Here is a 144,179-nt window from a genome sequence, read left to right as displayed (position 1 = left end):
CTGGTCTCCAATTCCTGGCCTCAAGTGATCCACCTGCCTCGGCCTTCCAAAGTGTTGAGATTACAAGTGTGAGCCACTGTTCCTGCCCTCTTCATAACTTTTTATGGCTTGAGAGCTCTTTCTTTTTTCTTTTCCTTCCCTTCCCTCCCTGCCTCCCCCTCCCTCCCTGTCTGCCTCCTTTCCCAGCTCCTCCCTGCCTCCATCCTCCCTCCCTACTCCCCTCCCCTCACCTCCCCTCGCCTCCCCTCCCCTTCCTTTCCCTCCTTCTTTTCTTGTTTTTTGAGGCAGGGTCTTGCTCTGTCACCCAGGCTGGAGTGCAGTAGTGTGGTCATGGCTCACTGCAGCCTCAACTTCCTGGAGTCAAGTTATCCTCCCATCTCAGCCTCCCAAGTAGCTGAGACTACAGGTGTGCGCCACCATGCCTAGCTAATTTTTAAATTTTTTGTAGAGATGAGGTCTCACTATGTTGCCCAGACTAGTCTTAAACTCTTGAGCTCAAGTGATTGTCCCACCTCAGCCTCTGAAAGTGCCAGGATTACAGGTGTGAGCCACCATTCTCCACCCTGGACATAAGTTTTTAACTCCTTTGGGTAGACACCAAGGAGCATGATTGCTGGATCATATCGTAAAAGTATGTTTAGTTTTGTAAGAAACTCCCAAACGGTCTTCCAAACTAGTTGCACCATTTTTGCATTCCCACCAGCAACAGTTCCTGTTGCTGTATGTCCTCACCAGCATTTGTTGTTGTCAGTGTCCTGAATTCCGGTCACTCTAATAGGTGTGAGGTGGTGTCTCACTGTTTTAATTTGCTTTCCCTTGATGACATATGATGTGGAGTATTTCTTCATATGCTTATTTGCCATCTACATCCTGTTTGGTGAGGTGTCTGTTAAGGTTGTTGGCCCATTTTTAAATCGAGTTTTTTTTTTCTTATTGTCGAGTTTTAAGAATTCTTTGGTCTGGATGCGGTGACTCATGCTTGTAATCCCAGCACTTTGGGAGGCCGAGGTGGGTGGATCACCTGACATCAAGAGTTCAAGACCAGCCTGGCCAACATGGTGAAACTGCATCTTTACTAAAAATACAAAAATTAGCCAGGCATGGTGACGTGTGCCTGTAATCTCAGTTACTCAGGAGGCTGAGGCAGGAGAATCACCTGAACCCAGGAGGCGGAGGTTGTAGTGAGCCAAGATCGTGCCACTACATACCAGTTTGGCAACAGAGCAGGGCTCTGTCTCAAAAAAAAAAAAAATTCTTTGTATCTTAGGTAATAATCTTAATATATCTTTTGAAGATATTTTGTCCTAGTCTGCGGCTTACCTTCTCATTCTCTTGACATATTATTTCACAGAGCAGAAGTTTTTAATTTGAATGAAGTCCAGCTTATCTATTATTTCTTTCATGGATCATGCCTTTGATGTTGTATTTAAAAAGTCATCACCATACCTAAGGGTATCTAGGTTTTTCTCCTATGTTTTCTTCTAGGAGTTTGTTTGTTTGTTTGTTTGCTTTTGGAGACGGAGTCTTGCTTTGTCACCCAGGCTGGAGTGCAGTGGTGCGATCTTGCCTCACTACAACCTCCACCTCTTGGGTTCAAGCAATTCTTCTGCCTCAGCCTCCTGAGTAGCTGGGATTACAGGCGTGCACCACCAGGCCCCGCCAATTTTTTTTGCATTTTTAGTAGAGATGAGGTTTCGCCATGATGGCCAGGCTGCTCTCGAACTCCTGACCTCAGGTGATCCATCTGCCTCCGCCTCCAAAAGTGCTGGGATTACAGGTGTGAGCCACCTCGCCCAGCCTAGGAGTTTTATAGTTTGCATTTTACATTTAAGTATATAATCCATTTCAAGTTAATTTTTGTGAATGGAGTAAGGTCTACATCTAGATTCATTGTTTTGTATATGGATGTCCTGTTATTCCAGCCACCACTTGTTGAAAAGTCTGTCTTTGCTCCATTGCATTGTCTTTGCTCCTTTGTCAAAGATCAGTTGAATATATGTATATGGGTCTATTTATGGGTTCTTTGTTCCATTTATCTATTTGTCCTTTTTCCAATACCACATTGACTTGATTACTGTAGCTTTATAATAAGTCTTGAAGTCACAGAGTCAGTCCTCCAATTTTCTTTTTTCTTTTTTTGAGACAGAGTCTCGCTCTGTCACCCATGCTGGAATACGGTGGTTTGATCTCAGCTCACTGCAACCTCTGCCTCCTGGGTTCAAGCAATTCACTTGCCTCAGCCTCCCGAGTAGCTGAGATTACAGGCATGTGCCACCATGCCCAGCTAATTTTTGTATTTTTAGTAGAGATAGGATTTCACCATGTTGGCCAGGCTGGTCTTGAACTCCTGACTTCAAGTGATCCGCCCACCTTGGCCTCTCAAATTGCTGGGATTGTAGGTGTGAGCCACTGCACCTGGCCTTTTATTTTATTTTATTTTTATTTTTTTAGACAGGCCCTTGCTCTGTTGCCAAGGCTGGAGTGCAGTGGTGCAATCTTGGTTCACTGCAACCTCTGCCTCCTGGGCTCAAGCAATTCACCTGCCTCAACCTCCTAAGTAGCTGAGACTACAGGTACAAGCCACCACACACAACTAATTTTTGTATTTTCTTTAGAGATGGGGTTTCATCATGTTGCCCAGGCTGGTCTCGGACTCCTGAGCTCAAGCAATCTGCCCACTTTGGCCTTCCAAAATGCTGGGATTACGGGCAAGCCACTGCGCCTGGCCAGTCTTCCAACTTTGTTCTTCTTCAGTACTGTGTTGGCTATTCTGGTTCTTTTGTCTCTTCACATCCTGTAGAATAATTTTGTTGATATCCACAAAATAACTTCCTGGGACTTTGGGAATGCATTAAATCTGTAGATCAAGTTTGGAAGAACTGACATCTTGATAATATTGGGTCTTCCAACCCAGGAATATGAAATGTCTCTCCATTTATTTACTTCTTTTTCTGGATGAAAGTTCTCTGAAGGTAGAAGCTACATCTTACACAATATAAATGAAGGGGTCTCTAGCTTGTTTCCAGCCTTCCCTACTGTGAAGTTGTTGCAGGGATGTGACTACCCAGCCAGGGACTACATTGGCCAATACCTTGCATCCAGGTGTGGCCACATGACTGTTCTCACCTGTAGAATGAAAGTGGAAGTGGCCAGGCATGGTGCCTCACGCCTGTAATCCCAGCAGCTTGGGAGGCTGAGGGGGGCAGATCACCTGAGGTTGGGAGTTCAAGACCAGCCTGACCAACATGGGGAAACTCCATCTCTACTAAAAATACAAAATTAGCTGGTGTGGTGGCGCACACCTGTAATCCCAGCTACTCAGGAGGCTGAAGCAGGACAATCGCTTGAACCTGGGAGGCTGAGATTGTGGTGAGCCGAGATCGCACCATTTCACTCCAGCATGGGCAACAAGAGCAAAACTCAGTCTCAAAAAAAAAAAAGAAAAAAAAAAAGAAAGTGGAAGTGATGGATGTTGCTTCTGGGCTGGGTGTTTTTAGGGGTGCAAGCCTTCTTTACTCTTTCATCTCTTCACCAGCTTGAAGCAGAAGATTTTGATGTCCTAGAATATGGCAGGAACTCAAGATACAAGGAACTGGAGTCCTTGAATCACTACATGGAAGAAATTTGTCCTGTGATCTAGAATAGCATCATTGAGCTATTGAGTGTTAAATAAACTTTCAATGGGTTAAGCTGCTGAAATCTGATTTTTTTATTTTTATTTTTTTGGAGACAGGGTTTCGTTCTTGTTGCCCAGGCTGTAGTGCAGTGGTGCAATTTCGGTGCACTGCAACCTCTGCCTCCCGGGTTCAAGTGATTCTCCTGCCTCAGCCTGCCAAGTAGCTGGGATTACAGGCATGCACCACCATGCCTGGCTAATTTTGTAGTTGTTTTTTTTTTTTTTTTTGTGAGTCAGAGTCTCGCTCTGTAGCCCAGGCTGGAGTGCAGTGGCGCTATCTCGGCTCACTGCAAGCTCTGCCTCCTGGGTTCACGCCATTCTCCTGCCTCAGCCTCTCCAGTAGCTGGGACTACAGGCGCCCGTCACCATGCCTGGCTAATTTTTTTTTTGTATTTTTAGTAGAGACGGGGTTTCACCGTGTGGGCCAGGATGGTCTCAATCTCCTGAACTCGTGATCTGCCCACCTTGGCCTCCCAAAGTGCTGGGATTATAGGCGTGAGCCACCGCGCCCGGCCTAATTTTGTATTTTTAATAGTGACAGGGTTTCTCTATGTTGGTCAGGCTGGTCTCAAACTCCCGACCTCAGGTGATCCGCCCTCCTCGGCCTCCCAAAGTGCTGGGATTACAGGCATGAGCCACCGTGCCTGGCCTGAAATCTGATGTCTTATTCCTACAGAGCTAGAGCCATTTCCCTGACTATTACAACTTGGTATCCTTTTAGTGCTTGGCTCATTTCATTTCATATGGCAGGTGCTCAAGAAGTATTTATTAAAATGAACCGAAAAATCAGAGACAAACACAAAGAAAATATAAATTAGGTTATACTATTAGAACATAGTTTGAGATGTCTGATGACACAAAAATACTCTCTCAACCCTATTTTTCATTGAGAAAATGCCTCTTCCCCCAAGTCATTTGTTTTATAGGTTAAGTGCTTACACTTTGAGATCAGTTGTCACTTGGTTCTTGGCAAAGAGAAAATAAGATGTTTTGAGAATTGATGGTCATTCTGGTTGAATACGGATGCCAAGTTTTCTTCTGGGTATAAGAGCCAGATGGCATAACTGTGAACAGGTAACAGCAGGATGAAACCTATCCCTCTTTGATTGTCAGATACTTAGGTCAGATTTTCAGATGATACATAATTAGTGGACAGGGCCCTTGGCCAATAGCACATCCATTCACATTTCAATTAGAGGTGCATGGTAAGGGGATGATATTATTATTGCTGGTATTATTTCTGCAGTTGAGCTAAGTACTAAAAAAGGGAGATAGTCCCAAGCCCAAAATGTCATCAGGCCAAAATGAGGCTGGGTCACCAGCCCTCCAAATCAAACTTCAGGCTAATTCAATATGATCGAATGAGGTATTAGAGAGTCAGAATTTAAAGCCTGAGGAGTAAGAGACGGGAGATGATCAGAAGTGTGGAATACAGCTTTTGTTTTGTGTATTAAAGTTACACTTCAATCTCCTCTCAGAGTGCTTCTTTTTTTTAACCTCTTTCACCCACTTTACTTGTCCTACATCTCAGTAAGCAAGCTTCCTGTGGAGCCATGTTTCTCTCTCCATTCAGAGACATGTTCCCATGATTTCTCTCTGCTTGGATTGTATGATTTACCTGGCTGGCCTCCTGTTCCATCAGATTGTTTCCCATAAAAATGCTGATGAACATTCATTTTTGAGAATTTTTTCCTTTTTTTTTTTTTTGCTTTTTCCTTACAAAAAGCCAAACACATACTTTCTCATAGCAAGTAGACTAATTATGATTTAGACCTGTTTTGGGGGACCCATTTGTAGTCATAAAAATCAACTTACTGAGGCCAGGTGTGGTGGCTCACACCTGTAATTCCAGCACTTTGCGAGGCCGAGGCGGGTGGATCACTTGAGGTCAGGAGTACAAGACCAGCCTTCCCAACATGGTGAAATTCCATCTCTACTAAAAATACCAAGTTAGCCGGGTGTGGTGGCACATGCCTGTAATCCCAGCTACTCAGGAGGCTGAGGCAGAAGAATCACTTGAACCCGGGAGGAAGAAAATTGTGGTGAGCTGAGATCACGCCATTGCACTCCAGCCTGGGCAACAAGAGCAAAACTCCATCTCCAAAAAAACAAAAACAAAACAAAACACCAAAGAAAAGATCAAAGTGTGTTATAGTAATAGGTAAATATCAGTTCATAAAACACCTATTTATGTTACTTATATGTTTTATGTGCTATGAGGCAAAAGAAAATTTTTTTCTTTTCTTTTTTTTTTTTTTTTTTTTGAGACAGAGTCTCGCTCTTGTTGCCCAGGCTGGAGTGCTGTGGCATGATCTTGGCTCACCGCAACCTCTGCCTCCCCCGTTCAAGCGATTCTCCTGCCTCAGCCTCCTGAGCAGCTGGGATTACAGGCGCACACCACCACAACCGGCTAATTTTTGTACTTGTAGTAGAGACAGGGTTTTGCCATGTTGGACACCTGACCTCAGGTGATCCACCCACCTCAGCCTCCCAAAGTACTGGGATTACAGGCATGAGCCACCATGCCCGGCAAAATAAAATATTTCTTAGTGTGGGTTGCAGTAAAAAAAAAATCCATTGATTTAGCAGATATTTTTCTGGTTATTATTAAATTAATAATTAACTATCTATTGTTGGGGTTTCTTGGGGAGGAATAAGAAGGGAAATGTCAAGTTGTTAATATTTAGTATTGTTCCTTGAGGTAAAGTGAAGACACAGAATATAAACTTTATTCATTGTAAAACACTTTTACAATGAAAAACTTTGAAGCTTGTTTTCTAAAATAAGAATAAAATTTATAAGGAAATTATCGCATTATCCTGAAGTTGTATTAACATATTAATTTGACTAATTATTAGCTTTAAAGGCTTACTTTTTAAAAACAGCTTTATAGGCCAGGCATGGTGTGGCTCATGCCTGTAATCCCAGCACTTTGGGAAGCCGAGGTGGGTGGATCACCTGAGATCTGGAGGTCAAGACCAGCCTGACCAATATGGTGAAACCCTGTCTCTACTAAAAATATAAAAATTAACTGGGCATAGTGGCAGGTGCCTGTAATCCCAGCTACTTGGGAGGCTGAGGCTTGAGAATCACTTGAGCCCGGGAGGCAGAGATTGCAGTGAGCCGATATGGTGCCACTGCACTCCACCCTGGGCGACAGAGCCAAACTCCTTCTCAAAAACAAACAAACAAACAAAAAGCTTTATAGAGATATAATTCACACACTGTAGCATTCACCCAGTTAAAGTGTACAAAAGAGTAGTTTTAGTATGCTTAGAGTTGTACAACATCGTCAACCAAAAAAGAATTCTGTACCCCTTAGCAATGAATCTCCATTCTTCACCCCCACAACCCTAATTAACCACTATTATTTTTTCTGTCTCTATAGATATGCTTCTTCTCGATATTTCACATAAATAGCATCATACAATACATGTAGCCACACATACATACATAAATATGGTCCTTTGTGACTGACTTCTTTCACTGAGCATAATGTTTTCAAGGTTTATCCATGTTGTAACATATACAGTACTTCATTCTTTTTATGGCTGAATAATATTTCATTATATGGATATACCATATTTTGTTTATCCATTCACCATTTGATGAACATTTGGGTTATTTCTACCTTTTGTTACTATGGATAATGGTACTATAAAACTTGTGTATGTGGTTTTGTGTGGACATATATTTTCATTTCTCTTGGTAATATATCTAGGCATAGAATAGTAGGTCATATCATAACTCTATCTATGACATTTTGAGGAACTGCCAAACTATTTTCCAATGTGGCTGCACCATTTACATTCCCACTAGCAACTTATTAGGATTCCAGTTTCTCTACATCCTCTCCAACACTTATTATTATCTGTCTTTTTGATTATAGCCATCCCAGCAGGTATGAAGTGGCATCATACTATGTTTTTGATTTGCAATCTCTGTGAATTAATAATATTGAGCATTGGCTGGGCACAGTGGCTCATGCCTGTAATCCCAGCACTTTGGGAGGCCAAGGCGGGTGGATCAGGAGGTCAGGAGTTCAAGACTGCCCAACATGGTGAAACCCCATCTCTACTAAAAATACAAAAATTAGCCAGGCATGGTGGCAGGAGCCTGTAATCCCAGCTACTCGGGAGGCTGAGGCGGGAGGATTGCTTGAACCAGGGTGGCAGAGGTTGCAGTGAGCCGAGATCGAGCCACTGCACTCCAGCCTGGGTGACAGAGTGAGACTCTGTCTCAAAAATAAATAAATAAAATAAAAATAAACAAACAAAAAAACTACAGTTGAGCATTGTTTCATGTGCTTATTGGCTTTTTGTATATCTTTGGAGAAATGTCTATTTAAATCCTTGTCCCATTTTTAAGTGTTTTTTTAAATTGTTGAGCTGTAAGTGTTCTTTATGTATTCTGGGTGCAATTCCCTTATCATACAAATGACTTGTAAATATTTCCTCCTGCTGATTGTCTTTTAACTTGCTTGATGCTATCCTTTGAAGCACAAATATTTTAATTTTGATGAAGTCCGATTTTCCATTTTTTCTTTTGTCACTTGTGCTTTGGGTGTTACATCTTAAAAGGCATTGCCTAGTCTAAGGCCATGAAGATTTACTCCTGTGTTTCCTTCTAAGAATTTTATAATTTTAGCTCTTATGTTTTAGTCTTTGATCCATTTTGAGTCAATCTTTGTGTACAGTGTGAGGTAAGGGTCTGACTTCATTCTTTTGCATGTGGATACCAGTTGTCCCATCCCCATTTTCTAAAAAGACTGTTATTTCCCCATTGAATTCTCTTGACACCTGTGTTAGGCCCTTTTTGAGTTGCTATAAAGAAATGCTTGAGACTAGGTAATTTACAAAGAGAAGAGGTTTCATTGGCACACAATTCTGCAGGCTGTACAAGCAGGGCACCAGCATCTGCTCAACTTCTGGTGAGGGCTTCAGGAGCCTTACAATCATGGTGGAAAGTGAAGGGGGAGCAGGCACATCACATGGTGAGAGCAGGAGCAAGAGAGAGAATGGGAAATGCCACACTTTTAAACAATCTGATCTCACGTGAACTTGTTCATCACCAAGGGAATGGCACTAAACCATTCATGAAAAATCTCCTCCCATGATCCAATCATCTGCCACCAGGCCCCACCCATAACACTGAGGATTCCATTTCAACATGAGATTTGGTGGGGACACAGATACAAACCATATCAGCACCCTTGCTGATGCTCAGTTTACCATAAATGTAAAGGTTTATTTCTGGACTTCCAATTCTATTCTGTTGGTCTACATGTCTCTCTTTATGTCAGTTCCACACAGCCTCGGTTACTAGAGCTTTGTAGTAAGTTTTGATATTGAGGAGTGTGAATCCTCCAACTTTCTTTTTCAAGACTGGTTTGGCTATTCTAGGTCTCTTCCATTTTCTTCTGAATTTTAGAATTAACTTGCCAATTTCTCCAAAAAGTCTAGCTGGAATTTTTGATAGGTATTGCACTGAATCTGTAGATCAATTTGAGGGTATTATCATCTTAATAATAGTGTATTGCGATCCACAAACACGGAACAGCTTTCCATTTATTAGGTCTTTAATCTCTTTCAACAATACTTGTTAGCTTTCAGTGTACAAATTTTGCACTTCTTTTATTAAATTTATCCAGAAGTGTTTTATTCTTTTTGATGCGATTGTAACTAGAATTGTTTTCTTAATTTCATTTTGGATTGTACGTCACTAGTATATAAAAATATAATTGACTTTTGTATATTGACCTACTATCCTGCAGCCTTACTAAACTTGTCTATTAGTTCTAATAGATTTTGTCTTATTTTGTTTGGTGTGGATTTCTAAGGATATTCTATTTACAAGATCATGTCATTGGAAAATAGAGATAGCTTTACTTTTTCTTCCTGAATTTGAATGCCTTTTATTTCTTTTTCTTGCCCTGACTGGAACCTTTACTACAATATGAAACAGAAGTAGTGAGATCAGACATCCTTTCACTCTAAGGAGGAATGCATTCAGTCTTTGACTATTAAGTATAGTGCTAGCTGTGGGAGTTTCATAGCTGCCCCGTATCAGGTGAAGAAATTCATTTCTGCTTCTAGTTTGTTGTGTATTTTTTTAAATCACAGAAGGGTGTTGCATTTTGTCAAATGCTTTTTCTACGTGTGCTGAGAGAATTATGTGGTTTCAGTCCTTTATTCTATTAATATGGCATATTATTTCGATTGATTTTTGGATGTTAAATCAACCGTGTGTTCCTGTGATAAATCCCACTTCATCATGGTGTATAATCCTTAAAATGTCTTTGTCTGGTTTTGGTATTAGGGCAATACTGGCCTCACACAATGAATTGGGAAGCATTTCCTCCTGTTCTAGTTTTTGGAAGTTTGTGAATCGTTGGTATTAATTCTTCTTTAAAGAAGAATTTTGGCAGAATTCACCAGTGAAGTCATCTGGGCCTAGGCTTTTCTTTGTGAAAAGTTTTAAAATTGCTGATTCAATCTGTTTACTTTTTTTGTGTGTGTGAGACGGAGTCTCGCTCTGTTGCCCAGATTGGAGTGCAGTGACACAATATCGGCTCACTGCAACCTCCGCCTCCCGGGTTCAAGCGATTTCCAGCTAATTTTTGTATGTTTAGTACAGACAGGGTTTCACCATGTTGGCCAGGCTGGTCTCAAACTCCTGACCTCAAGTGATCCGCCCGCCTTGGCCTCCCAAAGTGCTAGGATTACAGGCGTGAGCCACCGTGCCCGGCAATCTGTTTACTTACTATAGGCCTATTCAGATTTCCTATTGCTTAAGCCAGTAGTTTGTGTCTTTCTAGGAATTTCTTCATTTTATCTAAGTTACCAAGTTAGTCGGCATACAGTTGCTCATAGTATTCCCCTGTAATTATTATCATTTTCTTTCAAGATCTGTTTGTGGACCCTTGTAATTATTTTTATTCCTATAAGGTTGGTGGTGATATTCCCTTTTTCATTTGGGTCTTCTTTCTTTTTTTCTTGGTCAGTCTAGCCAACTGTTTGTTAATTTTGTTGATCTTTTCAAAGAGCAATTTCTTGCTTCACTGATTTTCTCTGTTGGTTTTCTATTCTGTTTCATTTATTTTTTCTATGTTTGTTATCATTTTTTTTCCTAAGTTTGCTATTTGTTTTTCTTTTTTCTTTTCTTTTCTTTTTTTTTTTTTTTGAGACAGAGTTTTGCTCTTGTTGCCCAGCCTGGAGTGCAATGATGCAATCACCGGTCACCACAACTTCCGTCTCCCAGGTTCAAGTGATTCTCCTGCCTCAGCCTCCCTAGTAGCTGGGATTACAGGCATGTGCCACCACGCCTGGCTAATTTTTGTATTTTTAGTAGAGACAGGGTTTCTCCATGTTGGTCAGGCTGGTCTCAAACTCCCAACTTCAGGTGATCCACCCACCTTGGACTCCCAAAGTGCTGGGATTACAGGTGTGAGCCACTGCGCCTGGCCTGCTATTTGTTTTTCATACGTCTTACGTCTTTTTTGTTTGTTTCTCCATTCTTTAATTACTGCCATCGTGTTGAATAGATATTTTCTGGTGTATTATTTTTTTCCCCGTATATATATATTTGTTCCCATATATATATAGTTCCCATATATATGTTCCCATATATATATCCTCATATATATTCCCATATATATACACATATATATTCCCATATATATACACATATATATTCCCATATATATACACATATATTCTCATATATATTCCCATATATATACACACATATATATATTCCCATATATATGTGTATATATATATATTTTTTTTTTTTAACTGAGACAGACTTTCACTCTTTTTGCCAGGCTAGAGTAGAATGGCATGATCTCAACTCACGGCAACCTCTGCCTCCCAGGTTCAAGTAATTCTCCTGCCTCAGCCTCCCAAGTAGCTGGGATTACAGGCTCCTGCCACCATGCCTGGCTAATTTTTGTATTTTTAGTAGAGATGGGGTTTCATCACGTTGGCCAGGTTGGTCTCAAACTCCTGACCTCAGGTGATCCACCCACCTCAGCCTCCCAAAGTGCTGGGATTACAGGCATGAGCCACTGCGCTTGGCCTTTTACTATGTATGTTTTAGTTATCTCTTTTTTTAGTGATTGCTCTGGGGATTACGATTAGAATCTTAAAACAATCGAGTCTGGATTAATATTAGCTTCATTTCAATGGTATACATCCCCCATCGTCATTTGTTCTTTGTATTATAGTGCCATACAAATGACATCTTTATGATTTATATATGCATGAACACAGTTTTACAGGTGCTACTTTATGCCTTTGTCTTTTTTTTTTTTTTTTTTTTGAGATGGAGTTTTGCTCTTGTTGCCCAGGCTGGAGTGCAATGGTGTGATCTCCGCTCACTGCAACCTCCACCTCCCAGGTTCAAGCAATTTTTCTGCCTCAGCCTCCTGAGTACCTGGGATTACAGGTGCCCACCACCGTGCCCAGCTAATTTTTATATTTTTAGTAGAGATGGAGTTTCTCCATGTTGGCTAGGCTTGTCTCAAACTCCTGACCTCAGGTGATCTGCCTGCCTCAGCCTCCCAATGTACTGGGATTACAGGTGTGAGCCACCATGCCTGCCTGCCCTTGTCTTTTAAATTAGGTGGGAAAAGAGTTACAGACACAAACAGAAACCCATTTATAATGTTATTTATATTTACCTTTGCAGTTTTATTTTTACCTTTACTGGTGCTCTTTATTTCTTGGATTCTTTATTTCTTGGATTCAATTACTGTCTAGTGTTCTTTCATGTAGCTAAAGGATTCCCTTTAGTATTTCTTACAGGGCAGGTCTACTAGAGATGAATTTTTTCAGTTTTTGTGTATCTTTATTTGAATGTCTTAATGTCTCAATTTTTGAAGGCTATTTTGCTGGATGTAGAATTGTTGTGTGATTGTCTTTGTTTCGGCACTTTGAATATGTCATTCTACTGACTTCTGGCCCCTACGGTTTCAGATGAAAAGTAAGCTGTTAATCTCTTTGAGGATCCCTTGTACATTATGTGTCATTTTTCTCTTGCTGTTCTCAAGATTCTCTCATTGTCTTGAGATAACTTGATAACTTGACTATAATGTGTTTCAGTGTGGATATCTTTGAGTTTATCCCACTTGGAGTTTATTGGGTTTCTAGGATGTGCAAATTAATATTTTCCATTAAATTTGGAAAGGTTTTGGCAATTGTTTCTTCAAATATTATTTTTGCCTCTTTTTTTTTCTCCTCCCTCTGTGGGATTCCCATTATGCATATGTTGGTTAATTTGATTGCCTTATTCAAAATTTTTATTACAGGTATAAGTACTCCTATAGGTGTACTCTTTAAGTGGAACTGCTAGGTTATGGCAGTGACATTAAGAATTTTGATATGGTTGGGTGCGGTGGCTCATGTTGGTCATCCCAGCATGTTGGGAGGCCGAGTCAGATGGATCACTTGAGGTCAGGAATTTGAGAACAGCCTGGCCAACATGGCAAAACCCAATCTCTACCAGAAATACAAATATTAGCCAGGCATGCCTGTAATCCCAGGTACTATGGAAGCTGAGGCACAAGAATTGCTTGAACCTGAGAGGCAGAGGTTGCAGTGAGCTGAGATTGCACCACTGCACTCCAGCCTGTGTTACAGAGTGAGACTCTGGCTCAAAAAAAAAAAAAGAAAAGAAAAGAATTTTGATACATATTGTCAATTGCCTTCTCAAACATTTATAAAAATATATCCTCATACCAACAATGTATGAGCAAGCCCATTTTTCTTAGGAAATTTTTAATTGATTACACTGAAGATGCTTTTAAAATACTAGATAAATAACTTATTTTCAGTTGGCTAGAGTTCCTTAGATGTGACTTTCTGCCTCTCAGAATCTTCCATCAGTGCTGCTGTTACCTACTCCTCTAGTTCCTTCTACAATCATCCTTCAAAGACATTCATGAAGGAGGAAGAAATGATGGGTATATTTCCCAATACTTTTTTGTCTGATCTGTTCTGTTTTGTTCTTTTTTGTGTTTCAGCATCTAACACAGAATCTGCTGGACAGCCAGAGAAGCAAGCAGTGCTGGCCATCTTTCTCATTAATTCTCCTCAATCTCCACTGCCTCAGAATTGGTAGTTAATCTTTTTATTCAAAAATTGCCATTGGAAAGAAATAGTGCTCTTGCTTGTAACTCCAGACCTTTGGGAGGCCCCAGCAGGAGGATTGCTTGAGGCCAGGAGTTTGAGCTTAGCCTGGGCAACATAGTGAGACTCTGTCTCTATTTTTTTTTAAATTGCCATTGACATTTGAGTAAAGGAAAGCAACAGCAGGAGACTTGGCAGGACCTACCCTATGCTGTTACAGTTTGTTTCCAATTATCCAATTGAGTAAAGTAGTATATTACATCATACTGTGTGATATGGTTTGGCTGTGTCCCCACCCAAATCTCATCTTGACTTGTAGTTCCCAGAATCCCCACAGTGGGGGGTAATTAAATCATGAGGGTGATTACCTCCATACTGTTTTCATGATAGTGAGTGAGTTCTTATGAGACCTGATGGTTTTATAAGGGGCTTTTCCTGCTTTTGCTTGGCACTTCTCCTTCCTGCTGCCTGTGAAGAAGGACATGTTTGCTTCCCCTTCTGCTATGATTGTAAGTTTCCTAATGTCTCTCCAGCCCTGTGGAACTGACTCAATTAAACCTCTTTCTTTTATAAATTACCCAGTCTTGGGCAATTTATAGCAGTGTGAGACTGGACTAATATACTGTGTAAACATGTAAGGTCTCTATATGTATTAGACCATTCTTGCATTGCTAACAAGAAATACCTGAGACTGGGTAATTTACAAAGAAAACAGGTTTAACTGGCTCATGGTTCTGCAGGCTGTACAAGCATGGCACAGACATTGCTTGGCTTCTGAAGAGCTTTTATTCACAGCAGAAGGTGAAGTGGGAACAGGCATTTCACATTGCAAAAGCAGGAACAAGAGAGGGGGGCAGGCAGTTGCCACACTTTAAAACAACCAGTTCTTGCAATAACTCACTATTGAGAGGACAGCACTAAAGGGATAGTGCTTAGCTATTCATTAGAAATCCACCCTTATGGGCCGGGCTTGGTGGCTCACACCTGTAATTCCAGCACTTTGGGAGGCTGAGGCAGGAGGATCACCTGAGGTCGGGAGTTCAAGACCAGCCTGGCTAAATGGTGAAACCTCATTTCTACTAAAAATACAAAAATTACCCACTGCATGTGTGCCAGGCTCCTCTCATAAATATGTATAGCTTTTCACTCAAACTTGCTCAATATGTATGATACTGGCCCTGTGAGTCATAAAACCTAACCTGTCCTTTTAAGAGGGAGCACCTTTATTTGACACTGGGGACTTTCTCTTCACGGCTTGGAAATTGATGTGGCCAATGAAGCTCTAAAATAATAATAGTAATATGGCCAGGTGCGGTGGCTCACGCCTATAATCTCCGCACTTTGGGAGGCTGAGGCGGGTGGATTACTTGAGGTCAGGAGTTCGAGACCAGCCTGGCCAACATGGTGAAACCCTGTCTGTATTAAAAATACAAAAATTAGCCAGGCATGGTGGCAGGCACCTGTAATCCCAGCTATTCGGGAGGCTGAGGCAGGAGAATCACTTGAACCTGGGAGGTGGAAGTTGCTGTGAGCCAAGATGGTGCCACTGCACTCCAGCCTGGGCAAGAGAGTGAGACCCAGTCTCAAAATCAATCAATCAATCAATCAATCAATCATAATAAAAGTAACAACATACAAATAAAAGTTATGAGGGAATTTTTCACCCTCCCAAAGTTTTGGGATTACAGGCATGGGCCACTGCACTTGGCCCAGGATTTCTTCACAGAAAAATTTACTATCAAATGTTTTCATGGAAGTAGTTTTCCCTGAAGAAAGAAGGAAAATCAGGTGGGTGCAGTGCCTCATCCCTGTAATCCCAGCACTCTGGGAGACCATGGTGGGAAACTGCTCGAGGCAAGGAGTTCGAGACCAGCTTGAGCCACATAGCAAGACCCCATGTCTTAGAAAAAAAAGAAAGAGGCCGGGTGCAGTGGCTCACGCCTGTAATCCCAGCACTTTGGGAGGCCGGGGCAGCTGGATCATGAGGTCAGGAGATCGAGACCATCCTGGCAAACACGGTGAAACCCCGTCTCTACTAAAAATACAAAAAAATTAGCCGGGCGTGGTGGCGGGCGCCAGCTACTCGGGAGGCTGAGGCAGGAGAATGGCATGAACCTGGGGGGCAGAGCTTGCGGTGAGTGGAGATCGCGCCACTGCACTCCAGCCTGGGCGACAGAGCGAGACTCTGTCTGAAAAAAGAAAAAGGAAAGAAAGAAAATCCTCCAACAGATTTTAGTTGAAAACTTGGGAGCGGGGGGAGCAGGGGAAATAAGAACATCAGGACCAATGCCCACTGGTGCCATCCTGAATAACCAGGATGTATTTACCAGGGCAAAGGGCTTTGGCCTCAGACAGTTAGCTTTGAACTAGCTTTGGACCCCAAGCCTGCCATGTACTAGCAGTGTGACCTTTGGCATTGAGATTTTTGGTCTATAAGGAAGGGATAATCATCCTGTTACCTTAGAGTTATGATATGGTTTGGATCTGTGTCCCCACCTAAATATCATGTCAAATTGTAATCCCCGATGTTGGAGATGGGGCCTGGTGGGAAGTGATTGCATCATGCTGGAGGATTTCCCTTTCGGGGCTGTTCTTGTGATAGTGAGTGAGTTCTTGTGAGATCTGGTTGTTTAAAAGTGTGTGGCACCTCCCCCCGCCACCCACCTTCCTTCTGCTCTGGGCATGTAAGGTGCCTGCTCCCACTTTGCATTCTGCCATGATTGTAAGTTTCCTGAGGCCTCTCCAGAAGCAGAAGCCACTATGCTTCCTGTACAGCCTGCAGAACTGTGAGCCAATTAAACCCCTTTTCTTTGTCAATTATCCAGTCTCATCACGAGGTCAGGAGACCCAGACCAGCCTGATCAACATGGTGAAACCCCATCTCTATTAAAAATACAAAAATTAGCTGGGCGTGGTGGCATGTGCCTGTAATCCCAGCTACTCAGGAGGCTGAGGCAGAAGAATTGCTTGAACCTGGGAGGAGGAGGAGGTTGCAGTGAGCCAAGATCGTGCCCCTGCACTCCAGCCTGGGCGACAGAGTGAGTCTCAGTCTCAAAAAAAAAAAAAAAAAAAAATTACCCAGTCTTAGGTATTTCTTTGTAGCAATGCAGGAATAGACTAATACAAGTTATATTATGAAACTCAAAGGAGAGAATGCCCGCCAACAATCTTGCATGTGGTAGTTGCTCAATAAATGTTCATTCCTTTCTCACTTTTTTTTTTCTTTTTTAAGCCATGGGAATTTCCTTCATTCCTGCTAACTTTGCCACTCTTTTTTTTTTTTTTTTTTTTTTGAGATGGAGTCTCGCTCTGTTGCCCAGGCTGGAGTGCAGTGGCGTGATCTCTGCTCACTGCAACCTCTGCCTCCCAGGTTCAAGTGATTTTCGTGCCTAAGCCTCCAGAGTAGCTGGGACTACTGGAGCCTATCACCACGTCCAGCTAATTTTTTTTGTATTTTTGGTAGAGATGGAGTTTCACCACGTTGGCCAGGCTGGTCTTGAACTCCTGACTTAAAGTGGTCCACCCACCTCAGCCTCCCAAAGTGCTGGGATTACAGGCGTGAGCCACCAAGCCCGGCCCAAAGTTTGCCTCTTTTTTCTTTCAGCATCGATAATGTAAAACATTTCTCCTAGGGTTACTTTAATTAGTTAAAAAAAAATCTTAAGCTTGAAACTTCTATTAGAAAAATCTATGCTCGGCTGGGCACGGTGGCTCACGCCTGTAATCCCAGCACTTTGGGAGGCTGAGGCAGGCGGATCACAAGGTCAGGAGATCGAGACCATCCTGGCTAATACAGTGAAACCCTGTCTCTACTAAAAATACAAAAAATTAGCTGGGCGTGGTGGCGGGCGCCTGCAGTCCCAGCTACTTGGGAGGCTGAGGCAGGAGAATGGCGTGAACCCAGGAGGCGGAGGTTGCAGTGAGCCGAGACCGCACCACTGCACTCCAGCCTGGGCGACAGAGCGAGACTCCGTCTCAAAAAAAAAAAAAAAAGAAAAAGAAAAATCTATGCTCTATTTGATCATCTCCACGTGTATAATGCAACCAAATGGGTTTACTGCTGATGAAAGTTAATGGCTAGAGGCCGGGCGTGGTGGCTCACACCTGTAATCTCAGCACTTTGGGAGGCCGAGGCAGGCGGATTGCCTGAGCTCAGGAGTTCGAGACCAGCCTGGGCAATGGGGTGAAATCCCGTCTTTACTAAAATACAAAAAATTAGCTGGGCATGGTGGCAGGCGCTTGTAAGTCGCAGCTACTCGGAAGGCTGAGGCAGGAGAATGGCTTGAACCCAGGAGGCGGAAGTTGCAGTGAGCCGAGATAGTGCCACTGCACTCCAGCCTGGGTGACAGGGCGAGACTCTGTTGCAAAAAAAAAAACAAAAAAAAAAACAAAGAAAGTTAGTGGATAGAGGGATAGAGCCTTGGGTACTTCTGTAATGTGACTGGCATCAAAATTATTTTTGGCATCAGATTTTTTTCTTTTCTTTTTTTAACTGTAGGTAACACTGGTGTTCTAGAAATTCACATACACTGAACATACACACAGAAAAACCTGTCTTGAGAGAAAGCTTATCCATCCAGCTCTTTCTATTCAAATTGTCTTTGCTCCTGATTCAGTTCTGTAAATATAGATTTATATTTAGCCACTTTTTGACTCTCCATATGTTCCTTCTAAAAACATTTCCTATTAAGGAAATTTACACAGTTGTTCTCTTAGAGAACTGCTGAGTGAACGTGACTCTATACAGGTATGTGTTAGGTTTGTCTGCTGGTGGCATCGTGACTACTGAATCAGGAGTCAAGGAAGTCCCTGGAAGAAGGTTCTCCTGCCACACAGCTCCCCAGCTTTTCTGGAAACCTTGTTGCTGATGACTGGAGAGGGTCAAAAACGGTGTCTGTGAAGGCTGATTTCATATCCCTGGGTGTTTAGCCTTTTCCCACCTTCCTTCTTTGGCTAGGTGTTGCTCTGTGGTGTGGAGTGGGGACTGGACAGCCAGAGGAGGGGTCGGTCAGGTCACAGCACCACAGGGAAGAGGATGAACAGGAAGATGAAAATGAGCGCTTGTTAGCAGGGAGATGCGCCAATGCTTGGACCCTCTGGGCAGGGCGAGCCTTGAGTTTCCAGCCCCAGCTGAGGGCCTTGGCTCCAGACCTGCCCTTCTTTTTATTTTATTTTGTTTATTTTTTTGAAACGAGGTCTTGCTCTGTTGCCCAGGCTGGAGTGCAGTGGCATGATCATAGCTCACTGCAGCCTCGACCTCCTAGGCTCAAGGGATCCTCCCACCTCAGCCTCCTGAGTAGCCGGGACTACAGGTGTGTGCCACAATGCTTGGCTAATTTTGTTTGTATTTTGTAGAGAAAATGTCTCTCTGTGTTGCCCAGGCTGGTCTCAAACTCCTGAGCTCAAACAATCCTCCCCACTCTGCCTACCAAAGTGCTGGGATTACAGGTGTGAGCCACAGCACCTGCCCTGTCCTTCTTTAAAGGAGCCCATTCCAGCCACCCCAGAGGCTTCAGGCTGCTCCTGCTCTCTATGAAGCCCCATTCATTTGGCTGAAACAGCAGGCAAGGAGAGGGGAAAGGTTCCTTTCGGAGTCAGTGGGGCTGCCTGTGGAATCTCTCCACTGGCCTTTTGGAATCACTCTCTGCTTCAATTTCCTCATCTCTAAAGTGGGGTTCACATGACCTACTTTGCGTCGCCACAAATGTGCATGGCACCAGCTAGTGCTCAATGAATATGGTGGTTATACCTCAGTCACTGGCCCCTGGACCCCACTTGGCTACCTGTCTGTGCCTGGGCCCTTTCCTGTTTTCCTCAATTTAGCATCTATCTTAACAGCACATCTTGGATTCCCTTTTGATTCATTTCTTTTTTTTTTATTCTCTTGTCTTTGCTTTTTGTTCTAGTTGATTTGCCCCAGTAGATGGTGAGTTCTGCTTTTTTCTTCCTAGAAACTTTTGTGTTTCCATGGTAGCTGAATGTTACCATATTTACTTGAGCTAAAAACCCCTTGAAAAAAAAATCAGCATGACTATGGGGAGGACATCAGGTACTCTTTGCTTGGGATGTTAAAGAAATCTTCCTGTAGCCTTCATCAACTCCAGACCTGTGAGGCCCCGCTGAGTTGAGGAGTGCTGCTTCTCCTCAATGGGAGCTCTGTGAACGCCACTCCAGGCCTCTCTGCCCTGGAGCATGCATTGGCAATAAATTCCCTATGTGCGGCTCAGTCCAGATCTTTCTGCCTCTAGGAGCAGGCCTGTGAGCAGAACCTGCACTCTCCTCTGCTCCTTCATGCTATAGGAATTACGTGGGAGGCCTGCCCCATTCAGTGCTGGATGAGTCACCTTAGCATTCTTTGTAGGTCCATCTGCCTGCAGATATAAGCCTCGCCCTCCAACTTCTTCTCTCTCGGTAAATAGAGGGGATGTTTTTGCCTTCAGCTTTAGTCATTGTTTTATTTCTCAGCTTGTTTAGAACCCAGAGAAGATAAAGTGAGAGGCTGTTTACTGGTGCTCCCTCACAGACCCTGACAGTACCGTAAGTAAATGAATGAAGCTTGTGGCGACAAGACAACAAGCAGGGGAGGGAACTGCGGCACACTGAGGGGAGACCATAATGTCCAAAGGGGAAGAGCCAGCTTGGCTCTAGCTCATTGCCATCTTGTGGACATTTGGACCCATGTTTGCCAGATATTTCAAAATTTTCAAAGAAAGCCATTTCAAATAATTATCTCAATTTTACTATCTTGATTTTTATCTGACATCTTGCTATAGTTTGAATGTGTTCCCCCAAAAGGCATGCATTGGAAACTTAATCCGTAATGAAACAGTGTTGGGAGGTGGGGCCTAATGGAGGTATTTAGGTCATGAGGCTCCACCCTCATGAATTGATTAATAATGATTATAAAAGGGCTTGAGGGTGCAAGTTTGAACTCTTGCTCTCTCTCACTCCTTTTTTGTCTTTCCTTCATGGGATGACGCAGCAAGAAGGTTCTCCCCAGATGCCAGCCCCTTGATCTTGGACGTTCTAGTCTCCAGAAGCAGAAGTCAATAAATTTCTGCTCATTATAAATTACTCAATCTTCGATAATTCTTTTTTTTTTTTTTTTTGAGACGGAGTCTCACCCTGTCGCCCAGGCTGGAATGCAGTGGTGCGATCTCGGCTCACTGCAACCTCTGCCTCCCGGGTTCAAGTGATTCTCCTGCCCCAGCCTCCCAAGTAGCTGGGATTACAGGCGCGTGCCACTACACCCAGCTAATTTTTGTATTTTTAGTAGTGACGAGGTTTCACTATGTTGGTCAGGCTGGTCTCGAACTCTTGACCTCGTGATCTGCCCGCCTTGGCCTCCCAAAGTGTTGGGATTACAGGCGTGAGCCACCGCGCCCAGCCGATAATTCTTTTATAGCAGCACAAAATGGACTAAGATACATCTCCCTGCTTTCAAATATTGACACTAAACTAAAAAACAAAACCCCATGAGAGCCAAGTCTGCATGGGACACACAAAACACATCTGTAGGTCAAGGCTTTCTGGAGGCTGCCAGTCGGGCACACTGCCTCCATCCTGCCCTGGATCCTCAGCACTGCATCCTCTCTGGTCACATTAGCATGTAACTCCACTCCCACTCCTGTACATACCACCAGGAAAACCTGAACTCCAAAAGCCCTGTGTCACCTGGGAAGAGGCACTGCTATAAATATATGAGCTCTTGGAATTACAAGCTAGCATTTTCACTTGACTATTTACTATTCTCCCCTTGATGTTGTCTTTTGGTTTGACTCAGTTAAAATGTACCTGCTTTTCTAATTACACACAAATTAACCTATAAAGTACGAAAAAGCAAATGGCTCCATACCTTTTCTTGGAATCATCAAAAGATAAGACAGTCAATAGCTTCTTGCCCAAACATGTACTATACCTGTGAATATTATTGAACCCTAGGTTAATGAAACACAAATAATGAAAGTAACTACAAATTCTTCAGCATCATTAACTCAGAGGTATCTAATAAGTCGAATTCGCATTTAAACACTTTTGGAGTGAGGTGGGCAATAATTTGATGGGATGTATTGTAACATTCATTCATTTATTCATTCATCCAACAAATAGTTGTCCAGCCATTTCCAGCTAAAAGCCACAGATGTGACTCTAAAACCCAACAGAACACAGGTCTGGAAACTTCTCCCCTAGCTGCTGCTTCTATTTTGTTGTAGAACAAGAGCATCAAGCATGGCTGCAGTTGTCCAGGAGCTGTGATCAAAAATGTGATTTCATCAGCAAAACGAAAAATCCAAATGTAGCTATTTATGCTGCATATTCCCTCAAGGTAGTGCTGAGCAGTTGTCTTGTTTTTTCTCTCTGCAGTCAGGTCTTACGGAAATACCGAGAAGCTAGAGAAGAACTTAAAAAAGATGGTGGTGAACACAGTTATACCAAGACTCTGTCTATGGGTTGTCTTTCTTTGGCACCAGCTGGAGCTTTATTCTTTAAGGCTTTTTGAATATCCTTAAGCCAACTCCTTAGCTGTATGGTAGTGTCTTCAGGGCAGCCAGCCTCACCCTTGAGGGCACCCAGGGTGTGTGACTCACACAGAGAGTTGGGTAGTGATGATGCAAAAATGCCTCTCCTGCAGGGTGTAAGTTGTTAGTGGAGTTTGGGTAGTTCAAAGCTTTCATTCTTCTGTTTGACTTAATCTTCAGGGTTATCTTGTGCCACTTCCCCCATGCTCCTGGCTGGTCAGTTGACAGTTTCTCTCTTCTGCCTGGGGGCTTTTGCAGTTTCTGTTCCCTTGCTTGAAATGCCATTCCCTTGGCTCTTCAAGTGGCTGTTTTCCTCTACTCTTTTAAATTTCCATTTAAATGTCACCTCTTCAGAGCCCTCTCCTTTCCCCGGCTCAAATGGCCTGCCCTTGTGTATTAATGGAGATAGGCTATATGCTGCAATAGTGAATAAACTCCAAATGTCAGTGGCTTAACATGAAAAAGATTGATTTCTTGCTCATGTAACAATCCACTGTGAGTTGAGCAACTCTCCTCTAAGCAGTGACTCAGGGATCCAGCTTCTCCAGTTTGCCCACCTCTGAGGGCGTGCAGATGGGGAAGAAAGGGCTTTTAGGCAGGGGCATTACATCCCACATCATACTGGCCAGGACCCAGGCATATGGGCAAACGGCCTCAAGTTATTTCGAAGGAGGGGCGAAAAACTAGTTTTCTTCTACATTGATTTTTTTTTTTTTTTTTTTTTTTTTTTTTGCGATAGGGCCTGGCTCTGTCACCCAGGCTAGAGTGCAGTGGTGTGATCATAGCTCACTGCAGCCTCGAATTCCTAGGCTCAAGTGATCCGGCTACCTTGACCTTCCAAATTGCTGGGATTAAAGGCGTGAGCCACTGCACCCAGCCAGTTTTTGTTTTTTTTTTCCTAATAAAAATTTTACTTTCTTTCTCCACTTTTGAAGAATAGATTAATTCACTTAATTTTCACAGCAAAGATAAATAGTAATATAATGATCATTTTACAGATAGGATATTGAGGCTCAGAAAGGCTAGGTGACTCACCCATGGTCACGCAGCTAAGCACTGAAATTAGAATCCAGGACACTAGCCTCCAAAGCCCACTTTGAACACACTCTCTATACTGCTTTCACATTAAAGATAACAAGAAAATTGATAACATATCAGTTGTATATTTACAGTCAGTGATAGGAAGTCAGTGTTATAAGTATTCCTATTATTTAGTCCTTGAACAACAGTTAACTTAGACAAAAGATAGTTTTGCTAAGAAGGCTAAGAAGCAGTGTAGACTAGTGGTTCTCAAAATATGGTCTGCAGCTTCTGGGAAAGTCTATCACCTTTCTAGAACATCTATGAGATTGCAACTATTTTCGTAATAATGCTAAGATGTTATTTGCCCTTTTCGTTCTCATTCTCCCATGAGTATACTGTGAAGTTTTCCAGGGGTTCCCTGATATGTGAGGATGTCACTGCTGTGATGTTAATCCATAATGGAGGTATGGCTGCTACCTTTACATAAAGTAACGAATAGTTTATTATTTTAAGTTTTAACTTCTTAAAACTTAACATTTCTAACACAATAAATATGAATGGTTCTTAGGAGTCCTCAATAATTTTAAGGAGTGTAATAGATCCTGAGACCAAAAAATGTGAGAACTGCTGCTGGGTTAGACAGTGCAAGGAAATGTGTTTTCTGATATCAGCTTAATCTCTAGTGTACAGCAATTAAGGATCTCAGTTTAAAAAAAAAACTTTTAGGCTAGGCACAGTGGCTCATGCTTGTGCTTTGGGAGGCCGAGGCGGGTGGATTGCTTGAGCGTAGGAGTTCAAGACCAGCCTGGGCAACACAGCGAGACGCCATCTCTAAAAAGAAAAAAAAATCATTAAAAATTCTGTCTCAATTTCTATTTTTTTTTTTTTTTTTGAGATGGGGTCTTGCTCTGTTGCCCAAGATGGCGTGCAAGGGTGCAATCTCGGCTCACTGCATTCTCTGCCTCCCGGGTTCAAGCAATTCTTCTACCTCAGCATCCCAAGTAGCTGGGATTACAGGGGTGCACCACCATGCCCGGCTATTCTTTGCATTTTCAGTAGAGATGGGGTTTCACCATGTTGGCCAGCCTGGTCTCGAACTACTGACCTCAGGTGATCCACTGCCTCAGTCTCCCAAAGTGCTGGGATTACAGATGTGAGTCACAGTGCCTGGCCTTCAATTTCTTTTTCCTTTTTTTTTTTTTTTTGAGACGGAGTCTCACTCTGTCTCCCAGGCTGGCTTGCAGTGGCGCGATCTCGGCTCACTGCAAGCTCTGCCTCCCGGGTTCATGCCATTCTCCTGCCTCAGCCTCCTGAGTAGCTGGGACCACAGGCGCCTGCCACCACGCCTGGCTAATTTTTTGTATTTTTAGTAGAGATGAGGTTTCACCGTGTTAGCCAGGATGGTCTCGATCTCCTGACCTTGTGATCCGCCAGCCTCGGCCTCCCAAAGTGCTGGGATTACAGGTGGAGCCACCGTGCCCGGCCTCAATTTCTTTAAATTTTTTAAACAACACTTTTAATACTACCTATATTATAACATTGAATAAAAGATTAATTTAAAACATCTCACAGTAACCTGGATTAGAATCAAGAACTCTAAAGAACTAACAGAGGAGCATTAATAATAAATTCAAAAATGTCCTCAATTTTCTCTTTTCCCTAATTACATTCTTTCTCAGGAGTATTAGGAAATGGGTCCAATTTGTTATCAGCACAACATTCAATCACTGAGGTCTTCTGTTTATTGGAGATTAGTAGTCTAATCAATTTACCTTCATTGATTTACTCAATTAATGAAAATTGGATACAGGTGAAATTCCATGGCAACACTCATTCTAACTGCCTGCTGTGTGAACAAACAGCTCTCAAACTTGGCTGATGGTTGGATGTGTTGTCCTATGTTGTTGTCATTATGGTAAACTTCAGTTTAAATAAAATCAAGTGGCCACTTTCGTCCAGTTCACTGCAATAGCTATATGTCATAATAACTGGATATTAATAATTCATGTTACCTTATATAAAAAAATTGCTGTGTGGTACAAAGTAGCCCATTATCATGCACAATGAAAGGCTTGATAACATTGGATTCATTTAAATTATTCCAGCTTTTTGAAAACTTAAGATTCTAAACAGTAAACTAAAAAAACAGAGCCAGGTGCAGTGGTTCACGCCTGTAATCCCAGCACTGTGGGAGGCTGAGGCAGGTGGATCACCTGAGGTCGGGAGATCGAAACCAGCCTGACCAACTTGGAGAAACCCCGTCTCTACTAACAATACAAAATTAGCCAGGCGTGGTGGCGCATGCCTGTAATCCCAGCTATTCAAGAGGCTGAGGCAGAAGAATCACTTGAACCCGGGAAACAGAGGTTGCTGTGAGCTGAGATCGCGCCATTGCACTCCAGCCTGGGCAACAGGAGCAAAACTCCATCTCAAAAAATAATAGTAATAATAATAATAATAAAAACAAAAAAAGTAAACCAGGTGAAATTATCCCATACTCTCATGGGTTAATAATGGCTAAGTGCTATTGAGGAAGTAATAACTCTGTGGAGGTGTACACATGGTGATTGGTATGTTGCAGTGCATTCACCACCACTTCCCAACACTCCAAAGATGTAGGCATTACTATTATTCAATTTTTTTTTTTTTTTTTTTTTGAGATGGACTCTGCCTCTGTCACCAGGCTGGAATGCAGTGGCAGGATCTCGGCTCACTGCAACCTCCGACTCCCTGGTTCAAGTGATTCTCCTGCCTCAGCCTCTTGAGTAGCTGGGATTACAGGCATGTGCCACCATATCCAGCTAATTTTTGTATTTTTAGTAGAGACAGGGTTTCACCATGTTGGCCAGGATGGTCTTGATCTCCTGACCTAGTGATCCACCCACCTTGGCCTCTGAAAGTGCTGGGATTACAGGTGTGAGCCACTGCACCCGGCCCTATTATTCAATTTTTTACAAAAGTGAAGAAATTGATCTTTGCAGGATTTAAACTCAGACAGTATGAGTCAATAACCCAGGCTCTCAAGCACTATCCTATGCTTTTTTTTTTTTTTTTTTAAAGACTGTATCTCACTTTGTCACCCAGGCTGGAGATCTCAGCTCACTGAAGTCTCCTCAACCTCCCAGGTTCAAGCGATCCTCCTGCTTCAGCCCCGCAAGTAGCTGGGACTACAGGTGTACACCATCACACCTGGCTAATTTTTGTATATTTTTGTAGAGACAGAGTTTTGCCATGTTGCCCAGGTTGGTCTCGAACTCCTGGACTCAAGCAATCCACCCCTCTTGGCCTTCCAAAGTGCTAGGATTACAGGCGAGAGCCCCTATGCCCAACCTATCCTATGCTTTTGAAACAAATCCCTAACAGGTTTTTTTTTCTTTTTTTTTAGAGATGGGGTCTTGCTATGTTGCCAGATTGGACTCACACTCCTCGGGCTCAAGTGATCCTCCCACCTCAACCTCCTGAGTAGCTGGGACTACAAGTATGTGCCATCATACCCAGATCAAATTCAGAGTTTTGAAATAGAAATATTTTCATTCCAATTTTATCCTCATTTGCTTGTCTTTGCTGTTTTGGTTTCCGACTATTGTGGGTTGAATTGTTCCGCCCTCTGCCCCGCTCCCCAAAAAGATACATTGAAGTCCTAAACTCCATCTCTGTGACTGTGACCTTATTTGCAAATATGCACATTTGCAGATGCAATCAGGTAAAGATGAGGTCATACAGGATTAGGGTGGACCCTAAATCCAGTGATTGGTGTCCTTCTAAGGAGAGGGAGAATGAGACACAGACACATAGGGACAGGACCGCCAATGTGAAGATGGAGGCAAACTGGGGTTATGCTGATGCCAGCTAAGGAATACCTAGGGCCACCAGAACCTACAAAAGGCAAGGAAGGATTCTGTACTGGAACCTCTGGAGGGAGCATGGCCCTGCTGACACCTTGATTTCAGACTCCCAGCCTCCAGAACTGTGAGAGAATCATTCTTTTTTTCCCAAGCCACCCAATTGGCGGTCCTTTTTATGGCAGCCATGGGAACTAATACAATGACTTCCTGGGCTGTGGTCCCAGATGAACCTAAAGCCCAAGAGAGACCTTGACTTTTGTATCCCTAGGGAGATGGCAATCAAATGAACAGATGACCTGAGCACACTGAGCTCATAATTTAATCTGGATTCTTGGGTTATTTTGGTGGTCAGTTTTCTAGTGAGATCATTGTGAATTGTAAAAACCATAATAATGAGACTGCCTGAAAGTTTCTGGAACAAGGTAGAATATTAAGAAAAATACAGCAGGCTTTTGAATTGAATATAATGATGATGACAGTAGGTTTTTAGGGGAGGGTGTAGAGTGATCATCTGCAAAGCCTGGGCACTGACCAATGGGATGGCAGTGGGGGCCTGGAGACGCTCCCGCCCCACCTGGGAGGCAGCCCTCAGGCTGACAGCAGAGTGGTGTAGTGTTTTAAGCTCCGGTGTGGCTGCCCAATGTGTGCTGATGCTGGCACATGGATGGGAGACTAGGTGGCCTGTCTGGAAATACTGGGGTTTGTCTCAGAGGAGGAAAGAAGGTTTCAGGGAGAAACAAGAAGACTGCTATACATTAAGTATCCTAAAGTTCAGACAGACCTGGGGTGGGGGCTTATGCCTATAATCCCAGCATTTTGGGATGCCAAGACGGGAGATCACTTGAGACTGCAATGAGCTCTGATCACACCACTGCACTCTAGCCTGGGTGACAGAGCGAGACCCTGTCTCTAAAAAAAACAAAAAAAGTTCAGACATAACCTGAAAGATGGCAAATGATGCAAGTCCTTCTCTGGGTCCAAAGGTCAGAGGCAGACCCCACAGCTTGGTGGAGGAAGAGCAGATGGAAACCCTGGGCTTCTTCCCAGGGCACATCCCCCAGGGCTAGTCCTTTGAAAATTCCCATGAAGGCAGAGCCACTTTGGCCACCTGGGATTATACAAGCATCAACCACCCAGATGAAAATTATGGGCACTGGGCCGGGTGTGGTGGCTCACACCTGTAATCCCAGCACTTTAGGAGGCCAAGGTGGTGGATCACCTGAGGTCAGGAGTTCGAGACCAGCCTGGCCAACATGGTGAAACCCCGTCTCTGCTAAAAATACAAAAAACTAGCTGGGCATGGTGGTGGGTGCCTGTAATTCCAGTTACTCGGGAGGCTGAGGCAGGAGAATCGCTTCAGCCTGGGAGGCGGAGGTTGCAGTGAGCTGAGATCGCACCACTGCACTCCAGCCCGGGCAACAAGAGGAAAACTCTGTCTCAAAAAAAAAAAAAAAAAAAAAAAAAAAAAATATATATATATATATATATATATATATAGGCACTGAATGGGAGGAAGGAGCTACATACGTGTGGCTCTCAGGTTACAAATCCTGTTTACCAGGAAAAAGCTGGTGCAACACCCAAGAATGAAGAAGTAAGTAACAGCAAGTATTCAGTAAATGCTTAGAGTCCACTAGGCACTGCTCTAAGCACTGAGCATGTTTTAAGTACCTTCTCCTCTCACAACAAGCCTGGGGGGCATGGTAATATCTCCATTTTGCAGATGAGAAAGATGAGGCACAGAAATGCTAATTCATTGGTCAAGATGGTCCAGCTAGGAAAAGACACAGCCAGGAGTTACATCTAGTCCTTTGACTCCAGGCTGGTTTTCTTCATTCTTGTGCTATATACTGTGTTACTCTATGGTATGTGCTGCAGTGTTCAAGGAGTGTCTGCATACATCATGAGTTTGGTATTATTGTCAATTCCATTTTACAGTTGAGGAAATGGAGGCTCAAGGAGTTTTAGTGCCTTGCCTGTGGTTGAATAGTTGGAGAATAGCAGATGTGGGACTCAAGTTCAAGTCCTGCAATCTCAACCTCCCCGCTCCTTCCACTACACCGCTGTGGCTGCTGAGCAGAGGACTTGGCTTGTGTGGAGGTGGTACTCTTGAACATGTTGAATCTGAAATCACAGTAAAATGGTTAAGTAGGCAAAAGTGCAGGGAAAAAGAAAAGCAAGCCCTCTGAGAAGCTGCACTAGCCTAGGTGAAACCTAGAGGTTGAGCGGAAGTGGTGGGAGAGGGGGAAGAGGGTGAGACCGGAAACTAGTGGCCCAACGTCATGGGAAGGAACCCCGCAGACAGAAGGGCCTCTTGGGTCCAGTGCCATAAAGAAGTCTGGGGGGTTCAAGATAGTGGCAAGACCTGATGTTGGCCAGGAGTAGCTCATCTCACTAGGGCACAGAGAGCAGAGACAGACTCCAGGCAGCTGACTGAGCAGTGCAAAGCCAGAGACAGTAAGCTTGGATCACTCTTCAAATCCTGATTGTGACGGAAGGAGCAAGATAGCATGCTGGAGAGAATGAAAAGAGTTCGAGTCTTCAGATAACAGGGGACTCTCATACACGTGTAAAGGCAAAAAGGAGATGGTGGTGGGAGCAAATTGAGGGGCAAGCCTCCTCAGGACTGGAGAGGGGACAGAACACCTAGGGCCATTTGTGGTGGTGGGGGTGGTGGCAGGGGCAGGCAGGGTCTGCCTCTTCATCCTGGAATGGACAGAAAGATGGAGCCAGAGATCATGCTTCCATTCCACAAACATGTATTGATGTTTGTGCTAGCTCAAGTCACTTGCAGACAGCAAGTGTGGTGAGGGGACTGACGTCTTTCAAATACAAGCCATCTGTTAGGATCAGATTGTTTGGCAAATAGGATGGAAGTCAGCCATTATTAAAACAGGTCTGAGGAACTTATAGAATATTTATATTCTGTTTACATCACTTCCTAAAAACAAAAAACATCCTTTTCACTGGGACTCTGGCTGTATGTATGTCACAGTCACTCCAGCGAGCTTAATCAAGAAAGGAAAATGTCTCGTCGGGTTACCCTGGGTTCCCACGGGACCTGAGAACCCAGGTGCAGCCAGGAAAGGCTCAGGACAAGAGAGGCATTGGGAAACTGGCAGCTGGCAGCTCAGCCCCAAGTTTCTGCTGGTGACTGCTCTCTGTAGAATGGTTTCTCCATCTATACCGCACAGTGAAGATGGCCCCATACAGGCATAGCTTTATATCTCTCCTTTGCTCAAGGGACCAGCCCAGACTGAATGTATTAGGATTGTTTTTCTTCTTCAGGAGACCAAAAACAAAAAAACAAAACAAACAAACAAAAAGCTGCTCAAATGACAGCTTAAGCTAATTAGGGAATTTAATGTCTCAAATAACTGAAAATTCCAGGACAGCTGGATCCAGGTGGTCAAACATCAACAGGAGGCAGCCTCTCTCTCCACCAGTGCCTTCACTGGCCACATTTACTGCTAGTTTTGTTCTCTTGGGACCAGATGACCAATAGGACCTCTAAATTTCTATCCTTCCCCAACAGGCTGGTTCTCTGAGAGTCTCAAGTCTCAGAATGGGCTCTGGTTAGGCCCAGCCTTGGTTACATGTTCACATCTCACCTACCTGTGGCCAGGTGGAAGGAACGTGTTCATATTGGCCAGGCCTGGGACATATGCCCGATCATGTAGTGAGGGCTGAGGATAGACCAGTCCAAACACATAACAGTATAAGCAAATGCTCTGTAAAATGTGTTTGTTGGACGAAGTTCTAAGTAGATAAGTTAACTCATTTTAATCTCAGGTTATCTTTGTGGTTTACTCATACAATAATCACATTATCCCTATTTTATAGATGAGGACGTTGAGACACAGGCTAATGCGTTTCACCCAAGCCCTCGCAGCTAATAAATTGCAGAGCTGAGTTGATGCAGAACTTACACTCCAGAAGCTGGGCTTCTGACCATCAGCAGAAGAGAACTGCTGCTACCAGGAAAATGAGAAATAGATGTTGGGCAGGCAGTAACAACAGATGTCTGATAGTCACTCTGCATTCTTTCTGCAGAGAGAATTATGTACCCAGCACGGGGTTGGGTATCCACCCTGGCCTAAAAAGGGAACATGCCTGGGGGGACATAGGGATCAAGCTGTGCCAAGGTAGTAGCAAGGTGACTGCTTCTACTATGACCTTGGACATGGACTAGTTCCAGAAGACAGGAGGGACAAAGGCCTAAGTGTCCTTCTACCATTATTTTGCAGTCAGGAGTCATAGGATTGGGAAAAGGCCATTTCAGTCATTCAGATAAAAGTAAAAAGCACTATTTTTTTTTTTTTTTTTTTTTTTTTTTTTGAGACAGAGTTTCACTCTTGTTGCCCAGGCTGGAGTGCAATGGCGTGATCTTGGCTCACCACAACCTCCGCCTACTGGGTTCAAGCGATTCTCCTGCCTCATTCTCCCGAGTAGCTGGGATTACAGGCATGTGCCATCATGCCCGACTAATTTTGTATTTTTAGTAGAGACGGGGTTTCTCCATGTTGGTCAGGCTGGTCTCGAACTCCTGACCTCAGGTGATCCGTCTGCCTCGGCCTCCTAAAGTGCTAGGATTACAGACGTGAGCCACCTTGCCCAGCCAAAGCACTATTTTATACACTGTTAACATTACGATTAAACTGCACTGCGGAATTACAAATAATGCAGAAAGTAAATCTATCTTTTTGCATATTCCTAACAAGACTGTCAGGAGAGGCCAGGCTCAGTGGCTCCCGCCTGTAATCCCAGCGCTTTGGGAGGCTGAAGCAGGAGGTGGGGGGATCACTTGAGGCTAGCAGTTCAAGTCCAACCTGGGCATCATGTCAAGACTCTCTCTATACAAAAAATAAAATTAGCCAAGTGTTGTGGCACACACCTGTAGTCCCAGCTACTTAGGAGGCTGAGGTGGGAGGATCGCCTGAACCCAGGAGGTCCAGGCTGCAGTGAGCCGTGATTGCACCACTGCACTCCAGCCTGGGTGACAGAGTGAGAAGACTCTGCATCAAAAAAAAAAAAAAAAAAAAAAGACTGTCAGAAATTCTTTTTTTTTTTGAGACAGGGTCTTGCTGTGTCACCCAGGATACAGCGCAGTGGTGTGACTTCAGGACTCACTGAAGCCTCCACCTCTGGGCTTACATGATCCTCCCACCTCAACCCCCCACGTAGCTGGGACTATAGGTGTGTACCACCACACTCGGCTATTTTTTTTTTTAATTTTTTTTTTTTTGAGATGGAGTCTCGCTCTGTAACCCAGGCTGGAGTGCAGTGGTGCAATCTCAGCTCACTGCAAGCTCCGCCTCCCGGGTTCACGCCATTCTTCTGCCTCAGCCTCCTGAGTAGCTGGGACTACAGGCGCCCACCACCATGCCTGGCTAATTTTTAGTATTTTTAGTAGACATGGGGTTTCACCGTGTTAGCCAGGATGGTCTCAATCTTCTGATCTTGTGATCCACCTGCCTCAGCCTCCCAAAGTGCTGCGATTACAGGCGTGAGCCACTGCACCTGGCCTTTAAAAAAATTTTTTTAGACATGGGGTCTTACTATGTTGGCCAGGCTGATCTTGAACTCCTGGGCTCAAGTGATCCTCCCACCCTGGCCTCCCAAAGTGTTAGGATTACAGGCGTGAGTCACCACACTTGGCCGACTATTCTAAACAATACGTAGTCTGCCACACACCAACTTGTTTTTAGGATTAAAAATGTATTTTCAAATATTCAGTGGACCACTGGCTTACTTTGATAAAAACAGAGCTCTGCTTAATGGCTACACTGCTATACGAGTTGCGTATGTTCCTCAATATTCCTTTTGGTGCTTCCTGAGCCATCTGATACGGCTTAGAACATTGGGAGGACAAGATGGTTGAGAAAAAGTAAATGACACCTTCCTAGAAAACTCATAAGTAAATATAATGAGGCACATGTTCCATGTTAGAGTGCTGGAGAGGTGGGGAAGGTTTTGCTTTGTTTTTTGAGGTCATATGCTTGATTTCAGCAGCAAGGATGGAGAATAGGGAGAAAAAACAGAAGGGGTCCAAGGCTCCAGGCCAGGCTTCAGGGATGAGCAGTCTGGGATCTAGGGAGGTTTAGTAATTTCTCAAAGTCATCCCACTTAAAGAGTCAGAGGAAGAATTTAAATTTTCCATATTTGTCTGGCCCCAAAGCCCATACATATTCTTTCTTGTGCCCAATGCTGGTTCTTCCTGCAAAAAGGGACAGAGAGAAAATAAGGGCAAGAAAGGGAGGTCTTCGATAAAGGGAAAGCTGAGAGGCAGAAACAACACCAAGTGCAGGAGGTAAGAGAGAAAGGAAATACTAAGAGAGAAAGCGAGAGGACCAAAAAAGAAAACGAAAAAGGAGGTAAAAGACCCTCACTGGTGGTCTTCCAAGTTCCCTGAAGTTACCCTCTAAGCCGCAGGCCCCAGCCTTCCGATGGAAGATTAATCTGGAGGCCGGGGACGCCGCCTACAGGACGGAAGAGGCCAGGAGAGGGAGGTTCAGGCTCCCGCCGCGGGAAGCCGGCTCGGGGCCCCCGGGAGCTCTTAAAAATATCAGCGATGGCCGGGCGCGGTGGCTCACGCTTGTAATCCCAGCACTTTGGGAGGCCGAGGCGGGCGGATCACGAGGTCAGGAGATCGAGACCACGGTGAAACCCCGACTCTACTAAAAAATACAAAAAATTAGCCGGGCGAGGTGGCGGGCGCCTGTAGTCCCAGCTACTCGGAGAGGCTGAGGCAGGAGAATGGCGTGAACCCGGGAGGCGGAGCTTGCAGTGAGCCGAGATTGCGCCACTGCACTCCAGCCTGGGCGACAGAGCGAGACTCCGTCTCAAAAAAAAAAAAAAAAAAAAAAAAAAAAAAATCAGCGCTTGCCGGGCGCGGTGGCTCATGCCTGTGATCCCAGCACTTTGGGAGGCCGGCCGCGGCGGGTGGATCACCTTTAGTTATGAGTTGGAGACCAGCCTGGCCAACGTGGTGAAACCCCTGTCTCTACTAAAAATACAAAAATTAGCCAGTCGTGGTGGCAGGTGCCTGTAATCCAAGCTACTCGGGAGGCTGAGGCAGGAGAATAGCTTGAACCTGGGAGGCGGAGGTTGCAGTGAGCCGAGATCATGCCATTGCACTCCAGCCTGGGTGACAAGAGCGAAACTCTGAATAAAAAAAAAAAATCAGCGCTCGGACGGTAGCGGTGGGGATGGTGGCAGTGGTTCACACCTGTAATCCCAGCATTTTGGGAGGCCGAGATGAGTGGATCACCGGAGATCAGGAGTTTGAGGCCAGCCTGGCCAACATGGTGAAACCCCGTCTCTACTAAAAGCACAAAAAAAGCCGGGTGTGGTGGCGGGCGCCTGTAATTCCAGCTACTTCGGAGGCTGAGGCAGGAGAACTGCTTGAACCCGGGAGGTGGAGGCTGCAGTGAGCCGAGATCACGCCACTGCACTCCAGCCTGGCGACAGAGCAAGACTCCGTCTCAAAAAAACAAACAAAAAATATCCCACAACAATTAGCTGGCGTGCTGGCGCAGGCCTGTAATCCTAGCTACTCGGGAGAATGAGGCAGGAGAATCGCTTGAACCTGGAAGGCGGAGACTGCAGTGAGCCGAGTTCGCGCCCTTGCACTCCAGCCTGGGCGAGAGAGAGAGACTCCGTCTCAAAAAAAACAAAAGCAAAAAGCCAAACAAAAAGTCAGCGCTCGGGCCCCCTCCCATGGCCGGCTCTCGGGGCCGGGGACTGGTAAGGGAGGTTTACTCCAGCTGGTTCTAACGTGCCGCCGCGCTGAGAGCGCAGCGGGCGGCGTCAGGCTAGGGGGCCCAGGAGGAAAAGGAAGCCTGCCCCGGGAGGATGCCGGTCCCCGCACGGTCCCACTCAAGGGGACCTACTCCAGCCGCGCGCTCTGCTAGGGCCTGCGGCCAGGGTGCCAGGCCCTCGGCACCTTCCACGTCCAGCGTGGGTTCTCACGGGCAGGTGCGCCTCGGCATCGGGAGGAGGGAGACTGGGGCACTGGAGTCTGCAGCGCCGCCTGGGGCCCGGGCTGGAGCCAAGCGCGCGCCCAGAGCTCCGCGCTTCCGACTGTAGCCGGAGCCCGCCGCGCCCCCCGACCCACTTTAAAAACTTGGACTCGGGCGCCACGTGTTCACTTCCCCCACTGCGCTTTAGTTGAAAAGGGTTTTGTGACTTTTCCACTCGATTGCCGCCAAGCGGGCTATTACGCCGCTTCTGACCCCACCGTGGAGACGCGGGGACGAGAGTGACCATGCATTCTTCGGAGCGCGCTGTCTCCATCATCCGCTAACGCGCCACCTTTACAAAACAGGCACAACGCGCAAGCGAGAAAGTCAGAGGCAGAGAGCGGCGGAGCACATGATAGAAAAGGTCGAGGGGCACATTCAGCGCCAGGTGGGTGGCTTTTCTCTCCCGCTAGGAGAGCCCGGGGCACCCCATGCTCTCCCGGCGCACCCGCGGCAGCTGGGCACCCGGATCTCACTCTTGCTCCTGCCCCCACAGCGCCTCCCTTGGCGGCCGGGGAAACGGATTAGGTCTTCCGGGTACCTTGGGAACGCACGAGGGAAAGCCCCGGTCCCCCCTCCCGCAACGTCACTCCTCCACCGCCTCACGGCCTGGCCCCGCCCTCGCCCTGAGCTCCGGGGGCACCTGCCGGAGGCGGGGTGCCGGGAGACCGGAAATGCGTGGCTCCGGGCTGTGGCCGCCCGCCCCCCACCCCCCCTCGGGCTCTTTAAGGCCGGCGGTTTTCGCAGCCAGCCCGGGGCGGGGAAAGAGGAGCGCGCGCCCCACGCGGGACCGCCTCCCGAGCCGTAAGTACCGGCGTGGCGGCGCCTCAGCCCGGCCTGGGCGAACCCTGGGTGCTCCGCCGGGCAGCTCACGGCGCCCCGCATGGCCTGGGGATCCTGGGAGGCCCTGTGACCCCCCTCGCCTGGTCTCCCTCTCACCCCTGGAGGGTTGCCGCAGCTCCGGGGCCCGCGGGCAGGAAGGGCGCACTGGTTGTCCCGGGAGAGGGGTGAGTGGGGGGCAGCTATAGGGGGACTTCGGGGAGGCCTCCGAGTCCCCGCTGTCCCCGCGAGCCGCTTGGAGGCCCGCAGTGTCGCTCACTTCCAGGGTCGGGGAGACGGAACTGCGGCGACCGTGTATTTCTGGTTTATCAAACCGCTAACACCCAGTCTAAGGGCAGGTTCGGTTCCATTGTTATCACTATTGAAGCAGCCGATGGAGGAGGGGAGGTGGGTAGCGAAACCGTAACGAAAGAACCCGGCCCGCCCGGCTGGCTGCAGCTGCAGTCCGGGCGCCCGGGTCTGGGTTGGAAGCGCTGCTTTCCGCGCTGCCCTGGGGCCCTGGGCGATCACCGCCGCTTCCGCCGCTTGTGTAGTTCTGAATTCACCAAGTGGTAGCAGTGCAGTGTATAGGGTATTCTGCGGAAGTTGGAATGTTCTGGACTTCTTTTTTTCCTTCCCCAAACACATCCGTTGACCCAAATTCCGAGCCAAATCTCCCTCAGATTCGGAAGAGCCATGCAAAAGAAATTGGACAAAGGCTTCCTCCACCTGTTTTTTTCTTTTGAACTCGTAAACAACCGTAAAAGCATTTGGAGTTAGTTAAGAACAGATAATGTATCTTTTGGCCAGAGCGTCACCCAGGATTCTTTTGCACGGCAGGTCTGAGCAGAGGGCGGGGTGCAGGCGGGATGGCCCTCGTGCCCTATGAGGAGACAACGGAATTTGGATTGCAGAAATTCCACAAGCCTCTTGCAACTTTTTCCTTTGCAAACCACACGATCCAGATCCGGCAGAACTGGAGACACCTGGGAGTCGCAGCGGTGGTTTGGGATGCGGTAAGTAAGCCCTGGGGGACCTCTGAAAACGTCTGCAATTGCAAGACTGGCTTTTATTTTTTATTTTTTTAGAACAGCTTTATTGAGATATAATTCACATACCATACACTTCACCTATTTAAAGTGCACAATTCAGTGCGGTTTTAAAAATACAGTGTATTCACAGAGTAGTGCAACTATTACCGCTTCAATTTTAAAACAGTTTTACTATCACTGCCACTCTCAAAGCCGTATCCCTTAGTCACTCTTCTTGTCCCTCCACATAGATTACATTTTAAAGGTGTAAATGAAAGCTGAAGAAAGTTAATGACTTGCCGCAGAGGATAGGAAGGAAAGCCCCCAACTGCTTTGGACACGAGTTAGTCTTTTTTTTTTTTTTTTTGAGACATAGTCTCTTTCTGTTGCCCAGGCTGGAGTGCAGTGGCGCGATCCTGGCTCACTGCAGCCTCCGCTTCCTGGGTTCAAGCGATTCTCCCACCTCAGCCTCTGGAGTAGCTGGGGCTACAGGTGCATGCCACCACACCTGGTTAATTTTTGTATTTTTTGGTAGAGATGGGGTTTCGACATGTTGGCCAGGCTGGTCAGGAACTCCTGACCTCAAGTGATCCACCTGCCTCAGCCTCCCAAAGTGCTGGGATTACAGGCGTGAGCCACTGCGCCCGGCCGAGTTAGTCTCTTTATTCCACAGAGTATTGTAAAGTGGCAGAGCCCAAAATGAAGATTATGTGTTTTCTTTAAATTTTCCATAGTTGTAATTGTTAAAAAATTGTAATTGCTTTTTAACTTCTTCCTCTCCCAGCCCTGTTCTGACTTGAGCCCTCAGCATCTAGCCCCACACCTAGGACTCAGTGGGAACTCAATGTTGAATGCATGATTGGCATAAATACAGTTTGACAGTTTTAACATTGTTAGGGATGTTAAACACGTAGGAATAAAAATCTCAATATATTCTAATGTAGTAATACCACTTCTAGGAATCCAGTCCAGGTAACTACATGAAAATTACTCTGGTAATAATAAAGATATAGGCCTGGTGTGGTGGTTCACACCTGTAATCCCAGCAGTTTGGGAGGCTGAGGTGGGCGGATCACTTGAAGTCAGGAGTTCGAAACCAGCCTAGCCAACATGGCGAAACTCCATCTCTACTGAAAATACAAAAATTAGCCGTGGTGGCGCACACCTGTAGTCCCAGCTACTCGGAAGGCTGAGGCAGGAGAATCGCTTGAACCTGGGAAGCAGAGGTTGCAGGGAGCTGGGATTGCGCCACTGCACTACATCCTGGGTGACAGAGTGAGACTACATCTCAAAAAAAAAAAAATAATAATAATAATAATGAGAAATGGGAAGACTCGTAAATGCTCACCAAGAAGAGGAATTGCCAATTATACTCACAGTATGTGGCTGTGAGAAATAAATTATAGTAACAAGTTATGTTAGCTTTATACACTTCTTTCTGTAGGGTCATAAGCAAATGCTAAAACCACACATCAAGTATCCAAAACTTTGGCCAAAACTTACCTTCTGATGCCCAAAATGTATGGTGAGGGCCCCTGTGGGGCGATGACCGTGAGTAACGCAGTTCAGAGACCCTTGGGCAATGTGTTGCTTTTTTTTTTTTTTGTGATGGAGTCTCGCTCTGTCGCCCAGGCTGGAGTGCTGTGGCACGATCTCGGCTCACTGCAAGCTCTGCCTTCTGGGTTCACGCCATTCTCCTGCCTCAGCCTCCCGAGTAGCTGGGACTGCAGGCGCCCACCACCACGCCTGGCTAATTTTTTGTATTTTTAGTAGAGATGGGGTTTCACTGCGTTAGCCAGGAAGGTCTTGATCTCCTGACCTCATGATCCACCCGCCTCGGCCTCCCAGAGTGCTGGGATTACAGGCGTAAGCCACCACGCCCGGCCATGTTGCTTTTTCCCCATGGGTGAAGTTGTGGTTTTGCTGACTTGAGTTTGGTTTAGGAACTGGGCATTCTCTTAAACAAAATGATAGAAATTGTTCATGTCAGTTCTTGCAGAATAGTTGTGTAAACTTCAAGCATAAAAGTGCCGTGACACAGTAAAAAGTTAAGCTTTCCAGGCTGGGTGTGGTAGCTCACGCCTATAATCCTAGCACTTTGGGAAGCTGATGCAGGAGCTCAGGAGTTCAAGACCAGCTTGGCCAACATGGCGAAACCTCATCTCTACCAAAAAAACTACAAAAATTAGCTGGGTGTGGTGGTGCATGCCTGTGTCCCAGTTACTGGGGGTGCTGAGGTGGGAGAATCGCTTGAGCTTGGGAGGTGGAGGTTGCAGTGAGCCGAGATTGTGCCACTGCACTCCAGCCTGGGTGACGGGTGGACTGTCTCAAAAAAAAAAAAAAAAATTAAGCTTTCCAGATCCAGCAGGACCCCATTTAGTGTGGGCATCATCTCTGGGCACTGCTGTGGGACCCTGTGCTTGCTCTAAGGGGGAGGTTACCTTGCTGCACCAGCTAAGTTCCTGTGTGTGTTGTTAAGTTGGGAATTGAACCTCGAAGTGGGAGAGGGGTGTGTGTAGCTGACCTGAAACCCTGCAGCTACTCAAGCACATGTTGACCTTTATCGTCATCACACTGTTTTCACTCAGGCCATCGTTCTTTCCACGTATCTGGAGATGGGAGCTGTGGAGCTCAGGGGCCGCTCTGCCGTGGAGCTGGGTGCTGGCACGGGGCTGGTGGGCATAGTGGCTGCCCTGCTGGGTGAGTGTCATGCGTTGACTCCTTAGTGAGCAGAACTCATTGAGAGGTGCATTTGCTGTTTTCTTAGCACAAAACCCATTGTGGGTTTTCCCCTTACTGGGTTATTATCTTTTGCTTATACTTATGAGTTGTGGGCCAGCTGCTGGGGCTCTTAACTCCAGTGAGGCTAACGGGCTAATTTCTCTCTCTCTCTAATTTCTGTCTCTCTCTCTCTCTCACACACACACACACACACACTCTGTTATTTATACTTCCCATGGGAGATTGCTCTGCCCCCTTCAATTCTGTGATGCCAGTAATACGATCTTAAAGTGAGTTGATTCAAGGAGAATAATCTTACCCATGTATAGAGTTTTTTTCACATTCAGGGGCTTTCTTTCCCATACACTATCTGATTTAACCCTGTGAGGGAGATAGAGCAGATAGTCTTTTCTTCATTGCTGAGGAAACTTTGCTGGTTTTTCTCTTGTAGGGAGGGCTAGCCCCCACTATAGTTTGTGCTGACTTCTTATTTTTAAAATTGTATGAACAGTATACAGTTCTGACTTGATATCAAGGTTTGTCATTTTAAAATTTGGTATACACACATTAATTGAGGCTTGGAGCTAGAGCATTTTTAGGCTTCATTGTTATTTTTATTATTGACTGTTGACTCATTTCTGTAACTTCTGACATATATAGTTCAAGCTATCTAATCATAAGGGTAGACCAGCTTTCAAGATACCATGTATAATATTTATCACTTCCGTATTGTCACCTGGTGCTCTTGTTAAAATGCAGATTCTGATTTGGCAGGGCTGGACTGGGGCCTGGGAACCTGCATTTCTAACAAGCAGTAGAAATGTCAGTAGTGATGCCGACACTACTGGTTCTCAGACCACACTCGGGTAGGAAGGATCCAGGATTCCAGAGTATTCTAAACCCATCACATTGTCTACAGATATTTGAGGACCAGCTAAAGTCCCTCTTTTGTTCTGCCTGTTTTCCAGAAACCCAATTCTTTTTCACTATTCCTTTTTCTGCTTAGCTGTTGCTTTCCAAAATTCGATAGGGAGCATGGGCAGGGGTGGTGGTTAAAAGTCTGTGTAAATTGACAGAGGTTTCCATCCATCTTCAACCACAGCACTTAAGTCATCGATAAAGCCCTTGCTGGTACACTGCCTTTTATTCTTTTCAGGTGAGCCTTATAACATTCCCGTGTATGTTAGGTATTATTTTTAATTTTCATTTTTCAAACAAAGCTGGGATTCTGGGAGATTAAGCTACTTTCTGAACTCCTGACCACTGGAGATCTGGGACTCAAAACCAGGCTTGTTAGACACAGTTATTTTATTTTATTTTATTTATTTTATTATTTTATTTATTTTATTATTTTTTGAGATGGAGTCTCACTCTGTTGCCCAGGCTGGAGTGCAGTAGCATGATCTCGGCTCATTGCAACCTCCACCTCCCGGGTTTCAGCAATTCTCCTGCCTTAGCTTCCCAAGTAGCTGGGACTACAGGCATGTGTCACCACGCCCAGCTAATTTTTTATTTTTGGTAGAGATGGGGTTTTACCATGTTGGCCAGGCTGGTCTCGAACTCCTGACCTCAAGTGATCTGCCAACCTTGGCCTCCCAAAGTGCTGGGATTACAGGAGTGAGCCACCATGCCCGGCCTGTTTTATTTTTTTTCTGTAACACCAGCTTCTCTCTCTGCTGATATAAGAGTTACTATAAGGGGAAATGAGGTTTCTCTGTTTCCTCCTGAGAACCAGGGCTTCATGCAAAACTTTCTTGGCTGGTGTATAGACATGTTAGTGTAGCAAAGTGCATAGGCTTAGTTATACTTGGTTTTGACATTTCTTTTCATTCTTACTAGTCGTGTGACCTTGGGCAAGTTGATTAACCTTTAAACATTGATTACCCCATCTGCACATTGTGCATAATAGTAATATTTACTCCACAGTGAGGAACCAATGAGATTGTGTGTATAACATCTGCTGGTTCATTGAGTGACACAAAGGAAGTGCTCCACGAGTGTTGATTACTCTCTTGAGTACTGCTTTTTCTGATCTAGCAATCTGGATCTCTGGGGTTGGGAAAGTCAGAATAAGATATTTCAGATACCACCACATAGCAAAGCATGCTTCATGCCCAAGTTACACTGTGGCCTTGTAGAGTCCTTTCCTGCCTCACTGCAAAGGGTTAATTTCTGCCTTCTTTTCCCCATAGCACTTGGAATACTCCCACCTCTATCCCAGGTCTGTCACATTTCATTGTAGGCAGGTGTTTCATGTGTCTGTCTCTCCTGGCAGGCCAAGGCTCCTGAGGAAAGGGACCATGTTTCATTGTGTGTCCTTGGCCCTTGGATAGCACCTGCCACTCAGTATGCACTCAAATAATTCTGGAATAAGAGATGAACAAACTAGATTGAAGACTTTTTGAAAATCATGGAAATTTATTCTGATTCAAGCAGCAGAGACAGATAATTTTTAAAGTTATGAAAATTAATACTTTTGTTATAAAACTGATGTAACTATTACAAAAATAAGCTTAAAGAAGAGGGAAAAAAACTCAGCAATGATTCTAATTATTCATGACTCTGCAACATAGTTACCATTAGCATTTTTGTATGTTTTGTTTCCATCTGCATTTTTAATTATAGTTGTAATTATGATTATATATATGTAAATATATATGTCTGCGTATGTGTGTGTTTTGTGTATCTGTATACACACACCTATACAAATGATGTTTTCACATTATGTCATAAGCATTTCTCTGTGCTGTATAATTTTCATACTCACTATTTGTAGTCGCTTCAAAGTATTAGGTTGGAGAAGTTTTGCTGTTGGAGCCTGAGGGTAAGAAAATGTTTGTCTCCTCAAAATAGAATCAGTGAGTACTAAAACAGGTAGTGATTTTGAAATGTCAGGAAGAGATTAATTATTATTCTTTTTAAAGTATATTCCCTTTTTGTAACCTTAGTCATTTATTCCTGAATCTGGGGAGAACCCACCACAAGCCTGGAGGTCCACTGTGGATGGAGCAGTAAACAGGTTGGCAGGTTTCTCTGGAAGCTTACGTTCTGAGTTTAGTGGGTAGAGGTAAAGAAAGAAGATTAAAAAAAAACCAAAAACGGTGCTATGTAGATATTAATATAGGGTGATGAGACTTTGCTGTTAAAAACCAGCTGCTAATTCCTGAGTAGTTCCTGTGTTCTGAGGACTGTGCATTGTACACCCTTTCATTCCCACAGTGACCCTGCATGGTAAGTAGGCCTTACCTACTTACAGCGCCCTTCCAGTGGTGAAAGGGAGGCTTCTTGGAGGGTAAGTAACTTGCCTGAGGTCACAAAGCTAATGGATTGTGCTTAGAATTTGAATCCAATCTGACACTCAAACCCTGGTTCTTAGTTTGAAAATCTCCCTGGTCTTTATGCTACTCGGAACTATAGTAGTCCCTCCTCACCTGTGATCACTTTCCCCGGCTTCAGTTACCCACTGTCAGCCTTGGTCTGAAAACAGGTGACTAGAGTATGATAAGATATTTTTTAGAGAGAGAGAGACCACATTCAAATACCTTTTGTTGTTGTTGTTGTTTCTGAGACAGAGTCTCACTCTGTCACCCAGGCTAGAGTGCAGTGGTGCGATCTTGGCTCACTTCAATCTCTGCCCCGCCTTCGGGTTCAAGCAATTCTCCTGCCTCAGCCTCTCGAGTAGCTGGGATTACAGGCACCTGCCACTGCACCAGGCTAATTTTTTTCTGTATTTTTAATAGAGATGGGGTTTTACCATCTTGGCCAGGCTGATCTTGAACTCCTGACCTTGTGATCCACCCATAACTTTTATTATGGTATATTGTTATAATTATGCTGTTTTATTATTTATTGTTTATCTCTTACTGTGCCTAATGTAGAAATTAAACTTTACCATAGGTATATACATATCGGAAAAAGCATCTTATATACAGGATTTGTTACTATCTGTGGTTTCAGGCATCCACTGGGGGTCTTGGAACGTATCTCTTGCAGATAAGAGGGAACTGCTGTATCCATAGAATAAAAACACCCAATCTTTTTTTTTTTTTTTTTTTTTGAGATGGAGTCTCGCTCTGTCGCCCAGGCTGGAGTGCAGTGGCGCGATCTCGGCTCACTGCAAGCTCCGCCTCCCGGGTTCACGCCATTCTCCTGCCTCAGCCTCCAGCGTAGCTGGGACTACAGGCGCCCGCCACCATGCCCGGCTAATTTTTTGTATTTTTAGTAGAGACGGGGTTTCACTGTGTTAGCCAGGATGGTCTTGATCTTCTGACCTCGTGATCCGCCCGCTTTGGCCTCCCAAAGTGCTGAGATTACAGGCGTGAGCCATTGTGCCTGGCCGAAAAAAACACCCCATCTTGAAGACAGGAGGATTCTGTAAATTGGGATGGGGTCAGGGAATCTGAATTTTAGAAGCTTCCCATGTGATTTGATGCCTAGCCAAGCCTGGGGACCACTGTCTTGAAATATAATACTCAGGAAGATGCTGTCTTCGATTTTTCTGTAATTCGAGTGCAAATCTAAGCTGAACTTATGGCTTGTGTGTTTAACTGAAAGCTGGATATCTATACCTGGCTATTTCCCAGCACCTCAAATGGTATCTGTTTAAACCCAAACTCTTTTCTTTCTAAACTTGTTCTTCCTCCTCTATTCTGAGTTGGCATCGCCTTCCAAGTAGTCACTGCCCCCACCCAACTCCTTGACTTCCCGTCTACCTCCCCTACCCCTTGGAGTCCCACTGATTCTATCTTTTAACTATTCCCTGGATCTGTCTCTCTCTGTCCACTCCCACTGCCCGGCTTGAGCGCTCATCATCTGTCACCTGCCTGCACGATCACATCACTCTTCCACCTGGCCTGTCTGCCTCTGTTTCGACTTTTTAAACCTATTTTCTCAATAGCTGTCAGAGTGGTCCATCTAAAATGCAAAATCGATGGCATGACCTGTGCTTGAACACTTCTTTGCCTTCCCACTGCCTGCCTGCAGGCTAAATCCCAGGCGTCTTAGTAAGGCTTTGTTATCTCATCCTGCCTGACTCTTCAGCCTCACTTTTTCTCAGCAAGATTGGAGTGCATGAACCTGGGACACACATCCTGCTCTGGCTTGTCCCATCTGCCTTGGATGCCCTTTCTTCACACCTTTCCCTTGGTTCATGCCTCATCTTTTAAGCGTAAGCTCAGATTTCCCTTCCTTTGAATTTTTCTTTGACCTCTGCTCCTCTTGAAGAATTTCTCCTTTGTGACCTCGTGATTTCCTGCGCACACTCATGTTTCTATTATTTTTCTTCCCACGCTGCATCACAACTGTGTTTATGTGTCTCTCCTGCATGAGACTTTGAGCTGTGGGTAAGGACTTTCTTCCTTATCTTTGTATCTCTAGTACATAGTATGTGCTCGAATGTTTGCATAAATAAGGTGTTATAAAACTAAAACAAAAAGTGATGACACATGTTTATACATTCTTTTCCCATTACTAATTGACAGCATACTGTGTTGTCTTATTGGGTCAGTTTCCACTAGTCTTTTCTGAACTAAACACTGTCTCACCCTCCTTACCCAGCATAAATCTCACGGGCAGTCATTTTATCACCATCTTCATGTACGGTTGACACCGACCCCCTACCTTTCTTTGCTTCAAAACAAGCCAGGTTAACCGCAGCCTTCCGCTGTCCCCAGTCTGTGCCTCTGTGAGTGGGGCTGAAGGAAATGCTGCTGCTGGGTTTCACTGTATTTTTTTTTTTTTTTTTTTTTGAGATGGGAGTTTCGCTCATGTCGCCCAGGCTGGAGTGCAGTGGGGTGATCTTCGCTGCAACCTCTGCCTCCCGGGTTCAGGCGATTCTCCTGCCTCAGCCTCCTGAGTAGCTGGGATTACAGGCACCTGCCACCATGCCTGGCTAATTTTTTGTATTTTTAGTAGAAACAGGGTTTCATCATGTTGGCCAGGCTGGTCTCGAACTCCTGACCTCAGGTGATCCACCCGCCTTGGCCTCCCAAAGTGCTGAGATTACAGGTGTAAGTCACCGCACCCAGCCGGATATTCTGTTTTTTTTTTTTTTAAAAAACGTCTTACTGCCTATCTCTCACTTGAATGTAAGTTGTATGAGGGGAGAGGTAGGTTTCTGTTCCATGGCTGATGGTAGTCATTCAGATATGTGTGGAATTACAGGGAGTGGTCAACTGACATTAAGATCCTATTCAGACTTCTGGAATACCTACCAGGTTAGAAGTAGCCTTTGAAATGCCTGGGACAGGCATTAGAGAAGGCCTTTATGTATGAGCTGGTAAAAGGAATACTGAGGTGATGTGCAGATGACTCAGTCACTCCAGTATTGCCTGCAGAGTGTTCTGTGTACTGTTAAGAAATTCAGAGATACAGTTCTAACTCAAACCTTGGAAAAGGCTGTCTGCATTTTTTTTTTTTTTTAAGAGATAGGGTCTCGCTCTGTTGCCCAGGCTGGAGTGCAGTGGCATGACCATGGCTCATTGCTCAGATGACAAAATACCAAAAATAGGGAAAGCCTGTTTCGTGAGGTTAAAATTTTAAAAAAGAATGATAGGGCTGAGTACAGTGGCTCACGCCTGTAATCCCAGCACTTTGGGAGGCCAAGACGGGTGGATTGCTTGAGCCCAGGGGTTGGAGGCCAGCCTGGACAACATGGCAAAACCCTCTCTGTATATTCGGAAAAAAAAAAAACAATCATAGAAGAGAGAAATTGGCTATTAAGAAATCCCAGTCCACCTCTCCTTAGGCTGTTATGAAGCAGCCAATCTATATGTGTTTAATACATATATAATCATTGAAAAATTACTGAATTGTATGACAGTAATGTAAGTGAAAATACTTGTTCTTTAAGTGCTAAGTTAAAGTTGTTCTTTCTTTTCTTTTTTTTTTTTTTTTTTTAAGACGGAGTCTCACTCTGTCGCCAGGCTGGAGTGCAGTGGTGCGATCTCGGCTCACTGCAACTTCCACTTCCTAGGTTCAAGCAATTTTCCTGCCTCAGCCTCCTGAGTAGCTGGGACTACAGGCACGCGCCACCATGCCCAGCTAATTTTTGTAGTTTTAGTAGAGACGAGGTTTCACCATGTTGGCCAGGATGGTCTCGCTCTCTTGACCTCATGATCCACCTGCCTCGGCCTCCCAAAGTGCTGGGATTACAGGCTGGAGCCACCGCGCCTGGCCTAAAGTTGTTCTTTAAGTGCAGCCTTGACCTTCTGGGCTCCAGTGATCTTCCCACCTCAGCCTCTTGAATAGTGCCACCACGCCTGGCTAATTTTTTTATTTTTTGTGGAGATGGGATCTCTCTATGTTGTCAGGGCTGGTCTTGAACTCCTGGGCTCAAGTGATGCTCCTGCCTCGGCCTCCCAAAGTGCTTGGATTACAGGTTGAGCTACTCGGCCTGGCTGTCTGCAATTTTTATTTTCAGAAAAGATGAAAACTGTCATTGAAATCTGTCCATTGAGCAACACACTGTCTAGCAACGAATGGTCAAAGTGGTAGGTTCAGGCTTGTAAAATCTAACAAATTGAGCATTTTCATCAGTATCTCATACTAGGACTGTAAATGTCAAATTGAATTACTGCCCTAACTTAGGTGTCAAGATAAGAAACACTGAGTATCAGCTGCCACTGAAATAGTGCTTACTGCAACTAGTCTGGAGTCCTGTGGGAAGATTACCTGTGAAGATTACAAACTGAAGAAGGATGCAAAAGGAAAGAATTTTAAGAAAGATTGAAACATAATTTTAAATTTCAGAATTTCTGGGGCCAGAAGTAAAGAGTATTACACATATTATATCTTTCCTACAACGTAGATGAGGTGTATCCGACCTGACCTTATGTGCTTGCTCCACCTTAAGTTCTTCTTTTACCCACATTGGTTCAAAAAAAAGGATCTTTTTATCAACAACCCATAAGAAACAGTTTAATTTTCCTACACTGTGTGTAGAAACTTAGCATTAAGAACAAGCGTTTTAACCTACATTAATAAAATTAATCTTTAAGCTTACAATTTTTCAATAATTATATATGTAAAACATGTTAAGTTGGCTGCTTCATAACAGCCTCAGGAGAAGTGGACTGGGATTTCTTAGTAGCCAATTTATTTCTTCCATGATTCTTTTTTAAACGGTAACCTTACAAAACAGCCTTTCCCTGTTTTTGGCATCTTGTCATCTTTGCAATAATAGTCTGCTCCCAAATATATATATATTTTTTTGATACTGGGTGTTGCTCTGTTGCCCAGGCACAATAACAGTTCACTGCAGCCTTGATCTCCCACGCTCACATGATATCCCACCTCCGCCTCCTGAGTACCTAGGACCACAGGTGTGCCCTGTGCTTAATTTAAAAAAAAATTATTTGTAGAGATGGAGTCTCCCTGTGTTACCCAGGCTGGTCTTGAACTCCTGGGCTCAAGGGCTTCTCCCGCCTCAGCCTCCCTAAGTGCTGGGATTACAGGCATGAGCCACCATACCTGGCCTGCTCCCAGATTTTTCATTCTTGGATTCCATTTTACCCTGCGGCCAACTGACTTAAAGATAATGACCCAATGAATAAAGTATGGGCCAGCTCTGTTGGCAGAATTCAGAAGCATCAGCCGTGTCACTGGTTAATTCTACTTTTTTTTTTTTTTTTATTATACTTCAGGGTTTTAGGGTACATGTGCACAATGTGCAGGTTTGTTACATATGTATCCATGCTTTTTTTTTTTTTTTTGAGATGGAGTTTGGCTCTTGTCACCCAGGCTGGAGTGCAGTGGCTAGATCTCAGCTCACTGCAACCTCCGCCTCCCAGGTTTAAGTGATTCCCCTGCCTCAGCCTCCCGAGTAGCTGGGATTACAGGTGCCCGCCACCACGCCTGGCTAATTTTGTATTTTTAGTTGGCCATGTTGGCCAGGCTGGTCTCCAGCTACTGACCTCAGGTGATCCTCCTGCTTTGGCCTCCCAAAGTGCTGGGATTAAAGGCATGAGCCACCGCACCCAGCCAATTCTGCAATTTATAGGCACAATTTTAGCAAGTAGCAGGTATGTCATAGAGGCAAATCAAGAGTCACTTTTACCAGTAGTTAATGCAAAAGGAGCTGTGAGTCATTTTTCTATTGCAGCTGTCCATGAAAGGCATGACTGATATTCTGCATATCAGATGCAATATTTAAGAGACACTACATTTAACTTGACCCCCTCTCTACCTAACAGAATTGTACTGATGTGCACATCACTTTTTCTTTGTTCCACATTGTAGGTGCTCATGTGACTATCACGGATCGAAAAGTAGCATTAGAATTTCTTAAATCAAACGTTCAAGCCAACTTACCTCCTCATATCCAACCCAAAACTGTTGTTAAGGAGCTGACTTGGGGACAAAATTTGGGGAGTTTTTCTCCTGGAGAATTTGACCTGATACTTGGAGCTGATATCATATATTTAGAAGAAACATTCACAGATCTTCTTCAAACACTGGAACATCTCTGTAGCAATCACTCTGTGATTCTTTTAGCATGCCGAATTCGCTATGAACGGGATAACAACTTCTTAGCAATGCTGGAGAGGCAATTTACTGTGAGAAAGGTTCACTATGATCCTGAAAAAGATGTACATATTTACGAAGCACAGAAGAGAAACCAGAAGGAGGACTTATAATTGCCTATAATTTATAAGAATGTTGTCATTGAGTGTGTCACTTAAGGTCTTAGACTGCAAATCTAACCATATTTAATGAAATGTCTTACTGTACAAAAAGTCTAAACCAAAGGTTCTCAGGGGAGAAAGCACATGTGCAGTTTTAAAACAAAGCAGTGCTTTGTCCCATTGCTGTGATTTTTAGTCAGACTTCACTCAGGCTGAAATCCAATTAACATTAAAGGATTAAGTGTGAGATTTTGATTTATGCTATTTCTGTATCCCATACTCCTCCCTTTTAATAAACAGTTTCCAGTGATGATATGAAGGGCTGCTATAAAGATGTCTTTAAATGAGTAAGCGTTCTTTGGTAAGATTAAATCTTACAAATTATTTTTAAAACCTTCTGGTATATATAATGTTTAGCCGAGTTTTCTGATTTTCTGGATGTAAAACAAAAGGTTTAACCTATACATTCCTTGAGCTGTTAGTGCTATTGAAATCTTTTGCCCTGTTTAGGTCCTAAACACTTTTAGTTGGTTGAGTAGGGTATGAGATTTTTTGGGTCTCATATCATGCTTTTTGCCTTAATTTCAGGTATATATATATATATATATATATAAAGGAATTAAGTAAAAATAAAATTTCAGTTACTTTTTAAAAGCACCTGAAATCTGGCTGGGTGCGGTGGCTCATGCCTGTAATCCCACTACTTTGGGAGGCCGAGGCAGGCGGATCACCTGAGGTCAGGAGTTCAAGACCAGCCTGGCCAACATGGAGAAACCCCATCTCTACTAAAAATACAAAAATTAGCTGGGCATGGTGTCAGGTGCCTGTAATCCCAGCTACTTGAGAGGCTGAGGCAGGAGAATCGCTTGAACCTGGGAGTCAGAGGTTGCAGTGAGCTGAGATAGCACCATTGTACTCCAGCCTAGGGGACAAGAACGAGACTCCGTCTCAAAAAAAAAAAAAAAAAAAAAAAAGCACCTGAAATCTTGAATAGGTTGTCTATTTCAAGTCAAGAGCTGAGGTTTTCTCCTTCTGTTTTACCCTTGCTCAAATGTCTTAATGCAGTTATTTCCTAAGTTTTCCCTGCTTCCTTAACAATGCATAGGATGACATTAAAAGTTTTAAATCTCATCCCTGCCTCAGAGGTTAGCTTCCCACATATAAGCTCCTTTTGTATTGTACTTGTAATTGCTCATTCAATGTTAGTATTGCTCCGTAGAGTGTAAGCTCCTTGAGGGTCAAGAATGCTTCTGCCTCTTCCATTGTTGCTTCCCCAGTACCTTCTGTATATTTTATAACCAAATAATGAAAAAGATATATTCCATTTAAAGGGCACTGACTTTGAGTTAAATGATTGTTATATTGTTTTAGGATTATCTATGATACACTTTGATGTCTCACACACACACATGAACTTTTCTTTTTACAATGCAAAAGTTTACACAATAGCTTAAATTTAGACTGCAAGAATATTATACTCTCAATATGGTATTTGGTACTAGAGATAGATTTCTTTTATAAAATCTTAAAACCAGGACGTTCTCTTCCTTTTGAACGTTTATCCCAGAGGTGAAAATATCCAGTATGTTGTTTTCTGCATATATTGAAATAGCAGTTTCACTTTAATATGGATGGATTAAAATTTGTGAGCATTCTGTGATATACCAGTTCAACACAATTCTAATACACATGAAATGGAAATATCCATAGCTTACTGAATCCATAAAATGTCAGTACCGCACCATGAATATGAAAGATTGTTTAAAACAAAATAAAGCTTGGCAGTTATCACCAACACCATAATGACAAGCCAGTCCCACTTAGGTATGTTATTGGAAATGCATATATTAGAATTCAGTTTCTTTTTTTTTTTTTTTTTTTGAGATGGAGTTTCGTTCTGTTGCCCAGGCTGGAGTGCGGGGGCACGATCTCAGCTCACTGCAAGCTCCACCTCCTGTGTTCACGCCATTCTCCTGCCTCAGCCTCCCGAGTAGCTGGGACTACAGGTGCCTGCCACCACGGCCTGGCTAATTTTTTGTATTTTTAATAGAGATGGGGTTTCACCGTCTTAGCCAGGATGGTCTTGATCGCCTGACCTCATGATCCACCTGCCTCGGCCTCCCAAAGTGCTGGGATTACAGGCGTGGGCCACCGCGCCTCGCAGAGTTCAGTTTCTTTAAGATCCATTAACTTTGGAGATGGATGTTAACGTGGATGGGGCAGGGAGGGTTAGAGGTGGGGAGCTTCAATAATATGCCTGGGTGATCTACCAAATGAGGTAAGCTGTTACTGGGTTGTTTTCCATTTTCATAAAACATTAAGAATCAGAAAGATTTGAAGGCAGCTTTTTTCCCTTGCCCTACAAATTAGAAGCACAGGCAAGAAAAAAAAAATCATCAGAAATAGTTGGGTTGTCCAAGTGAAAATCAAGTGATTTTCTTGGCTTTTGGCTTAGAATGTTGTTGCAGGTCAGGTTCCTTGGGGAAATAGACTCAAAGATTGAGATTAGGGTGTGAAAAGTTCATATGGGAATGCTTTTTCCAAGATCAATATTCTGATCTTGGAAAGCAGACAGACTGGGAAAGAGGAAGAAATTGGGCTGGGATGTAGTCGGGAAAGTCCTCAGCTAATTCTTTAGAGTTGAGATGGTCCTGCAGTTAGGCCATATTGAGGCAGGGTGATGGTCCTTTATGACCCTGCGTGGACTAGTGGATACAAGGGTCATAACCTGAGGCTGAAGACAATATTGGAGAGGGAGTCAGTTGGGAGCCATCAGCCACCAACATTCCTGGAAGCTGGGGAAATGAGTGTTTCAGGTGTGGAGTGTGTGTGTGTGTGTGTGTGTGTGAGAGAGCGAGCGAGCACGCGCGTATCTGGGCAGCACATCACAGTGACCACTACCAATGTCAGTGAAGTTGGGACATATTTTTTACTTACATATTTTATCCCATATATGTACATTTTAAGTGTGCTTGTTTTGTTCTCAAGTTAAAGATAGAAATCTAATCCAAACCTATTTTACTAAGTCTTGATTCTCACATTGCCCAATTTCTTTAAACAGTTATGCAGTTAAATAATCCAGTGGGTATCACTAATTTTTCCCCCAATTAATACCAAATACTGCTGCCAAGATGCTATGTTAAAATGTATGTATGTATGATACCAGGTTCTTGGAACCCCACTATAAAGAATGCTGTTTTCCAAGTAGATTATCACTTTAAGGGTAGCTTGCTTTAGTTCATGGTAGATGGCCTGGATACCATCTTCAAATAGTAGTTGATAAAAATGTTTTTATCTGTTAACTGAACACTAGATTGCAAACTCAGGGCAGAATAACATTATTTGGGATGTTTTATCTTAGCAAATACAATTTATGCTCCTAGAAGGCAAGGATGATAGCATATATCCATATATCGTTTTCTTTTTTTTTATTAATTTTTTTGCACACAAAACAAACATTTTCTAAAAATACATACAAACAAAAAGATGCATATCAAACATATTAGGAAGGTTGCACATGGGAAGACGGGGAATAGAAATGGGGGGTGGGAATTAAAGAAAATAAATGAGAGAGGGACTTTGTATGGATCAATGATAATAACTCAATCCTCTATTTGACAAAGGAGAAGGAAGAGGAAGAAAAAGAAAGTGGGATAAAGGATCAGAAAGGGAGGAAAATAGAAAAAATTAGAGTATGACTCCAGGGTAGACCTGTTTTGTTGTCGCTGGGTTGGTTGGTTGGTTTGTCTGTTGTATTTTTCATATGTTTTTCGCCAGGTTAGCCAGGCTGGTCTCGAACTCCTAGCCCCAAGTGATCAACACGCCTCGGCCTCCCAGAGTGCTGGGACTACAGGCGTGAGCCACCACGTCCAGCCCCCACATTGCTTCTGGCCTCTGTGGTAGACCTCCCAGACGGGGCGGCCGGGCAGAGGCGCTCCTCACATCCCAGACAATGGGCGGCCAGGCAGAGGCGCTCCTCACTTCCCAGACGGGGCGGCCGGGCAGAGGCGCTCCTCACTTCTTCCCAGACAGGGCGGCCGGGCAGAGGCGCTCCTCACTTCCTAGACGGGGTGGTGGCCGGGCAGAGGAGCTCCTCACATCCCAGACAATGGGCGGCCGGGCAGAGGCGCTCCTCACATCCCAGAAATGGGCGGCCACGCAGAGGCGCTCCTCACTTCTTCCCAGACGAGACGGCCGGGCAGAGGCGCTCCTCACTTCCCAGACGGGGTGGCCGGGCAGAGGCGCTCCTCACATCCCAGACGGGGCGGCCGGGCAGAGGCGCGCCTCACATCCCAGACGGGGCGGCCGGGCAGAGGCGCTCCTCACATCCTAGACGATGGGCGGCCGGGCAGAGGCGCTCCTCACATCCTAGACGATGGGCGGCCAGGCAGAGACGCTCCGCACCTCCCAGACGGGGCGGCGGCCGGGCAGAGGCTGCAATCCCAGCACCCTGGGAGGCCAAGGTAGGCGGCTGGGAGGCAGAGGCTGCAGTGAGCCAAGACCACGCCACTGCACTCCAGCTCGGGCAACACCGAGCACTGAGTGAGCGACACTCTGTCTGCAGTCCCAGCACCTCGGGAGGCCGAGGCGGGCAGAGCACTCGAGGTCAGGAGCTGGAGACCAGCCTGGCCAACATGGCGAAACCGCGCCTCCAGCCAAACGAGAAAAAGCAGGCAGCGGTGGTGGCGCGCGCCGGCAATCCCAGGCAGCCCGCAGGCCGGGGCAAGAGAATCATGGGAGCCGGAGGTGGGGACTGTGCAGCGAGTCGACTAGATTCCAGCCTGGGCCACAGAGGGAAGAAAAAGAAAGAAAGAAGAAAGGAAGGAAGGAAGGAGGGAAGGAGGGAGGGAGGGAAGGAAGGAAGGAAGCTCTTTTTTTTTGAGATGGAATTTCGCTTGTTACCCAGGCTGGAGTGGAGTGCAGTGGCGTGATCTTGGCAAACTGCAGCCTCTGCCTCCTGGGTTCAGGCGATTCTTCTGTCTCAGCCTCCTTAGTAGCTGGGATTACAGGCACCTGCCACCATGCCCAGCTAATTTTTTGTATTTTAGGTAGAGATGGGGTTTTAATTATATTGGCCAGGCTGGTCTTGAACTCTTGACCTCGTGATCCACCTGCCTCGGCCTCCCAAAGTGCAGGGATTACAGGTGTGAGCCACCAAGCCTGACCTTATATTCTGTATTTCAAGTGGTAACATGGTGCCCTGTTCATAAAGGGAGTTCACACTGACTCATGAAAAATACACATTCCTTTACAGATGAGTTACCATATGCCTAATTTATGTGCTTTATTTCTCCTTGCCTAAGGTATGGGAGAAATAAATTCTAAGGGATATTAAAGTATCAAGGCATATGCTGAATAACAAAATTACCATAATGTAAAAGATTCACCTCCAATAAAAATACCATTTAATTGCTGTTTATGGGAAGCATTTACTGCCAATTCTTTAAAAATGAACAAAAATAAAATTTTAAAGTACTTTAAAAAATCACTATATAATGTACCCCAGTACTGTTAAGTGGCCCTAGATATAGGACTTCACTTAATAGTTGGTAAAACAGACTTGTAATTTGTGTTAGTGTTAGACGAAGTCACCACCTCACTGCTCCCCAGAACCTCTACCTAGAGAGAAGCAGCTTTCTCAAGGTCTTTAACATGAATGTGGTAAGTACAGTGAGTATAGAGAACCCTGCTCTGGGAAGCTGGAGACTTGTACTGTCTTAGCACTGACATAAACAGCATGACACCGGACAGTCCTTAGTTCTGTTTTACCTTAAATCTTGAAGTTTTTTTTTGAGACGGGAGCCTTGCTCTGTCGCCCAGGCTAGAGTGCAATGGCGCAATCTCGGCTCACTTCAACCTCCGCCTCCTGGGTTCAAGTGATTCTCCTGCCTCAGCCTCCCGAGTAGCTGGGATTACAGGGGCCCACCACCATGCCTGGCTAATTTTTGTATTTTTTAGTAGAGACGAGGTTTCACCATGTTGGTCAGGCTGGTCTCGAACTCGTGACTTCAGGTGATCTGCCTGCCTCTGCCTCGGCCTCCCAAAGTGCTGGGATTACAGGCGTGAGCCACCCGCACCCCAGCCCAACTTGAAGATTTAATTGTTAGCTCTTTCTGCTCTAAAATCACACTACACCTTTCCTTCTACAACCAGAGGGGTTAAAAATTTAGTAACACTAGAAAAGATGGCATATTGAAAACTTGTTTCTTTGCCGAGAACAGTTTCTGAGGATGAGATTAGAAAGAAAACAGTATTAACAGAGATGAGAAAAGGAAAGCCTTATGAAAGTCTGTGCCATTTCTAATTTTAATTCCAGAAAATGCCTAGACTGTAAAGTTTGACATAAAAATAGTAATCAACATAAGTTAACAAAAATTGCTTAGCAGATACCTAATAATCATTAGGAAACAATATCCAAATATGAAGAAAACCATAATTCAGAAATAACTTTTACTTCTCAGTATCCTGGAGATACAACTTGTGTAGACCTAGTTACCAACCTGTGTAGACCTAGTTACCAACCTGTGTATATCTGTAACAGTAAAAAATTTCAAACCGCCAAATGTCCCCAAAAGAGGGTACTGGTTAAATTGTATCTGTACAATGGCAGCAGTTTATAAACCACTGTTTGTAGCTACCTTTTGTGTAAAAAAGGGAGAGGGAGGAGGAGAGAACATACATTATATTTGTGTATATATGCACGGACTGTCACAAAAAACGTAACACAGAAAACTACTTCTTACAGTTTGCCCTTTTGCATGTTTCTTTTTTGAGAAGTGTACATACTACATAAAGTTAGTTTGAAAACAATGAGGATATTATAAAGCAAAAACTAATAGGCGAAAATATTATAAGGGCCTAGTACCCAGAATACATAAGGAACTCAGAACCCAACAACAAAACTTCAATGAACAAAGGACTTGAACAGACATTTCTTCAAAGAAGATACGCAGGTGGCCAAACACAACAAAAGATGCTCCACATCATCAGTAATCAGGGAAATGCAAATCAAAACCACAATGAGAGACCACACCCATGAGGATGGCTATAATTTTTAAAATGGCAAAATAAGTGTTGGTGAAGGTGTGGAGAAATTGGAACCCTCATACATCAATGGTGGAAGGTAAAACGGTACAGCTGCTGAGGGAAACTTTGACAGTTCCTCAAAAAGTTAAATGTGCAATTTCAGTATGACCCAGCAACTCCACTCCGAGGCATATACCCCAAATAATTGAAAACAGGGACTCAAATACTTGTACAGGAACATTCATAACAGCACTATGAACATTAGCCAAACAGTAGAAACAACTGGATGAATTGATAAACTTGTGATATACATCTACAATGGCATACTTACCATAAAAAGTATACTTAGCTATAAAAAGGAATGAAGTACTGATAACATGTTACAATGGATCAACCTCAACAACACGTTAAAGAAGCTAGACCAAAAAAGTAATACATATAGCGTATGAATCTCACATGAAATACCCGGATGTAAATCCATAGAAACAGGAAGCAGATTGGTGGTTGCCAGGGACAAGGGGGGAGGAGGAAATGGAGAGTAACGGGACTTTATTTTGGAGTGATGAGAATGTTTTGGAATAGATAGAAGTGGTTGTACACCATTGTGGATGTACTACCACTTAATTGTTCACTTAAAGAGTTAATTTTGTTACGTGAATTGCATCTTAATTAAAAACAAGGATAGCATTCGAACTCCTGGACATTATCCTTCCTTTCCATTTGATGTCAGGCCCGTGTTAGAATTCTCATCCGGTTTGGTCACTGCGCTTAAGATGTGGAGAAATTAGGACACACAGTTAAGAGGAAGGATAACACTGATTAAGGTAGTGCTTTTCTAGGTTTCCCCTAAACAATTTAACAGATGCATAGTGGCACCACTTACGAGATGGAAAAACCAGCGGAAGATTTGGGGAAGAGTTTTGTCTTGGGCCTGTGTTTTGCAACCTGAGTGTAAAAGACATACGTTAAGTGTTCAGTGGCGAAGCACTAAAACTAGAAATGGATCAGAATTTTATCTTTGGATGTGACTTCTCAAGGATGGTCTTGTCACTTCAGTGCCTGGTCAAATGACAAGATGGGCAATCTTTTCCTGAAGGTCCAAGCACCTGAACATGGCAGGGTGACCTCAGATTCCGATTTGCTCAGAACAGTCCTGGTTCATGCCTATTGTCCCTCATGTAATTAATATCACTCTCAAAAATGTCTTTTTGTGCAATAAATTATGTAATCGTTGTTGCAGAAAATAAATGAAATTCATTAAGCCTTCCAATACAATGGCAGGTATAGCAGGCTTGAACACATCTTGGCAGTGAAGAAACATACAAATAATGCAGCTCCTTATTTTCAGATGTCTCGTCTCAGAACTTATTTCAGAAGTTTATAGATTTTTTTTATTCTTACATCTTAAGCAAAGATTAACCATACCCCCTACCCTTTCCTTCCAATTTATATGATCACGGTTTTAGAACTGCAAAGGGACCTGAGAAGGTATATATTCGTATTGTCCTTTCAGTGAACACGTGTGTTTTATGACATCAGAGACAGCTGGTCGTATGTCTCCATGAGTCATCTCGACAGTAACATCTCCAAATCCATAAGTAGGCACTGTTCAATCTTATTGAAAAACAGGTTTTGTCCTGACAATTAGGGATCCAGTAACTGAAGATATGTTGTTGTCTGAATTAGTTTTGTTGCATTCCAACACAAGCTTGTAATATATTGTAACTTTAAGTCCAATAAAATATGGCTTCACGCTACTAGCAAAAAAAAACCCCAACAAAATATAAAGACATCCCATCCCCAAAAAAGAGACTTACAGAGTTTTTAAAAGCATGTTTATGTGACTGCACATAAATGTTTGTGTAAAAAGAGCATTATGACAGTTGATACCACAAAGATTACAGTAAGAAAAAGCACTTTATGACAATATTTCACAAATTCACAAGGATCACTTTAATATACAAAGCAACTGCTACCATTCTGAACACAAAGCAGCTATTATGTACATAGTGTTAATAAAATGCATTGTAACTCAGTACATTTTTTTCTTTACACATAAAGCACAAAAAGATTTAGGTAAAAAAATTAAAACAGGGATGTTTCTAGAATGTAGGGAATTTTATTAGAAATGTATTTCCCTAATAGTTATTTATTTAGTATTCAACTCCAATAGAAACATCAGAGTTAAAAATCAATACCCTGTTTTGTGCTGACAGTTGTGGGGGAAGTCTTCTTTACCCCAAACCTCAAAAACCAAAAAGCCAAACACCTTTCTAGGAACTTCCCTGATTATTTTGCTTCTAAAAATTTTCAAGTGATACATCTGGGTTAGAAATAATTCCTTTTGCAGGGAGTGGGGGAGTTACAACTGACATGTGGACAAATCAGTCAAGGACAACTTTACATGGAAAACTGCTAACTAGCACTCTTCTTTGCCACCCCTAATAAATCTATACTCAAAAAAAATGTTGACAATTATTTCCCACTTTTAATATAAATAATTTTATTACATACACAAATTGGAGTGGCACTTGGATAAAAATACATCTATAAAGCATTTACCAATTCAATTTTAAAAACATAAGAAAATAAAACCTCCCAAACACAATGATAGATCATTTCACTTGGCCAACAAACATAAAATCATTATTTGCAGAGATTTTCTTCCTTCTCTACCAATTTTTAAACTATCTCAGATTTACTCTCACTTCTCTGAGATGCTCCTCAGACAAAAGCTTGGAAATGCCATACTTCTATAGGCAAGTAATGTTAGGTTAAATGTGAATTTCCTACTCTTTGATCCTTTTCAAAGACATTTCCAAAAGATTGTTCATTTTCCTTTTACTTGCTGGTGAGAATAATTAAAAATGTATCATGTCATACCCAGCTGGGACCTGCACCCACCGTACCAGAATGCATACAGGTCAGTATTTTCTTTCTGTGCTAAAACTGCCTGTTTATAATATCAACTTGCATCACCGGCTTTGTTCTATTTTATTTATATATTTTTTAAATTTTTCTTTTTTTAAAAAATAAATTTCAAGCTAAAACACCTGAAATATAATCCCTCCATTCAAACGTTATCTGGTCCCTCTTAAAGTCGGTCTGCCCCCTGAGGACACATACAAAGGCTTAAGCTACATTCACTAATCAATAAGAACTTATCATAAGCAGATGAGACAGATGGAACTTCAGCACCCTGTTTATTTGAAAATTTTCCATACTGACTCAGCTTCATGATATGTTCAGCCCCTCAAAGATTAATGCCTCTCCTAGCCATTGATTCTAGAATGTCAAGGAAACCAGTTCCTAGTACATACAGTGACTGTGTAGCCAACTTAATAGTCAACATTATTACATTAAGAATATTCAAGATGTATGTAAGCCACCCAACAAAAAGTTCTAGTTGTGCTTTGTACAACTGAGTGAACTATTTACCTCACAACTCTTCACCTGCAGGCTTACTATGCACACTTTACCTTCTCCTTCCTCATCTGAAATCAGTCAAATTTAGACAGCATTTCTTTGATGTTAACAAAGCCATTAAAAATGAAAAATGAACATATTTCAGTATAATGATTATTACATGTGGTCTCTGTGAAGACAATTGCTTTAAAAAGTCTTGTACTATTCTAGACAAATTAATGGATATTTTGGCATACTATGTACAGTATTAATGTGATGAGGATAAAGTCTCATTAAAAATTGAAAATAAATATTATACACTTGGGTTATTTTCCCTTCAATCTTTATCCAAGATGAAAAATAAAACAAGGTTTGAGCCCGTCTTTTAATTAACTGGGCTAGTCATATCTAATTTCCTGATGTTTTCTTTTTACAGCTGTTTTTAAGGCTAGCTTTTAGGTGCTAAAATATTTTAATCAATGAAAAATTTCCATTTAAAAAGTCACATGATTTGAAGAAAGGAGAAAGACTAAAAAGTTGAGAATTACTTGATGAGGGAATTTAAGTTGCTAATACCCAAACTGGGTCATTTTAAAAAGTGCAAGTTACACCAAACATTTACAAAGGACAGAATGTAAATATAATCCAAATAAATATACAACTTTTCTATTAGGTCCATGAGGGAAAAAATATACCAACAGCTTTCAGGGCTACAAAGGCAACAAAAATAAAGCCTCTTGAAAACAACTGAAAAGGTATGTAACACTATTTCTAAAACCCACTTTAATTCAAGATCTTAACTTTAAGATATATTAGCCCTATTTAATCCTACAAAATGAAGCAGCCGTGATCTTCAAAATAAACAGAGACCAATTTATGGTAATAGCTGACTGTGGCTGATGATAAAATTAAAAATTTGTTAAATATGAAAAGAAATCTAGATTGAAGTCACTTCAAGTAAGTAAAGCATCCTGGTTTAAACAAACGTATTTCTTCCTAAGCCTTTGTATGATTCCACATGTCACCCCAAAAGGTAAAAAAGATAGTAGGGATTTGTCTTGAGAGACAGAGATAAACTTCAGCCAGATGACATCTGATGGGATAGGCTGCCTGACTGGTATTGTGCTTTCAGAGACTAGCACTGCTGCTGACCTACCGTCAAAACACATTTTCTGACAAAATCCCTGCTCAAATGAAATGCCAAAATTCCTCCCCCAGGATGATTTTTGAAAAAATCAGTGGTTCCTTTAAAAAGCTATCTTCAGAATGTTCTTACCACTGTTATAGCTGCCACAGACAAAGCATAAAAACCAAATACTTTTGGGGGAGAGGCTTTCAAGTGACTAGTAACATATTTAAAAGTATCAAGCCAAAGAAAACTAATAAAAAATAAAATACTTGGAAGAAAGTTAGAAGAAAAAATCAATCATGAGTGCTGGAGTAATGCAGTCATAGAAACTACCAGAAGGGATGCAACAGAACACACAAAAATGTAAAATTTCATCTGACCTCAATATACTATAATACTCAGCATTCCTGACTTAAGAGCTCTCAGAGCTTTAGATTATATACTGTATGTATATATATATATATATATATGTACACATATATTATACAAATGCCACCCCCCCCCCCAAGAATATCTAAATGAAGAGAGCACCTATGACAATATTATGGTTGCCAATATGGTACTTGAGTTTGAAAAAGAATGAACTTAAAATTGTATCTGATAGCAATTATTTAATAATGAACACATTGGATCTAGCCCTTTCTAAGCCACTTTTCAGTTAAACACTATCAAAGCTTGAAAACTCATAAGAGTAATATATCAAAAATAAACCCCTCCCCACTTCATTTTTATTAGTTAATCTGTCCTATAGATAAAAGTGCCACATGGCCCTATATTTGCAAAGTGAGCAATACCAAAACTTGCTATTTTCTAGGCAAATCAGTAGCATATGTACAAATTCCTATGATGACATTTTTATTCCCTTTTGGCCAATATGAAGAGAAAAACATTTATTACTGGTAATGTGGCCACATATATTCTTGGCTACAAGGTTTTTAAAAATTATGTCATTTTCTTAATAAAGATTCTCAAAGTTTCATGCTTACAAACAAACCTCCCCACCATTCTTGCATTAAAAAAAGAAAACTGCACAAAAGATGCTTGATTTTATCTTTATAAACTGAAATCTTCAAGTTTCACCAAGGGTCTAAGACAGATTTAGCAACAGGATACATTTCTCACCTCACCATTAAGTAATTGACTTCAAAACCAGTGCAATCATCCTCAAGGTATGAAGGATAAGGTCTTTATAACTTATAAATTCATCCAGCTCACATGAATGTGATTGCCTTGATTTATCAGGGACTAAGAGGACCACCAACTTCCCAGTAAGTAGAAAGCCTGAACTTTTGAAAAAAAGCTTTAGAGAATACAAACTGCTAAACATTAGGTAATTTTTCATTTATAGCACGACACTCAAAATGTTCAATTCGACATTTTGACTCAATAAATAATTCCAACTTGTGAACATATTTGTGACTTTGCTTGATTTCTGTTAAACCAGTTTTTAAAAATGACATTATCTATGCTATTACACAATTTTTATGCTATAACTTTCCCCATTAGCTCAGCAGGACAAACATCAAACTTTATAGTTGTTTGAAAGCCTTCTTGAGAATCTGGTGAACTGTCCAAACATAAAGACTACATCACTCAATTCTTAGAATGATGCTCCTTCATAAACTCTGTTCATCCTTGAAAAAAGACAATGGTTTGTTACAAACGAAAATATACCATTTATAAATGTTAATTAAAATCTTACTTTTTAAAATGGATCCAGCAATTAACACTTAAATCTTCATATTCTGTTGTTAAACAAGCTTGACTTTCTTAAATAACTCTTGACTAAATATAAAACATTAGTTTTCTAAGTGTCTCAACACTTTTTTAAAAGGAATTTCCTTCCCAAATGAGACATTTTTTTATTTTTATTTTTTGAGACGGAGTCTCACTCTTGTCGCCCAGGCTGGAGTGCAATGGTGCTATCTCGGCTCACTGCAACCTCTGCCTCCTGGGTTCAAGCAATTCTGCTGCCTCAACCTCCCGAGTAGCTGGGATTACAGGCGCCCGCCACCACGCCCGGCTAATTTTTGTGTTTTTAGTAGAGATGGGGTTTCACCATGTTGGCCAGGCTGGTCTTGAACTCTTGACCTCCAGGTGATCCACCCACCTTGGCCTCCCAAAGTGCTGGGATTACAGGCATGAGCCACTGCGCCCGGCCCGAAATGAGAAATTATAATCTAACATTATGGCAGTTTTCAATTTTTAAAATCCACCTTAGTCTTTTTTTTTTTTTAAGAGTAACTTAGATTTATCGAGCTTAGTGAATAAAATGAGTAATAATTAAAAGTGGTATTGAAAACAATGTATGATATACACAAATATAGGCTGTTTTAATCAGGAATTAAAATTATAAAATGACAAAGGCTATACAGCATATTGAAAGCTAAAGCAGAATAACTACTCTTTTTATAGGAGAACAAAAAAATGTTTTGTAAGAATGACAATCCAAATATTGCAGTACAGCAGTCATTCAAATATGTCTGAAAATAACTTTCCTTGTGCACATCTAACACCGTACTTTTTATATCCTTACAACTTCTTTCATTTAAAAAATTCACTAGAGATTCTCTGTTAAATTGTTAATATGGAAAAGATTTAAAATCAGTATTTTTCTACATGTAACATTTCATAAACAAATATATATCACTTTGCTTTATTTGACATCTTGAAGGCTTTCTTGGTGGTAGTATAATGTAAGTGCAATGGGCAACAGTAAATTAGAAATATCTTTTTACGTAAATGAGTGACAATATAAATATTTTTGAAGGTGAGGACAATAACATTTATTTAAAAATCTTGTTATATAACTCAAGGGACTGGTTTACTGATCAGCATTTTACTAAGAATTTAGTACTAACTAAAATATGCTTTGTACTTTTATTTACTTTGCTTTAATTTAAAATTCAAATACCATGCTTTTTCGTTCAGTTGGTTACTTCTTTTAATGTATTCAAAAATGCTGAACACATACAGAACTGAATTAAGAAGCAACAACTGCCCTATGGAAGAGCTGTATTAGTACAGAATGCTTTTAAGAACCAAGGACAAATGTTCAGTATTGAAGAAGAGAACATACACAGAAAGCACTCCAAATTCATTTCTAATTCCTTCAATACCATACTAAAGTTCTTTTTTAGAGGGTATGTCTCTTAACAATTTTACATAATTCACAATGAGAATGTGAAAACATGTCAATTTGGCAATCAACACTTCTTCATTGCACCTTACTTACTTTATGCATGCGGCCCACACATTACTTCAGCTCAACAGGCTGGGGTAATTCTGTCCCTAAGGCAATCAAGGAGCTCAGCACAAACCTTGAAATCATTTTTAAAAAGATTTTCTTTTCCTCATTTCTCCCATCAATTTACAAGTAAACAAATTATTACTTCTTGAGGAGGGTGGGGGTTGAAAAGCAGAAGTCTCTTCATGATTCCTGGCGTTGAAAATTTCTTGAGGGGAGAAGTGGAGGCAGGTGTTGGAACATTCACAGTTTAATGCAAAAGCACAAATGAATGAAATTCTGTAGTTGCTTTCAGGCAGTTTTGCGCATAGAAAAAAAGAAATGTTTAGAAAATAAAATGTTTATTTTGTCTTTCAGGTTGTGGCCAAGCCAGTCCATTTTCCACCTTAACAGGTGAAAATTTAAATCCCAAATTAATCTGATTTGTGGCAGTAAAGGTCCTTAAGTGCTTTTAGCTCCTCAATCAATGTCTTGTTTTGATTTTCAAGCACTGCCACTCTGTTTTCTAAACATTTCACATATTCTTTCTTCTTTCTACGACACTCTCGAGCTGCTTCCCTACAAGCAAAAGAGGACGGGAAAAATTATGCAAATGATATCCACATATTTATTTTGGATTACCTTTTTTTCCTTTTTTAAAGAAATAGCTCACAGCAACCAACATTTTAGTATATATTAAGCATTGGAAAAGATACACAGAATAACTTGGAAATTACCTTATATTAAAATTTTAATCTGGCCAGGCGTGGCGGCTCACGCCTGTAATCCCAGCACTTTCGGGGGCCAAGGCAGGGGGATCACCTGAGGTCAGGAGTTCAAGATCAGCCTGGCCAACATGGCAAAACCCCTCTCTACTATAAACACAAAAATTAGCGGGGTGTGGCAGCACGTGCCTGTAGTCCCAGCTACTTGGAAGGCTGAGCCATGGGCATCGCTTGAACCTGGGAGGCAGAGGCTGCAGTAAGCTGAGATTGCACCACTGCACTCCAGCCTGAGTGACAAGAGTGAGACTCCATCTCAAAAAAACAAACAAATGAAAAAACAACTCCATAAACAAGACCTAAATGACCACTTAAAAATTACAAAATTACATCTCTTACTATTAAAATATTCTGCATAATTCCTGCAAAACTTGAAATTCTATCCATATCAATAACTAAGAAAAAATTAAAGCTAAATGTCAATGTGTAACAATCCTTTAAATAGAAAATCTTACAAACTAATCATTTCAGGGCATTTAAAAAAATCAGTCTCTTCAACAAATGGTGCTGGGAAACCTGGATATCCACATGCAAAAGAATGACGTTGGGCCTCACCTTATGTCATACACAAATATTAACTCAAAACAGATCAAAGACCTAACCGTAAGACCTAAAACTATAAAACTTCTAGAAGAAAACACTCTCTGACATTGGATTTGGCAGTGATGTCTTAAATACAACACCAAAAGCAGAGGTAACAAAAGCAAAAATAGACAAATAGGACTATATCAAACTAAAAAACTTCTGCACATCAAAAGACACAATAAATAGTGAAAAGGCAACCTACAGAATGAGAATATCTGCAAATCATATATCTGCTGAGGGGTTAAGATCTAGAATAGGCAAGGTATATGGCTCACGCCTATAATCCCAGCACTTTGGGAGGCTGAAGTGGGAGAATCTCTTGAACCCATGTGTTCAAGAACAGCCTGGGCAATATATTAAGACCCTGTCTCTAAAAAAATTTTTTTTTAAATGTAGCCAAGTGTGGTGGCACATGCCTGTAGTCCTAGCTGCTCAGGAAGCTGAGGTGGGAGGACTGCTTAAGCCCAGGAGGTCTTAGGTTGCAGTAAGCCATGATCCTGCCACCTGCATTCCAACCTGGCTGACAAACCAAGACCCTGTCTCAATTAAAAATTAGTTAGGTGGTGTGTGCCTGTAGTCTCAGCTACTCAGGAAGCTGAGGTTGGAGGCTGGGAGGTCGAGGCTGCAGTGAGCCATGATCATGCCACTATACCACAGCTTGGGAGACAGCAAGATGCTGTCTCAAAAGAAAGGGAAAAAAAAAAATCTAGAATATATAAAGAACTTTTGAACTTAACAGCAAAATAACCCAATGTAAAATATGAGCATAGGGACTTGAACAGAGATTTCTCCAGAGATATATAAATGGCCTATAAAAAGATGCTCAATATAGGCCGGGCGCGGTGGCTCATGCCTGTAATCCCAGCACTTTGGGAGGCCGAGGTGGGTGGACACGAGGTCAGGAGTTTGAGACCAGCCTGGCCAACATGGTGAAACCCCATCTCTACTAAAAATACAAAAATTAGCCAGGTATGGTGGCGGGTGCCTGTAGTCCCAGCTACTCAGGAGGCTGAGGCAGGAGAATCGCTTAAGCCCAGGAGGCAGAGGTTGCAGTAAGCCGAGATCGCACCACGGCACCCTAGCCTGGGCAACAGAGCGAGACTCCATCTCAGAAAAAAGATGCTCAACATCACTAATCATTAGGGAAATGCAAATCAAAACCACTAGATCTCACCTCACAACCATTAGGATGGCTACTATCAAAAACCACCACCAGCAGAAAATACCAGTTGTTGATGAGGATGTGAGGAAGCTGGAACTCTTGTGTACTGTTGGTAGGAATTTGTAAAATGGTGCAGCTGCTATGGAAAATGGAATGGAGGTTCCTCAAAAAATTAAGAACAAAATTTACCATATGATTCGGCAATCCCACTTTTTGCTACAGATCCAAAAGAACTGAAAACAGGGTATCAAAGAGATATCTGAACACTCATGTTCATTGCAGCATTATTCACAATAGCCAAGATGTGGAAGCAGCCCAAATGTCCATCAGCAGATGAGTGGTAAGCAAAATGTGGTATATATACAATGTAATATTAATATTATTCAGCCTTAGGAAGGCCTTCTGCATGCTAAAAAGTAGATGAACCTTGAGGGCATTATGCTGACACAAGCTAGTCTCAAAAAGACAAATATTGTGTAATTTCTCTTATGAGGCATCTAAAGTCAATCAAATTCATAGAAACAGGACTTAGATTAGTGGCTGGCAGGGGCTGGGCGAACGAGGAAATGGGGAGTTGTTGTTTACCTGGTATATAGTGTCAGTTTTGCAAGATGAACAAGTTCTGGAAATCTACTGCACCACAATGTGAATGTACTTAACATGACTGAACTGTATACTTAAAACTGATTAAGATGGTAAATTTTGTTATATTTTTTACCACAATTAAAAATAAAATTATTTAAAAAAATCTAACACAGATTAAAAATAATTAAAAATTATTCTTTAGCAAGCTGCTCAATATAAACCAGTAAATTCTTTTTTTAGCTCTGTGTGGTCAAGGAACACAATCTTATTACTTAACCTTAATTTCCTGACTGTAAAAAAGACATGGTAATATTTTCTACCTCAAAAGGTTTGTGAGGGCTGGTACCGTGGCTCACTCCTGTAATCCCAGCTCCCAGCGCTTGGGAGGCTGAGGCAGGCAGATCACTTGAGGCCAGGAGTTTGAGACTAGCCTGGCCAACATGGCGAAACCCTGTCTCTACTAAAAATACAAAAATTAGCTGGGGATGGTGGCAGGTGCCTGTAATCCCAGCTACTTGGGAGGCTGAGGTAGGAAAATCGCCTGAATCCAGGAGACAGAGGTTGCAGTGAGCCAAGATAGCGCCACTGCACTCCAGCCTGGGTGACAGGCATTTCAGTCTCAAAAAACAAACAAACAAAAAAAACAGTTTGTGAGGATCCAATGAGTTAATATATGTAAAGCACACAATATAGTGCCTAGCATGTTGAAGATGTGTTAGCTATTACTATTTTTAGGCAACTCCAAATGGCAGTATACTGTAATTCCATTGATGTCTTCATCCTCATGTAACTATCAATTCAGAAAAAAAAGTAGCATTTGCTTCTATTTTTCATTTTTGAGATGGGGTCTTGCTCTGCTGCCCAGGCTGGAGTGCAGTGGCACAATGAGCGCTCACTGCAGCCTTGACCTCCCAGGCTCAAATGATCTTCCTGCCTCAACCTCCCAAGTAGCTGGGACCATAGGCATGCACCACCATGCCCAGCTAGTTTATTTTTTTTTTGTAGAGACAGTGTCTTGCTATGTTTTCCAAACAGGTCTTGAATTCCTGGGCTCAAGCTATCCTCCTGCCTCAGCTTCCCAAAGTGCTGGGATTACAGGCATGAGCCACCACACCTGGCCTTGATAGAAATTTTAAGTAAGTATGACTAATATGCCAAAGTATGACTAATATGCTAAAGGCTCTAATAGGAATGGTGGATAACATGTAAGATCAGATGGGTTATTTCAGCAGTGGCATGGAAATTATGAAAAGGAATCAAATGGAAACAGAGATGAAGAATGTGTTTGATGGTCTCATAAGTAAAACTGACACAGCTGAGGAAAGAATCAGTGAACCTGAAGACAGAACAACAAAAAGCTGTGTGACAGTCTCCAACATCCTAACATATTTATAACTGTAATCTCAGAAGAAGAGGGAGGACAGGACAGAAAAATATTTGAAGAAAGTGTATCTGAGAATTTTCTTCTTTTTTTTTTTTTTTGAGATGGAGTCTTGCTCTGTCACCAGGCTGGAGTACAGTGGTGCGATCTCGACTTACTGCAACCCTCCGCCTCCCAGGGTCAAGCAATTCCCTTGCCTGAGCCTCAGCTGGGACTACAGGCATGCGCCACCATGCCTGGCTAATTTTTTGTATTTTACTAGAGACGGGGTTTCACCATGTTGGCCAGGATGTTCTCGATCTCCTGACCTCGTGATCCGCCCGCCTTGGTCTCCCAAAGTGCTGGGATTACAGGTGTGAGCCACTGCACCCAGTTGAGAATTTTCTAAAATTAATGACAGGCACCAAGCCACAAATACAAGAACAGTAAGATAAATACGGTGGGGAAGGGGGAGGAAGGAGGGAAGGGAGGGAAAATCCCTAGCCATATTATATTTGAATTTCTGAAAATCAGAGGCAGAGGAAGAAAAGGAGCATTATACACACACAGATTTCTTGTCAGAAACCATTTAAATCATAAGAAAAAAAGTAACATCTTTTTTTATTTTTTGAGATGGAGTCTTGCTCTGTTGCCAGGCTGGAGTGCAGTGGCGTGATCGGGGCTACTGCAACCTCTGCCTCCCGGGTTTAAGCGATTTTCCTGCCTCAGCCTCCCGAGTAGCTGGGACTACAGGTGTGTGCCACCATGCCCAGCTCATTTTTTGTATTTTTAGTAGAGACAGCGTTTCACCATGTTGGCCAGGATGATCTCAAACTCCAGACCTCGTGATCCTCCCACCTCGGCCTTAAGTGACATCTTTAAAGTCCATCACTTCAAAGAAAAAAATGATAAACCCAGAATTCTATACCCAGCAAAAATATCTTTCAAATATGGTGATGAAATAAACTTTTTCAAACAAAACTAGAGGGAATTCATTGCCAGAAGATCTATTTTCTAAGAAATGTAAAAAAGAGTTTTTGAGGCAGAAATATAATAGATTAAAACATGGATTTATATAAGGAAATGAAGACAATTGAAAATTAAATTAATGTAAAATTAAAAATTTCTACTTGTGCCATAGTTTGCCAATCCCTGATCTAAACCATTTAAAAGACATGTAGCTCAGTAAAAAAGCAGGACTTAAGTATATACCATCTACAAAAATCCCACTTCAAATATAAACAGAGACGAAAAAGGATGGAGAAGGATATATTATACAAATACTAATCAAAAGGAGGCTGGGAATGGTGGTTCATGCTTGTAATCCCAGCACTTTGGGAGGCTGAGGTGGGCGGATAACTTGAGGTCAGGAGTTTGGGACCAGCCTGGCCAACATGGCGAAACCCCGTCTCTACTAAAAATACAAAAATTAGCTGGGTGTGGTGGCACACACCTGTAATCCCAGCTATTTGGGAAGCTGAGGCACAAGAATCACTTGAACCTGGGAGGTGGAGGTTGCAGTGAGCCGAGATTGTGCCATTGCCATTGCACTCCAGCCTGGGCAACGGAGCAAGATTCTGTCTCAACAAACAAACCAAACCAATTGGGGTAGTTTTATTAGTATCAGACAAAGCAGACTTCTGAAGAAGGAATATTGTCAGGGATAAAGAAAGACATTATATAATAATAAAGAGGTCTATCCTCTAAGAAGACATAATTCTAAATGGAAGATGTAATTCTCATGTATGAGGCAAAAGCTAATAGAACTGAAAGGAGAAATGAACAAAGGGATGAATGCCTTAATACACTCTCCTGTCAGTGATGATAGACTAAGTAGAGTCTCAGAGATGACAGAATAAGTAGAAAATTAAAAATGATATAAGTACACCTGAATGACATAATCAACTACACCTATTTGACATTGATATGATACTTGATAATTTAACAGAATAAAAATAATACAAAGTATGTTCTTGGGCCATAAAACACCTGGGAAGATCCTCAATTATTTGGAAATTGAATATTAAACATTTCTAAGTCTATAGGTCAAAAAAGAAGTCTCAAAGGAAATAAAAAAAATTTTAAGCTGAATGCAAATAAAAATGACAACCCAAAATTTGTGGGACGCAGCTAAACCAATGCTAAAATGGAAATTTACAGCCTTAAATACTTATGTTAGAAAAAAAGGGCTTAAATCAATTATTTATATCAAGGGTTGCCAAACTTTGCTTCCCTGCTTGTTTTTGTAAATAAAGTTTACTGGAACACAGTCAATATTATCCATCGCTGCTTTGGTATTACAACGGCAGAGTTGAGTAGTTGTGAAAAATCACTTGGTCTGCAAAGCCTGAAATATTTACTATCTGGCCCTTTACAAAAGATTTGCCAAACTGATCCAACTATTATCTTAAGAAACTAGATACCTGCAGATGTTTTCTTAGAAACTGAAATAAGACAAAGGTATATATTAATAGGAAAAAATTTACAGTTAATGAAAAAAGAAACTAGAAAGAGAACAACTAAAAAAACCAAAGCAAGCAGGAGAAAATAATAAAGATCAGAGTACAAATCAATACAATTCTAAGCAGAAAACTAATGCAACTAAGAATTTTGGTTGCTTAAAAACAATCAACAAAATTGATAAACCTTTAGCCAGACTAAAAAAAAGGAGGGTGGCTGGGGTAGGGGTGGTGAATAGAGAGAGAGAGGAAAGACAAAAATTATCAATATTAGGAATGAAGGGCGGGGGACATCCCTACTGACATCCCAAACAGTAAAAGAATAATAAACTAACACTATAAACAACTCTACGGTCATGAATTCGATAACTTTGAAGAAATGGACCAATGTCTTAAAAACACAAACTTCCAAAACTCACTGAAGAAGAAATAGTCTGAATGATCCCGTATTAAAAGAAACAAACAAACAAAAAAACTTCTCAAAATAGAAAACTCCAGGCCTATGTGGGTTCACTGGCAAATTCTACCAACCATATAAGGCTTAAATGATACAAATATTACATTCTCTTCCAGAAAAAGAGAAGGCAAGGGAAGACTTCCACCTCATTTATAAGGTCAGCATTACCCTAATAACAAACTAATGACAAAGAAACTAAAATCCCATATTAGCCATAAACGTAGACATAAAAATCCTCAACAAAATATTAGCAAATTGAATCCAGCAATGTATAAATGATACTTCATGACCAATTGGGGGTTCATCCCAGGAATGCATGCGTATCTCAAAATTGGAATATGAATGTAATTCACTCTAATAACAGACTAAATAAGAGAAACAATACAATCGCCCCAGTAGATTCCGGAAAAGCATTTGACAAGATTAAACAACAATTTATGATGAAAACTCTCAGAAACTAAAAATCAAAGAGAGTTTTTTAAACAATGTAATAAAGAGCTTTTTACAGAGACCCTACAGCTATTACATTACTTAAGGTCCCCCAAAGGTGTCCATGTACTAATCTCTGCAGTCTGTGAGTATGTTACCTTATATGGCAAAGGGGAATTAGGTTGCAGATGGAATTAAGGTTGTTAATTAGCTGACCTTAAAATAGGAAAATTATCTTGGGTTACCTGGGTGGGCCCAGTTAAACCACAAGCATTCTTTAAAGTAGAAGAGGAAAGCAGAAGAAAATGTGACTGCAGAAGGGGAACAGAGATACACTATGTTGAAGATGGAGAAAGGGGGCCACGAGGCAAAAAATGTGGGTGGCCTCTAGAAGCTAGAAAGGGCAAAGAAACACACTTTCACCTAGAACCTCCAGGAAGCAATGCAGTCCTGCTGACACCTTCATTTTAGCCCAGTGAGACCCAATGAAGGCCTCTGATCTTATAGAACTAGAAGACAATACATTTGTGTTGTTTAAGCCACTAAGTTTGTGGCAGTTTGTGACATGCAGCAATAGAAAACTAATATACCCCCTAAAATCAAGAATAGGGCAAAGATGTCCTCTCTCACCACTCCTATTCAACATGATAGCACAAGTCCTAAACATTGCAATAAGGAAAAAAAATTAAAAGGCATGTAGATTAGAAAGAAATAATTAAAACTGTCCATATTTGTAGGTGACATGATTATTTGTGTAGAGAATCCCAAAGAATCTACACCCCCCTGACAAATCTCGTAGAACTAATAAGTAAATTTAGAATGGTCATAGGATAAAAGGTAAATATACAGAAGCCAATTTTATTTCCATATATCAGCAATGAACAATTGAATATACCATTTCAAATAGCACATGTACCCCCATCTCCCCCCAAAAAAACCCAGAAAACAGTTCATACTTGGGTATAAATCAAGTAAGATATGTACAGGATCTATATGCTGAAAAATAAATTAAGATTATATTGTGTTCATGGAACCAAAAACTAAGTATTGCTAAGATGTGACTTCTTCACAATTTGATCTATAGACACAACACAATCCTAACCAAAATTCTAGCACACTTTCCGCAGACATCAACAAGCAGATTATAAAATATACATTAAAGTGCAAAGGAACCAGAATAGCCAAACAAATTTAAGAACAAAGTTGGAGGACTCACATTAGCAAATTCAAGACTTATTATACAGAACTCAAGGCAACATGGTATTGGCTAAAGGACAGACACGAAGATCAATGGAAACAGACCCACACAAATATGGTCAATTATTTTTGAAAAAGAGAGCAAGGGCAATTCAATAGAGAAAGAATAGTCTTTTCAACAAATGGTCTGGAACAAATGGATGTTCCTATAGAAAAAAATGGATCTCGACACATCCTCACACCTTATATAAAAGTAAACTCAGGAGGGAATTACAGATCTAAATATAAAACTCTAACATAAAACGTAACACTTTTAGAGGAAAACAAAGAAGTCTGTGTGATAATGACTTAGGCAAAGAATTCTTTTTTCCCTTTTTAGTTGACATAAAATTGTAGATATTTATGAGATACAGTAATACTCTGATATGTGTATACAGTATGTAACGATCAAATTATGGTAACTAGCATATCCATCACCTCAAACTTATCATTTTATTGGGTTGTGAACATTCAAAATCCTCACTTCTAGCTTTGTGAAAAAACACAAAAAGTTGTATTTAACCATATTCACCCTACGGTGCTACAGAACACCAGAACTCATTCTACCAACTTAGATGTAAGTTTGTGTCCATTAACCAACTTCTCCCCATATTCCCTGTCTCACCTTCCCTTCCCAGGCTCTAATACCCACAATTTTACTCTCTACTTCCATGAGCTCAAAAAATTTTAGCTCCCACACGAGTGAGAACATGTGGTATTTATCTTTCCATGTTTGAGTTATTTTGCATAACCCATAATGTCCCCCAAGTTCATCCACATGGCCACAAATGATGAATTTTCATTCTTTTTAGTGGCTTGACAGTATGCCACTGTGTATATATACTGCAATTTTCTTTATCCGTTCATATGTTGATGGATATTTAGGTTGATTCCCTATCTTAGCTACTGTGAAGTGATGCAATACTGGTTTCCTTTCTTTTGCATAAATACCCAGTAGTAGGATTGCTGGATCATATAGTGGTTCTTTTATTTTTTGTGTGTTTTTTTTTTCTTTTTTCTTTGAGATGGAGTCTCGTTCCATCATCCAGGCTGGAGTGCAGTGGCGCGATCTCGGCTCACTGCAAGCTCCACCTCCCAGGTTCACGCCATTCTCCTGCCTCAGCCTCCCGAGTAGCTGGGACTACAGGCACCCGCAACCATGCCTGGCTAAATTTTTGGATTTTTAGTAAAGATGGGGTTTCACCGTGTTAGCCAGGATGGTCTCAATCTCCTGACCTCGTGATCCACCCGCCTTGACCTCCCGAAGTGCTGGGATTACAGGTGTGAGCCACCACGCCTGGCCCTTTTAGTTTTTTTGAGAAACCTCCACCCTGTTTTCCGTAATGGCTGCATTAATGTACATTCTCATCAACATTGAGAAAATTCTAACACAAAGAATTAGAAAGAGTTCACCTGTCTCTGCATCATCAGTGTTTGTTACTTCTTGTCTTTTTGATAATAACCATTCTATCTAATGATATTTCATTGTGGTTTTAATCTGACAATTAGTAATTGTTGAGCTTTTCAAATATATTTCTTGGCCATTTGTATGTCTTCTTTTGAGAAATGTCTATTCAGACCTTTTGTCCACTTTTTAGTAGGATTTTTTGTTTGTTTGTTTTCCTGTTTGGTTGAGTTCCTTATATATCCTGGTTATTAGTCCCTTGTCAGATCAACAGTTTGTAAATATTCCTCCCATTCTGCAGGTTGTCTCTTCACTCTGTTGTTTCCTTTGCTGTTCAGAAGCTTTTTAGTTTAATATTTGCACTTCATTATTTTTCTTTTTGTTGCTTGTGCTTTTGGAGTCTTAGCCATGAAGTTTTTGCCTAGTCTAATGTCAGGAAGCATTTCCCCCATGTTTTTAGTAGTCTTAAGAGTTTGGGGTCTTATGTTTAAGTATTTAATCTACTTGGAGTGGATTTTTGGGTATGGTGATAGGTATCTAGTTTCATGCTCTGCACACAGATATCCAGGTTCCCCAATACCACTGATTGAAGAGAGTGTCCTTTCCCCATTGTATGTTCTTGGCACATTTGCTGTAAATAAGTAGATTTATTCTGGGTTCTTTATTCTGTTCCACTGGTCTATGTGTTTTTATATCAATACTATGTTTTGGTTACTACAGCTTTGTAGTATATTTTGAAGTCAGGTAGTGTGATAGCTTCCATGTTGTTCTTTTAGTTCAGGAATGCTTTGGCTATTTGGGCTGTTTTTGGTTCCATAAGAATTTTTTCTTTCTCTTTGACTTTTGAGTTTGAAAATAATGTGTCTTCGAAAGACCTTTTTGGATAAACTGTTTTAGTACATATGAGCTTCCTGTATCTGGATGTATATCTCTCTCTCAAGACATAGGAGGTCTTCAGTGATTATTTTGTTACATAGGTTCTCTATGCCTTTTCCTATCTTTTCTCCTTGTGGCACTCCCAAAATTGAAATATTTGTTTGCTTTATGATGTCCTATGTAGGCTTTCTTCATCCTTTTTAGTGTGTGTTTGACTGGGTTATTTTAAAAGACCTATCTTAAAGTCCAGAAATTCTTTCTTCTGCTTGAAGGGTTTTTAAGCAGAAATTCTTTCTGCTCGACTGTTTTTTATTAAATTCTTCAGTTCCAGAATTTGTTTCTTAAAATATTTACCTCTTTAATTTCTCATTCAGATCATGAATTGTTTTCCTGATTTATTTGTATTGTCTATCTGTGTTCTGTTGTTTCTTGCTGAGTTTTCTTAAGATCATTATTTTCAATTCCTTTTCAGGCATTTTATTGATTACCTGTTCTTTGAGATCTGTTAGTGGAAAATTATTGTGTTCCTTTGGAGGTATCATGTTTCCTTAGTATTTTATGTTTCTTGTGTCCTTATCTTGTTATCTGTGCAACTGCTGCTTTATCCAATTTTATGGACTGGCTTTTGTAGAGAGAGACTTTTACTGTAGATGTAGCTGTAGTGTTAGCTGGATAGGGTGCTCTGGATTTGATTCTAGGTGGGTTCAGATGTGTTGTCTCTGTATGATTTCTTTTATTGTCATCAATGGTGGTATTTATGATTCTCTCATGGCATCTATGATTTCTTCAGTGGCTTAGGCTTCGGTTGTCAGTGGAGGCTGTGATAAAGCTTTGCTGAGGATGGGGACATCAGGTTGGCTGGTATGTGGACACAAAGGCCTTTACGGTGGCAGCAGGCCGGGCAGGCCTATCTGCAGGCCTCTGGGTGGCACATGTGATAGTGAGAGCAAGCTGGTCTTCATGATTCCAGACAGTGGGTGCTGGTGGGCAGGACAAACCAATCCTCAGGCACCCCAGATGATGCGTGTGGACACCAATGGGCCTGTCCATAGGCTCCTAGACGTGTGTAAGTGGGCTGGGCCTATCCAGGCAGAAAATTCATAAATACAATACCACAAACATGATGTACAAAAGGACAAAACTGATAAAATGGGCCTCATCAAAATGGCAACCTTTTGCTCTGCAAAAGATAGATAATGTTAAGAAAATTAGGCCGGGTGCGGTGGCTCACGCTTGTAATCCCAGCACTTTGGGAGGCCGAGGCGGGCGGATCACGAGGTCAGGAGATTGAGACTACGGTGAAACCCCATCTCTACTAAAAATACAAAAAATTAGCCGGGCGTGGTGGCGGGCGCCTGTAGTCCCAGCTACTCAGAGAGGCTGAGGCAGGAGAATGGCGTGAACCCGGGAGGCGGAGCTTGCAGTGAGCCGAGATTGCGCCACTGCACTCCAGCCTGGGTGACAGAGCAAGACTCCGTCTCAAAAAAAAAAAAAAAAAAAAAAAAAAAAAAGAAAATTAAAGAAAAAGCTGCAGACTGAAAGAAAATACTTGTTCTGACAAAGGATTTGGAAAAAAGGTCACTGAAAACAAAAGAAAACAAATAATAGAAATGAGTAAAAGATCTAAATAGACGTTTCATCAAAGAAAACATATAGATAGCAAATCACATAAAAGTCACTAGTGAGGGTTGGGCACAGTAGCTCACACCTGTAATCCCAGCACTTTGGGAGGCCGAGGCAGGTGGATCATCTGAGGTCAGGAGTTCAAAACCAGCCTGGCCAACATGGCGAAATCCTGTCTCTACTAAAAATACAAAAAATTAGTCAGACATGGTGGCAGATGCCTGTAATCCTGACTACCCAGGGAGGCTGAGGCATGAGAATCTCTTGAACCCAGGAGGCAGAGGTTGCAGTGAGCCGAGATGGTGCCACTGCACTCCAGCCTGGGTGACAGAGGCAGACTCCGTTTCAAAAAAAAAAAAAAAGTCACTAGTGAAGTGCAAGTTAAAACCATAAGATATCCATTATACAAGTTCTAGAGCTGGGGGACAAATAATAAACCTGACAATGTCAAGTTTTGGCAAGGATACAAAGCAACTGAACTCTCATACATTCCTGGTGGGAATACAAAATGGTACAGCCATTTTGGAAAACAAATGGACAGTTTATTTAAAAAGTTAAATATACACTTAGTTACATTTCGTGCAACCAGCCTACTCCTAGATATTTACTCATGTTAATGGAAAGTTCATATAAAAACCTTTATGTGTTGACAGTAACTTTATTTCTCTAAAACTGGAAATAACTGGGATGAAATTCAAAGTGAATAAACAAAGCACAGTACATCTATAAAATGGAATTATCTGGGATAAGTCCCAACTACTGATTCATGCAACAAAATCAATAAATCTTAAATGCATTTTGCTAGATGAAGGAACCAGATCTAAAAGGCTACAAATTATAATTTAAGATTCCATTTGCAAGAGATTATGGAATAGACAAAACTATAAGGGTGGAAAACAGTTCATTGGTTTTCAGGGCGTGGGGGAAGCTGACTTCAAAGGGATATAAGAGAATACTTAGTATTATATAACTGTTAGTTAACTAGTATAATTGTTCCATATGGCATTGTGGTGACAGATACATGACACTGCATCTATCAAAACCCATAAAACTATACAGCACAAAGAGTGAACTTATGTATATGCAAATTTAAGGATAAAAACTTAGGGATGTCAGAAAATCCCAGACTGAAGACTGTGACAAATCTAACTGTACTACAATCATATGATATAACCTCATTGAAAGGGGTGGAGAAAAAAGGAGCAGAGTGAAGTAACTTTAGAAAACAGCACTTTCGCTAAATACTATTAGGCCAAAAACAAAAAGAAGTGTATATAAATACTGCACTGTCACTGGTAAACTTGTTTCTCACAATGGTACATATTATCAATTCTTACAAGTTTTCTGTATGTATAGTAGATTTAAACAAACATATAAGCCAAGTTTCTTTCGGAGAAAGAAGTTACAAATAGGCAAAGAGAAGTCTAAAATGAGCCATGTGGTTAAAGCTTAGAGTCAGATATGTTAGTGTGTATTCCTATTTAAGTATGTAGTTGTCCCTCAGTATCTTGGGGGATTGGTCCCAGGAACTCTCATGAGTATCAAAATCCACAGATGCTCAAGTCCCTTACATAAAATGGCATTATATTTGCATATAACGTATATGCATCCCCCTATATACTTAAAATCATCTCTAGATTACTTATATTTAATACAATGTAAATACTATGTAAACAGCTGTTATACTAGATTACTTTTTTATTTGTATTATTTTAAAAATTGTTATATTGTTACTTTTTTTTCTTGAATGTGGACTATGGAAAACAGAGCCAACTATATATAAAGATACAGAAATAAGAATGTGTGCATATATGAAGGTGTGTGTGTGTGTGTATATACATTTTTTTTTTTTTTTGAGGCAGAGTCTTACTCTGTCACTCAGGCTGGAGTAGTGGTGCCATCTCAGCTCACTGCAACCTCCACCTCCCAGGTTCATGCAATTCTTCTGCCTCAGCCTCCTGAGTAGCTGGGATTACAGGCGTGCACCACCACCTTGGCTAAATTTTCTCTTTTTAGTAGAGACAGGAACCATATTGGCCACCATTTTCTAATAAAGGAACTAGAGAGCATTGGAAAAATGGCTCATTCCAAGGCTAGGGAAGGGAAAACACAAGATGAGAACCTGGACAATCTTGTAGTCTCAGAAAGTAAAGATGTGCTTAAAAAGAAAAAAATGGGGCATGTCAAAAGGACACAGAAGACACTTATAAAAGATCCCAGTGGCCAAAGCTAGAACAATATGAACAACATAATAAATAACAATAGCATTGGATTATAACTCCCAAAATATGTGTTTGTATTGATAAAATAAATAATGTGGAGCAGAAACAAATCTTGTTTATAGAATTCAGTTGTTAAGTTGTTAAATATATAGAAGGGATGGAGATATACAAAATTCCCCTTAGAATAGCAAATAGTAATAATTACTGTAGACAAGATTAACTGATGAATTCTAAAACTGGTGGGCAACACTTTGAAAAGAATATATCTGCACAGCCTCCAAGTATTTCTTCTAAAATACACCTAATTACTGTGGTGGTTTTAACATATGACCACAAATTCTTTCATATACTCCCTTTTAGGAGGTGGAATTTAATTCTCCTCCCCTTGAATATGGGCTGGACAAAGAGAAAAATGGTAGCTCAACAGTGGAGACACCTGGACAGCACTTTAACCAAGTAATCAAAGTTAACATCGCCAGTTATGTATGTGCTCCCAGATGTGATGTTATGAGAAGGGCACACTATACCTCTGTGGAATTCCTCCCCAAAACCTATTATCTCAATCTATCCATAGAAGACACTGGACAAATACAAACTGAGGGATATTCTAAAAGAAAACAGATCACTACTCTTCAAAAGTGACAAGGCCATCAAAGACAAGGAAACAGAAACTTTCACAGACTGAAGGAGACTATAATTAAATGCAATATGGTACCCAAACTGGATTATGTAAGTAAAAAAACTGGGGAAATAAAATGTATAATTCAGTTAATGGTATTATACCAATGTACTTTTATTTTTGATAAATGTACCCTGGTTATGTAATATACTAAGATTAGAGAAAGCTGGATGAAGGGTATCTGGAACTCTGTAGTACTATTTTTACAACTCCTTTTTAAGTTTAAAATTACTTAAAAATACATTAAAAATGTATATTTACCTTTGTACTGGTTTGAGTAAAAAAACTGACTTTAGAATGTTAACATTTTAGATGGTGAAATTAGAAGTAATTAAATTTTTAGGTAATGTTTCTTAATTTACTTATAATGAACATGTTTTACTTGTGTAATAATAATAAATTTAAAAAAACTGATAGTAATGTACATACTCTTTGGTAACCTGCTTTTGTCTGAGAACATCTTCCCATCTTAATAAAAATACATCTTTATTTACTCTTAATGGCTAGTTGTATATAGTTGAATGGATATATTTTAATTCATATCAAATACACTTTAATTTTTTTAGAATTTTTCAAATTTTTTACCCTATCCATTTTCTAAGAATCTGCCTATTTATATCCCTCAACTCATTAGTCTTCTGACATTATTTGTTAAAATGTTTGCTACTTTATCTTTTACTTTGCTAAATAGGGGGTTTACAGTTTTATATGGTCAAATCCATTTAACCTTTTCCTTAGTTACTTCTGCCTTTAGGGAATCTGCTTTTAAAATCCTCCTACAATGTAAAGTTACATAAAGGCAAAGGTGATAGATTGTATTACTTTTACAATTTTTCACTCTCCACTTCCTGTAGGAAGAGTTCATTCCCACTCCACTGACTTTGGGCTTGTCTTTGCCTGTGCTGTGGCTAACAGAGCACGAGTAGACGTAATGTTCACCAAAATCAAGCAAATGCTTTCAAAAGCATTGCCCTTTTCTCAAAGAGGTGCTGCTCTAGCCCAGGATCCTAGACCCAGATGGGCATATGAAGGAGAGCCACAGCAACTGACCTGCAGCTGCCAAAATGTAACAGAAGTGAGGAAGAAATTTTAAGACACTGAGATTCGTGGTTGTTACTGTAGCAACACAAATTAACAGAAGAGCTGTCTACACTTTCTTTTAGAATGTTTACCACTTACCTTCATCTTGAAATAAATGGCAATTTGGATAGTGATGAATTTTTTGGATTACAATCTTTTCCTATCAAACTTTAGTTTAAGATAGGCTGTGTTTGATGTGCATAAGGGAAATTCATCCTAGTAAGCATGCTTAGGAGGAGTGTGCTTCTCTTAACTTTTCCACTGAAATAGCCACACTAGAAGAGGAAACCAAATATGGAGATTCTGGGGGTGCAGCAAAACCACTGCTGGTATAAATTTCTTTTAAATCTCTTATTTTACCTTAAAAATAAAGTTTATTTCTGTCAAATATTTTAGCAAAATGAACATTCAAGGAAAGCACTCCATATTCACCTCCTAAGGCTACACATCCCTAGCATACTGCCATGTGCTCTGGTTTGAGAGGCACAGCAGAAGATGGCTGCATACTGGAATCAGTGAAGTAGCATGTTTACAATCTTTAGTGCCAGATATGGGTTCAAATTTCAGTTCTACTAATCTCATAAAGTGTGTGACCTTTGGCAAAATATTTGAATTTTCTGATATTTACTTTCTCCTCCTGTAAAGTGAGGATAAGCTTCTACCTCACTGTAGGTAGAATTAATAAAATAATATATACTGGAGCTTAATAAATAGCACTTGGCAGAAAGGTCAAAGCCAGAATATACAGAATTAGGATGTATCAGCATATAAAGTAATGCCTGAAATACATGGGTATGGATGAGGGTTCAAAGGAAAAATTCGAAAAGTAGTCAGAAAACCAGGTGAAGTAAGCCAAGGAAGAGTTCAGAGTAATGAGAAGTCAAAAGTGTCAAATACTCCATAGAGTTAAAATTAAATGAAATACTAGATTTGCCAAGTGGGAGGGAATTTGTACCTTTTTATAGACATATGAGCGGTATGCTAGTCATAGAAGCCAGAGTCCAGTGAATGGAGGCTGAAAAAGTAAAAGCAGCAGTAATCTGGTAAGGAAAGGGAAAAGGAACTATGGCAGAATCAATGGGAAGTTTCCTTTTTAAAGAGTAGCATAACTATATTTAAGCAAAGTAATGTTATGAAAGAGTCCATGGTAAGTCAAGTAGCTTCCCTGAAGATCTCAGGCAAGCAAAGCCTGGTAGAAACTGTAGTTATGTGTGCCCTGTTCCTAACTTGTTGGTGGCAGTGGTCATAAATCTGAAAGAAAAATAAATAGAAGAAAAAGGAAATTTGGTCTGCCAGTCAATGGGGGGAAACATTTTGTTCCACAGAGCCAAACTACATAAACATAAACAGACATAAACAGAAGTCCTTCTGTTGTTTTTTATAATCAAAAGGATTTATTTTCTGATTCTGCTCCTATGTTTGTTTAGAACTGTTTAGTAAGCAGTGTTGTCTTAAATATTACTATTCAGGCTTTGCTTGAGACTTCTTGATCAGACTTGCTTCTAATTTTAAGTTAAGGGTTTCCTTGTAAACATTTTTAAAAACTGAAAAGATTTTAATTTTTATTTACAGATTTTAATTTATATTTTAAAATATATTTGAATTATGAATGCAGCTTTTATGCTTCTCTTTAGTAAAACTTAAATACTCAAAATCATACATGGATGGGGCACAAATATAAGTCACTTGAGGGCTGGGCACCATGGCTCATGCCTATAATCCCAGCACTTTGGAAGGCTGAGGAGGGTGGATCACAAGGTCAAGAGTTTGAGACCAGCCTGGCCAAAACAGTGAAATCATGTCTCTACTAATACAAAAATTAGCCAGGCGTGGTGGTGGGTGCCTGTAATCCCAGCTACTCAGGAGGTTGAGGCAGGAGAATCGCTTGAACCCAGGAGGTGGAGGTTGCAGTGAGCTGAGATCGCACCATTGCACTCCTGCCTGGGCGACAGAGCAAGACTTCATCTCGGGAGAAAAAAAAAAGTCACTTGGCTTGTTTCCAACTCTTTTTCTAATATCCCAGAAAAATCTCTGCCATTTCTCAGGAGTTTAGATATAATTTACTAACATTGTGACAGCTAAGAATATTTTAGGAACAAAAAAGCTGATCTGGGCTGTAAGCGAAATTGCACACACACACAAACTCATTTCAACAGAGCACTACAGTTACAAAGTGCTTTCAAAGGAATTCTCTTACTTGACTTTTACAACAATACTTTGGGTGTGTGCTGGAATCCCATTTTACAAAACTGAGGTACAGAAGGTTAATACCTTCTCCCAAAATGGAGGGATAGGACTAGGACTTGGAAGCCCTGCTTCTTTCACTCTATCAGTGTTTGAAGTATCCTGGGATGAACAGTGAGATACTTTCACCAATTTCAAACTTTTTAAACCTTTACATAACCTTATTTTCATTTTCTTCTGTTTGTCTCAGTCACTTCTATATGAAAGTTCTAAACTAGTATTTAGTAACTTATTTTTATTGTTTTTGATGGAAAAATCATTTACAGCAATAGTTACTTTCTGAGAATTGCTTTACTAACATTTCACAGATTTTGAATGTAGTATTTTTTGAAGACTATATTTTAAGATTTTTGTCCGTAACATGGTATTCTTAGAATTAACATATTTTTGAAGAATCTTTAGGTGTTAAAATGTTATATTTTGAGTAAAGACATTATTCATTAAAACATGAACTGGCCACCATACATTTAATTTATATCAACTAAATTTAATATAGATAAAATTTGACACACAGTTAACATACATATATGAAACTCTTGATCTTCTTGAACAATACTATACATGAAAAGAAACCGTTTTTAAATAACCTGGCTAACTGGTTGGAGTGCAAACATAGGAAAGTTTGCATTAAATCTCCTGTGGGGAAACTACATGAAAGAAAACTACTCCATGATCAAAGATTGACCCATAATCATATAGCTATCTTTTAAGTTCAGCTTATCAAATAAAGAAAATTTAGCAAGATCCATTAATTCTGCTGGAAAAAAAAAATCCAATGCAAAGATCCTATTACCAGTAGATGTAAAGATACACATCCAGCAGAATGTGAAGACACACTTAACCCACAACAATCTAAGTAAATGCAGTATTTGTACCTGTTCTTCATTAGACGAACCTCTCTCTTTCGTGCTGCTTCTTCAGCAGGCTGTGTAGGAAGTGCTGGGGAGGATGCCATAACAACTCCAGGGGCAATAGTGCTAGTGGGTGCTGTGCGAATCTGGTATGTTTGTACATCTCCAGAGGCAGCTGAAAAAAACAGTGAGCATGGTGTAAGACAGAAACACTGCAACTTGATTTAATTATGCGTATCAATCATCAATCTAAGCATGTATTTTGGACTAAAAGGGAAACAAAAAAGAAAAGATGATTCTGGCTAAAGTGTTGAAAGAATCAGCACTCTTTGTGCCACTACTGAGAAATAATTCCCAATGTAATGTATTTATTACAGTAACCTATGTCCGCTGGATCTTATATTTTATTTTTCATTTGAATGCATTTCTATTCTGTTGTTAACATGCTTACCAACCTTAAGTCTAAAAGGTAAGTGGGGCACAGCTTGGATGATCTTCCTAGATATAGTCCTCAATGTCTTCCTTTGATATTGGTAAATTCATATTAAAAAATTTCAAGTAGACTCTTGCCACGACATAAAAACGACCATGATTTTTCATAAAATAGCAAAATGAAAAAGAAAATAAAGCATTATGGTCAACTATTATAAATTTTGAATTAAAACAAAACTAAAAGTATGAAAAAGTGTATCACTTGATGCCAATTGTATTATCTGAAAACATTGTTTTAATGTAAATGATAATGGCTAAATAAACTGAAGTTTTGTTTTTCTGATTCACCATTTGTAAAAACAAACACAATCACTATTTGTCAAACTGCTTCTAAAAACAGCGTAATAATATGCTCTCCTAAGAATATGGAACCTAATGTTACTTAAAAAAATTTGAAGATCTTTATAAAATTATTCATATTAATTATTAATATCAATTAAAATGTATGGTTTGAGTGGAAAAGATTTATATACTAAACATGTTACCATCTTCAAACTGACGTTCAGAATTCAAATTCACTGACATCCTGCTTTACAATTTTTGAGTACCTGCATGTAAAGTGAAAAGTTGTTTTACTCTCATCAATAAGCAAAATGGTATCTTTTTCAAATACTCGTTTAATAACAGAATATATTCTGTAAACATTAGGGCTCTTTAAATAAGTTATGACTCTCTCCAGTTGGTGTTTCAGGATTATTCAATTATCCATGGTGAAAGGATACAACTGTCATTACCTAACACAGGCAAAATGTATTATTATTTATAAAAATATTTTCAGAAACAAATTTATTATTATTTCCTCAATCAGCAAATTTCTAACCTGGCATTAACTATATTCTTGAAATATTCAAACGAATCCAAAGAAAAATGGTTAACTGCTATCCATAAAGATTCCTGAAATAAACAGAAAAAAAAATTAAACTTAAAAACAAAAAACAAAAAAGCAACTTCTATAATTTGTCAAGAATTTAACAACTACTTTTTCTCTAAAGAGCAGCAGATTTGCATATTGGTGTAAGATCTTGTGGAATATAATGTTTTCATTTGAAACAAAAACTGGGTCAAGTGCAGAGGTATCCCAACACTTTGGGAGCCCGAGAAAGGAGGACTGCTTGAGGCCCGGAGTTCAAGACTAGCCTGGGCGACACAGTGAGACTATGTCTCTAGAATAAAAAAATAATAATAACAAAAACTTATGATGTCAGAAGATTTAAATTTCTTTTGAGAAAAAAAAAAAAAAAGGCAGAGAAACAGAATCCTGAACTTCTGAAGACTGTTTTCAGAGATTCAGTGCAACTCTTATTTTACAGATGAAAACAAAACAAAAACAACAACAACAAAAAACAAAACACTTTTCTGAGGCTCAGAGAAGCTCTTTTACTCAAGGCCTCATAGCAGATCCATGCAGTTAGATATAGAATCCATCTTTTCTAACTCCTGATTTCCTGTCTTTCCTTCTAACCTATCCTGTTTCTTCTACCCCAAATAGTAAAGATGTTAAAGGCAGATGCAATATTTTTAAAACTGAAAATAGTTGTTTTTATGCCATGACATTTTGGTCCAATTGGAATAATGGAAGAGTTCATGGAAAATACTATCTATATTGAAGAAATGTTAACTACATTTGAATGGTGCTTTGCAATATGATACTTACTTGTTCTGTGAGTTTATAAAATTTTAGTATTTTGAAGAATTTACCACACCTGTGAATTCTGAATTCCCTTACCTTGAACAACAACTTGGTTGCTGGGCACTAAGATCTGCTGTCCATCAGTGGTCTGTGCATACTGTAGAATGGTAGTACCCGGCTGAGTGGCAGCTGCATTGGTCATGGTTAATGTTTGCAGGCCCTGTACCCCATCGGTACCATTGTTAGCCAGTTGTATTGCTCCTCCCTGGGTAATGGCAACTAAAAGCCAATGGATTTTATTGTTACAAGTTTAATACCATATAAGACTTTTAAAACATTAAATCCAATGTAGAATAATTTGTAAAATAATCTAGGAGAAGTTACAGCAAATAACATCACCAAGAAGGGTCTGATATATTCAAGTAACTTGCGCCTCAGGAAACCCATATTCAATTTCTACAATAGAAATGCACTCTATGAACTGCATTCTAATTTATAATAATAATGCCTGTTAAAAATTTTTTTAAGTGGAAAAATGTTAAATTCCTTCTGAAGTTATTTGGTTCTGAAGAGGTTCCACTCTGTGATCCTTTCTTTTCTTTTAGCATTAACTACATAATGTTATTAATACTTGTCTCACTAGTAAATAAATTTCTGGAGAGTAGGAATTTTCTTATATACTTTCATACACTTAGCACAGTGGCAGCCATGAAATAGGCAACCAATAAATGGTTGTTTTAACATATAACTAATAAAGCAGTTCATCAGTGCATTCTATTCCTTCTTATAGAAATTCTTTAATGGTATCTAATCCACTCAATGACACAACTGAAATATCCTATGTAACTTAATTATCAACAGTCTCTCATGGAATTTTAAAATCAGAGCTCACGATCATCATTTAGAAAAAAAATCTTTTACTGTCATTTCTAAATTATTTAATACATATCCAAGCATTCTCATATAGAACCCTTTGTTGTTTATGCCCTTATTAGCCACACCTGCCATTCATTTGTTAAACAATAAATCAGTCAACTTTTGCTCATACTAGTAGATATTCACTTTATGAAAAACTAAATCACCTTTATGCTACAGTACATAGAAAAATTTATTTTAAAAATTGGATTATTTATTTGGAAGAAGCATTTTTAGATAGGTGGCAATATCCTCTCTAGACAATTCTCCCTGTAGGGGTCAAGCTTTTCAGAAAGAGAAGGACCAAAAATCACAATATCACATATAAAACTGCAAAACTGATTTTAACTGAGTAAGAAAAAAGTAAACAGTGCAGGAAAGTCAACATGTCTGATTAAGCATGTTACTGTCCATTAGAAGGGAATTGGTTTGGGATCAGTTATCTACCAGCTATGGGAAATGATAACATCCTGAGCCATCTGTACATGGAAAATTGATTACTGCCCAATCAAGAAGTAAGAAGAGTTAATGGCTACAGTGTGATTAGTTCAGCAAAATGACACTTGTGAAAATTAAGATGCTGGCATATACACTGGATCTAGTTTAGCTCATCCCAGAGGTTTTACTTATCTTAGGCAGGGCGAAAAATGAGTAACAACTATTCTAAGATTAATTTTGCATGATTACTTGAAAGAATCAGAAGGTTAACAGAAACAAATCACAATTTCTCATTTAGAGTTAATGAGTGAATTCTACTGTATTTAACATACCACTTTCTTCTTGGCTACAGAGCAGTGAACTCAAGGTGGGAAGAAGAAAGCAAAAATAGTAAACCATATATGACAAGACTGGGTTGTAGTTTGAGTTTCATCACTGAACAGTTTTTTGTTTTAATTTTTTTCTTATGAGACAGGGTCTTGTTCTGTCTTCCAGGCTGGAGTGCAGTGGCAAGATCACAGCTCACTGTAGCCTCCAACTGGTAGGCTCAAGTGATCCTCCTGCCTCAGCCTCCCAAGTAGCTAGCACAGGACATTAGGCCCTACTAATTTTCTAAAAACATTTTTTTGTAGAGATAGGGTTTTGCTATGTTGCCCAGGCTGATCTTGAACTCCTGGCCTCAAGCAGTCCTCCCACTTTGGCCTCCCCCAGTGTTGGGATCACAGATGTGAGCCACTGTGCCCAGCCATCACTAAACTGTTATTTGATTGTTATCTCTTCTCTAAAAACAAAAGCATCTGGGTTCTAGCCACTAAGTACAATTGTTCTAAATATCAAATGAGGTCTTGTATAGGAAAATACTTTGGAAACTGAAGTCTAATCCTACTGAACACAGTTTTTCTCTATAATATTTATGTATACCCTTTATTATTCCAAAAAGATTTGAGACAGCTTTCAATAAAACACAATTCATTAAAACAAAAATAAAAAGACAGAAGTAACGGATATATCCTTAGTTATATAAAACAATTGTAGAAGAAAATCCAGACTAAGAAAAGAATACAATTAAATAGAAAGTTAGCTAAGAATCTGAGTGGCCGGAATAAAGAGGGAAACATCATGAGTCGTAGTTTTATTTAGTGAAACAAAAAAATTCAAGTTCAAAATGACAGATACACATTTTCTACCTAAGAGCAGAATCACTAATAAGATTTTACTATCTGGGACACTGAACCAAGTAACATAAATCTAGTAACAGCATGAATTTAATAAAATAACCAATTTAAGGAAGGAGTGGAAATTCATGCCTCCACCTGGAAGGGTACTTGCGGAGGATATGCTTTAATTTGAAAATTGCACTCTTTTTTTTTTTTTTTTTTGAGACGGAGTCTCCCTGTCGCCCAGGCTGGAGTGCAGTGGCGCGATCTCGGCTCACTGCAGGCTCCGCCCCCCGGGTTCACGCCATTCTCCTGCCTCAGCCTCCTGAGTAGCTGGGACTACAGGCGCCCGCCACCTCACCCGGCTAATTTTTTGTATTTTTAGTAGAGACGGGGTTTCACTGTGTTAGCCAGGATGGTTGATAATTCCACTCTTAGGATATTTATATAGCATTGTTTGAAACAATAGAAATGTCCTAAATGTTCATCAGCAGGAGAAAGTTTAAATAAGTGCTGTATTTATACAGTGAAACACAATGCAGCTATTAAACAAAATACATAACTGTGTGTTTATACATCTACGGTGAATTCTGACAATCATATGTTCATTTTATAAGAAATATAAATGTTGCTATATGTATTTATTATATTGCTTTTAATGAAAATCAAGAATAAAATGTTAAATCAGTTCCATCAAAGCCATGTGTGCATATACAGAGAGGACACAGGATAAAAATAACAAACAAAGCTTTAAAAATTTAAAAGTATTAATCTCTCTCTTTCTTTTTTTGAGACAGAATCTTGCTCTGTCACCCAGGCTGGAGTGCAGTGGCATGATCTCAGCTCACTGCAAGCTCCGCCTCCTGGGTTCAAGCAATTCTCCTGTCTCAGCCTCCCCAGCAGCTGGGATTACAGGCGTGTGCCACCATGCCCGGCTAATTTTTGTATTTTTAGTGAAGACACAGGGTTTCACCATGTTGGGCAGGCTGGTCTTGAACTCCTGACCTCGTGATCCACCACCTTGGCCTCCCAACATGCTGGGATTACAGGCAAGAGCCACCGTGCCTGGCTGAATCTCTTAAAACTAGCAATTTTCAGCTGCTGGAGGAGATGAGTGTACCAAATTAAACATCTATGGGGGCGCTGGTACTTCTCTAACCTTCATTTCCCCTTTTTAGATTCTGATAGGCCTCTTTCCTAAAGAGCATGCTTCCTAGTTCAAGTGAGAATCTCTGTAACAGTGAATTTGTTACTGACAGGAGTATGTTGCATCCCTCAGGTATGCTAAAGTAGGGGAAAAATAAAGATCATGTATCAATGTCTTCGAATACACATCTTGAATAACTAAAAGCATCTGGTATGAGGCTTCAACTGACAATACACACACACACGTATAGAGTTGTAGGTAAAGAGTTGTACTTTATATCTGCCACAAAGATCTTAAGAAGAAAAAAGATGACTAAGCTAACTGAGCATAGTGGATAAAAAGCTTAGTCAAAAATGCCTTCCTTCTATTTAGTCTCAAAAGTTTCAGCCTTGGCAGAGTTAAAAAGTTTGCTACTTGAGAACTTGTCTTTACTACAGTTGGGAATGCAAATTAGAGCTATGTAAAACAAGGTTGAACTGGAACTAAAAAATAACATGGAGGTCAAACTTTCATGCATATTTCTTAATTTTTAAATTATTTTTATAAATAGGGATGGGGTCCTTAAACTCCTGGATGGCTCAAGTGATCCTTCCACTTTGGCTTCTCAAAGTGCTGGGAATACAGGTGTGAGCCACTGTGCCTGGCCTCAAACTTTTATGCATATTTCTGATACAGATTCCCTCAGGGATTAGGAAACTATCTCAGTAAAGAAGTTTCAATGTGTACATTTAATTTGTAACTAAGGTGGGTGGGGAAAAGCATATAAATGGGCAGCACTGGGTTTAATAAACAAATCCAAATGAAAAAAATCACTGAATGAATAAAGCACTTTGAGAGGCAAAAAGAAAAAAAAAAAAGGGAAAAAGAGAAAAAAGTACCATTCACACAAATGCTTTTGATCAAACAAAATAAAATTCGAAAGTGCCTTATAACAGATTTTGGTGAAGAAGACAGACCTAAGTGCCAGACAGAGACATCATAGAAATGAAAACTTTTAAATAATTTTGTAAGAGCAATTTTTGCTTTACGTGGGCCAAAAAGTATACTACTATCTTTCATATGAAAAGGAATAATTGAATGTGCTGACTCAAGCCACGCTTATCCCCACTTGAAACATTATTAAATACGAAGATATTAAAATGCTACTTTCAGAAGGCAAGACAAACTATTAAAATGAATACCGAGATATATTCGAGGAATGATTTTTTTTTAATCTAAAAAACTCATGTTCTCTCAACACATACGAGGCCTAAAACCTAGGGTCTCAATTAGCAGTTCAAAAACTTCAGACTTTTCATGCATCTGCACAAAAATAAAAGGACATCTAAAAGGCTTATATACTTGACTAATACTAACTAAAACTCTCTGAAGAAAAGAAAATACTACCATTACAGACCTTTGCATAGTGAAGAGTAAAGGAAATATAATAATGGCAGCAAAACTGAGACGACTTGGCACTTATATGGTTTCTCTGAAGAGAATGCAACTATTAGCTTTTCTCCTCACTTTTTGAAATAGAAATTGTCTATTACTCACTATACTGTCCACTGCTAGTTTGGTAAATTGGAGTTGGCACCGTTACAGTGGTGATGGCAGGTGCTGAAGTCTCCTCTTCAGACTTCTCTTCTTCAATCCTTGGCACTCCTGGTGCATCAGAAGATAAGTCATTCAAAATTTTCCTACAAAATTAGAAAACTAGAATAATTAAAAATATAAGTAAAATTTACTGGCTAAATACAAATATAGTTAAAGATGAGAAAACTGACAGAAAGCTGCTAGTGCTCAGGACAGAAGGTTTTTTTTTTTTTTTTTTTTGAGATGGAGTCTTGCTCTGTCACCCAGGCTGGAGTGCAGTGGCGCGATCTTGGTTCACTGCAACCTCCACCTCCCGGGTTCAAGCAATTCTCCTGCAACAAACTCCAGAGTAGCTGGGACTACAGGCACCTGCCACCATGCCCAGTTAATTTTTTTGGTATTTTTAGTAGACAGGGTTTCACTATGTTGGCCAGGATGGTCTCGAACTCCTGACCTCAGGTGATCCACCCGCCTTGGCCTCTTGAAGTGCTGGGATTACAGGTGTGAGTCATCACACCCAGCCAGCAGAAGTTTAAAATACATAAATTACATGAATAAACTCTTTATGGGTCAGGGATTCATCTAGATGTCAAAACGAACCCAAATATGTACAAAAAAAAAAAAAAGATGTATTATCTTTAACCTCAATGTAAGGAAGGGTGCAATTAAGGGTAATAGTAAGACTGACTACATTAAAAAAAATCTTTTGCATCTCAAAGAACACACACACACAAAGTCGGAAAGTAAAAAGTCAACAATCAACTAAAGGGAAAAAAGATCAAAACCTGATTTTTAAATTCTCACTTCTCAGATTGGGAAACATAAAAAAGTGTAACAAAATCTGTTAGCAAAGCTACAAAAAAACAAAAAAAACAAAAACAAAAACAAAAAAACCACACTCTCATACATTGCTGCTGGGAGTATAAAATTGGCACAACCCCGATATAAGGAATTGGTGATATTTAAGGAAATACAGGTGTTCGTGCCTCAATCCCATTTCCAGGAATTCACCCCAATTCCAACAATATGAAAATAAATTCGCTTAAGATTATTCCCATTAGCACTGTTTGTAACTGCAAAATAATGGAGACATATATCCAAGGTCTAAAACAGAAAAACAAATAAAAAGGAAAAAAAATACTGGAAACAATCTATATGCCTATATAGGCGAGTGGTTGAATAAACTATGGTACACCCAAATAATGGATGTAGCATATCTTCTGTGTAAGGAAAAAAGGGAAATAAGAAAACAGACATGTATCTGCTCATTTGTTCAAGAAAAAAAATCAGGATGGATAAACCAGAGAGTAATGATTTTAGCTATTTACTGGGGATGGGTAGGAAAGAAATGAAAACGACAGAAGGAATGGGGAGGCACTACTGAGTATACTTTTTTGTGCAATTCTGACTTTTGGTACAGTGTTAAATGTTTCACTTACTAGAAAAAAAATAAAGATCAACAAGGATGGGTGGAGAAACTCTAAAATGAAACCCAAAAACAAAGGAACCATACCATATTTCAAATGAATAACATAATCACACTGAAAGGTGGGAAAAAACTCTAACCCAAGTGATTTTTGATATCTTAAATTTGTAACAAACTAGTTATAAACTCTGTCCCTTTATGCTGTTATTATAAAAAATGACATCTTCATATATCATATGCTTATTCACATAAATTTATAGTTATTGTTCTATGCCTTTGTCTTTCCGATCATATAGGAAAAAAAGGAGTTACAAACCAAAACTATAATAATCCTGGCTTTTATATTTACCTGTGTAATTACTTTGCTAGTAGTATTTGGTTGGATTTGCTTCAGGATCAAATGTGTTATATACTAACAGGAGATACGCTTCAAAGTTAAAATCTAACACTAGCTATACTTAAAATAAATTATGAATATAAATACATATAACATATACTGGTAATATAAAATTTCTTAGACCTCAAAATCAATGTATTGCTAGTCACTTAGGATTCTTAATTTAATTGTAAGGACAGAGAAAAGGGTTAGCTTAATAGCCAAGCGGGGGGGAAAAAACCATCTCTTTGAAAAATAGGAATATATAAAAAATAATTTACACTAACAAGGAAGATAATTATGAGTCTGAAGTTTCTTCAACGCTGAAGTAAACTTATCAAGATTTATGGAACTGCCCTTCCTGAAGATATTTAATGTGGAGCTAATTTTTACATTAAAAAATGGTTTTGGTTCACCTTGGAGGCAAGGCATGGACTAGGCAACAAAATGGTTTTGGTTCACCTTGGAGGCAAGGCATGGACTAAGCAACATCTATAACTGAACACAAAAATAACAGTAAGCTACCCCTAAAATTAGGGGATGTTAGTAAAGCATCTCCCTGAGACAATTATTAAATTAATAGCCATCTGTTTAAGTACCATGGCATAAAAAATGGTTTGCAATGTGTTACTACGTAGATAAATAACAGAGCCTCAGAGTTGGCTTATAACTAAAAAATGCTATAACCTTATCAACTGTATTCCAAACTTTTAACAGAAAGACAGCCAGCACAGTCTACAGAAACAGAAACAGAAAAAAAAAAAAATTAGGACTGGTGAGAGTAACAAGTGCTCTTCTTATTCTGTAGGATAAGCTTCCACTTTATTTGAGACAAATAAGATGAAGAAAAGTAATCTATAAGGAACTGACTTGAGCAACTAACTGGTGTTCTGACATCTCTTTATCTGCAACTACCTAAGACTTCCTCCACATCTTTGATTCTAACTATTAAATTCCATACCTGTAGGAAGGCCTCCTTGAAAGAATTTCCCTTCGCTTTTGGGAATCAGTTACACTATCCACTGACTCCTGTGAATCTTCACTTTCTGCAATAGTTGAAATCTGAAAATAAAGAAAAACTTTATATTGATAATCAAATTTAGTTCCTATAAAATTTTTATTAAACAGTCAAATACAAAAAGTCATATATAAACTTTATACATGCTTCAGTAGAAAAAAATCAGTTCTTATGGGAGACAACCATACCAATCACTCTCCCCTTCCCTGTACTTACCCTATAAACTAACATGAAGTTACAGAACCTAAAATAGCTGCAGTTTAATTTTTTTTTTTCAGGACTCCATGTAATCAATCCTGAATGCATCAGTTATTACTTATCAGTTTTTTCTTACATCTGTTGGAACAAAACTACCAACTAAAATAAGGTTTCTGATATAAGGGATAAAATGGATGGCTAAATATTTGGTCCTAAGTCTATATAGTGACTATACAAATATTATTCTTTAACTGTATATACACTTATGAATATATTTACAGTTGTACAGTAAGACTGGTGATCCATCATCACATCCCTGACAGTTGTGCCTAGCAAGTTAGGAAAAACTCCTAACATGTTTCAAAGTTAGCATTCTATAATCACTTTTAAGTAAAAATTCAAGGTAAAGAACTATGTTTTTCTGATAAGAATACCTAGACTGAAAAGTAATGAAGATAAGCGAATAAAAATTTTACATGGAATATTAATGATAGAAACTAAAATTTACAGATGACTATGTGCCAGGTGTTATGCTAGTGCATTTACATACACTACATTACTTAATACTCACAGTAATGTAGGTGCCAGATGGGTACTATACTATTATATCCATTCCACAGATGGAAGAACTAAGGCACAAAGAAGTAACTCACCTGAGTCACAAAGCTAGGAAGTAGTGGAGCCACTGTCAATATTTAGTACCTCCATTCTAGACATCCTTACCACCATCAAAATCCTGGTGGTTCCAGTCTCAAACCAGACTGTTCTAGTCTCAAACCAGGTTTGTCAGAAGCAGCAACCAGTGGCATTTTCACACCTTTTCTAGACTAGAAGAGTTCACTTACCTAAGTATGCTTGATTGTCAAATTTACACTGCCCAAGTTTCTCTAATCAGCAGAAACGTTATGCTCTTTCCTGAACTAGGGGCACATTATGCGGACAGAGTAAGAATTATACTTAACCAAGACAAAAGGGTCTATGTAGGTCAGCTACACGTCAAAACGTATGGCAATGGCAGTAAGAAAACATATTCAGAAGTACTTGAGAAATTCCAAGTGTACTCTATGTGTGGTCTGAGCCTAACAGTTCTGCCAAGTAGGCATTCATTTTACAGGGCTTTGTGATATGCATGCTCATTTAAAAATGAAACCAGATAAAGCTAGTAACTTGTGGTAAAATATATTTATAATGAAGTAATTTGCCCCATCCAAACACTTTAAAGTCTAAGTACAGTCTGAAAGACCTAAAAATCAACAGGCAACATATAATGAATTCACAAATGACAGATAAAAAGGTGAGTAATGCTGAATTTAGTATGTGATTCTCAGCAGAATAATGCTGTAATTACTGCCAAAGAAGCACACAGAAAAGTTTCACGTTAATCAGTAGCTGCTGTAACTAGCCCACACACAAGAGTCTCTGCACAAACTTTCTCACATACAGAAGATCAGGAACTATGAAAAGGCCTGAGGAAAGGATCAGAAATTTGAGGAATAACAAGACTGAACTCAAAGTTGATAGTACTGTGACAAATGTTGTTTCCCTTCATTAATACTCCACTCAGAATTCACTTAGCTCCTCTGTGGCTCTTTCTGTGTCCACTGCTTGACTCTCATATGCCCCATCCTTACATGTTTCTCTTAAGGACATATAGTGATTAAGGAACACCCCCCTTCCAAGTTGGAACTCATTAAAACAACAACATTAAAACATGCCATATAAACTACCCACAGGATAGTTTTGAAATGAAACAAATTAATGTTGTTTTTTAATGTGTCCTTTTTTTTTTTTTTTTCTAACTCTGGATCTATGGCCCTTAATGAAAAAAAAAAAAAAAAGGTTGCCTTTCTCTGACCTGTAAGATTTTGTCAATTCACACAGAAGGAATTAACTTATCACTATTTAGTGCTTGCAACTTTGTAAATGTAAAGAGAATTCAGACCACTGAAATAAACACAACACTTCCTCTTTGGGAATACCATCCGAAGAGAAGTAAGCCATGAAGCTAATTCCTATGGAGTCCCTAATCTATCACTTAATCAATAATAAAAATACTGTCACAGAATATACCAAGCCAAGAATGAAGTTTAATGTAAACTATGGACTCTGGGTAATTATGATGTGTTAATGCAGGGTCATGAAATTATAACACAAATGTACTGGTCTGGGGGGGATGTTAAGAACAGGGGACGCTATCCACGGAGTTGGGGAGGGAGTATACAGGTAATCTCTGTAGCTTCCTCTCAATTTGGCTGTGAGCCTAAAACTGATGTTAAAAAAAAAATCATACTGGACCCACATAACTGAGATCAATAAAAATCATGTCAAAAATCTATTTTATAAATAACAGAATAAAAACATACATATGAAAAATTATATCCCAATTATAAACATCACATCATTATCACATTCCAATGATGGAACCCCTTCCTTTTGTTCTCATCTCCTATCACTTATTAACTTCTTTCTGAATTCCTTAAATAGGTCTTTAATTTTGGCCATTTGTAAGTCAAGAAATTTTCAAAAAGCTAAACTACCACTTGTAGATATAAAGTTTTAGGTCTATATTTCTCAACTTTGGTTTATTTAAAACCCATACTACCTGTTTATATTGGAAAGGTGGAGGACTCCGTTTTGATTATTTGAAATTTTAAAATAAACTATAAAGTAACTAGAACCAATCAAAACAATGGTAATATTTGATGTTTCCTAAACCTATATATGGTCCTTTGGAAACTTAAGTACTATCCCTTGGTAGAGTTGAGACTCATGGTTTGGGTATATTTTTTTTTTTTTTTTTTTAATTTAAGATTTTTTTTTTAAGAGACAGGATCTCACTCACTCACCAAGGCTGGAGTGCAGTGGTGCAATCACAGCCCACTGCAGCCTCAAACTCATGAGCTCAAGTGATCCTCCAGACTCGACCTCCTGAGTAGCTGGGATTGCAGGCATGCACTACCACTCCCAGCTAATTTTTAATTTTTTTGTAGAGACAGGGTCTTGCTATGTTGCCTAGGCTGGTCTTGAATTCCCGGCTTTAAGCAATCCTCCTGCCTGGGCTGGGATTATAGGCCACCGCGCCTGGCCTTAGATACGGTGTTTTACTCATTGGATCAAGAAGCTTACTGAAAGTCTAGATCAACGATCTTCCAACTCTTTTGATCTGCATGTATCTCTTATAAACAAGAAAAATTTTACATAGGTATACATTTTTCTTATTTCTAAATTTTAAGTATTTATATTATAAAACAAGAGTTCTTAAAGAGATAGGATAAGCATAAATATTAAAAATTTATACATTTCTTAAAGATAAATAATGTTATTTTTCAGGATAGTGAGAATGACATGATTTAATATGCTTCATTAAAAAATCATTTAACACTTTTATTTTTTGAGACAGAGTCTCACTCTGTCACTCAGGCTGGAGTACAGCAGCATGATTTTGGTTCACCACAACCTCTGTCTCCAGGGTTCAAGCGATTCTTGTGCCTCAGCCTCCTGAGTAGCTGGGACTATAGGCGCCTACCACCACGCCTGAGTAATTTTTGCATTTTTAGTACAGATGGCGTTTTGCCATGTTGGCCAGGCTGGTCTCGAACTCCTGAGCTCAAGTGATCCGCCCGCCTCAGCCTCCCAAACTGCTGGGATTACAGGCATGAGCCATGGAGTCTGACCTCATTTAACACTTTATAACAGTCATTTAGAAGTCAGATTCTAAGCTTGGGTTTTCTGAAATGTGATTTAACAACTGCTGGCATTGAAAAAGAAAACTCATGTAGATAACAAAACAAGGTGCATTTGAGGTATGCTTACTAAATAATCATTTTCATCTACCAATTATGCAAGCTTTCAATGAGATTTATCTAGTTTATTATTTTCACCTCCCCTGCTGAAACTCCGGAAGACTCCTGAACAATTTACAAAGTTCTATTTCTAGGGTTTTAAAGTATGTAGATTTGACATTTTAAAGGAGACAAACTTACGCTGTAAATTGCATCTCCAATCACTTCCCTCCTCACTTACTCTATTCCAGCCATACCTTTCTGTGATTCCTTGATATCCCAAGTACACCCTCACTTCCAAATCTTTGGATCTGCATGCCTTAGCCTCCTTCATTGGCTTCTGGTCTGTGCTGTGTTCCCTGAGCACAATACATAAAGTAGAACACCCTTCCCTCCACATCATTCTCCATCCCTTTCCCCTGGCTTTATTCATCTCTCTCGTTAATTCTCCTCACCTGACACAATTTATTTTTTTATAGTCTGTCTCTTTTCATTAAAATGTGATCTTCTTGAGAACAGAGAAGTATTATTTGCTCATTGCTGTCTTTTATAGCAACTAGAACAGTGACATAGCATGTCACCAACAAAGGTTTGTTGTAGGAATGAATGATAATCTAAATAATCTATTCTCACATCAAGAGAACTGTACCTTGTATATTTTGGAAACTTTATTCTGGAATATTAATGAGGTCTCCCATCTAGAAGATCCTCTCCTTGTTTGATCATCTCTTCTGATATAATAAACTATTTCCTAGCTGTCAACACTAATTACCATTAACTGGCTAAGATAACTATTAAAATAGATACTCCACAGTTTAGGCCTTTTAAAGAAAAAAATATTATATTTGTATCTCTATTTGTAGAATCCAGGGTTCAATAAGTCCAATTTTTCTTTTATAAATACACACTCTTAAATTAGAAGTACAGCTCACCTTAACGGACCTTAATGGAAAAATGTGTTCCTTAAAGATGAATACAAGCAAATAAAAAAAAAGAATATTTCTATACGTAATGGCCATAAAATCTTCATGTCCAAACTATGTTGCCCCAGAATAAAGATTAAAATCAAGAATACAATCAACAATAACACATATTACAATAAAAAACAGTAATCTTAGCAAATTTTGTGGCTGTAACTTAAGTAATTTTTGTGTTCTTTATAGAAAGATCTTCTATAAGTGAAAAAGAGAAAGGCAGATGTGCCCAAGGCCATTTGACTTATTAATGTCCAAACTGGGTCTGGAATCTAGGTCTCCTTACTAGCAAATCAAGTTTTTTCACTATTACCAAGAGGAGAATATGGTTAGGGAATTAGTATGGACAATGGTAAGGTAGCACTCAATGGAATAAAAACTAAGGCAAAGGACTATTGCTCAGTCATTGTGATTTCACAGAAATATCAAGTTCTTAGATCTTTACATGCACAACACTATCTTTTACTTGTTAACAAATGCCATTCCCAGTGTCTTATGGAAATTCATACAACTGATGATTTCACACAAAAACATTACTTCTCCTCCCCCACACTCCCACTTAAGTGTCAAAGCGAACCAAAAGCACAAAGACAGAATGAAGTAGAGGTGGGTAATAGCAGTTCAATGACTCAATAGTATAAAATGACTGACAAATTCTACTGAGGACATTAATAGAATGCTTCCAGGACAAAGACAGCACTTCTCCCCTCTACAAATATTAATCAGTTCTGGTTACTATATGTAAAGAAAACATAACAGCGCTCACCCAGAAGAAAACAACCAGGATGGTGAAGAGGAAACAAAGTTATACCATCTAATAAATGGCTAAAGAAAAATAGTTTGTTTAGTCTGGAAATTTTCTTAAAAATAGGAAGGGTGCGGGGGATGGGGAAGAGGAAGCAGTCCAATAGAACAGGAATTAGACTTGCTAATCTAGTTTCCGAGAATAGAACCTGTGTTTACCCGGGATCACTAGGTAAAAGTTTTAGGAAGATATATTTTGGATCATCACAGGGAAGAATATTTTAGCAATCACTCCTAATTGTAAACAGGTTACCTCAGGAGATTGAGCTTCCTTTCTCTGAAAGTGTTCAAGTAAATGCTGGACTACCATTAGGAAGAGGGGAGAAATGTTAAACAGAATTAAGCAACATGTTAAATGTTAAACAGAATTAAGGCTGGGGAGGTAACAAGTATGGCCTAGACCCAGAAGATCTCTGAGGTTTCTGTTCAAGTGTTGAAATTCCATGTTTATAGAGGAAAAGGACAAAGACATAAAGAATAATTTCTCACCTTCCTTTCTAATAATAGTTCTCTCCAAATCTAGGACCTAGGACTCACCTGTGTTCCGGAGAAAAGTCTTTTTAAGTCCTTACAGGAAGACTGTGAAGCAAAAAATATGAAATGGGAGGCTGGGGTTATGGCCTACTTGAATGAACGTTCAAGTCTTTTTTTTCAATAAGCTCAATTGCAATGATCTATACTGCTCTCGGTTCCCTACAGTTAAACAGAGTAGTCACCTTCAAAGGTCTACAGTGCCTTTATTACCTGTGGATCAAACCCAAAGGAAAGATCTCTCCAAAGAATTAGATAACATGCATAGTATAATCCCTGACCCTTAAGATGTACCCTCTGAATATATTATTTCAAAGTTACACACTGTAACTGAAAACCCTAAGCACAGCTGATTTTACAAATGCTTTATGTAATTTTTAAGTTCAAATAATATCTTAGGTAAGGTTATTAATTTTTGATCAAGGGTTTATATTTCTCCAATTGCAGATTTAGAAAATTAGTTACTATTTTTGCATCTCAATTTTCCTTAACTGAGGTACTTTAGTCCTACCGTTTCTCCCAAACACTTCCACTTTATCTCATGTACTTCATTATTTTCCCCAATCAATTCTTTTTCTTCTGCAGCTTAAGAAATTAGTCATTTTCTTTTATGTTTGTTCTTCTCTATATATGTTCCTATACCGAAGGTGACTATACAGATGCAGCATATTCCTATACTGTGAATAAAATAAACTGAACTAGATGTGTCCTTATTTTCATAACTAGTGAAAGGAGAGAGATATGGCTATAAACAATAGTTATTAAAATAGATGCAGAACTTTTTATACACATACCTGAACTGTTTGAACTTGTGGAGACTGAATAACTGATGGCTGGGCCGCCTGAATGACTCCATGGACTTGAACTGTCTGCCCATTGGGCAGCTGTACTAGAGTTACGGTGGGAGCAGATGATGTTGCATGAGCTGCTGGCATAGATACCTATGGTGTTGAACACAGAAAAGAATTATCATCCCAGACACTCTTTGGCAGTACTCGTGTTCAATATGAAATAACTTTTTAGAAGCAAAAACGTGACCTTTTTGCTAGATATGTATTTCACTGATATGAAAGTAATGACTAAATTTAATATTCTTTAAGAAAAAACACTATAAAAAACACCAAAAACTATACTCCTACCCTTTTCAGCTCTTCCCAAGTGACAAAAAAATTAAAAACTATTTCAATGTTATACCAAATATGTAATACAGACACTCTGCATGAGATATCACTTTATTTGTATGGCACTTTACATTTTCCCACCTGCTTTCATTTCCAATTTCTGATTTTGCTATTTGAAGAAACTGAAGACTGGGTGATAAGGATCTCCATTTTAAAAACAGAAATAACTGCTCGATGAGATTAAGTGTTCACCCAAGGTCGACAGATACACTATCCTTGAAGAAACATAAAATCCTAAAGAATATCATGTTAAATAAGTCACGTTCTAAAATCTAACTGCTCTCAAGCATAAGCAAACCTGACCTAAGTCTAGAACTAAGGCAGTTTTAATGAGTCAATATCCAGATTAAAAGGGTCCTTAAATCATACATGTCTATCAGATCTTATTTATTGCTCCTATGCTTGAACACATTCAAGGATAGGAATTTTATTTGCTAATTCAGGAAACAGTTATTGGGGACCTATGTTCCAGGAATAATGTTAGAACTGAAACTACAAAAGTGAGAAAGATAGGGGTCTCTGACCTCAAATAAATTATTGGGGGTACGTATGTGAAGGAATGGGGAAAAGAGACACAATAAAATTCAGTTTAGTAATGAGGTTTGCTAAAAGAAAAATGGACACACTGAGAATTACTCTACTCAACCTAAGAGAAGGGGAGGCTATCAGGGAAGAATGTGAATTTAAAACAAAAGAAAAAAATTAGACTTGTTATTATTACTTACAGGGAAGAGTCATAGAATTTCAAGCACAGAGTGTAGTAGTGACAAAAGCAAAGAGAAACAAAAGAGAAACAGCATACATGGCAGAGTGGGATAACCAGCAGCTCAGCACCAATGGTGCACATAAGTATGTTACTGTATGATGTATGAAGTAGGGAGAGAGAAGACAACAGAGGCAGGTGGGGCTAGATGTGCTAGTCATAAAAAGCCGGTATTATGTCACATCAAAGAAACTGCATTTTATCCTGAGGGTATTACAGAAGCCACTGAAGGGCTTTTGAACTCCTGAATACCATGGTGATGTTTGCTTTTAGACAGATCACTTTAGGCCGGGCAAGGTGGCTCATGCCTGTAATCCCAGCACTTTGGGAGGCCAAGGTGGGTGGATCACCTGAGGTCTGGAGTTCGAGACCTGCCTGGCCAACATGGTGAAACCCCATCTCTACTAAAAATACAAAAAATTAGCAGGGTGTGGTGGCAGGCGCCTGTAATCCCAGCTACTTGGGAGGCTGAAGCAGGAGAACTGCTTAAACCCAGGGGGCAGAGGTTGCAGTGAGCTGAGATCGCGCCATTGCACTCCAGCCTGGGCAATAAGAACAAAACTCTATCTCAAAAAAAAAAATCACTTTAGTGGCAGTGTGAAAGATACATATTTCAGGGGGGAAACTGGTGGTGGGGAGACCAACAAAGAAAGCCCATGCAGTAGTTAAGGAAAGATGATGAAGGCCAAAAAGAGGGCAGTTAGTAGTAGTAGAGATGGGAATGAGGGAAGTGATTTTACGAAAATTTGGAAGCAGTCCAGAAACGGCTTTATGAATGGTTAAAAGAGGTGATAGGGGAATTGCAGATGACCCACGTTTCATGTCTGAAAGAGAATTGATAGACTGTCCTTAATTGAAAAAGAGAATGCAAGAAGTAAGAATAGGCTTTTGGGTGACTGGGGTTGTAATGGAAGATGATGAAACTAATCTGACATCTGAATTTGTAGAGATGTTTATTTTAGCAGGCAGTGAAATATTTGACTGTGAAGCCTGGGGGAAAGGTCCCTATAAATACAGAGTCTTTGGCATATAGTTTAAAACCGGGAGCCTCCATCTCTGGATAGTAATAAAGTCCTTACTTATTAATCACTTTCTCTCTGGCCACTATAAGTCTTGCTTAGTTTTATTTGGTTCTCAAAATGTGGTCCATGGAATAGCTTCATTAGAGTCACACAGGATACTCTGTAAAGTCAACTCTAACAGGAACCCAATCATACTTTCCCCTACACTGAAGTTTGAGAACCATAACCTTATTCAGAGTATCTCATCTCAATTCCATATAAATGCTCTTCTAATATTTGAAGCAATTACTATGTTCCCTTTCCTGAGTCTTCTCTAGGAAAAATATACCTAGCTAACTCAATAAATAATTCCTTTTCTACATTAATAATTTTATATAATGGCTTCTCTCATTATAAATTTATAAAATACAGATATAAAAAATAAAATAAAAACCCTTTATATTCCTATCACCCACAGCTAATCACTTTTAATATTTTTGTTGTACATCTTCCAGATGTTAAGGCACATGTACATTCAATTTTTATTTTTATTTATTTACTTTTTGAGATGGAGTCTCGCTCTGTCGCCCAGGCTGGAGTGCAGTGGCGCGGTCTCGGGTTCATGCCATTCTCCTGCCTCAGCCTCCCGAGTAGCTGGAACTACAGGACTACAGGAGCTCACCACCACACTCGGCTAATTTTTTTGTATTTTTAGTAGAGACGGGCTTGGGCTTCACTGTGTTAGCCAGGACAGTCTCAATCTCCTGACCTCGTGATCCGCCCACCTCAGCCTCCCAAAGTGCTGGGATTACAGATGTGAGCTACCACACCCGGCCCGTACATTCAATTTTTATAACATGCTATCTTTACTCAGCCAGCCCTTCTTTCTCATAAAACCACTGAAAAACATGCTTTACCATATCAAAAACACAAACTGTGAGAAAATGGAAGTAGGGAGAAAGGAATTCCCAGGATGACACAATACAGCCGACTCTGGGGACAACCAGACTGGACAAAATAGTGTGACTCCAGAGATAGATATGTTAAGGGCTATCATCATAAAGATGCCTGCTGGCACTGCATCTTCTTCCTCTTTTTTTTCTTTTTTTTTTTGAGAGGGAATCTTGTTCTGTCATCCCGGCTGGAATGCAGTGGCGCAATCTCAGTTCACCGCAACCTCTGCCTCCCGGACTTAAGCAATTCTCCTCCCTCAGCCTTCTAAGGTCGCTGGATTTACAGGTGTCCTACCACGCCTGGTTAATTTTTGTATTTTTAGTAGAGATGGGGTTTCACCATGTTGGCCAGGCTGGTCTTGAACTCCTGACCTCAAGTGATTTGCCTGCCTCAGCCTCCTAAAGTGTTTGGATTACAGGTGTGAGCCATGGTGCCCGGCCTAGCATTGTGTCTTCTTCTTTCTAAAGGGCAAAATGCACAGATGAGCCCAGATTCTTATCTGTTGACCCTATATTGATGGAAGTCCTGGCTCTCTCCCCTTCAATCCTGCAGCCTGCCTCGTATGAGTACCTTAAATGTATTTGGCTTTGTCTTATTCCTGAAGGCTGGAGGTAAACCCTGGTGGTCTTAGGAGAAAACACAAAAACAGCTCAATCCTTCTGACTATATTCTTGCTGGAAATCCAGTATCTGGCTCACACTATCTCAGCCAGACACCCAAGTGTGGTGAGTCCTCTATTTCCCATGATTCATTCTTGCTAGGTGACTTCTCTAAGAACTTTTAAACTCTTGGAGAAACTGAAGCTACATATATCAGAGCTTCTGCTAGGGTCATATTCTCCTGGGAACCTTCATCTGAAAGAGACGGTATCACACTATTACCTAGCAGGTCTGTATTTGCTATTTGTTTTTTAAGTTAACCACTTTTCTCATTCCTATCTATGTAAACAGCTGTTAATAAAATATTTGAGGAAAATGCATGCAAACAAAAACATAAGAATGAGAGAAAATATTCTTAGGATGTTAAAGACAAAGATGAAATGAAAGAATCAGAAATTATATTTAAAATATACAGGAAACGAAAAACTGCTATCATCCTTAAAATTTCCTTACATGTCAATTTATTTGCTTATCCTAATTTTTAGTTTAGTTCTATAAACTTAGGCTTTCATATTATCTGCATTCCCACTGCTGAAAAATAAATCTGTTATATTTAAAAAAAAAAAAGCAGTTGTCATACATAGCCAAGGTTTTCTTCCCTTATCTGAGAGCACCATTTACCCATAAGTTTAAAATGTAATTATTTCTGGATCATTTCACTAAAAATACCATATTATTGTTTAATAATACATTTTACCGTTATTGAATTAATACTATCATTTCTAAGTATACGCTAATACTAAGTAAATAGGAATTTTGATATTGTAAGAATATCTCTGCTCATTCTATGTATTATCTATGTAATAACAACTAAATTCTCTTGGAAACGTATTCCTCTAGGAAGAGACACAAACTGGAATCTCTCCATGTATTTTATACCTGGGCTAATGTGGCAATCTGTGGCTGGGCTTGAACTGTCATTTGTTGGTTTTCAGCTTCTGTTACAGCTGCATCTCCACTCTGCTGGTTCTCGGCTCCAGATTCCATGGTCATTTAGTTACCTATAATAATATGGAAGAGTGTTACAAGCACCACAGTGCTTTGTGCTTTCGTGATTTTAAAGGCAAATTTCAAGTTATAAATAGGTATATATGTGGTGGTTAGGTTACCAAATGAACTCAGAAATCTAGTTAAAACATAATGTAGCTGAATTACTGTCAAACTTGTTTAAATTTGCTGAGCTATAAAGTTCTAGTCCCTTCAAAGAAGAAAAAAACATTTCTTCTCCGTTGGCTGTTTCTTCCCAATGGGATATTACCTTGTCTAGAAATAAAAGATTCTTCTCTTACATAAATCTCCCCTACTAACAAGGAGAGGTGCAGTGGTAGCAAAATTATAATTTTTCAAAACTATACTAATCAGGTACAGAGAGATAGCAGAGAGTGGAAGTGAGCTAATGATGACAGAGTCTATTAGATATTGGCTTCATAATACCTCTTATAAGGGTATTTCCCCCCATAAGAAGGAAGAAACAGGAATTGTAAGCTACTTCCAAAAGTGATTACTAGTGGTAGGACAAAATCAGCCCGTTTCAAGCCCAAAATTTTTTAGAGATGAGGTCTCGCTCTGTTGCCCAGACTGGAGTGCAGTAGCGTGTTCTCACAGTTCATCTCAATCTCAATCTCAAACTCCTGGGCTCAAGTGATCCTTCCGCCTCAGCCTCTGAAGTAGCTAAGAATACACGTGCATGGCACCATACCAGGTAATTTCAAGAGCCCAAGTTGCGGAATTTCAAGGTAGAAAGCTGGAATAAATGGCCACAGAGCCAAATTAGAGGTGCCAAACACTGAAAAAGTTAAAGCATTCTGATACACCCCATGTATATAGCATGCAACACTATACTGTACACATATATACATACACAGAGAAATACCTTTTATATTTTTTAATTTTAAAATTCTGGGTAAGACAAAAATCGATCTTACATTTGGACTCTGCTTTGCTAAGCGCTTAGTATATTTGTAGGGTAATGTAACACTGGATGGCAGCAAAAGTGGAGTAGAGAGCAATTCCTACCAGCAGTAGCTACTGTAAATCAAGGTTAGAGAAATCTCTGGTAACTGGGGAAGCAATCCTGTCTAAAGGATTCAGGAAAATAGGCAATGTTTCTAGTGCCTATTATAATTCAGTGCCTCACATATTATGTGTCAAAACAAATTTGTTAATAGTGAGGGACTACCTTTAGTGATTCCACAAATAACACAAAAAGCCCACGACTTTTCCAGAATATATTTCATTTATTTTATAACTCTGAAATTGATCATCAAAACTGTCACTGATCCTTGTGATCATTACACTCCATCACAATGTATTACATACTAATACATCTTGCTATCACTCATAAGGTTCTATAAAAAGAAAGTATTTCACAAGTGACAGTTTAAACAATGGAAATGAAAATATCTCTGTAGAAATGAATATAAATAGTTTGGAAATACCAAAATCCACAAAACACAGATGACAAGGAAAAAGATCAACAGACTTGACTACATTATTTAAAATATTCATAAAGTCACAAGTGCACTGACCATATAATCGATAGTAATATCCAGAGATGTAGTTCAATAGTATTCACTGTAAAATTTTTTTAATCATAGCAAAAAAAAACCCTGAAAACAGTTATCCATCAAGAGAACCATTACAAAATTGTAACAATGAAAAAAAATTAATATATTGACGCATTGTAAAATAGAGCCCCATTTATATTTAAAAAAAAAAACAAATTGTTGTAAAGGTTTATGCATGCAAAAGGTGTGCAAGATTAAACACTAAACTATAAGCAGTAGCTCTGAAGAGAGAAATAGAATTTTGTAGAACTGTACAGAATGACTTTCACCTTTAACTCTTTATGTATTTCAGTATTTTAATATTGACTGAAGTATCTTTCTTCCCACGAGCATGGATTCAGGATTACTTGTATAATTAAAACAAACTTTAATATCAGAAGACATATATAACATTTTAAAATAATAAACCAAAACTATAATCATGATTTTGAGATGCATACAAAGTTTTTAAAATCTCAGATACTTTTTTAATATGAAATTACCATTTTTGTTTAAATTTTGCCTATTTACCCTATATTTCTAAATTATAAAAAAAACTTAAAAAATTATCAAATAACTCTGGTTATCACTGGTGATTAACTCACTGAATTATATTTTGCAAACTGTGGTCTTTTAAACTAAAAATAAGAAAGACATCAAATGTAACAAACAACAACAAAAATTTACCTGGGCCGGGCGCGATGGCTCACGCCTGTAATCCCAGCACTTTGGGAGGCCAAAGCGGGTGGATCACCTGAGGTCAGGAGTTCAAGACCAGCCTGGTCAACACGGTGAAACCTCATCTCTACTAAAAACATAAAAACTAGCCGAGTGTGGCAGTGGGCGCCTGTAATCCCAGATACTCGGGAGGCTGAGGCAGGAGAATTGCTTGAACCCAGGAGACAGAAGTTGCAGTGAGCAGACATGGTGCCACCGCTCACCAGCCTCGGTGTCAGAGTGACACTCCGTCTCAAAAAAAAAAAAAAGGTTACCTGTAAGTTATCCATAATTTTTGTCTTGAAGAAAATGGCATATAAAAACAAAAAACTAATAACAATAAAATAAACAAATGAATACACTCAATGACAGTAATGAGTCAAGGTATTAAGAGCAGACATTCACAGCCAGGTGCGGTGGCTCACACCTGTAATCCCAGCACTTTGGGAGGCTGAGGTGGGTGGATCACCTGAGATCAGGAGTTCAAGATCAGCTTGGCCAACGTGGTGAAACCCGGTCTCTACTAAAAATACAAACAATTAGCCGGGCATGATGGCAAGTGCCTGTAATCACAGCTATTTGGGATACTTGGGAGGTTGAGGCAGGAGAATTGCTTGAACCCCAGAGGCGGAGGTTGTAGTGAGCCGAGATCGTGCCACTGCACTGCAGCCTGGGTGACAGAGCAAGACTCTGTCTTACCAAAAAAAAAAAAAAAAAAACATTCACAATTTTTTCTTCATTTTCTCCCCCTGTAAACCATCATTTTTTCTAGAATGAAGATAAATACAAATGTATCATAATACCTCCTTTGTAGACAAGGTATACACAACCATTTTTGAAAGACTTTATTCCAAGCCACGTTTTCAAAGCTATGCTGTCATCTGGTATGTGTAGTTTTACCCTACCATTTGATTAAACACAATCTAATGCACAGATTGACCATTTTTTTCATTTTTATTTACAACACATTGAGACTACTTAATTTTGTTTGACATTTAAGGTATAGAACACCATTACAACTTTTTGTTTTAGAAAATATTACTCTATTACAATAAAGGAACAAAGCCATTAGTGAATACAAGTAAATTTTAGTTACAAAGACATACTCAAAATGCTTTTCATCCTCTTCCCTCCACAACTCGGTATTTCTTTTTAAAACAAAGTGTGGTATTTCCAATGTATAGGAGCCCCATTTAAACAACTGGTGTTTTATTATCATTTCATTCAAGCAGCCTACCAATCCTTTTTAGGGTAGAGGATAGCCTTCTTAATTTTTATAATTTTTATCTTAAGTAGATATCAACCACTTGGGCAACAGTACAAATATAATGTTTCATCAGAAAAAGTAGGCCTTTCCTCAAAGTGCTGGTGAGAATTATTTTGGACTTTGAAAGTTTTTGCTCTTTTTGTTTATACCCTCAGGTGCAGAGAGAAGAGATGGTATAGTATCATGTGTAGAATTTTTAATTTTCCTATTTACCCAGTACCAGTCTAGCTGGCAGTGCCATAATCCAGACACATATGTGGGTTCCCAAGTGGTATGAAGGAGATTCTTAATTCACTGAACAAATGCAACAAATAAATAATAAAAGACTGAATAATGCTATAAAATAAGAAAAAGACCAGATACATATGAACTCAGAATGTGACGTGAAACATCAGAATGTATCGTAAAGTCACTTAAAATATACTACTGGCTTGATAGTTTTCTAATTCTTGTTCTTTCAATGACTCTGTTTTTAAAATTTATTTGGCATTAAGGTGTAAGATTTGGGGGATTTTAGGATTTATCTTAAAATTAACATAAGACTAATCCTTTAGAAACTATGAGCTTATATAACAAATTTTGAAATAGTGCTATGTCTAAAAGAAACAATTTTTTAACCAATTCACAGATATACATCATTTTGCTATAATGGTCTCTGGAATTCAACCCCTTAATATAAAAAGTAAAAAGCCAAGTGATTCTGTAGTATTATTCATTCAATCTTGAGAAAAACAAAGAATGTTGTTCTAAGTAGGTGGGAAACACAGCCTAACATGTGATGACAAGCTGAATTTGTCACCAACAGGCATTGTCTCCAGTGGTTGTTAAACAAACTGAAATTTCTGTGTTTCAGTCTCTCATCTGTAAAAACAAGAGGGATGAATTAAAAAAAAATTAAAAGATGTCTTCTTTTTCTTTTTTTTGACACGGGGTTTCGCCCTGTCGCCCAGGCTGGAGTGCAGTGGCACAATCTCAGCTCACTGCAAGCTCCACCTCCCGGGTTCACGCCATTCTCCTGCCTCGGCCTCCTGAGTAGCTGGGACTACAGGTGCCCACCACCAGGCCCAGCTAATTTTTTATATTTTTAGTAGAGACGGGGCTTCACTGTGTTAGCCAGGATGACCTCGATCTCCTGACCTCCTGATCCGCCCGCCTCAGCCTCCCAAAGTGCTGGGATTACAGGCGTTGAGTCACTGTGCCCAGCCGAAGAATGTCTTCTAAGTTTAAATCCTCTGATCCTAGGAGCTGAGACCATAATTACAAGGCCACATAATAAAATAACATTTATGGTAAAGGAAGTATTTCCTTTTACTATATACTAATACATATAACAAAGAACGACACATTGAGTAAGAGGTCACCTAACCTCTTGATCCTAGGCAAATGCAGAGATATTCCCATCCATTTGTATAATCATGAGACTGTAATACAACCTGAGATTATTAGCAGTATTTTTTTAAAAAACTACAAGCCATACTATCACCCAATGAAGATTCTTAGTGGAGATTGTCTTTTATCTATTATGTTGCTCTGGTCATAACTGTTGTTACAGTTATTAAACAGTTAATTAACAGTCCCTTTGCTTAACTTGTAAAGTTTTTCCTTTCCATCCTAGCCTCAAGAAATTTATCTGATTCGATTTCCCAATAGTAAAGGGCTGTAACACTTTCATACCCCTTTCCACAGTAAAAACAGTAGTAATTAAAAAGTTTAAAATATAGTTTAGGTAAACATCTCAGCAAAGTGTCAAATGAGTGCTTTCTCAGCATTTAAAAGAAGAGACTATGTTCAGCAATAGTTAGGAGAATGAAAGAATTCCAAAGAGGCATTAAGGATGAATACAGTATTGATAAGTTTTGGAAGAACTTTTTCTATAAGAAAAATGGTATGAGCCATAGCCCTGTATGGAAATGAGCAAGTAGTGGCTGATAAGAGACTGTACAGAAAACAAGGAAAAAAGATAAATGATAATAGCCACCGAGAATAAAGCAATGAACAGAATAAAAATTTTAAAAACTCTGCTTGTATGTAGCTTACATTCTAGTAAAGAAGTAAAACACGTAAGTCAGATGATGGGAAGCGTGTAGAAAAATAAAGCTGGGAAGAAGGTTGGAGGTTCTCAGTATAAGGCTGACCATCGAACTCTTACTAATAAAGTAGCATTTAAATTCATCTACTCAAGACCTGCACAGAACTATACTGAATCAGGGACAAATTCTGGCACCAGTTTCCTTACCTGACTACCTATAGCAAGTTAACAAAAATCTTCATCAAGTTACAAATTAAAGCTCATAATAGAAAGCAAGCCCATATTACCACTTTTTCTTTCAATCATTAAGCAAAAGGAAAGAATACATACTTTCACCTTAAAATATTTTGACCTTTAGGAAGTGTCCCAGTCCTTATAATCGTCAACATTCTAGTTCAAGTTTATGAAAAATAAACCCATCTTCCCCACAACTTAGTAAACTTTTAAAACTCCTAAATCTAGGACAATTTTGATCCCATTTAGGATCAGAGATAATATTCAAAGAAATGAGTCATGAATTTTGACTCTAAAGAAATAATACATTCACAAATAATGGAACACATGCTATGATTAAAAAAAAAAATAGAATGACCTCAACTAGAAATGAGAAAAACACATTTCCCTGCACACTAACAAGTGGGCAACTCCTCCTGAATTCTCAGCAATCAAAAATTCCAGGGATTTAAGGAAATCACATGGCAGAACTACAAAGTCTCCAGGGTAACCATAGCAAAACACATATTTGGGCACATGATTTTAAAACTAAATGACTATTTTCTTGTCACAGTCAGATATGTTAACTAAAAATACTCTGCATAAATATATCTAAAAGTACCTACATGTGATACATAATTATTTCTACATAGTTATGTTGTGCCTGTACTTAGTTTTCAGGGTAACTGTTTGAAAGCCTTGCTAATACATTTTTTTTTTTTTTTTTAGGAGTCTCGCTCTTTCACCCAGGCTGGAGTGTAGTGGCACGATTTCAGCTCACTGCAACCCCCGCCCCCTGGGTTCAAGCAGTTCTCCTGCCTCAGCCTCCTGAGTAGCTGGGACTACAGGCGTGTGCCAATTTTTTTGTATTTTTAGCAGAGATGGGGTTTCGCCATGTTAGCCAGGACGGTCTCGATCTCCTGACCCTGTGATCTGCCTGCCTCAGGCTCCCAAAGTGTTGGGACTACAGGGGTGAGCTCGTCTAATTTTTTTGTATTTTTAGTAGAGATGGGGTTTCACCGTGTTAGCCAGGACGGTCTCAATCTCCTGACCTTGTGATCTGCCTGCCTCGGACTCCCAAAGTGTTGGGACTACAGGCGTGAGCCACCACGCCCAGCCAAAGCCTTGCTAATACACTCTTATATCCTTCAAATGTCTTAATTTTCTAAAGTGTTATATTGTTCAGGTGCTACACAATAGACTTTAGCTTTCCAAGAATCAATAACTAGGGCGCACTGTCTACTGTTTTCCCCTACTTTTTTTCCTACACTTTTTTTTTTTTTTTTTTTTAGCGGGGGAGGGTTTGTTAACCTTAAAATACTTGTCATTTATCTTTACCATATGTCCAACCTGGCAGAACTGAGATGTTATCTAATCAATACTGGAAACTTAGCAATGCTCCAGGTTTCTGATACTAATAATAGTCTATTGGTGTTAAATATAGCACACCTTCATTGAAACCAGACAGGCAAAAAAGCATATTCAAATGTCATATGCATATACATGTATGTATATACGTATACACACTCCTCAACATAGATCAACCTCGACTGAATAAACTTTAGACTAGATTAGACTGATCACACTGTAACAAAGCTTATAAATATTTTAAGGGAACAAGTCAGAGCAGACAATGTGATAAATGAAAATAAATTGGTATCTTTATCAAGCTGAGTTTTCCCTGAGAACAAATCCTTATTTCAGCCTCCAATCTAGATATTAGAAAGCAAGAAAAGTTATACATGAAGTTAACTCTGTGATCTGAATTTGATAAGATTTAAATTACTTATATGACAAAAATAAAAGCAAGCTTGAAAATTTGTTTACTTTTATAAACTCTGTATTAATAGTAAACACCAAAATAACCCAACCACCACTATAATCACCAAAAAGAGGGCGATATATAGCAAAAAGGAATCTTTTTTTGGGGGGGCGGGGGAAGCGGGCAGAGATGGAGTTTTGCTCTTGTTGCCCAGGCTGGAGTGCAATGGAGTGATCTCGGCTCACTGCAACATCTGCCTCCCCAGTTCAAGTGATTCTCCTGCCTCAGCCTCTCAAGTAGCTGGGATTACAGATGTGCACCACCACACCTGGCTAATTTTTGTATTTTTAGTAGAGACAGGGTTTCACCATGTTGGCCAGGCTGGTGTCAAACTCCTGACCTTAGGCGATCTACCCGCACTGGCCTCCCAAAGTGCTGGGATTACAGGTGTGAGCCACCGGGCCTGGCCCCAGGATTCTTTTCAATATTATTTAAGAAAATAAATTCTCTGATTTATTTATTGGATTTAACTCAGAGAAACTGTTTAAGTTCAATATTTTGTATTTTATGATTGCAGTTTTGTAATTACCAGGGTATTTGAATGCCATCCTTGATAAATAAATTTGTTTTTTAAAAATGTAGCGTATTCTATGAGAAAGATATTGTTCTTGAAGGAAGTATTTAACTGAAGTGTGTCAGAAATAATGCCAGCCAGGCGCAGTGGCTCACACCTGTAATCCCTGCGCTTTGGGAGGCCTAGGCGGGCAGATTACTTGAGGCCACGAGTTTGCGATCTGCCTGGCCAACATGGTGAAACCCTGTCTCTACTAAAAATACAAAAATTAGCTGGGCGTGGTGGCGTGCACCTGTAATCCCAGCTACTCAGGAGGCTGAAGCACAAGAATGCTTGTATCCAGGAGGTGGGGGTTGTAGTGAGTTGAGATTGCACCACTACACTCCTTCCTGGGTGACACGGTGAATGAGACTCCATCTCAATAAAAAAAAAAAAAAAAGTCATCTGATACATAGAAACATATTGCATGGTTTGACAGCCATCTCAGAATATGTGACTAACTCTATAGCGCCTTTCAACAAGAAAGCTGTAGTGCTTTCTCAAAGTTTTTTCTGTTTGTTTGTTTGTTTTAAATTAAGTATTTGCAAAGTTTACTTGCCTTGTTTTCCTTCAGGTAAGACTATACTCACGAATTTGAAACAAGTCTTCATGTATGTGACCACCAACAGACAGTGCTGCTTAGCAAAGCAGCAGCCACGACTATGCCTTATTTTAGATAATATTTTTATCTCATCTCTTTCCATTCCCCTTTCATTCCAAACACCCACTTAATGGGTGTTTCACAGCTTTTTTTTTTTTTTGAGACGGAGTCTCGCTCTGTCACCCAGCCTGGAGTGCAGTGGCGCGATCTCGGCTCACTGCAAGCTCCACCTCCCGGGTTCACGCCATTCTCCTGCCTCAGCCTCCCGAGTAGCTAGGACTACAGGCACCCGCCACCACGCCTGGCTAATTTTTTTTGTATTTTTAGTAGAGACGGGGTTTCACCATGTTAGCCAGGATGGTCTTGATCTCCTGACCTCGTGATCCGCCCGCCTCGGCCTCTCAAAGTGCTGGGATTACAGGCGTGAGCCACCGCGCCCGGCCTTCACAGCTTTTTACACTTTGAACACTTCAAAGAATTGATCTCACAGAAACCTCTATACATGAAGTGTTACTAAATGGCTATTTGGAGCTCATTTTTTTAAGAAAAAGAGGATTATATACTTCCTACATACAGTTACTTTGACAAAAGCAATTTTTATGTTGACTAAAGAATGAAGCTGTCTTCAAATGTTAGTTCTGCTTTGTAAACTAGCTCAATGCTGAAACTGTAAGTACCCAAAAGTTATTATGCCCCGAAGTTAAATATGTATAGCCTACTTACATTTACTTAAGAAAATCGAAGTGATTACGTCAAAATCACTGCATCCAAATGGGAGATGAATGTCCAAGTGCTTTTTAAACAAGTTTATGAAGTAACATTTGTTATTTCAAACTAAATTTTGAAATGTTATTCTTGGTGAATTATTTACAAATTGGACATGGAAGAGTAAAAATTCAGTTTTCTTGAGGTGACACAGCACAAGTTATGGAAGGAGTCATAATACAGGAATTCTGGTGTTAGCTAACTTCACAGATGGAGAACAAAAGATGTTAAGAGACTCGTAAGGAATGTTCAAGACTTCAGGGTTATAAAAGCCTCCAATATTATAAAAAGTGAGGGGTTCTCCGTAATATTTGGGAATGGAACTATGTGGACTATTATGCAATATGCTAATTACTTTTATTACATTTTGCTTACTAGTCAAACAGCAAAGGAAAAAGCCCAAGAACTCAAAGGTACCAAGGATATACTGGACTACATTTAAAATCTGACCATGGTTAATCTTTAAAACTGACAAATGGCATGCAGGCAATAGTACATACTTTATGCACAGGCTTTGATTTACTTTTGTTGTTTTTTGTTTTTTTGATACAGGGTCTCACTCTGTCCAAGCTGGAATGCAGTGAGTGGCATGATCTCAGCTCACTGCAACCTCCGCTTCCCAGGTTCAAGCGGTTCTCTTGCCTCAGTCTCCCAAGTAGCTGGGATTACAGGCACCCGCCACCACACCCGGCTAATTTTTTTATTTTTAGTAGAGATGGGGTTTCACAATGTTGGCCAGGCTAGTCTCAAACTCCTGACCTCAGGTGATCCACCCACTTCGGCCTCTCAAAGTGCTGGGATTACAGGCATGAGCCACTGCGCCCAGCCTATTGTTGTTGTTTCTTTTTTAATCTTATGGTTCATTCTTGGTGTTGCACATTCTACGGACAAATGCGTAATGACATGCGTCCACCATTACAGTATCATACAGTGTATTTTGCTTTATGTACAATTTTGATGAAAGACTTGCTTCAAGTTTAGGCATCTTCATCTTTAATCTTGAAGGAATCAACATCAAGTCCAACCTTCCATGTAGATGTACTGTTTTTCACCAACCTGGTGGTGATTTCTGGTAAGGTCATTTTGATTACTACAGTCTCACGCTATTTCTCATGTCTCAGAGGCTGGAAGTACTGTCATAGTAAAGTATCAGAGTTAAAAAAAACTCAAAGTAGAAAACCTTCCTTTTAAGCTTTGGACAACGAATCTAATTTCCTCAGTTAAAAAAAATATGTTTGGCCAGGTGTGGTGGCTCATGCCTGTAATCCCAACACTTTGGGAGGCCAAGGCGGGCAGATCACCTGAGGTCGGGAGTTCAAGACCAGCCTGGCCAACATGGAAAAACCTTGTCTCTACTAAAAAAAATACAAAATTAGCCAGGCGTGGTGGCGCATGCCTGTAATCCCAGCTACTTGGGAGGCTGAGGCAGGAGAATCGCTTGAACCTAGGAGGCGGAGGTTGTGGTGAGCCAAGATTGCACCATTGCACTCTAGCCTGGGCAGAAAGAGCGAAACTCCATCTCAAAAAAAAAAAGTTCACTTACTTTAATCTGTACAACTCTAAAGAAAGGAATTATTCTTAACCTTTACCTTTCAAATTTATGACCCTTTAGTAGGGAATCACTCATTGAACAAATATTCTCTGCCTACTACGTAGTAACGACTGCAGCATTTTCAGCAGAACTGAAAATTACTACATAGTAGTCGTCCCATACTATGGGACTATAGCATAATACATATAAGAACCTTTCTCTGGAATTAGGCCAGGCGGAGTGGCTCATGTCTGTAATCCTGGCACTTTGGGAGGCCAAGGCGGGTGGATCACTTCAGGTCAGAAGTTCGTGACCAGCTGGCCAACATAGTGAAACCTCATCTCTACTAAAAATGCAAAAATTAGCCGGGCATGGTGGCACATGCCCGGAGTCCCAGCTACTCAGGAGGCTGAGGCAGGAGAATCACTTGAACCCAGGAGACAGAGGTTGCAGCGAGCTGAGATCATACCACTGCACTCCAGTCTGGGCAACAGAGTGAGACTCTGTCTAGAACAAAACAAAACAAAAATAAAAGAACCTTTCTCTGGAATGCTTCTACATTGTTGGTGGTGTTAGTTCAACCACTGTGGAAGACAGTGTGGCAATACCTCAAAAACCTAGAGGCAGAAATACCATTTGACCCAGCAATCCCCTTACTGGATATATACCCAAAGGAATATAAATCATTCTATTATAACAATACATGCATACATATGTTAACTGCAGCACTATTCACAATAGCAAAGACACGCAATCAACCTAAATGCCCATCAATGACAGACTAGACAAAGAAAATGTGGTACATATACACCATGAAATACTATGCAGCCACAAAGAACGAGATCATGTCCTTTGCATGAACATAGTTGGAGCTGGAGGCCTTTATCCTTAGCACAAACTAACACAGGAACAGAAAAGCAAATACTGCATGTTCTCATTTGTAAGTGGGAGGTACATGATGAGAACACATGGACACATCGGTGGTTGGGGGGACAACACACACTGGGGCCTGTCAGAGGGTTGGGGGTGGGACGAGGAAGAGCATCAGGCAGAACAGCTGGTGAATGCTGGGCTTAATACCTGGGTGATGGGATGATGTGTGCAGCAAACCACCATGGCACACGATTACCTATGTAACAAACCTGCACATCCCGCACATGTACCCCTGAACTTAAAAGGTGGAAATAAAAAAGAACTTTTCTCTCAAGAGCTTACAGAAACTAATGAGAGATAAAATATGTACTATATATGAAAGAGCTTGACAGGTATAAATTATTATAACTAGTTTAACTATAAATTCCTTCCAAACAAGTACTTAACATCAGTAATTTAAAACCATAAACTTCTATTTGGAAATGGTAGGAATACAATGAATTGTGGAAAAAAAGAAAGAATAGCTGCCTATTTATGGTAATCTGATGCAGATCTGTTTAAGAACATAATGAAATCAATGTATTTTTTTCATGATCTTGGCTAGAATATTTACCCTAAGTGAGCTACTTATAAGCCTAAACTAATATTGCTTAAAAACAAAAATTTTGGCCGGGCAGTGGCTCACGCCTGTAATCCCAGCACTTTGGGAGGCCAAGGTGGGCAGATCACGAGGTCAGGAGATCGAGACCACAGTGAAATTCCGTCTCTACTAAAAATACAAAAAATTAGCCAGGCATGGTGGCGGGCGCCGGTAGTCCCAGCTATTCGGGAGGCTGAAGCAGGAGAATGGCATGAGCCCAGGAGGCAGAGCTTGCAGTGAGCAGAGATCGTGCCACTGCACTCCAGCCTGCGCGACAGAGCGAGGCTCTGTCTCAAAAAAAAAAAAAAAAAAAAAAAATTTTGGCTGGGCGCGGTGGCTCACGCCTGTAATCCCCAGCGCTCTGGGAGGCTGAGGTGGGCAGATCGCAAGGTCAATAAATCGATACCATCCTGGCTAACATGGTGAAACCCTGTCTCTACTAAAAATACAAAAAAAATTAGCTGGTGTGGTGGCGTGCACCTGTAGTCCCAGCTACTCGGGAGGCTGAGGCAGGAGAATCACTTGAACTCAGGAGGCGGAGGCTGCAGTGAGCCAAGATAGCACCACTGCACTCCAGCCTGGTGACAGACTCCATCTCAAAGAAAAAAAAAAAATTAATAACCATTAATAAAGCAAAAACCCTGAAAACTTCACAAAGAGATAATGCAGTACTACAACAGTGATGAAGACTACGCCTTAGTTACTATGAGTTTCTACACAGTAAATACATCACTTAAATTCTACAGGACTCAGCTTATTTGTAAAAAATGAAGGAATGACTACTCACTCCCCCTTCATAGCTAAATGTTTGTAACTGTGAATTTCCCAAATATGGTAGAGTTTATAAGTTATACACTACAATCACAGTCATTATAATAAATTCTCTCATAATAAATTCTTGAATCATAGTTAAAATTGGGTCTCTGTATCCAAAAATTCAGCATCTGTGGATTCAACCAACTGCAGATCAAAGATATTTGGGGGAAAAAAATCCCCAAGTCCCAAAAGCAAAGCTTGAATTTGCTGCATGCTGACTCCTATGTTGAACCCATGAGAGTCAAGTGATGGGCAGGCACTGTATAAGGTATTATAAGTAATCCAGACATGATTTAAAGTATATGGGAGGACATTCATCGGTTACATGCAAATACTATGCCACTTTATATAAGGGACTCAAGCATCCGTGGATTTGGTACCTGAGGGGGTCCTGGAACCAATTCCCCATTGATACCAACAGACAACCGTGCTTCAAATTAAAATGTTTCACTCAAAATTATTTCTCGATTTTCATCTTTGCTTCTTTCATCTGTCACTACAAACTGAAGGATATGGACACAGAATAAAGGGAAGACCTGAGGTAGGTGGATTATAACTCCAAATACACATTAGTAGCTTCAGTTATTTTTCATTAAATAATGGTATCTTGTTTGCCTGGGCCTTTACAGAGATCACAGAGATATTTTTTAAATGTTTATAATAAACAAGAATTTATGATGTACAAAATATAACACCAAAACACAAACAATAAAATAAAAATTAGATTAACTGGAAATCATAAAAATTAAAAACTTTTGTGCTTCAAGAGACACCATCAAGAAAGTGAAGACAACCCACAGGAGAAAATTTTTGTAAATCATGTATCTGACAAGAGACTTGTATCTAGAATAGTAAACAACTATTACAACAAAAAGCCAACCCACTTTTAAAATGTGCAAAAGATCTGAACAGAAATTTTCCCAAAGAAGATACACAAATGGCCAAATCAGCACATGAAAAGAAGCTTGATATCATTAGTCATGAGGGAAATACAAATCAAAACCAAACTGAGCTACCTCTTTGCACTCAGTAGCATGGCTATAATTGAAAAAAACAAAAAGAAAAACAAAAACAAAAACCCAAAACCCCAAAAAACAGATATTAACAAGTGTTAGTGAGGATGGGGGAAAATTCGAACCCTAATACACTGCTGGTGATGCAGCAAATTGGAAAACAGTCCGGCAGTTCCTTAAATGGTTAAACACAGTTACCATAAAATTCCATTCCTGAGTATATACTGAGAGAAATGAAGGCAAGTCAACATAAATGAATGTTTATGGCAGCATTATTCATAATAGTCAAAAAGTCCAATGTCCGTGAACTCACAAATAAAATGTTGTATATCCATAAAATGGACTATTATTTGGCAATAAAAATTAATACTGATACATATTACAACATTAATAAACCTTGAAAACATTATGTTAAAGGCAGCTTATCACAATGGACATTATGCTATATGATTCCACTTATACACAATGTCCCAGAATAGGCAAACCTATAGAGACAGAAAGGTGATAGGTGGTTGCCTAGGGTTGCAGGTATGGGGAGATTAAGAGGTGATGGCTGAGAGATGTGTAGGTTTCTTTTAGGGGTAATGAAAATGTCCTAAACTCATTGTGGTAATAGATGCACAACTTTGTGAATATACTGAAAACCACTGAACTGTACACACCAAATGGGTGTATTGTATAGTATGTGAATTATATTTCAATAAAGCTGTTTAAAAAAGAATCTATGATGTCCAATTTTTAACTGTAATACATATACAGTCATGTGTCACTTGATGGTAATATGTTCTGAGAAATGCATCATTAGTTAATTTTGTTGTGAAAACAAAACCTAGATGGTATAGCCTACTATGTACTAAGGCTACATAGTATAGGCTACAAACCCCTACAGCATGGTATTGTCTGAACACTGTGAGGAAATGTAACACAATGGTAAGTATTTGTTATCGAAACAGATCCAAACATAGAAAAGGTACAGTAAAAATAAAAGATACAAAATATAAAAGATATAAAATGGTACACCTGTACAGGGTGCTTATCACGAATGGAGCTTGCAGGACTAGAAGTTGGTCTGGGTGAACCAGTGTGAGAAATGTGAAGGCCTACAACATTACTGTACACTATTGTAGACTTCATAGGCACTGCATACTTAGGCTATACTAAATTTTTTTTTTTTTTTTGTGATGGAGTCTTGCTCTTGTCACCCAGGCTGGAGAGCAGTGGCACGATCTCGGCTCACTGCATGCTCCGCCTCTGGGTTCAAGCTATTCTCCTGCCTCAGCCTCCTGAGTAGCTGGGATTACAGGCGCCCGCCACCACGCCCGGCTAATTTTTGCACTTTTAGTAGGAACATGGTTTCGCCATGTTGGCCAGGCTGGTTTTGAACTCCTAACCTCAGGTAATCCACCTGCCTTGGCCTCCCAAAGTGCTGGGATTACAGGCGTGAGCCACCGTGCCTGTCCAGGCTACACTAAATTTATATAAACAAAATTTTCTTTTATCAGTAATACATTAACTGTAGCTTACTGTAACTTCATATGCTTTTTAATTTTTTTAACTTGTCGACTCTTTTGTAATAACACATAGCTTAAAACACAAGTACATTGTACAGCTGTATAAAAATATTTTTTCTCTAAAGGGTTTTTAAGTGAAAGCAAATTTATTAATAAAGTAAAGCAATAAAAGAATCTAAGGTTTTTTTTTTTACTTTTTAAACTTTTTTGTTAAACTTTATTTTTTTGACACAGGGTCTCACTATATCACTCAGACTGGAGTGCAGTGGCACAGTATCAGCTCACTGCAATCTCTGCCTCCTGGGTTCTCCTGCTTCGGCCTCATGAGTAGCAGGGATTACAGGCATGTACCACCAAGCCCAGCTAATTAATTTTTGTATTCTCTGTAGAGACAGGGTTTCGCCATTTTGCCCAGGCTGGTTGAAACTCCTGGGCTCAAGCGACCCTCCTGCCTCAGCCTCCCAAAGTACTAGGATTACAGGCGTGAGCCACTGTCCCCGGCCACTTTTTAAAATTTTTTGTTAAAAAGACATTCACACACGTTAGCCTAGGCCTACACAGGGTCAAGACTGTCAACATCACAGCCTTCCACCTCCACAACCTGTCCCACTGGAATGTCTTCAAGGGGCAATCACATGCATGGAGCTGTCATCTCTTATGGTAACAATGCCTTCTTCTGGAATACCTCCTGAAGGACCTATCTGAAGTTCTTCATAGGTTTGTTTACACTAGCACAGGACCACTGTTGTATATGCAATCTGTCATTCACCAAAACGTTCTTATACAGTGCATGACCGTATATCTCTATCTACACTAAGGAGAAGGATTGGGAGTCAGGAAATCTACATTTCAGCCCAATTCATCATTGTATTCCTGTTTATATCTTACCTTCTCTTATGTGAAACTCAAAGCTCCCTGCCTCATACTCAGCATTCCTCATAATGTAGATCTATAATCTAATACTTTCTTCACCAATTTATGAGTATGTCAAGTTCATTATATGTCCATGTCTTCATTTTTTTGTCCATTCCACTGCCTAGAATACACTCCATTTTATCTGTACTTAAGTTCTTTAGTATTCAACTTAAATTCTACTTCTCCCACAAAACTTTTCCTCACTAAGCCCCTTCTCTTCTGAACTCTATAGCTCTTCAAGACAGTAAAAATTCTGTCATGTATTGTGACACATATAAATCATTCTTATACTATTTCATCATCCCTCCTATACCATAAGATTCTTGAGGGTAGGAGCCGTATAGTCAGGCTGTATTGCTTATATAAACTAGAACAATCTTCATTTAATACCTAGATATTTTTATAAATACCTAACTGGGTAAATTTTCTTGTGATTATTTCACCAACTATAATAATGTCAATGGTCAATAAATCTTCACTGAATAAATGATTGATAAATGGCAATACATAAAGTCAAGATGTTACCATTGATCACAGCAAACAACAGAGCTACTACTGATACTTATGTAAGAAAATTACTCTCCTTTAAGAGTAGAAATAGGGCTGGGGGCGGTGGCTCATGCCTGTAATCGGAGGCTGAGGCAGGCAGATCACATAAGGTCAGGAGTTCGAGAGCAGCCTGGCCAACATGGTGAAATCCTGTCTCTACTAAAAATACAAAAAAAAAATAAAATAAAATTAGCCAGGTATGGTGGCACATGCTTGTAATCCCAGCTACTTGGGAGGCTGGGGCGGCAGAATCGCTGGAACCCAGGAGGCGGAGGTTGCAGTGAGCCGAGATCACACCACTGCGTTCCAGGCTGGGAGACAGAGCGAGACTCTCAAAAAAAAAAAAAAAAAAAAAAAAAAGAGTACAAATAATTCAGAATTATCTGTAATTTTCACTTCAGTGGTGAAAAACAAGGTATTTCTGTGTCCCCTACTGCCAACTACTTACTTACACCAACAGGGATAACAGCCCTCAAAAATAATGGTTATTTAACCTTGGGTAAATTACAAACATTTTTAGTTACATCTGTACTGTCATACAGTTACAACCAAAAACTGACAAGCAGATAACCAGATCCTTAGAAATTCACTTAAAATTGATGAAAGAAACGTCTCTGTTTCAGAGAAGATGCAGTAATCTTTAGGGAAAGACACATTCTACCATCAGCATAAGTCAACTTTCAGATCCACTCTACTCCCTAAACTATTTTATTAATAACTTCCCTTTTGACCCTTTCTTATCTAATCAAATGTCACTTCTCTTCTTTCAGAAAAAACTCACCATCAATTCCTTAGACCTCATCCTCTCAAAACCTCGCCCCTTTTAAGATTATTTTTTAGAGATCCTAGAATCATCCAAGAGGAAGAAAACTGAAAGGGTGTTTTTCATCTTTGTTCACACAGCTAGTCTCATGGTAAACTCCTTTATCACCTTATTTCAACCCTAAGAAAAGGCAACTTAGCATCTGTAAGTTCGTCAAGGAGTACTACTGTTTATTTTCTTTTTTTAGAAGTTGAGATTATGTACCTAGCTTCAAGAATTTTTTAATACATAGTGATTTTTCATCACTGGAGATGTATAATGCATGTATTAAATTATAGGTAATTATTCATCACTGGAGAAACTGCCTTCTCATCTGTTGGAATAAATGCCAGAATACATTTTTCTAAGCTACCCTCTTTCTGGTAGCCTAGAAGACAAATAAGCAAACATCTGGGCAAAATATAATACAGGGTGAGCATCCCTAATAAAACATCCAAAATCTGAAACTTTTTGAGCACTGACATGATGCCATGAAAAATTCCCACACCTGACCTCATGTAACAGGTCACAGTCAAAACTGTTTCATGCATAAAATTATTAAAAATTTTGTATAAAATTACCTTCAGGCTATGTGTATAATGTGTATATGAAACAAATTTCATGTTTAGACTTGGGTCCCATCCCCGAGATAGCTCATTATGTATGTATATGCCAATATTCTAAAATCTGAAAAAACCCAAAATCGGAAATACTTCTGGTCCCAAGAATTTCAGATAAAAGATTCTCAACCTGTAAAACCTATCTTCATAGGGCCTTGTCTGGCAGAGCTTAAAAAGAGAGACAGAAAAGGCAAAACAAAAAACAACAACAAAAAACCCAGTAGATAAGACAAGAGTGTGTATATATTAAGGGGAGTCAGACATTCTGAATGTGAAGAAAAACTAATGTCTATTCTTATTTTTGTCTCAAAAACCTACATTTACAGATGTGATAAAACCACACCTTCTACTTACAACTTCAGCAAGCTGACCAGCATCTGGCTCTTCTATAATGACTGAACTAGCATATATTTAATTGGCAGGGAAAAAACAACCAGGTTCACATTACCAGTTTGTTGCTTTAATCTTTGCCTCCACCCCAAGAGGCAATTCACTGACGATTCCATGGCACTGTGGGAAATCATTTAACTCTTGTTAGTCTACAGATATGTTCCAGATAAAAAACGTTCTGCCTTTACAGATTTCAATGATCTACCCCACCCCCATCCCCAAATATGTAAAGACAAGCACTTTGTAGGACAAGTGCAGTGGCTCACGCCTGTAATCCCACCACTGGGAGGCAGAGGCGGGTGGATCACGAGGTCAAGGAGATCGAGACCATCCTGGCCAACATGGTGAAACCCTGTCTCTTTAGCTGGGCATGGTGGCGGGCACCTGTAATCCCAACTACTTGGGAGGCTGAGGCAGGGGAATCGCTTTAACCTGGGAGGCGGAGGTTGCAGTGAGCTGAGATCGCACCACTGCACTCCAGCCTGGCAACAGAGAAAGACTCTGTCTCGACAACAAAGCACTTTGTAAACATTTTAATCACTTAGCAGGTACAAATAGCACATAGTAATATTTTATTTATGAGATGCTCTGTCACCCAGAGTGGAGTTCAGTGGCGTGATACTGGCTCACTGCAACCTCCGCTTCCAGGGCTCAAGCGAATTCTCCTGCCTCAGCCTCCCAAGCAGCTGGGACTACCGGCGTATACAACTATGCACAGATAATGCTTCTATTTTTAGTAGAGATGGGGTTTCATCATCTTGGCCAGGCTGGTCTCAAACTCCTGGCCTCAAGTGATCCACCCGCCTCGACCTCCCAAAGTGCCGAGATTACAGACGTGAGCCACCGCGTCTGGCCAAATAGCACATAGTAATAGTTTAAATCAAGTATTAGTAAAACCTCAAAACAATATTCTTACATTAAAAACTTTGGCATATATGATCAACACATAAACACCAACTTGGGAATACAAAAAACAAAATATACCATGACAGCTTTTTTTTTTTTTAAGACAGAGTTTCACTCTTGTTGCTCAGCCTGGCGTGTAATGGTGCGATCTCAGCTCACTGCAACCTCTGCCTTCCAGGTTCAAGTGATTATCCTGCCTCAGCCTTCTGAGTAGCTGGGATTGCAGGCGCCTGCCCCCATGCCCGGCTAATTTTTGTATTTTTAGTAGAGACGGGGTTTCACCATGTTGGCCAGGCTGGTCTCGAACTCCTGACCTCAGGTGATCCACCTACCTCAGCCTCCCAAAGTGCTGGGATCACAGGCGTCAGCCACCGCGGCTGGCCCATGACAGCTTTACTTAATGATGTTTTCTGGAAAGAGATTTGTGTCCTTGCTGCTGTATTATTAATCACTTTCTGAGTTTAATCATCTTAAAAAAGTCATAGTGTGTACATTTTAAAGATAAATACAAACAGCATGTATATTTAAAATGTACTACACCATTCGAGCATGGTGGCTCACGCTTGTAATCCCAGCTCTTTGGGAGGCTGAGGCAGGCGGATTGCTTGAGGTCATGAGTTCGAGACCAGCCTGGGCAACATGGCGAAACCCTGTCTCTACAAAATATACAAAAAATTAGCCGGGCTTGGTGGTGTGCGCCTGTTGTCTCACTCACTCAGGAAGCTGAAATGGGAGGATGGCTTGAGCCAGGAAACAGAGGTTGCAGTGAGCCAAGTGTGTGCCACTGCACTCCAGCCTGGGTGATAGAGCCAAACCTTGCCTCAAAAAAATAAATAAAAATAAATAAATAAATAAATAAATAAATAAGTACTGTAGCTCAATGCTGTTTTGAAAAGCTAGAGAAAAAAAAAAAAGGTAGTGAAACATATTTTGTGCTTTGGCTGAAATACGTATTACTTGGTCCAACTGGTTGACCAAAGGTTTCCACGGGGGAAAAAAATCATCTATGCAGTAAAGTTTATCATCTTAGCAATCATATAGGTGAATCTCACTAATTTTTAAATTTAGGTACAAAATATAAAACTCACATAATTATATTAAGAAATACTAGAAAATCGTCAAAGTAAGTTAACAAGTATGTAAAAAATAAATGAATGCAGGGAGAAATCCAGTATAGTAATCAGCCTTACTGGGTAATAATATCCCATGGGCTGTCTGTTAAAAAAACCCCAAAACACACTGGACTATATGAAATGTTCTTTCTCATTAAGAAAGCAAGCCACAAAAACCTTTTGGGCCAAAATAATAATTGAAAGAAGTAGTCTGTTCAGAACTGTAAGAACCTCAACAAAAGAATTAAATTCACCTTGTGAGTTAACTCTTAACCTGGCTTGCTTGCCTCCTCATGTACATTTTGATCATTTTATTAAACTTTTAAAAACTGGAGTTAAACAAGAAATGAGGGACTTTAAGTAACAATTTCCTGTCACAAACTATTTATTTTGCATTCAAATAAAAAGTTTTTCTTTAAAGAAATAGGCAAGATGGCAGTTTCCCTTAGTTTAAAAGGTCATGTAAGACCTAAGAATAAAAGCAGCTCACTAACTGGTTAATACAGTCTACTTACATAATAAAATGCCTCCAATTGTATGTTAAAAAATGAAGACGCTCTTTATGTGCTGATACAAAATTGCTAAGCCATATTAAGTGATGTGGGTAAAGCATGATATAGGAGAGTGTATACCTAGTAATGCTACCATTTGTACAAAAAGGGGAGACTGTACATACATATTTGCTCGTGTTTGCATAAAACACCTCTTAAAGGACAAATAAAAATTGCTAACACTTAGGTAATAGGGCAAGAAAATGTAGTGCATTTTGCTGTATTATATATGTTTTGAATTACAGATCATGTGAATGAATTACTTATTCAAAAAACCAAATTAGAAATATAAAAAATATACTCCTCACTTCACCAAAGGTGATCCCTTTTTCCTTTGACTGGTTTGACACATATTTTGCCTTAGTCACTGTGTCCCCAACAGTTCCTGAGGGTAGAGATAAGACAGTGTAATTCATCCTTGGATTTGTTGTAGCTTCTGACCCACTGTATTACATACAGTAATAATAAATAATTTAAAAAGTAACAGGCCAGCTGGGTGTGGTGGCTCACGCCTATAATCCCAGGCATTCAAGACCAGCCTGACCAACATGGTGAAACCCTGTCTCTACTAAAAACACAAAAATTAGCCGGGCGTGGTGGTGCGTGCCTGTAGTTCCAGCTACTAGGGAGGCTGAGGCAGGAGAATCACTTGAATCCAGGAAGCAGAGGTTGCCGTTAGCTGAGATTGCATCACTGCACACCAGCCTGGGCAACAGAGTGAGACTCCGTCTCAAAAAAAATTTAAAACAAAAGAAAAAAGCCTTGTCAACACTCGAGCACTTGACACTTGCACAATGCCTGGAACTTAGTATGTATTACTTTATAGTTAACCCCCACAATTCTGAGGTAGTTATTCTACATTGATCAGAAAGGAAAGTGAGGTATTGAGAAGTTAAGATAACTTGCCTAAGGGCCCACAGGTAGCAAGTTAAAATAAAGCTTAAGGGACTAGCTCTCATTAGTTGTAGCCCTAAGGTACTTTATGTTTATCTCACAATCTTATGAAATAAGTAGTAGTATTCTAATTTTACATATAAGGAAACTGATGCTGAGAAAGATTAAGAAACTTCCTTAGGACACAAAATTCCTTTGGGGTGGGTACAGGATAGTAGTGGCAATGCTTGGATTCAGACCTAGGCCTATGATTCCAAACCTCATGCTCTTTCAACTACATTCTCTGTCACAGTGAGTGCTAAATAAATATTTGAATTACCATAAACTGTTGTCTCAAGTGATACTGCAGTAGAGATGAGTTTACACATGGGTAAGAAAAAAAAAATCCTGCATTTTTCCATCTTGACATCTTATTACATTCCTAAATTTAGATTTGAGCTCTATTCAATAAGGAAGCCAAAGTTACACCATATATCAAGATATTTGCAAAACTATGTCACAAGCTGGCTGTAAACAAGTTTATATAACTCATATCTGATAAACTATTTATGGAATAAATGAAATTATAAATTTCGGTAATATACTGTAAGCATTAGGTTAAATTTTGTTATAAAAAGGAGAATTTAAAAACAGGTGAAGAAGACACGTACTTGGTTTTACTATAACCCCATAACCATACTGTACCCAAACAAACAAAACCAAATGTCTTAGAGAGAGAAATAAAGCTACTTCTCTATGAAGAAACCAAAATTTCTAATAATGAGACCTAATCAAGAATATGAGTTTCAGAAAGCAGAAAAAGGTGCCATTTTTATGGATCAGGTGTCTAAGTTTCTTCAGGCTCTTTATGTGGGGAAAAAAAATTCATCAAAACAGGTTAACACTTAAGTTTTAAATTCCCAAAAAAGTGTTCTTTTAACATTCTTCAAGCAAATTCTGTCAAATAATTTATTAGCTTTCTAAATGTAGGTGTTCATGGAAAAAAAAAAAGATTCAAGCAGATCCAGCTGTAATTTTTACCCATGGCTGGAACAGTGCAGAAGTACAATTTAGTAACATGTTCCAGGTGAATGTTCAAGTATTAATGAATATAAGTTTGAAGTTTCACCTGGAATTGCTAAAAATCACAAATTATGAATGTATAAATAATAAAATGGCCGGGCGCGGTGGCTCACACCTGTAATCCCAGCACTTTGGGAGGCCGAGGCGAACAGATCACGAGGTCAGGAGTTCGAGACCAGCCTGCGCCTGTAATCCCAGCTACTCGGGAGGCTGGGGCAGGAGAATCGCTTGAACCCGGGAGGCGGAGCTTGCAGTGAGCCGAGACCACCCCACTGCACTCCAGCCTGGGCAACAAGGGCGAAACTCCGTCTCAAAAAAATAAATAAATAAAAATTAAAATAAAAAATACAATTTAAAATATCTCTTGGGCAAGACTAAAGAAAGAACATATCAGTAAACTTTTTTTTTTGAGATGGGGTCTCGCTGTCGCCAGGCTGGAGGGCAGTGGCGCGATCTTGGCTCACTGCAATCTCCACCTCCTGGGTTCAAGAGATTCTCCTGCCTCAGCTACCCTAGTAGCTGGGATTACAAGCACGCGCCACGACATCCAGCTAATTTTTGTATTTTTAGTAGAGACGGGTTTTCACCATGTTAGCCAGGATGGTCTTGATCTCTTCACCTATTAAGCCGCCTGCCTCGGCCTCCCAAAATGCTGGGATTACAGATGTGAGCCACCGCACTCGGCCATCAGTAAACAATTTTTTAAAAATCTCACAAATGAAGAGTCATATATTCTTTTTTTTTTTTCCTTTGAGACGGAGTCTTGCTCTGTTGCCCAGGCTGGAGTGCAGTGGCACGATCTCAATTCACTGCAACCCCAGCCTCCCGAGTAGCTGGGATTACAGGCTTGCGCCACCACACCCAGGTAATTTTTGTATTTTTAGTAGAGATGGGGTTTCATCATGTTGGCCAGGCTGGTCTTGCACTCCTGACCTCAAGTGATCCGCCCGCCTCGGCCCCCCAAGTGCTGGGATTACAGGCCTCAGCCACCGTGCCCGACTTATATTCTTAACAAGAAAAAAAATTCTACTCAACTGATAGTGGCTTGCGAACAACATAAAGGAAAAGTGGTAACATACCATTATCAATACTGTAATTTTTTCAGTGTTTGGAAATAAAATCATTTCCCCAATCTTTATAGAAAACCTCCCTTTATTGCCTCTTCTTAATTTTCTTGGAAATGACAAATTGCTAATGTGGTCTTTTAAAGAGAAGCAATACAGCAAAGCACGTTTTGGAAAAGTGACTAGGATACAGAAAAATAAGACAGTGCTTCTGCTGCCAATCAATATTTGTTCCTAACCAGAAGGTTTGTACATATCAATCACAATGCAATCATACAGTGACAGACAAGTATTTTTAAAACAAACTTGCTCGTCTTTTGCACCACCTAAAATAACTGTTCGGGGCTTTACTTTTAAATCAGGAAATGAGCCATAAATGTAAAAGATTTCAATAGGCAGCAATCTAAAGTGTCTTCTACTAAACCTTCAGAAGGTAGACGCCAGCTGAGGTTAGAATTATAACTTGAGATGGTACTACAAACTTAAATAGGTCATACTGCACGTCCTTTAAAAATTGTCTTTTAATTTTTAATGTGTCAATGACTTTCCTGCTGTCCTCTTTTCCCAACAGGCGAAGAAAAAATACAGCTTGTGGCTTAAACTGTCAATCTCAAGACGGGGGTTACCTACTGCATGAGAGACAAATAATAGATACTTTAAAGTCTATTTTTAGAAGTAGTATTAAATCAATCATTAAAGTTCACACAGAAATTCGTGGTTAATATGGTAGGGGGAGTGGGACGGAGGGTGAGGGGAGATCCCGATGACCCAAACGCGGCTGGCAAGGTTGCACCCCGCGAAATGATGTAAAACAAGAGTACATCGGCTGATACTCGTTTCAACGAAGTGTTTCAGAATGATAGACCTCAAGTGATGATTACCTTATTGAAAAGGGTTAAAACCGAAACTGTTTTCAAACATCAGCTTCCCTTTTATAAGATCTCGACAGTTTAAAAAGTTATTATAAATGTTTTTCTTAGCACCCTTTCTCCCAAAAAGCATGCATTTCCATGACTACTGACTTTAAAAAAAAAAAAAAAAACAAAAAAAAGCAAAGGGGTGAGGGAGTCAAAAATTTCCCCCAAAAGCACAAGCTCTCATCTCTCAACTAAGCAACACAGGGCAGAAAGCAGCATTTCCTCAACGGTGTAGGAGCGGGGGGGAAAGGGCATGAATAAAATACAGCACGAGAGGAAACCTTGGGTTTCGAACTTTATTGCACAGAGTGGAGAGAAGAGTAGGTCAGACGTTGCAGCTCTTCCCCTTGCGAAGCGGGCATGGCAGACACCGAAGCCTCCGGGAAGGCAGCAGGCACCTTCACCTCCTCTGCCCTCAACTGTCGCCTTCTTCCTCCTCCACCCCCCACCGGCACCTAGGCGGCGGCAGCCCCGGAGGCCCGGCCGGGTCGGGCTGGGGGCGAGGCGGGCGGCGGGGGCCGGACGAGCGAGCGGCGCGGGGGGCAGCGCCGGGCCGAGCGGGCGGCCTCCCCCGGGGCGGCTCCGGATTCCCGGCTCCGCGCCTGGCCCGGCGGCGGCGGCGGCGGGAACGCGGGCGCCAGCTCGCCGCGGCCGGCCGCCCGCACACACCCCCGGCCGCCGGCTCCCACCCCGCCCGCCGCCCGCCGCTTGCCGCCCGCCGCCCCCCGCCATGAGCGCCGCCGCTGGCTGCAGGCAGAGTCGCTGCCGCCCCGGCCGCCGCTGGCTCCAGTCCGCCGCCATTATTCTTTGTTCGCTGCGAGCGGCGGCGATGTTGTGGGGCTCGGGCGGAGGCTCCATCTTTACCGCGGCCCCTCCTGCGAGGGGAAGGCCCCAAGCGCGGGTGTCCGGCGCCTCCCCGTCCCCCCTCCGTCCCCCCGGCTCTCTCTGGCTCCTGCCTCCTCCTCCTGCTCCTCTTACCGGTGGTACAAGCTCCTCCGTCACTGCTTTCGTTCGCGGCCCGGATCTCGCTGGAGTTTTATTCTCTCCCCCACGTAACACACCGCGTCAAACTACACCTCCGCCGCGTCACTCACCAACACTCCGCTTCTCCCAGCCGCCCGGGCCACAGGCAGCAGCAGCCGCCGCCGACTGAGGAGCCGCAGCCAGGGAGCCAGCCAGCGCCGCCCAGTGCCGAGTGCGCAGCGGCCGCGCACGGAAACAGCCGAGCTCGGCCCGGAGCAGCTCGAGCGGCCCCGCCCCCGCGCTGGGGACGGAACTTGCCGAAGACCTTCGGGTTTCTTCGGGCGAGGAGAGGGGGTTCCGCCGGGAGAGGGAAGGCGAAGGCGGGCTGAGCCCGGCGCTGGGAGGAGTGGTCTAAACCCCACCGCGGCTTTCGGATCGATAAAGCCGGCAGCGGAAATTTGAAGGAGGAAGCGGGGTTTGTGTGTGGCCCAGTGGGGGAATTCCCGAGGGGTGTCGGCGACTTGGTGGAAACCCCCGCGCAGGCCTGCCCCTGCGGCGGTGAGCGGCGGGCTAGAAGGCGGCTGCGGCTGCCTTGGCTCTGCTCTTGACCGCCGCCAGCCCCGGGAACTTTCCGACGCCGCCGGGAGACGGGGGACGGGCAGCCCGGGCTGGGACGCGGCCGGACCGCTGCCGGACCGCGGGAGCCGTGCGGGCTGGGGAAGAAGGTCTGCTGCGCCTCTGCCAACGTCCCGGGGCCTGGGGCCCGGGGGCGTCGTGGGACCCCGGTGGGGACGGGTTTTCCTTTCCGAGACTCCGCGGAGAAACCTGGCGGCTGCCGGCGGAGCATGCTTTTCCGGGGGCGCTGGCCCGGATACTGTAGCACCTCGCGGGGCTCTGCCCGGGCCATGGCTGACGTCGACGGCCCTCGGAGGCCTCCAAGCCACAACCTGCCTGGACCGCTGGAAATATGCCCCCTCCTACCTGCCCGCCTTTCTCCAGACAACATCCTGTGTCGCTTTCTTTCCTCAGCCTGTTTTCTACAGCAGGGATTCGCACCCACTGCACCCTAAACCCAGCAGGGGGACTTCCGTGGCTGGAAACTACTGAATTGCTCTTTCGTAGGTCGCCCAGGACCACACCACTAGGTCCCCATTCTCCTTGGTAGTGAACTGAGCAGCCCTCTCCTTGGGGTTTCAAGTCTGTCTTTTTTTTTTTTTTTTAATGAGACAGAGTCTAGCCCTTGTCGCCTGGGCTGGAGTGCAGTGGCACGATCTCGGCTCACTACAACCTCCGCCTCCCGGTTTCGAGCTATTCTCCTGCCTCAGCCTCCCAAGTAGCTGGGATTACAGGCACCTGCCACCACACCTGGCTGATTTTTGTGTTTTTAGTAGAGACGGGGTTTCACCATGTTGGCCAGGCTGGTCTGGAACTCCTGACCTCGGGTGATCCACCCGCCTCGGCCTCCTAAAGTGGTGTGGTTACACGTGTGAGCCACCGCGCCCGGCCTGAAGTCTTAATCATTGTTTTTCTGTCCTTTAAAGGAGCCGTGTCTTTAGGAAGCAGAGAGGGTTCGATTCTGGACTCCGCCCTTGACTCACTTCTCTTGTAAAGAAAGAGTTGTCCTTCGTGGTACTCCAGGTACCCTACTGTTTTCTCATGGACTTTGCCGTTAACAAGTCTCCTTTCCTTCTGTTACTCTCAACCTTTCCTTCCCTACCGGCTCTTTCTTACTAGTATTTAAACATGCTTAAGTCTCTCTTTAAAAAGATTTCTCTTCTCCCTAAATTGCTCTCCAACAACTCCAGCTGTCTCTTACCCCATGGACAGTCTCTCATGTCCCACCTCCCAGCCCTCTCCAGTGTCTCCACCGCTCACCTGAAGTGGCTCTGAATTGTCCACAGACAAGCTTCACGTCTGTAAATGCAGCAGATCATTTTAAGTCCTCATTTACAAGCCCTCTTCCCAGTATTTGACACGATTGACCACACTCGCTTCCAGATACCCTCTTCCCTCTGGTCTTATGTCGCAGGTTTCCTCCCTACCTGAGTTTGCTCTTTAACAACCAGCTCCTCCTTGATCTACCTCTTACACATTGGAATCATGCTGAGCTGAACCCTGGCCCTTGTACTGAGTCTCCCCATACACTTTCCTAGGTGGTCTTATGCTCTCCCAGTAGCATCAAATACCCTCTGTCAAAGACTCTTCAATCCATAAATCAAGCCTAGATCTTGCTCTGGAATCCTACATTCATAGTTCCAACATACTGCCTTTGGTACACTTTCATTTGGATGACTTAGGGCATTTCAAACTGAACCTGTATATCATAATTCCTTTAAAACACTCCTCCCATAGTCCCTCGTTCAGTAAAGGGTATCTTAACATCTACCCAGTTCATGCCAGAAACCTAGCACACCTCCAACACACAGCAGCATCACCTACATCTGTCTGCTCCCTGGAAAATTGGATCTGTGTTCCCATGACCATTTTTTCATTCCCATTCTAGTCTAAACCACTGTCGCCTCTTGCTTGAAGTCACACAGTAACCCATTCAGGTCCTCCAAAAAACTGCTCTTGCCTCGTTCCAATACATTTGCCATACTGCTGCCAGAGTAATTTTTAAAATATAAATCTGATCATTGACCTGCTTAAATTCCTCCAGTGGCCTCCCTTTGCTTACCACACATTGTCTAAGCTCCATTATCTGGACTTGTCTTTCTCTCCAGCCTCTCCATCTGTCCCCCTAGCTGCCTGCACTCCTGCCATAGTATTTTAATTTTTTCCAGGCTCTCCTCTTTTTATTCTCTACTGTAGGCTCTCACTTCAAGGCATTTACGCATGCCCTTCACTTCCCCTGGAATTCTTTTCTCTCACCCATTCCTCCTACCTAACTGTAATTTATCACTTTTCCAATTCCTACTTCTCATTATTTGTTTAGTGTCCATGTAATTGTGCAGGTAGGGACCACATCTGTCTTGTTCACTACTAGCTTTTCCTCTCCCTAGCAACAGCACAATGTCTAGAATATAGTGGTACTTGTTAAGTATTTATCAAATAAATAGCGAATTTCTGAGTGGTCCCGGGCAAAGTTTTCTCAACATTTGAGTTCAAATCCTGGCGCTCAGTGAGTTCAGGTTGCCGTAGTAAAGTACCATATAGACTGGTGGCGTTTAAACAACAGAAATTTATTTCTCATAGCTCTGGAGGCTGGATATCTGAAATCAGGCTGCCAACATGGTCAGGTTCTGGTGAAGGCCCTCTTCAGGGTTGTAGTTGGCTGTTTTTTCCCTTTATCTCACAATGCAGAAGGAGAGCAAGAGCTCTCGGGTTCCTTTTATAAGGCACTAATCCCATTCACAAGGGGTTTACCTCCCAAAGGCCTCATCTCCTACTACCATCACATTGAGGGTGAAGATTTCAAAATACGAATTTGCAGGAGACGGGGGTGGGGGTGAATTCATTGCACTGGCTCAGCCACTTATTAGCTAATGACTTTGGGCAAATTGTTCACTCTTGTGCCTCAGTTTTCCCATCTGTAAAAGAAAGATGATAATAGCACCTACCTCATAGTGTTATTGTAATGATTACATGACATAATACATGTGAAGTATACTTGGAACGATGTTTGTACTTGGAACAATGTTAGGAAAAATGTTGCCTATTACTAGCTTTTACTTGGATAGCTTATCCTTGTGTCAAATACGTTTTCAAAATTGAGTTCGTCTTCCTGCTCTTCTTACCATGGCTCTATACATAATATCAAAACTTTGGAATTATTTACTCATAACCTATAATTATCACCCACCAAATATGGTGAGTTTTTATTTAAAAATGTCCTCATATTCATTCTTCCTTTTTATATACACTAACCTTCATTTAGACTCTATTATCATTGATTATTTTGCTAACTTCCTAGGTGTCTTCTAACTGGAGGCTAGCTTTCTCTATTCACCTGGGCCCTTACTGTCAGACCAGTGGGCCTCAAACAATTATTAAAACATGTATTCTTTGGCTGGGCGCGGTGGCTCACGCCTGTAATCCCAGCACTTTGGGAGGCTGAGGCGGGCGGATCACGAGGTCAGGAGATTGAGACCATCCTGGCTAACAAGGTGAAACCCCATCTCTACTAAAAAAATACAAAAAAATTAGCCAGGCGTGGTGGCAGGCGCCTGTAGTCCCAGCTACTCAGGAGGCTGAGGCAGGAAAATGGCGGGAACCTGGGAGGTGGAGCTTGCAGTGAGCCGAGATCACGCCACTGCACTCCAGCCTGGGCAACAGAGCAAAACTCCGCCTCAAAAAAAAAAAAAAAAAAAAAAATATATATATATATATATATATATATTCTTGACTTCTGCTCTAATGGCCTCTGTTCTCACCTACCTTTGTTCATTCATTTATTCAATCATCCATTTATTCCAATGCAAGTTATTTTACTACTAACATTTTGGGTATACTCTAGATTTTCAATCTCTCTACTTTGACCTTTCTCTGTTGGGTATTCGCTCTTCGGATGTACTCTAGCATTTTCAACCTCACTACTTTCTGACATTTCTACTTTCAGCGTCCAAGTTTTATCTCTGGGATTTGGAAACCACCTCTGTTTTAAAAGAAATTTTTTCCAGGACCAGGCTCTCACTGTTGCTCAGGCCAAAGTGCAGTGGCTGTACACAAGAGCGGTCATCGCACGTGACAGCCCCGCACACCTGGGCTCAAGTGACTCTCTTGCCCTCAGCCTCCTGAGTAGCTGGGACTACAGGTGATCCCCCATTTTTGACTCAGTTTTCCAATTGCAAAATGTGGTCAATATCAGGGAGATGAAAGAGGAGTGCACATGGATGTAACTTGATAGAGTATAAGAAAAGTATCTTGAAAGAGGTCCAGAATAGGGGGAAGGTCCCATAAGATGATTATAGAAGGCTTCAAAGAGAAAGTAGTATTTGAGAGCTTTTCTGTAATCACAACTTCCTGTTATTTTTTGCTCATTTCTGCTGTCGAATATAATTTTCACCCTCACTGTGAGCTCAAGTTCCATGAACCCTGCCTGCCCTAGTTCATTACCTCCTGTGATTTGCTTTCCTACCTAACCCCAAGACCATGGTGACCTATTTCATGTATTCTAAAAATATCTGTGGAGCACCTCCTTTGTGCCAGGCATTCTTCTAGAGACTGGGGAAATTATGAACAAAACAGATTGTCTTTCCTCTCAAATGACCTAACATTTTCAACCTTTCTACTTGGGGGGTAAACCCCTTGTGAATGGGATTAGTGCCTTAAAGCAAGGAGGGAGCTATCTTATGGGTTTCTTTCTTATTTGGTAAGATTTCCTATAGTCTTAATATAATAGATATCAATAAATAAATACTTCTGAGTGAGGAATTAACCGAAATCCTCAGTATCCCTGTATTTATAATGGCTAAAAAAATGTGAATGACCCAAATGTCCCCATTACTGAATAGATAACCACTTAATTTTTTTTGTCTTTTTTATATACGGTACCCCTCTTAACTCTTATAACTAATTCATTTCCTGTATACTTACACATATTCTTTATTGAACCATGAACTCTCTAAAGGCAAAGTTGTGTTTTGTTGAACTTGTATCCTAGTAACTGTCATGTAATAGTAGGTGCTCAGCAGTGTCTGTTGAATGAAAGAGTGAATGAATGGTAACAGTTTATCCAGCACTGGTCAAGGGAGTGTGCTCCACCCTGCTGATTCAAGCATCAGATCTACTCAGAAACTCTTCCCCTGCTGAGAAGATGGGGATGCTGAGACTCTTCACAGTTGAAATCAATGTGAAAGGAGCTGTTATCAATGCTCACTAAGTAATCTTGTGGTTTTATTTTATTATTTATTTGTTTATTATTTTTGAGACAAGATCTCACTCTGTTGCTCAGGCTGGAGTGCACTGGTGCGATCATGGCTCACTGCAGCCTCTATCTCCTTGCTCAAGCAATCCTCCCACCTCAGCCTCTTGAGTAGCTGAGAAGACAGGCACACACCATCATGTCCAGCTAATATTTTTACATTTATTTTTTGTAGAGACGGGTCTCCCTGTGTTGCTCAGGCTGGTCTCAAACTCCTGGACTCAAGCAGTCCTCCCACCACAGCCTCCCAAAGAGTTATGATTACAGGCATGAGCCTACCATACCCAGCTGTGATTTTAATTTGACTTTCCAGATAGAAAAGAAAGCACTAATCTCTTCACAACTATTTCTGGTCTGTTTACCAGTTACATTTCCCTATTGTATCTTAAAATTGATTTAAAAACCAGAAAAACAAAACAAAAAAAGTTTTTGCTTTTACTTCCCCTTCCAGCTACTGTCCCATTTTTTTTTGTTCTCCTTTACCATAAAATCTTTGAAAGAGTTCTATATTCACTGCCCAATTCCTTTTCTCCTGTTTTCTATTAAAACTATTTTAACTACCTCTTGCCCCCAGCATTCCACTGAAATTACTCCTCAATTACTTTGTTACTTTGTTAGTTAATCCAATAGCAGGTTCTCTGTCCCTATGCTTGACCTATCAGCATTTGCCATAGTTGATTACTCCCTCCTCCCTGTAACACTTTCTCCACTTAGTTTATAGGACACTTCAGTCTCCTGGTTTTAGTCCTACACTACTGGTCACTGTTCTCAAACTCTTGCTCATGACCTCTTAATATTGGAGTGTACCAGGCCTCTGCCTTGGAATTTTTTCCTTCTGTTCCTACCCTCTTTCCTATAGTGCTCTCATTCAGTCTTATGTCTTTAAATATAAATATGCTCACAACTCCCAAGTCTTAAATCCAAACTTGTATTCCAAGTACCTCAGCATCTTTACTTGTATATTTAATAGACCTCTTCATTTGATCATATCCAAAACAAAATTCAGCATACCCCTTCTCCTCAAAAACTTTCTCTACCTACAACCTTCTTTGTCTCAGTTACTGGCAACTCCATCATTTGATTGCTGAGGCCAACTCAGCAACTCTTTTATATCCCACATTCAGTTTGTCATCAAAGCCTATTGCTCTGTCTTCAAAATATATGACCACTCTCCCCAACTCCACTGATAGCAGCTTGGTCCAAACTACTGTCATCATTGACTAGAATTTTGTATTAGCTACCCTTAACATTCATTCTATTCTCAACACAGCAGCCAGAGTGATACCTTTAAAATATAGAGCAGACCATATTAAGACTGTTCAAATCTTTGTACAAGCTTCCTATCTCACTCAGAGTAAAAGCACATATTTTTACAATTAGTCCTTGTACACCCCCTTACCGCTCTGGTCTTAATTCCTGCTGTTATTCCCCTCCATTCTCTGTTCAGTCACATTGGCGGCCTCATTGCTGTTTCTCAAACACTTTGAACACACTTTCTCCTAAGAGACTTTGCCCTTGCTGTTTCCTCTGCTCTGAATGCTTCTCCCAGATATCCATGTCTTCCTTGACTCCTCAGGTCTTTGCTCAAATGCTGCTGTTTCTGTGAGGCCTTTCCTTACTACTCTGGTGGAAATTGATCACTGAACAACTCACCTCTTTGCTCTTTTGCTCTCCCTATTTTCCTTTACTACTTATTTTTCTCCATTGCACCTATCACTTTCTCAGTGCTATATATTAACTTATTTATTGTGTTTATTGTCTGCCCCCTCTAGGGCAGGGACTTTAGTCCCTTTTTTTTCACTGCTCTATCCTTAACATCTAGAAAAGTGCCTGGTACACAGCTAGCACTCAAATATTTGTTGAATGAATGCAATTGAAATTTTGGATGTAATCTCCTGGATTAGCATAAGCAGGTCTTTCTTAGACTGATCACCTGTAGGTGCATCTACAAATATTGAGCTTCTGTATTACAGCCTGAATCATGGTGGCTCCACCAAGTTAACAGCTTCTTGTGGTGCCCAATTTCTATGTGGCTACACTCTGCCATTTCTGTCTGGGTTCCTTATAACCTGAAAGAGATGAAGACCTCTTTGAAGCTTTCTGGTCTTCCCATGTCACAGAGTCAGAACTGGAGAACTGATCAGCAAGATTCTGGTAGCTTGTAATTAGCATTTCAAGGGCCAAATGGTAGGATACTAGTGCGCTGCATGCTCCATCTTCTCTGCAACTGAGAGCAATACCATGTAAACAAAGTCAGGTGGTCTCTTATTATCTTAGAAATTGCAAAAAGTCCAGTGGCTGGCACTAAAACCAATGACAGTAACAAGCAAAGATTTATTGGCTGGGTATGGTGGCTCAAGCCTGTAATCTCAGCACTTTGGGAGTCTGAGGTGGCCAGACCATGAGGTCAAGAGTTCGAGACCAGCCTGGCCAACATGGTGAAACCCCATCTCTACTGAAAATACAAAAATTAGCCGGGCATGGTGGCACGTGCCTGCAGTCCCAGCTACTTGGGAGGCTGAGGCAGGAGGGTCGCTTCAACCCGGGAGGCGGAGGTTGCACTGAGCTGAGATTGTACCACGGCACTCCAGCCTGGGCGACAGAGTGAGACTCCTTCTCAGCAAAAAAAAAAAAAAAGATGTATTGAGTGCTTGCTTTGTGCTGGCACTGTTCTAAACACCTTTTGATATATTACCTAATTGAATCCTCACAACAACCCACTGAGGGAAATGTTAATATTAGGAGCATTTTACAGATGAGTAAACTGAAGCCAGAGAAGAAATGTGTCTGTGGTCTTAGAGTCAGTGAGTGTCAGAGTCAGAATGTGAACTCAGGCACATTCTGACAGGCTTTAGAACCTGAACTCTTAACCATTGTGTTCCACTGCCTGCTTACAGAATGAAAAGGGGAGAAGAACTTTACCTTGAAAAGAAAGCAAAATAATTATGACTCCATCACGGTAATTCTGTCATTCTAAAAGCACTTTCCTAACCGAGCACTTTCTTCTGGCATCAACCCTGTTGCTGTTTCATGCGTAATACAAGATTTAGGCTGACTGGCCTCCAAGGTACCTTGTCACTCTTCCTAGTCAAAGGAGTGGGCTCCTCGAAACACCCTGCCAAACCCTTCCCCTGTATCTTTGCTTCACTAGCTCCTACTCTTTAGTTGAGCTCTTAAGGGTGTGTCATTAACTGTTGAGAGCCGCACATAACTCCCCAACACCAACACCCTGGTCTGGTTTAGGTCCCTGGACTCTATGTTTTTATTTCCATCAAAGCACTTATCATACTTGTCATTGGTTAATTGTCTATTTCCCTGCTGGGCTAATCTCTGTGAAGACAGAGATTGTGTCTGCCTTATTCATTGCTGTACCCTTAATACCTAGCATGGTGTTTGGCATGTTGGAGGAGTTTGATAAAATTTTTTTGAATGTTCCATCCAGACTTGGTAAAAAAAAATTTTTGAACAAATTTAAGTGATATTTCTATAGCCTATCTGCAATTATATCCAGGTATTAAGGTGAATTTTCTTGTGGCTCGGCTGGCCTACCTTTTTAGAAATGGAAGAGATGATTTTCTTTCAATCTGCCTTCTAGCTGTTGGGTTTTTGTGTTATGGTATCACTGCCAATGCCAAAATGCTAAATTTTCAATTAGTGCCACTGTCTGCTTCAGACACAGCTGACATTCAACTGCTGTGTGATGGATGTTTTCCTAGGGTCTTTTATATATATGTGCTAATTTAAATTCAGATAACTTCTCTAGGTTTCAGGTTCCTCAGCTATAGAACCAAGTTACCTAACTGACTTCCACAAGATCAAACTTGTAAGTTTGATATTTGGGGTCTGAATTTAGAACTTCCAATTCTAACTTTAGCTTTTTTGTTCATATGTGATGTTGACTTCCTATTCCCAAGAATCCTATTGATTCTTCTCTACTAGTCCACAGGTAGCACCAGATTACTAAGTAACCTGCACATTTCATAATCTTGTCATATGCATTTCCTTTAAAAAAAACTTTCCTCCCTCTCATTTTTTTTCTTTTTTCTACTTTTATTTTCTTCCCATTCCTATTCTGCCTGCTTTCCAAAACAGTGACAGAGTTTATGAAAAATGTTTCTGAGGCCTGTTCTAGCTTCTTTTCTTTTCTTTTTTTTTTTTTTTTTTTTTTTTTGAGATGGAGTCTCGCTGTTGCCCAGGCTGGAGTGCTGTAGCGTGATCTCTGCTCACTGTAACCTCCACCCCCCAGGTTCAAGTGATTCTCCTGCCTCAGCCTCCGGAGTAGCTGGGACTACAGGCGTGCACCACCCCACCCAGCTAATTTTTGCATTTTTAATAGAGATGGGGTTTTGCCATGTTGGCCAGGCTGGTCTTGAACTCCTGACCTCAGGTGATCTGCCTGCCTCGGCCTCCCAAAGTGCTGGGATTACAGGCTTGAGCCACTGTGCCTGGCCCTGTTCTAGTTTCATATGTGGATTGAGGACTTTAGTGAGATTTGATTATTTCTATGCTGTTATTATATCTATATCAGAAGTAGATGGGAGAAGAATCTGAAAGATTGGAACCCAGGGCACATACTGTTTGGGTTCCTGATTAAACAAGATGATTGAACAATGCTTTTTACTCTTCTCTTTCCTGATACCCCACAGTAAGGAATAAGAAAAGTATAAAACCTCCCAGCACTTTGGGAGGCCAAGGTGGGTGGATCACCTGAGGTCAGGAGTTTGAGACCAGCCTGGGCAACATGCTGAAACCCCATCTCTACTAAAAATACAAAAATTAGCTGGGTGTGGTGGTGCATGCCTGTAATCGCAGCTACTTGTGAGGCTGAGGCAGGAGAATTGCTTGAACCTAGGAGGCAGAGGTTGCAGTGAGCTGAGATTGTGCCACTGCACTCCAGCCTGGTTGACAGAGCAAGGCTCTGTCTCAAAAAAAAAAAAAAAAAAAAAAAAAAAAAAGAAAAAGAAAAGTATGAAACCTTATGTAGAACAATGCTGTCTCCCCCAAGATGTCCATGTCCTGATTCTTGGAACCTATGAATTTGTTTTCTCTCATGGCAAAAGGGACTTTGCAGATTTGATTAAGTGAAGGAGTTTGAGATGAGGAGATTAATTTGGAGGTTTGGGTGGGCCTAATGTGATAACAAATATCTTTATAGGGAGAGAGGGAGGAAGGACAGTTAGGATTTGCTCCTCTGCTGGCTTTGAAGAAGGAAGAGGAGGCCATGAGCCAAGGAATACAAACAACCTCTGGGAGCTAGAAAAATCAAAGAAACAGATTCTCCCCTAGAGTTTTCAGGAGGAATGCAGCCCTGCTGACACCTTGATTTTAGCCCACTGAGACTGATTTTGTACTTCAGCCCTCCATAACTGTAAGATAATAAATTTGTGGTATTTTAAGCCATTAAGTTTGTGGTAATTTGTTACA

General features: G+C 40.8%; 2 protein-coding genes across 14 annotated transcripts; one reads left to right on the top strand and one right to left on the bottom strand.

Annotated features, from left to right (window-relative positions):
* Positions 1–35,223: 35,223 nt before the first annotated feature.
* On the top strand, positions 35,224–80,554 carry METTL21A (methyltransferase like 21A). Of its 8 annotated transcripts, XR_004027732.1 has the most exons (5): positions 35,886–36,018; positions 36,874–37,049; positions 39,653–39,764; positions 47,096–47,275; positions 49,023–49,089. XR_004027732.1 is itself a non-coding variant. In XM_003254000.3 (4 exons), the coding sequence occupies exons 2-4, from the start codon at positions 36,903–36,905 to the stop codon at positions 49,418–49,420; spliced, it is 657 nt and encodes a 218-aa protein (XP_003254048.1). In that variant the 5' UTR covers positions 35,224–35,602; positions 36,874–36,902; the 3' UTR covers positions 49,421–49,723. The 8 variants fall into 8 exon arrangements, 7 of the variants coding, with proteins under 7 accessions (XP_003254048.1, XP_030658285.1, XP_030658284.1 ...); XM_003254000.3 differs by lacking the exons at positions 35,886–36,018; positions 47,096–47,275 and adding an exon at positions 35,224–35,602 and having other exon boundaries at positions 49,023–49,723; XM_030802425.1 differs by lacking the exons at positions 47,096–47,275; positions 49,023–49,089 and adding an exon at positions 79,736–80,554 and having other exon boundaries at positions 35,885–36,221.
* CREB1 (cAMP responsive element binding protein 1) lies at positions 58,253–133,150 on the bottom strand. 6 transcript variants are annotated; one of them, XM_003253996.4, is made up of 9 exons: positions 132,908–133,150; positions 106,130–106,251; positions 101,487–101,633; positions 100,699–100,740; positions 94,347–94,447; positions 91,545–91,687; positions 86,448–86,630; positions 84,254–84,404; positions 58,253–64,773 (listed from the first exon to the last, which is right to left on the bottom strand). In XM_003253996.4, the coding sequence occupies exons 2-9, from the start codon at positions 106,241–106,243 to the stop codon at positions 64,629–64,631; spliced, it is 1,026 nt and encodes a 341-aa protein (XP_003254044.1). In that variant the 5' UTR covers positions 106,244–106,251; positions 132,908–133,150; the 3' UTR covers positions 58,253–64,628. The 6 variants fall into 6 exon arrangements, with proteins under 6 accessions (XP_003254044.1, XP_030658278.1, XP_003254043.1 ...); XM_030802418.1 differs by having other exon boundaries at positions 133,024–133,105; XM_030802421.1 differs by lacking the exon at positions 58,253–64,773 and adding an exon at positions 81,333–82,385.
* Between the last annotated feature and the right edge of the window lie 11,029 nt (positions 133,151–144,179).

The sequence above is a fragment of the Nomascus leucogenys genome, chromosome 22a (genome assembly GCF_006542625.1).
Source record: "Nomascus leucogenys isolate Asia chromosome 22a, Asia_NLE_v1, whole genome shotgun sequence".
Taxonomy (NCBI): domain Eukaryota; kingdom Metazoa; phylum Chordata; class Mammalia; order Primates; family Hylobatidae; genus Nomascus; species Nomascus leucogenys.
The sequence above is the reverse complement of the archived record's forward strand: the minus strand, read 5'-3'. Positions and strand labels throughout refer to the sequence as shown.

Bases quoted from the DNA above. Each gene is read 5' to 3' on its own strand.
- METTL21A (XM_003253999.3), top strand. From the start codon at position 35,889: ATGCGTGGCTCCGGGCTGTGGCCGCCCGCCCCCCACCCCCCCTCGGGC. The intron at 37,050-39,652 runs GTAAGTAAGCCC...GTTTTCACTCAG, and splicing joins CAGCGGTGGTTTGGGATGCG to GCCATCGTTCTTTCCACGTA. The intron at 39,765-49,022 runs GTGAGTGTCATG...TCCACATTGTAG, and splicing joins CATAGTGGCTGCCCTGCTGG to GTGCTCATGTGACTATCACG.
- CREB1 (XM_003253996.4), bottom strand. From the start codon at position 106,243: ATGACCATGGAATCTGGAGCCGAGAACCAGCAGAGTGGAGATGCAGCT. The intron at 86,631-91,544 runs GTGAGTAATAGA...ATTGGCTTTTAG, and splicing joins AACTAGCAGTGGACAGTATA to TTGCCATTACCCAGGGAGGA. The intron at 64,774-84,253 runs GTACAAATACTG...TTTTGCTTGTAG, and splicing joins GTTCGTCTAATGAAGAACAG to GGAAGCAGCTCGAGAGTGTC.